At 37.1% G+C, this 144,179-nt stretch overlaps 3 protein-coding genes and 3 long non-coding RNA genes across 44 annotated transcripts; 5 read left to right on the top strand and 1 right to left on the bottom strand.

Moving 5' to 3' along the window:
- The first annotated feature begins 91,304 nt into the window (after window positions 1-91,304).
- On the top strand, window positions 91,305-104,744 carry LOC147491413 (stromal processing peptidase, chloroplastic-like). 19 transcript variants are annotated; one of them, XM_086565416.1, is made up of 11 exons: window positions 91,309-91,631; window positions 92,185-92,243; window positions 93,177-93,224; window positions 93,610-93,707; window positions 94,467-94,561; window positions 94,848-95,149; window positions 96,288-96,389; window positions 97,116-97,250; window positions 97,811-98,037; window positions 98,276-98,479; window positions 99,952-101,433. In XM_086565416.1, the coding sequence occupies exons 6-10, from the start codon at window positions 95,138-95,140 to the stop codon at window positions 98,463-98,465; spliced, it is 666 nt and encodes a 221-aa protein (XP_086421542.1). In that variant the 5' UTR covers window positions 91,309-91,631; window positions 92,185-92,243; window positions 93,177-93,224; window positions 93,610-93,707; window positions 94,467-94,561; window positions 94,848-95,137; the 3' UTR covers window positions 98,466-98,479; window positions 99,952-101,433. The 19 variants fall into 19 exon arrangements, 12 of the variants coding, with proteins under 12 accessions (XP_086421533.1, XP_086421534.1, XP_086421535.1 ...); XM_086565415.1 differs by lacking the exon at window positions 99,952-101,433 and adding an exon at window positions 98,603-98,689 and having other exon boundaries at window positions 94,467-94,655; XR_015198288.1 differs by lacking the exons at window positions 93,177-93,224; window positions 93,610-93,707; window positions 94,467-94,561; window positions 94,848-95,149; window positions 99,952-101,433 and adding exons at window positions 103,177-103,443; window positions 103,839-103,898; window positions 104,176-104,271; window positions 104,363-104,744 and having other exon boundaries at window positions 91,305-91,587; window positions 92,185-92,383.
- Window positions 104,745-105,911: 1,167 nt separating this feature from the next.
- On the bottom strand, window positions 105,912-107,425 carry LOC147491412 (uncharacterized). Its single transcript, XR_015198311.1, has 2 exons — window positions 107,356-107,425; window positions 105,912-107,289 (listed from the first exon to the last, which is right to left on the bottom strand). It is a non-coding gene; the product is annotated as an uncharacterized LOC147491412 (long non-coding RNA).
- LOC147491409 (stromal processing peptidase, chloroplastic-like) lies at window positions 107,299-137,032 on the top strand. Of its 11 annotated transcripts, XM_086565422.1 has the most exons (9): window positions 130,749-130,827; window positions 131,380-131,578; window positions 132,376-132,423; window positions 132,809-132,906; window positions 133,686-133,873; window positions 134,066-134,367; window positions 135,494-135,595; window positions 136,323-136,457; window positions 137,018-137,032. In XM_086565422.1, exons 2-5 carry the CDS (start codon window positions 131,393-131,395, stop codon window positions 133,717-133,719), a joined length of 366 nt encoding a protein of 121 aa, XP_086421548.1. In that variant the 5' UTR covers window positions 130,749-130,827; window positions 131,380-131,392; the 3' UTR covers window positions 133,720-133,873; window positions 134,066-134,367; window positions 135,494-135,595; window positions 136,323-136,457; window positions 137,018-137,032. The 11 variants fall into 11 exon arrangements, with proteins under 11 accessions (XP_086421546.1, XP_086421543.1, XP_086421545.1 ...); XM_086565424.1 differs by lacking the exons at window positions 130,749-130,827; window positions 137,018-137,032 and adding an exon at window positions 107,402-107,425 and having other exon boundaries at window positions 136,323-136,497; XM_086565423.1 differs by lacking the exon at window positions 137,018-137,032 and having other exon boundaries at window positions 130,505-130,783; window positions 136,323-136,497.
- LOC147491411 (uncharacterized) lies at window positions 110,507-113,145 on the top strand. Its single transcript, XR_015198298.1, has 3 exons — window positions 110,507-111,225; window positions 112,201-112,348; window positions 112,882-113,145. It is a non-coding gene; the product is annotated as an uncharacterized LOC147491411 (long non-coding RNA).
- Window positions 117,891-121,448, top strand: LOC147491410 (patatin-like protein 2). Its single transcript, XM_086565637.1, has 6 exons — window positions 117,891-118,096; window positions 118,260-118,444; window positions 119,103-119,292; window positions 119,499-119,660; window positions 120,272-120,574; window positions 121,053-121,448. Exons 1-6 carry the CDS (start codon window positions 117,971-117,973, stop codon window positions 121,275-121,277), a joined length of 1,191 nt encoding a protein of 396 aa, XP_086421763.1. The 5' UTR covers window positions 117,891-117,970; the 3' UTR covers window positions 121,278-121,448.
- A 21-nt stretch (window positions 137,033-137,053) lies between the features above and the next one.
- On the top strand, window positions 137,054-143,918 carry LOC147491408 (uncharacterized). 11 transcript variants are annotated; one of them, XR_015198305.1, is made up of 6 exons: window positions 137,054-137,244; window positions 137,483-137,686; window positions 140,689-141,084; window positions 142,362-142,628; window positions 143,024-143,083; window positions 143,548-143,918. It is a non-coding gene; the product is annotated as an uncharacterized LOC147491408 (long non-coding RNA). The 11 variants fall into 11 exon arrangements; XR_015198309.1 differs by lacking the exon at window positions 143,024-143,083 and adding an exon at window positions 143,361-143,456 and having other exon boundaries at window positions 143,548-143,693; XR_015198300.1 differs by having other exon boundaries at window positions 143,024-143,456; window positions 143,548-143,693.
- The last annotated feature ends 261 nt before the right edge of the window (window positions 143,919-144,179 follow it).

Genomic DNA, 144,179 nt, shown 5'->3' with positions numbered 1-144,179 from the left:
CTGATTAATTGGTCTACATATGCAAGTACAAAGGCTCCACAATTCCACCCATCATTTTGTTGAGCACAATCAACACGTTCGATTTTCCATTTGCGCTGCAAGAATGCACGCTCTATACAATTTTTGTCGTGCAATAGGAGTCCGTACGGGAGCAAAGCACAAAGCTTATTGATAGTCGGCGTAGGGTCAATTACACTGGATTCCAAGGAATCGTAGACATAACATGTCCATATTTTAAAGTTGAAGACAACAAGAATCCAGTGTTGGTTGTTTCCCACATCAAAGCCATCATCAATCCCTTGGATTTTGTCGCGTGCGAGATGTGACTGTTATCTTGAACCAAATCTTTTTAGGTCATGCTTAGGCCCCATGGTATTACTTAACTAGTTTTTGAAATCTTTTCTTCTGTTGTTAAACTCTAATCATTTAGGGTGCACTCCAGTGTCCCATATAACGCCTCAATCGAAACCTGGATTAATTGAGACATAAGTAAGTGGCACCACAGGAATTCTCTTAAACGGATTATTCGTTTACGGACATATTATATAGTGTTTGAACACAGCGATTTCGTGTCTTGAACAACTTATTTAGTGTCTTTCCCATGACCATGTAATAAGCGTAAATGAAAAAGTGTTTCAAGATACTATATAAGTGGTTCAATACACTACATAAGCTGTCCAAGACACCATGTCCGTTAACGGATAATTCGTTTAAGAGAAGGCCTAATGCACATGGAAATATGTTACAAATTACCACGATGAGCATGTCAGCGAGGATAGTGTATCTGCCATAAGGTGTCAATTGGAAATCTGGATCCGCAGTTTCATTATTCCACCTGTTCAATAGTTCCATGAGCACAGAAACAACCTGTGATAAAAAAGACCAAAAAAAAAATACAAAAAAAAAGTATCTGAGCGGGTTAACGGATTAGTACAGGAATTCTCTTAAACAGATTATTCGTTTACAGGAATTCTCTTGACGCAGCTTATTTAGTGTCTTGAACATTGTATTTAGTGTCTTGCCCACAACCATGTTAATAAGCATAAATAAAAATTATTCAAGACACTATATAATTTGTTCAAGACACTAAATAAGTTGTTCAAGATACCATGTCCGTTAACGGATTATCCGTTTAAGAGAAGGCCTGCAGATTAGTAAATTGTCTTAATGTGTTTTCAAACCTCATCATTCAGCCATTGTTTGCCACAAAGCAAGTAGAAGCTCCTTAGATTAATGTGTAAGCCTCGGCCATAGCATTTGACTTTTATATTGTGTGCAACAGCTTTCACGTTCAGCTGATCATGCTCCCACCAGTAATGTGTAGTGAGATAGGTGGAATTGGTCCATTTTGCAGGATCATAAGCAAGGGTTTCTAGATTCCATATTGTAGAGTTTCTCCTTATTACGGGATTACTTTGAAAAGTCTGGCGAATCTTGTCATTGCATTTTTTGGCCACTTCTTCTTCTCGTACACTAAATTTCTTCCACTGGGCCTCCTTCAATGCTTTCCTTTTGTCAACTAGTAGTCGGCTGTATTGAATGAGCATAGTACGTTCGACTATATTCTGATAAGTTTAGTTAAGTTAAGTGATAAGAGCCCAAAATTGTAGTTTTAACCCCTTTAACAATATCGTTTTTGACCAATTATGTGATTAATAAGTAAGAGTTAGTACTGTTATCGTGTTTTTATATATTTCAGGCATTGGAGTTGAATATGTACAGAAATGTGCCCCTTTTGTGAGATAAAGGAGCAAGGGTTGGTTGCTAAGAAGTTCTATAATAAAAGGCCAAGATTCAAGGAGAAAAAGCCTTTTTAAAGCCCAGTCAAAGCTGAAAAGTCAAAGTCAACGTGGGCAGAAATAGCACACAAAAGGAAGCTGAACTTCCGAATGCAGTATCTTTGGACTCAAACCTTACGACAAAACGACCGGCTCGGGAAAGAGCTTTCCAATGGTCCAAGCCTTGACCCAATCAGAGGAGTAGAAGTGGACGAAAAGGCTGTTGAAGTCAAATCCAGCTAAAAAACCCTCTGTGGACTGAAGTATTGAGGTTTTGGGCTCGATTTTCTAGCCCAAAACAGGCTCCTCAGCCCATGCACGATTTTGTGGATCTGGTCTCCTCCATTTAACAAAAAAAAAGACTTAGCTCTTATGGATAGTTAGATCTAGATCAAGGAGAGGAGTTTTGAACTTAGTTTTTTACTTAGCAATTTATTTTTCTAGTTAGTTGGAATTAGTGAATGATCCAAATACTTAGTTTTAATTCATTAAATTAGTTTATATAGATTAATCTAGTTAGTTGTCAATTCTATTAGTTGTTAGAACAAGTTTTGAATCTTAGAATAAAATACTTAGTTTATATTTCAATCTTCAATTTCGAATTCAATTTTGCATTAATAGATTTAGTTGTTTTAAATTGATAATTAGTATTCATAATTTTAGTTCTAGATTAGTTTGAATTTCAGTTGTAATCCATTTTGAATCTTAGACTATTGTTAAATTAGATCATGAAAGTTAATTAGTTATTCAATAATGACTTGTTTTGATTGTTTTTGTTTATAGTATGATGATTCAAGGCTAAAACCTCCATTAGAGGGGTTTGAAGAATCCTTGATGAAACTTGATTGTTGTTAGCGTAGAATTGGTCGTAATATTCTATTCCATTCTAGAAAGTAATTAGTTCACCATGAGAATGGGTTTGATTGCTTCACATGCTAGTTGTTAGTTGGTAGAGATTACCATGAACAATTAGGGATTAGAACCACCCAATTGTTATGCGAAAGCGTTTCAATTCGGATTACGACATTTCTTCATTAGTTTATTAAGTCGAATCAAGGTGGAATCAAATTCCCCTAATTCATTATCATATTGCCAATTTAGTATTTTCGTATTTTGAATTATCGCATCTTGATTAGTATAATTTCCAGCGTTACTCTCATCGACTTTAATAGAACTGATAATCTTAGTTAACGTGAATTCTAAAGAACTAGGAGTGGAACGAATTCTCTACTCCAACTATATTGAACGATAATGAGAGTAGAAAACTTTGATAATTAAGCTGAAATTAGTTCTAGTTTTTACTTACGTTTGAGTTTCATCGCTTATTCGTAGGTAAAACTATCTTTTTATCTATTATCATTAAGTTAAGTTAACTTAAGTTATTCAAGACACTAAATAAGTTGTCTAAGACACCATGTACGTTAACGGATAATCTATTTAAGAGAAGGCATGTAGGTAGTATACTAGCTAGCCCATGAACATGTACATTTAAGAGAAAGCCTGATGGTTTGAGGTAACATAAAATAGTGCACATACATTTTCAGTTACATTCAGAGCACCCATAGGATCTTCAATCTTCTCAGCTTCCTGACAAAATATGACCAGTGTCAATAAAATAGACTCAAAATAATATATACGCTTCTGACGAAACTATATGATATGTCCATCTAATAGCAAGCCAGCAGCAACACATGTACAAGAATCTATCAAGGCTGACCACGCGCCTTTCCAATACCGTCCCCGCTGTCATTGAAGTCCAGTTCTCGACCACTGGAACCCATAAGAACGTACTCTGCAGGCATAATTCCACACTCCAACAAATCCTTGGCAATTCTTCGTCGGATGTACAATTTGCGCTTGGGGTCAAAAACTGGTGGCATATTCCTCAGAAGACGGTCAACAAAGGCCAACACAAATTCCCCACAACTGTTGTCATCCATTTGTTTCGCGCAATCATCAAACACAAACTTCCACTTTGTAGACAATTTTGACTAATCGATTATGGCTCTGTCGAAAGCCAACACACCGTAAGGCAATATGGATAGTAGCTTCTCCAAAGTCAGTCTCGGGTCAAGCTCACCCTGCTCAGCACTATCAACAATATAATCAAAAATCTAAACAAACCAGTCTCTGAAGTTAAGTACAACAAGAATCCAGTGCATGTTCACGACGTTAACCGTCAACATCAACCTCTGGGTCTGGGCTATGTCCTTAACGAACGAAAGGAAAACCCTTGTCATGTTGCCCGCCATCAAGGAGCTTCCCAATAGAGTGTCTTCGACATTTTTTATTTTGTCCTCCAAATTGATTGCCTCATCTTTGAGTGTGACTGCCAAACGGTCGTGACAATTGTAGAAACAATGTTGTAGTAACGATAATTGATTAATGGAGGACCTCATAATTGGTGAGAGGAAGAACTACCAAATAATAAAGTTATGTACATTACCGAAAAGAATGACGCAGATACAATGTTGTACTTTGGTTCATGTCCACTCGGACCATCTTTGTCGGTGTACCAACGGGGCAACAATTCCATGTACATATCCACAGCCTTCAGACCAGCAGACAAAACAATTAAGCAAAAAATTTAGGGAAGATATTAGCAAATAACCAGGTGAAAGATCATTGAGAGAGACATATGAGATCATTGAGCCACCTATTGTTATACAAGGTGTATAAGGTACCAAGAATTATGTCATCTCGATTGTCGTACCGTCTAACAGTCTGTACATGGCTCGTTTCATCTTGATCATGCAGTCTCCAGTAATATGTCACCCTTTGAGTAGTTATAGTCAACTTCAAATAGTCATTGGGTAGTTTTTTCCTACTCGCAATCCCAGATTGTCTCTCTAGTAATCCTAAGCCTTGGTTGAAAACCATGAGAATCTTTTGTTGGCAAATACCGGTGACATCCTTTTCAAGTTGTGGTATGTTGGATTTGTCAAATGTTCCAGCTGACCTTCTCACCAAATCTTCCTGCCTTGTGGAAGCAGACATTGAGTTTCCTCCCACACCCTCATCGTCAGTCAAGTAACAATCTTCGTCTTCCCGTCCAATCACCGTCACCTGAATGACAATATGTTCAATCAAACAACTAAAAAGATAAACAAAGGAAAAATAGTAAAATAATTTTGAACAATTATATACATCCTCAAAGTGATACAGGCAGCCTAAATCCTCAGCATCATCTAGCACAACCGTAGAAGATTCAGCATCTAGCATAATATCCTTCCCATGAGTAGGCTAGAAAAAAAAAACAAAACAAAACAAAACAAAAAGCTTCACTTAAATTGGACCTTCAGATGCTAAAATTTCACAATTCAAATGCTAGAGACATTATATAAGTTCAAACTGGAGATTGACTATTGTAAACAAATTTCACCTTTGGAGAAATTTCTTTCAGAATCCCACTATTTGTATTCCCGGCATCATCATCCACATCAAAATGAATATCATTCTCTACTGTCTTCCTTACATCATCATCCATTGGCTTCCCTACATCCTCATTAACAAAATGCCAAACCACATCATCCTCAACCATCTCGTCTCATTCTCCACTCACCATCACCTTTGGAGAAATTTCTTTCAGAATCCCATTATTTGTATTCCCGGCATCATCTTCCACATCAAGCTGAACATCATCATCCATTGGCTTCCCTGCATCCTCGTTAACAGAATGCCGAACCACGTTATCCTCAACCATCTCATCTCATTCTCCACTCACCATCACCTGTATAACAATATGTTAAAAGTTCACAGTTCAAATGCTAGAGACATTAAAAAGGCCACAGAGAAGACATTCTATAAGTTTAAGTACCATGTTTGGAATGTTCAGAGCATCTTCACCAGTAATGTCCATGTCCTTAAAAGCTTCATTTTTTTCTGCTTCCCTCTGTCTGGAGTGGTTTTTTTTCAAGAAGTCATTGCGCATGTGACTGTTAGATATGCATTTAGTTAAGTGATCACCTACTCTTCTCTGCAGCTCGAGCTGACTCTGATTGATATGGCAGTCTAGGTATTCGGAATCGAATAACTGAGGCACCAAGTCGGGGTTCGGTTGGCTACCATTGACTATGTCATCGTTCACATAGTCATCAGCTGCGCTGCATAGAGATCTCGGCTTCAACCCAAAGGTGGTGTTAATTTCATACACAGTGTCCATAACATTTTTTCTAGCTTCCACTTCATTTTCTTCACGCGTCTGAAATTAAACAATTGAACAATGCGAGGGGTAGTTGTTACTTTAAGTGTCTGCGCATATCAATCAAACCAACTAAGCCCAAATATAAAAATATGGAAAACATACCAGTCCTTCCATGATCCCATCATCTAGAAGCGATAACAGATGTCTCTGGCCCCGATGAAGATCAGCACTTTTTTAGACTCAGTTTACATGGGACCACTTTCTCGTTCACATTACCAGTAGGGTTCTGAGCCGTTTGACAATCTTCAAAACTTACACGTCGCTTGGTCCCCTTGCTTAGGGGAGAACTCCTAACTTTTACTTCGGCTGACTTCTTTTTCAATGCGGCCACGACTTCTGCTAGTTCTACCTTCTTCTTCACAGGTGGCAGCCTTGTTACTGCTACTTGCTTCTTTTTCAAGGCGGCAACCACTTTGATTTCGGCTGGCTTGTTCTTCAAGGAGCCCTTGGCCTCCCCTTTTTCTGATGGTCTTAGCACCGCTCTAGCTCTCTTAGGAGGTGGCGGGCTTTCAAACTCATCCTCGGTTTCGGACTCATCATCACCTTTTTTTTCAATCAAAGTTGTTCTTTTCACAGAAGCCTCAACAATACTCTTGTTCAACATAAGTTGTTGGCTTTCATACAGAACATCTATGCTAAGGTTCTGCTCAGTTTCTTCCTTTTCTTCTTCCTGTACAAAATACATATGATCAAAATGCCTTAATCACATCAAATGAAAAAAAAAAATCAATGTGTAAAACTAAATACCAACACAGAAAACAACTAAAACCAACAAAGGTTAATCCAAGGCATCATGTAAGAGAGTCGCGACATGACAATTTACCTTGAACACAGCTTTAACAGCAGGAGGAGCTGCCACATCATCTGGTACATTTAGCACTTTCCTCACATACAATTTCTTCACTTTCACCAACTTTAACTCCCATGTAGTCCCACGTGTGCTTTTACCAGGGAATTTAGACCAGCCTAGAAACCATGGGAACTTGTCCTGATGTTCCCTTCACGTTCCCAGCCTAGGGAGGTGTAGATAAACCCAAAGGGTAAAAGCAAGAGCATAACCATACAAAGGACAGTTGAACAGTTCATTCGGGTTTTTTCGCAAGTGCGCTTTCATTCTCATGGCTACATCCTCAGCGCTTTCCTTGAAGCACTAGTATGCAACCCATCCCCAAGGGAACGATCAAACTTTTCCAAATTTGATGTGATATCACTATGTATAACACTCACTCCTTTGTGTCCCATCGGGAGAAGAAAAGCCCCAATGACATACAACATATTCATCTGAAACACATCCTGTAGTTTATTAGGATCTTTCTTAGCCTCCTTTCTCACTATCATCAGCTCATCTAATGAAACTGAACCTTTAAATGACTTCCTCTTCTTTTCCAAGCAGGGAAAAAACTTTTCCCGCCATTCAGTTGGTTCTAGCTCATTCATATCAAAATATTCCTCGTCCGAATGAGCTGTTGACAAGCCCGTAAGTAGCGTGAAATTCAACTTCTTAAATGTCAATATCTCATCCTTTAGCCTATATGTCATCTTACAAATCCTCCTTGACAAAACAGCAACAACCAGATTGTCTATGGTGACCATAGGCTCTTCTATGCCGAACAGAAAACCAAATGGTGATTTACTAAAATCATTAATCTCATCCTAACTAAAATCTGAAAACAGTTTCTTATGGAGTGTACCCAATGAACTGCGGGTCATTATCTTCACATTATTGACCTTCGGCTTGGCTTTTCTCCTTTTCTTCTCTCCCATCTGAAGCTTCTGGCCCCCCTGTGCCTTTGCAACTGTCGTGGTTGGTTTCAGCTTCTTCTCTGTACCCACCTTCTTCTTTGCGATCCCTTTCTTCATCCTAAATAACCAACAATAACATTTATAAGCATGATAACAAACAATACTGATCTTTGTTAGACACTATATAAGACTTATAAAACCTCATATTGCCTAAAGATGCATCCTTGTTGCATAAAGATTCATCCTTGTTGTTGTACACTTGTAATTACCTACTGAGTTGTTCTCAAGTATGTTTTGTTTTGTTGGTTGATGAAAGTAATGTTAATCTACAGGCTTAGGGTGTGCAGAAAATCACACTATATACTTATACCGTGTATCATATATTCAACGGACACACATTCCAATAGATTCTCCGCACAACGATGTGGGTTTATTTTGTTTTTGTCCAAGTATAAGTATCAACAGTTCAACACACTTTGCCAACCAAAACCAAAAAACATGCTTGCAACTGTGCAAGAACAGACTTTCGATCAAGAATTGAAAATGTTTACAAGTAGGGTTTCTGATCATATTCTTCTTTGTAATAACCTATTCAGGGTACCTTATACCAAAAGGATGAAAAGTGTTACCCCTCTTTAGGAACATTCACCACAGCCCTAACATCTTTCCAGATCCCAAGAAGTTTGATCCTTCAAGATTTGAGGTAAACGCAATTTATTCAGGCCAATTAAACAAGACGAACAGATGCGTCGAGCGTTGAGGTAGCGCCACAGCGGGCCGTAAATGCATCCTTGTTAGACACTATATAAGACTCAAGATACCCTAGCTAACAACTATATAAGACTATATAAGGCTCAAGACTCAAGATGCATCCTAAAGATAACAACTCAAGATAACAACTAAAGATGTATCCTAAAGATATCCTAGCTAACCAAATAATGTTATTTATAATGCGATAAAACAAGATTAGATACAAGAGATAACTAATTGTTCCAGCTCATCTTAAAGAACTTGTGAAGTTTCAATGTTGGTCTTTCATTCCAACATGAGTACATGACCTCAATTCCTCATGACCTCTACCGTGTATTGATAAGCACCCAAAACTGTAATATTAAACCCCGAGAGACATAGCATTTTGATCGATTATGTGTTTAATAATCATGTAATAATTATATTTTCGCATTTTTTGCGGGTTTCGCATTTAAAATGAATATAATGATAAAACATGCATGAAGTACGGGAATACTAGAATATTTGAAGTTTCCCACTCAACCCCAATTGAAGCCCAATGAGCGACTAGAGCCGAAGTTTCCAAAAGAACAGAACCAGTGCAGAACAGGTCCACATATAAAGAATCAGCAAACTTCCGAAGCTCAAATCGGATAAATCGGGGTGCCGACATTGGCTAGTGAACTGCCAGAGTGACCAAGGCGACAAACGCTACGCAAAGATAGAAAGTTGTAAAAATGCCAAATTCTGCGCCGCCACTGGACATACTAAGTGGACCCACTCTGCAGGCCCAAAAGGCATGATGAGTCAGCATAGGCAGGTGACAAGTAATGGTCACAAATTTGTGCCACCTTGCAATGAGAAAGACACGTACCAATTCAATATTTGAATTGAATTGGGCTAAAAGACGAAACTAAAACATATAAAGACAAAACCTTATAAAGCTAAAGGACAAAATTTAAAACAGGTAAAACAAAACTTTGATTCTCAAAGTTTTGAACGTTTCAATTAGCTAACATACAAACCTGATTAAATGTTTGGATTTCACGTGAAGGGTCTTCCGCCTATATATATGAGGGGGTAGCCTTCATTATTCTTTCTTCAGCATTTTATGCTCTAGCTTTCGCTTAGCAGTAGTTAGTTTTAATTCAGCACTTACATTCCGTCATTTACTTTCTAGCAGCTTAAATACTGTAAGTCATTTTACCCTTAATAACAGTCATTTCTTTTCTAGTGTAATTCTTGTCCTGCATTTATTTACTTAATGTATACAGCAAGTTTTATTATTCCTTCAATGACCATGAGCTAATCCCCCCCCCCAGGGGGAGGGTTATGCTGCTCGTGTGAGAATCCGGATTGACTCGTTAATATTCTAGAATCACTACTTAGGAATTAGGCATAGATTAGACATCCTGTCCCAAAATGACTGAGACTGTACAAATTTGGAGTGCTGATGCTCCAGAACAATCTCGGGCACGACTCAAAATGTCTCGCTAGCGACTCTATAGTGTCGATGACTCTCCAATATGTCCAGCTGATGTGGAATCGAGCCAGGAGCTGAAATGATATTCCAGAGATGAAATATTAGTTCAACTCCTTATGCTAGTATGATGCGGCTCAGAGATGTGGGCATGCGCTAGGGATCAATACTCAACGTCGTCTCGAATCTGAGGGCAATTAGAGATGTAGTGATGTGGTAATATAAACTGTTAAAAATGATTCTTGCATGAGTATGATTAACTGTCTCCCTGTTTCTCTATTTTTGTTTACCTACATATAATCGCAGTAGTAATTTACATTATTTGCATTACCGTTAATTAAAACCAACTAAAAAACCTAAAATCCTACTCACCAAAAGTTGTAATTCCAGTTGTGAACCTTTTCCGAGCCCTAAGGTTTGGACGATCCCTTACTCGACCTATCTTACCAAACCTATGTGAGTAAGGTAACTTGACTAAAACGTACGACTATACGGACGTTGGACTTTGGACTTTGGACTTAAGAAGATAAGTAACTGAAAACAATAAACGTTGTATAAAGAGCGTTTTATCAAATGGCGCCGCTGCACGCCGAAGGACTCTAGACTTAACGTAATAACTGGAATACATCAAACATAAACCCCCTCCCCTACCTCTTGATTTTTTAAATTTCCATTTCTTTTACGATACTAACGTGTTACGTAACTGTTTGCCTTAACTTTTTCTACTAACAAATATCTGTGAACCAAGTTTTGTTTATTTTTATTAGCACAGTTTAAGTATTCCGTAGGAACTTGAAGTACTGAACTGACAAAAGAGTCTCGGACGAGACTAAATTAGTAGCGCGAGAGACTAACCTAGAGTATCAACACTCCGGTTTTCAGGTACAAGCCATTTTCCTTTTCAGTACTCTTTTGGACTCTCTTGTCCAGTTTAGCAAGTAAGTTCACAAGCTCGGGAGTTAGTTCGATCGTGTACGAGGAATCGCGGGACACCAGGTTTCAAATCCTTAAACTCCTCAAACTTTGTCGAGGATATTATTTGGTTGTTACTATAACCTGTTTTACCTTGCATGTTTGTGTGTGGCATAAGAACTCTTTGCATATAAATGTGGTTCGTCATTACATATTCACGTTAACACGATCAATATGATTCGAATATATTTGAATGTATGTGTAGTTTCAAACCACCTGCTTAGAATATTTTTGTATGTGTATGTTACATCAATTCACGTACGCGGTATTCATCTATATGAGTTCATTCTCGACATTCCCCTAGCTCACATATAACTTACATATAGTTGCAATATAAGTAATATAGATTTGCATGTGTAGACTTTCTGCGTAAACTAGTATATGTTAGTTAGTTTCTATTTTGGCATCTATCATTTTAATTGCATATTTCGTAATCACGTCTCCATAATACATTAATTACGTAAACAAAATAAAATAAAATAAAATAAAATAAAAAATAAAAAATTCATAATAATTAAAAATTTCATCTAAATCATCTTAATAACACCCCGCATAATACACCATCATAAATCATCATCCTATTCCATCAGTGCCTTGGAAACTTGAAAAAAATTGAGGTTGCCTAATTAAGGAACGTGCTAGCACGAACAACCTCCCTCAATTCTCTCAGGTGACCTGGCTGCTGGAATATTCACACGTTATCCTAGCTTACCTACTCAAGTTAGCAACAGCTCAGGAAGACGTGCTTCACCTCCCTCTTTCCTTAATTCTAAAAGCTCCAGTCATAACTCATTCCTTATGAACCTTAAATTAAAATTTATATTTGTATGAGACTACGGTCTGGTAAACATAAGGAATTAGAACTTACATATCGGCGTCGGAAATGCAATAAACAACTGCTTATGCTATCTCCTAGACATAGTTCCTCCTCCGTAAACCAACCTCGTCAAACATCTCCATTGTCGTCATCTCCCGTAATTATGGCCCAGGAAAATCCCACAGTCGAGAACCCTTTCGGATTTCTATACTGCCTTACAAGAAGGACCTGCTTCTTGCATTAAACTCGATGCTATTGTAGGTGATTTTGAATTCCGCCAAATATTTTCGGTTTGTTACTGTTTACCATGGTCTAGACCATGAAAAACCGTCTACAATCACAACCGTCCGGATGCAACAAGTAGTCACCACTTTCCGCCATCCGATTTGTTACCAATGAATAAGTCTTGCTTAGGTTGTTTCCTTTCACCTTAGTCGATAAAGCTTCGGTTTGGCTCCACAGACGCGCGCCCGCAATCCATTGACACATGGGCCAAACTTCATAAGCATTCATGATAAAGTTCTATACTCGAAGAAAACTACATAAATGCTTCAAAAGATTCAATTATTTCGCCAGCACCCCCAAGAATCCTTTTCGGAAGCATGGAGCAGATTTCTCGATCGCTTCTCGAATGTCCCCATCATCAACTTCGACACCCATTGTATTAGTCCGTTCATTCTTTAATGGTCTCTCTGACCATCAAAAGGAAACCTTAGATATCATGAATGGCGGTTGTTTTATGGACAAGGGTGCTACTGAAGCATACACGTTTCTTGAGAAACAGGCTTCACGAAGCACCCATTGGGGAAACATTGATTCATCTTGATCTTCTAAAGACACTCCTACCAAAGTTACGTCTATGTTGAGGTCAAACCCGATCGAATTAAAACTCGATCGAGTCCCTAAACAAAAGGTCGATGCTCTTTCGGTACAAGTAAATGATCAAAACCCAAAGCGGTCATGGGCTTAACGCTTCCCCATGTCCTCTTTGCTTAAGTCCGAACGCGCCGATTCTTATTGTCCTTTGGTATACGAGTGCCCTCCCCAACTTTTCGAAGAAGCTTGTGCTTTCAACATCCCTAATGCACCTTGGCGACAACATCCGAATTTAGGTTGGGCACCCCGCAACAACAAAGCTCCTCCGGTGTCAACAACGCGTTCTGTCGACCACCCGTGAACTACAATTCCTATCGTCAAAGGAAATTCTCCGCCAATTCCAGCAAAGGGCAAAGTAATTTTCCCAACAATGCAAATATAGGGTACCAAAACAACCGCGAACCTTGTTCCCGCTTAATCAAGGAAATGGCTACCAAAATCAACCCTCAGTAAATAATAATCGTGAACTAGTTCTGCTTTGTTAAAATTTACAATCCACGGCCGATAAAACAAATTGAAACTTTTCCGACATACATGAATCAATGAGAATCAAATCCTAGCTTCTATCCAACGGTCTCTTCACGTTTGTTAGCTTTCGGGATAAAAGTCAAAAGGCGTGTTCCCTCGCCAAGCGGTTCAAACCCTAAGCCTACAAACACTGCCTTTGAACTCAACAATGCACTAGGATCTAGTAATCTAAGCCAGCATGAGGTAAATGCCATTACCACTCTTCGTTCTGGCCGAACCATCGACAATAAAATACATATGCCAGACAAGGAATCAACGAAAACCACAGCTGACGTCCTTCCAACTCCTACTTCGCAACCTATAACGGACGAAGTTGTACCTTCCAATTCTACACCCACGTCCCTAGGGAAAGACACCACTGATCCTTAAGCGCGATTCTGCCCAAAAGCTCCGTTCCCTGCCCGTTTGGTAAAGAACAAACGTGACGAACATTTCGATGAGATCCGTGAAACCTTCAAAAATTTGACCATAAACTTACCTTTCCTAGATACGCTTAAGCATTTACCCAAGCATGCCAAGTTTTTGAAGGACATGTGCACCACCAAACGACGTACGAATGTTCCTTAACAAGCATTCCTCACTGAGCAGTTTCCCTCGATTACCACTACCAATGGTGAGGTAAAGTACTGATCTAGGACCGATTAACCGTATGTACCATGCACGCGTTGGGCGACAGTATATACCGCTACCGCACTTTTAGACCTAGGAGCCAATGTTAACTTACTTCCCTACTACTTATTTAAGCAGTTAGGTCTTCATGAATTAAAACCTACCAATATGACTCTGCAACTTGCGGATCGCTCCATCAAGTACCCAAAGGGTATAGTAGAAAATGTCATAGTCAAGGTCCAAGATTTTTTCTACTCAGTTGATTTTGTCATTTTAGATACTAAAGTGGCTTGTGACTCCATTCCTATCATCTTGGGACATCCTTTTCTTGCAACTGCTAACGCTCTCATAAATTGTAGGGACGGTTCAATGACATTGTCTTTCGGGAACCTTTCTGTCGAACTCAACGTATTCAAATTAATGAAACAATTTCCCGATCCTATAATGGAGGGCGAGATTAGTTTGGTTGATAGACTGGAATATGATTATTTCACAAACTCTTTTCCCCCAGACGAGATACACCAATTTTTTTTTTTTTTGATAATCCTGAGTTTGACGATGACTCGTATATAAGGGATGTACACGCATTATTAGAGTCGGTACCACTATTTGATCCTACTACTGCGTTGCAAATTGATTCAGAAGAACCGGATTCGCTCTGTTCCATTGAAGAGATGATCCCTCATGAATCCTTGATCCCCAATCCTCCAACTCCGGATTTAAAACCTGTACCCTCTGATTTGAAGTACGTGCATCTCGATCTCGATGGTAGTCACCCTATAATAATTTCTGCTCACTTGACTACCAACGAAGAGGCACGTTTGATTCATGTCATTCGTGAACACCGCTCCGCTATCGGATAGTCCTTAGATGATATCAAGGGAATAGACCCTAGCATATGCACGCATCGCATACATCTCGATGACGGCACAAAGACATCACGAGAACCACAACACCGCCTTAATCCCGCCATGAAGCAAGTGGTGAGAGAGGAAGTTTTACGTTTACTTGATGCGGGTATCATATACCCTATTTCTGATAGTGATTGGGTTAGTCCTGTTCACGTTGTTCCCAAAAAGTCCGGCATTCAAGTTGTACAAAATAAAAATGGTGAGTGCATCTCCACTCGCATTCCATTAAAATGGAGAATTTGCATTGACTATCGCAAACTTAATGCAAGAACACGTAAAGATCACTTCCCTCTCCCATTCATTGACCAGATGCTAGAACGTTTAGCCGGTCACGCTTACAATTGTTTTCTTGATGGCTATTCCGGATACTTCCAAATTGTCATCGATCCTGCCGATCAAGAAAAGACAACTTTCACGTGTCCCTTTGGAACCTTTGCATACAGACGAATGCCTTTTGGTCTTTGTAATTCCCGAGGCACCTTCCAATATTTGCATGCTTCACATTTTCGATTGATATGGTGGAACATTATATGGAAGTCTTCATGGACGATTTTTCCATCTACGGAAATTCCTTTTGACGCCTATCCAACCTTTCTAAAAGTATTAAGCGTTGCAAAGAGAAAAATCTGGTACTCAATTGGGAGAAGTGTCATTTCATGGTTACCAAAGGACTTGTTCTAGGTCATATTGTTTTGAAAGGCGGGATAGAGGTTGATAAAGCTAAAATTGTTAAAATTTCTTCGCTACCTTTCCCGCGTGCGGTTAAGTGATATCCGTGCCTTTTAAGCCACGGCCGGGTTTTGAGGAGATTCATTCAGGATTTTTCTAAAGTTGCTTTCGACCTTTAACCAATCTCGCTTAAGGATCGCGATTATTCAACTTCAATTTCAATTGCAAACAAGCTTTTGATACTCTAAAACCGCTCGACTACCGCTCCTATCATTCAACCCCCTAATTGGTCTCAACAATTCGAACTAATGTGTGACGCTAGCGACTTTGCTATTGGCGTCGTACTACGCCAATGACGTGATGACAAACCCGTTGTCATTTACTACGCTAGTAAAACTCTTAATGACGCTCAACGTAATTACACAACAACTGAAAAAGAGTTCCTAGCTGTTGTCTATGCTTTGGATAAGTTTAAGCCCTTACCTAGTTGGAACATCCACCATCATTATATCTCACGACCATGCTGCATTTCGGTACTTACTCGCGAAAAAGGACGCAAAACAACGATTGTTCCGCTGGATCCTTCTCTTGCAAGAATTCACCCTGGAAATCAAGGACAAGAAAGAAACCGAAATTATCATGGCCGACCATTTATCAAGGCTGGTTGGTGACATTAATAGTGATTCTGAAGCCATCTGTGATTCCTTCCCAGACGAATATTTGTACTCTATTTTCTCATCTCCATGGTACGTGGATATCGTTAACTACCTAGTTACTAAGGAAGTTCCTTCCTCTTGGTCACGTCCTAATCATAAAAAGTTCTTATCCACTGTAAAATATTATTTTTGGGATGACCCCTACCTCTTTAAGTATTGTTTTCGACCAACTCATTCGTCGTTGCATTCCCGACTGGGAGCACACCGACGTATTATCCTTTTGCCATGAACAATCTTGCGGAGGTCATTTCAGTGGAAAGAAAACTGTGGCCAAGGTATTACAATGTGGTTTTTACTGGCCTACCCTTTTTCGCGATGCACACGAACATTGCATAGCTTGCATTCGTTGTCAGCACCTAGGTCGAATTACCAAATGAAATATGATGCCCCTAAATCCTATCTTGATTGTGGAAATTTTTGATGTTTGGGGCATTGATTTTATGGGACCTTTCTCTATTTCTCAAGGTTTTCTATACATTTTAGTCGTTGTAGACTATGTGTCCAAATGGATTAAGGCACTCGCATGTCGCTCAAATGACCATAAGACTGTAGTGAAATTTGTTAAAGAAAACATTTTCTCTCGTTTTGGTGTCCCCAAAGCTATCATCGATGATGGGGTACATTTTTTGTAATAAAAATTTTGGGTTTTAATGAAGAAATATGGAGTTACTCACAAAGTTGCTACTCCATATCACCCACAAACGAGTGGCCAAGTGGAAGTCTCCATGGAGAGATAAAGTCTATTGCGAGAAAAACTGTCAACCAATCACGAAAGGACTGGTCTCTCTGCTTATCGGATGCCTTGTAGGCATACCGAACAGCATTCAAGACACCTATAGGGATGTCTCCTTACCGCATTATTTTTGGAAAACCTTGTCATCTGCCAGTTAAACTTGAGCATCGTGCCATTTGGGCCATCAAAAGCCTCAATTACAATATCATCGAGGCAGGCGAGAAGCAAAAACTGCAATTAAATGAGCTTGAGGAGATTCGGAGTGATGCTTATGATCTCTCGAAATCCTACAAAGCTAACATGAAAAGAGTGCACGACAAGCACATTTTGCGTAAGGATTTTAAAATTGGCCAAAAAGTTTTACTATACAACTCCAGATTACACATTTTTCCTGGTAAATTGAAAACACGATGGTCTGGTCCTTTCATTGTGTCAGCTGTGAAACATTATAAGGCAATCTCTTTGCTTAATCCACAAGATAACAACGAATTTCAAGTCAATGGACAACGCCTAAAACATTACCACGAATAACGCTTACCAGATGTTGAACAGACTCTTCTTCAGGATCCGGTCTACACAGACTAGATGTTTCGTTTGGCGTACTCAATCTTGTTTCTATAGAGGGTACGCCATTTTGGTAGTCGGGCCATCTTCTATATTAAGATCTCCATAGTTCTTTGAAATGTGTGGTTGCAAGCGCCGGAACCTTAGTCCATAAAAACTCTATTTCAAAACTGAGTATAAATGTCTTCTGCAACACGAGCAAACGTGTTTTTCAATAAACGATGGGTACCTAAAATTTCACCTCCTTCCTTCTCTTCCCTTTTCTACTCTCTACCTCGCGAACTTCAGCTAATCATTTGGTGTAAGTCTCACTCATCACGAATAGAGAATGGTCGTAGTACTTTTGCTCGTAAACGACGTGCGCGAAGGATGGGCTGGTGTATGCATTGTCAAACACCCTTCTGTCTAGGCCCTGACTTCCTATCCGATACTAGCCAGTTTAAGGTATACTTTTGTCTGACACCAGCTGCGTAGAATAATCTTCATTGCCGCGCCGTTTCTCCCACAGGTTAGGATTCGTCTTGAGAATCTGACGTTAAAAGACCCGACTCGTCTTGAAGATCTGACGTTAAAAGACTCACCTTGTAGATATGTTTATATTGTTGCCTTTTCCCTTTGCATTAAGTTTTGCATATGAGATTCGTGTCCAACCTCAGATGTTGCATACTTGGAACACAAACGGGCATTGGTTTCCACCAGACCAACCCTAGAATTGGTTACTTTGAGTTCCCTTGGGGCGGTTTGAGGATAGCCGTATGTAATAAGGGCAATTTTATTAGACCGTAGCGCGCACGGTCCAGGATGGTATCGTCCTGCCCCTAACCACATAATACATATAGGTAAAGCCATAGTCTGGCTGGATTGGGTTCGCTCCAGAGCCGACATGACAGTTGTTTATGATTTAAGATGGTGACTCTTCTGGACATCCAGTGTTTTTCACGTATATCTCCCTTGTATATAAATAAAACCCTTGTTTATAAATAAAACACTCTCCTTCTTTTCAAAAACTCTTGTGACCTTCAAGAATGACTCATATAATTGGATAGCATTTTTCGTGTCGATCGTTTCGATATCTCATTCGTCCAATTCGGAGTCCGAACGAGTCGTGGGTAAGCATTTGAATTTTTTTAGGCTTAAATCAGGCTTTAGGCTTGATTTGGGCTTGGGAAAAAAATTTGGCCCAACCAAAATATCGAATTCTCGGTCCATTTGAACACAAAAAACCCGAAAACACGCGTCACCCTCTCATTCTTCTTCTTCCCAAAAAAACCGGATCTTGCCCCCTCTCGCTTTAGTCTCGCACGATACAAGCCCACACTATATCCAGGTCTCGCGCGCGACTCTTACAGCGCCGACCACAATTCCCTTCCGTCAGCAAGTCCCATTTCTTCCCCTCATCATTAATCCATATCCAGCCTCTCCCTAAGACCAGTAATGGCAGGTAACAGGCGTATTTGTGTGGAGAAAAATTTTAGAAATTTATTTGAAAACGGGATGTTTGCTCCATTCTTTGATAATGAAATTCACTCTAGAGGATAGGAGTACTTGTTATATGCTAATGGAGGGCTTTATTCCAAGGATTTGGTGATGAAATTCTACGATAATGGGAGCTTTAATGGCGACCATTTTTGGGTAAACGTCGAGGGTGTGCGCCACGAAGTCACACCTGTTTTGCTCTCCGGGATCACGGGCATTCCTCTGGTCGACCATGTCCTGACTCAGCAGCAATCCGTGTACCCATGGACTTACGACCTAATGCTCGACACGCTAATCGAGAGAGAGTACAACATAGACGGAAAATGTGCATATCAGCGTTTAGTGCGACGGAACCAGTTGGCTGTGACTCAATGGCTGGAACTGATTGTCATTGGCACCTCGAAGCCCTCAGACAACAACAAGACCTTCCTCCACCTTCTCTGGATCCTCCAGGAGCGAAAGGGTAACTTCTGCATTGTTACCTTTCTTTTTGATATTATTACACATGCCACTCTTAGATCAACCCCTCTTGCTGTTCTAGTAACACAAGTTATGATTACCTTGGGTTTTCTGTCCACCACCCCGCTACTCCCTATACCACAATATGAGAATATGCTTGTCTTTAAGAAATGCATACATGACCCTTGGGAACCCACAGCACCTAGGGCTGCCGAGCACGCTAGCGTAGGCTCCTCTCACACACCCTACTTTGATGAGACTGTCATGAGTAAGATCACCCACCCCATATAGGCCTTACGTGCTGTGAACAGTGGTCTGAGAGACATGTACACTCACCAGGTATCGATGAGACGTACCTTGGGCGAGTTAAGGACAGATATGACCACTCGCCACGAGTCGATGACAGACAACATGGGCGAATTCCAGCAGGAAATGAGAGCTTCCATGACTGCATTTCAAGACAATATGCTTACTCGCCAAAACCAATTCCAGCGAATGTTCATGGCGAGCCAGCATCAGTTTCAGGCTCAGGTGATGGATACTCTTGGTGATATCCAAGAGCAGTTAGCATCCACGGGAGCTCGTACTGCACGACGTCGCAGGACTCCTGGTTCTTCTCCTGCAGCCCCAAAGGATTCTGCTACATCCCCTGAGGATCATCAGTAGCTAGTTTATTTTTCCAGTCTTGTATAATATTTATGTCAGATATTTGATTTACGTCTTTGCATTTCCAGCTTAATAGTAGGTTATTTCCTAAAAAATTTTACCTGGATATATTAGTTATGTCTAATACTATATTATATAGGTAGGACCATATATAATAATATTAGTAATAATAATTTATATACATATATATAATTATATATACATATATATTTTAGATGTCACACTTAACAGCAAAATTTACTGTAATCTAACGTTTTATTAAATGGTCATGAAAACGCACAAAAAAAAACAAAAAAAACAAAAAAAAACAAAAAAAAACATAAACGGTCATGAAAAAGCACAAAAAACGGTCAGAAAATGGTCATGAAAACGTTTTCTTAAACGGTCAGAAAACGGCAAAGTTCTTTCTATAAATAAGTTCAACACTTCCTCCACATTCACTCATTTCATATTCTTCCCTCTACACTTTTTATTCTAAAAAATCGTTTTTAGTCTGCTCCAAATTTCAAGCTTCATGGATGCACTAGAAAAGTTTGAGCAGCGGCAAATTGAATATGCTAATCAAGTCTTCATGCTTGTTTGTTTCATTATAGTAATGTTGTTAATGTGGCATATAGTTCTATCTAATATTTAGGTTTGTATTTCAATTCCCGTATCATTATGTTGTGTTTCCATACCGTTGTACGTTCTTACATCTTATTGTGATAGTATATCTACATTTTCCTTGTCCTTATTCTTACGCTCTAGTGTAAAAAAAAAAAAAAAAGGGCACTCCTTGTCACATGCCCCATTCTTCTCATCCACACTACATCCACTTTTGCGCATATCTTAGAAGATACACGTGGTCTAACTACCCTGTGACACCTCGATCCGTATCTTTTACATTTTCGGATTGGTGCCTATTTATAACAAGGATAGACACCTCAAAAATCTAACTTCCCTTTTTCCAAAAGTATTTTTCTTCACCACTCCATCTCTAATGGCCCTCACTCGAAGTTTCGTGCCCGAGCAAAATTTTATGGAAAATTTCCAAAATGGTCTTTTTCATCCTTTTTTTGACACAGAAATATTACGTCAAGGATGGTACCCTCTTTTACATCATAAGCAGGCATTTTATTCCAGAGAATTGGTCTTGTTGTTCTATAAAATCGGTTATTTCCAAAACAGGCAATTCTTTGTCCGTGCAAACGGATGCGAGCGTGAATTGACTATGGAAATCATCTCTGAGGTACTTCAAATTCCTATTACAAACCAAGGAGTACACCTTCAGGATTCACCTTTCGACAATATCAAGCATCTGATGTTTGCAACTATCCTTCACGGCGAATACAACCGGAAAAACCGTATTGTTTATCAGCGATCTTTGCAAAAGAACCAATTATCTGTGATCCAATGGGTAGCTCATAATGTGCTCGCACGTCTAAGACTTCGAAATAACCAAACCCTCCTCCATCTACTCACGGGTCTTACAGTAAGCTGCAATGATTTTGCATTATTAAATTTCTCGGAACGATCGCGACGCGTGCGGAAAAAGGTAGCCCCTTTACCAACCATTGTGACACTTATCATGATACGTTGGGGTTTTTCTAGACTTCTCCTCATACACCTCTTCAAACAGCTAACATTCTTACCATTCACTCAGTATGTAGGAACGGATTCTGGAACCCCGACGTTGCAAAGAACCATGTCGGTCCAGAAACCGACGAAGATTGTTCTGCTGACAACATCTTCACTGAAAATGCATTATGCAACATATTTAATCCCATGGAAGGGCTTTGTTTAATGCAACAAGGACTGATGACATTATTAAAACGTCAGAACATTATCATCAACAGTCTTCTTGAATTTCAGGACCTGCGGACAATAAACGAAGAGGAACAAGCACAATTCTTGCACAGCCACAACCAGTTCTTGGCAAATCACACTCTCATAATAGAGAACCACGCCGAGATTTACCAGACAGAGAGCGAAATATTGCAACGGGCTGTTAGGTAACGGATTGACGACATAGAAAATTTTATAAATGGATCCCTCCCACAAAAGGATCCTCGCCCGTTACTTTGGGCCAATGAAACCATTTAAATTTAGCAATTTTATATTATTTGTCATTTACTTTTTAGTTTTAATGGTAATTTGTTTTACTTAATTATTCTCATCATATTCTAATATTTGTTTATCCTTGTCTAAACAGGTCATTTTTTTCAAATCTTCTACAATGGAAGCTCCAAAGATGATTCGAACAATCTTTCCATTCATTCTTTGAATTCTCCGGCATATGGACATCTTTTCAGAGACTACATCACTCAAGTTGGTTGGAACTCTCTTATTCTACACCCGAAGCAGACATACTCCCCAAGTTTGGCAACTTATTTTTATGATCACATGGAAGATCTACCAGCTGTCCAAGGTTTCCCTTTGAATGGTTTTACACTACGTATTGGTAACACCAGACACTCTTTTTACGAGCCAACTGTTGCTATGGCCCTAGATCTTCCTCCTCTTCAGCCAGACCTCCCAATTCAATACATGATAGAGAATGACTTTAATGACTATTCTAGGGAAGATTTTGCTGCCCGGTATGGCGATGGCATTGCCCACGTCAGAGAACGTGCCAAAGCTGGCCGATGGCTAGACTTCACTATTCCACTAGCCAGTATGACCATGAATGTTGGAACTACCATGTTATTTATTCTTCTGAACATCATGGGAGATTGGCATTTTTCCACTGCATCAAAGTCAGCGTGTAAGACATTCCATGCATTGGCCCAGCAACATACCGCCTTTGACATTACAGACCTAGTAATTGAGAATCTTAAGAAGGCTCGGTCTTTTCGGCAGCACTATATCACCCTGCCAATTACAGCATGCAGGATAGTGAGGACGTACTTCCCACAGTTTGCGGCCACCTTTCAGGACTGGGTAAAGGTCGACTCTATGTGTCCAACAAACAAGATAATTCATTCTTTGCGATTTAGGACATGGCGACGCCCTGCAAGGTATCTAAAAAAAGTTTGTTCTTTCCCTGATGATGATATAATGATAGCTCATCTAGACAATGTAAAAAAAGAGGAAGTGGAGTGAAGTCTGGAAAGCTATGATAGATTGGCGGGATGCAAGGGAATGGCATTTCTACTGGGACAAGGCAAGGATGGACTATCCCCCAGTTCAAGGATGGGGCAATGTGAGTTGATGCATGTACATATTTGTTTTACGCTTTGATGTGAAATAAATAAATAATCTAACAGTGTGCTACTCTAACAGTGTGCTTCTACTTTTATGATGTATAATATATAGTGTGTTATAATAAATTTCTGTGGAAGATGTCAGCTAGATTTTTGCTCAAAGCCTCTCAGGTATACTCTTTCTTCCTCTTAACACTTTGAGGACACAGTGTCCGACTGTTTGGGGGTGGTGAGAACCTTTTGCAAAAAAATAGGCATGCATAGTTGTATATAGTTTACTTAATATCTAAATAAACGTATTTACTGACAAATTCTCGTTTCCCTTCTATGATGAAAAATATTTAGAAATCTCACCCTAACATCAGAATTAGGACTTGTTCTTAGAAACTTAATTTAATACGTATGCAATAGTTTTTACATCTTTTTATGAGCATTCATGCACTGACTATCATTAAATGTACATGGCAGTAAGTTTCTGGGACCCACGGTTAGACAACTTAGTTTTCATATCCTATAAGAATCTAACCAAAAGCCTCAAAATGTGTGATATATGAGTAATGACACAGAGGAGTAGTTCTTCCGAATAGAGAAGTTCACACGTCTACTTACTTGATCACTACCCAAATCCTAAGCGAGAATTTAGGCCTTCTTTGGATAGATATAGCCAAAAATTCACACCTGTAAGAAAAAAAAAATTACCGCTAATCGTTCCACTGAACCTTTCATTAATCCTTTCTACTTCACCATAAAAATCATTACCCATCTATTAACCACAAATAAATAAGCCTACCTAGATGATGAGTATGAGAAATAGGATAAAGTGCAGAAAAATAAGAGAAAAACCTTGTCACAAATCAAAATCAGTTACCTGTTTCAGAAGAAAAGAAAAAGAAAAAAATAGAAATATGTTTCCAAAAATCAAAAGAAATATCAAGGTTAGAATTCCCCCCAAAAAATCAAATCAAAAGGGAATACAAAAGCTTGAAAAATCCAAGTATGGAAACCCATGTTAGAAGCAGGAAAGAAAATAACGATTCTCTAGTATAAATATCTCGAAGACCTTATTCTCTCATACTTATCATTTTTGAATTTTCCATTCTTTTTTTTTTTTTTCTACACTACCACCTAAGCCCCATAACACCTAATAAAGACCTCTAGCTCAATTAGGAATAGGATAGTGTGATAATAAGTAGTAGTTGTGACTTCTCGACCTCGGCTCCTCTGACTATCATTGAGTATGTGAGGAAACATGTGCCCACTGCACACTGGAGATAGCAAAGCTTGAGTGGAAAAATAAGAGAGAAATTGTGTTTCGACACATACCTGTGAGAACCTACTTAAGGACGCTATCCAAAGGATCCAGAAACGGCCCTACTCGTACATTTCAATATTAGATCACTGCATGCATGCTCATACGTAGATGTTTTGATTATTGTATGTATATTAACTTGAATTTTGAAAGAATAAAATCCTTGTTTTCCCTGCTAGTGAGATGTCTAGATACCTGAGATTTATTAAGGAAACAAGCCCTTGTTACTAAGTCGTTGTAGTATAAATGAAGTTTGTGAGTATCTTCTCTTGGAAAACTCTCACGAGGCTATAACTTCGGCCCACTAGGGAATTCCTAGTGGTTCAAGGCCTTGTTGCAGACGGTCAATACAAACCGACTCTCTAAAATGAGATTTAGCTTAGACAACACATTTTTTTACCACTTATCATTTTGATGTCTCTTCTTTGCTTGAAGACAAGCAAAATACTATTTGGGGGTGGTGTGATAAGCACCCAAAACTGTAATATTAAACCCCGAGAGACATAGCATTTTGATCGATTATGTGTTTAATAATCATGTAATAATTATATTTTCGCATTCTTTTGCAGGTTTCGCGTGATTTAAAATGAATATAATGATAAAACATGCATGAAGTACGGGAATACTATAATATTTGAAGTTTCCCACTCAACCCCAGTGAAGCCCAACAGAGCCTAACTAGAGCCAAAGTTTCCAAAAGAACAGAACCAGTGCAGAACGGGTCCATATATAAAGAAGCAACAAACTTCTGAAGCTCAAATCGGATAAATCGGGGTGCCGACGTTGGCTAGTGAACTGCCAGAGCGACCTGGGCGACAAACGCTACGCAAAGACAGAAAGTTGTAAAAACGCCAAATTCGGCGCCGCCACTGGACATACTAAGTGGACCCACTCTGCAGGCCCAGAAGGCATGATGAGTCAGCATAGGCAGGTGGCAAGTAATGGTCACAAATTTGTGCCACCTTGCAATGAGAAAGACACGTACCAAGTCAATGTTTGAATTGAATTGGGCTAAAAGACGAAACTAAAACATATAAAGACAAAACCTTATAAAGCTAAAGGACAAAATTTAAAACAGATAAAACAAAACTTTGATTCTCAAAGTTTTGAACGTTTCAATTAGCTAACATACAAACCTGATTAAATGTTTGGATTTCACGTGAAGGGTCTTCCGCCTATATATATGAGGGGGTAGCCTTCATTATTCTTCCTTTAGCATTTTATGCTCTAGTTTCCGCTTAGCAGTAGTTAGTTTTAATTCAGCACTTACATTCCGTTATTTACTTTCCAGCAGCTTAAATACTGTAAGTCATTTTACCCTTAATAACAGTCATTTCTTTTCTAGTGTATTAATTCCTGTTCTGCGTTTATTTACTTAATGTATACAACAAGTTTTATTATTCCTTTAATGACCATGAGCTAATCCCCCCCTCAGGGGGAGGGTTATGCTGCTCGTGTGAGAATCCAGATTGACTCGTTAATATTCTAGAATCACTACTTAGGAATTAGGCATAGATTAGACATCCGATCCCAAAATGACTGAGACTGTACAAATTTGGAGTGTTGATGCTCCATAACAGTCTCGGACGCGACCCAAAATGTCTCGCGTGCGCCTCTATGGTGTCAGACAGCTCTCCAATTTGTCCAGCTGATGTGGAATCGAGCCAGGAGCTAAAATGATATTCCAGAGATGAAATATTAGTTCAACTCCTTATGCTAGTGTGATGCGGCTCAGAGATGTGGGCATGCGCTAGGGATCAATACTCGACGTCGTCTCCGAACACGAGATGAATTAGAGATGTAGTGACATGGTAATATAAACTGTTAAAAATGATTCTTGCATGAGTATGATTAACTGTCTCCCTGTTTCTCTATTTTTGTTTACCTACATATAATCGTCGTAGTAATTTACATTATTTGCATTACCGTTAATTAAAACCAACTAAAAAACCTAAAATCCTACTCACCAAAAGTTGTAATTCCAGTTGTGAACCTTTTCCGAGCCCTAAGGTTTGGACGATCCCTTACTAGACCTATCCTACCAAACCCACATGAGTAAGGTAACTTGACTAAAACGTACGACTATACGGACGTTGGACTTTGGACTTTGGACTTGAGTCTTTGGACTTCGGACTTTGGACTGTGGACCTCGGACTTAAGAAGATAAGTAACTGAAAACAATAAACGTTGTATAAAGAGCGTTTTATCATGTATATACAAAGCTTTTAGTTAGAGGACCAAAATCAAGCCTGATTTGTTAAAGGACCAAAATGTATATGTAGATGACTAAAGATAACAACTCAAAACCACACAACACGAGTATGAGGATGAATGACTACAAATAAAAAATTATACCGAACAAGATGCACATTACCATAGTTTCAAAATACAAACTGTACCTTCAAATTACTTGTTCAAATTACTACGTCGAGCATCGAGGATAGAGGAGATGAACAGAGAATTAGGATTTTGTTGTTGGGTTTTTGGAGTTGGTTTTTGAAGCTATAAAATTTGAATCAATTTGAATGAGGATAGAAGAGAGAGGAGGAGAGGTAAGAGATTAGATTTAGACACAGATTTGACCTTCGGTCTTTACCCGGTCAACTTTGTAGTGATTTAACCAGTGTTTTAATGCACTTCTTCCCAAAAATATTGGCAAAAATATTTGGGCAAAAATTTCCCCCCAAAAAAAATATGATGACGTCAGGTTATGAAAGGTCAAATCCAAGGCCAACATTTATATCATGCATCATATGACCAAACCATATTTCATACCTAACTATTAGGGGTGTCTCTTTTTGTCGAATTTCCGATTTTGCTGAAACCCGACCCAAAATTGGTTTGCCTCTGGGTGCAGTTTACATGGTCCGATATCTGATTTTCCAATTTCCAAAAATTCTGAAAAAAAATTGGATTCGGATATAACTCTAAAAACCGATCCGATCCATATCTAATCCGAATTTCCATACAAAGGACAGCCGAATTTTCAAATTTGGAAATATATTTTGAATCCGAAAAAAAATTGGATCGTATTTGGCTAACATATTATGTTCCGAAAAAATTCGGAAAAAAGTTCCGAAGGAGGTTAATCCGATCCAAAGTCACCTTTACTAACTATATATACTAGTATACTACATTGTAGTAGGGGACTGAGTGGCCTTGTTAGCAATTCACCGAATTATTCGCGAATCGAATTTTTGAAGGGCAAAACGTATAATACTTCCGAATGTTTGAAACATTATAATTCGCAATTTTTTGCCTTGAAACGTATAATATGGGTTTCGGCGAATTTTTGCGGCTAAAAAATTCGGCTAACAAAAAAAAATGAAAATTCGGTTGCGCTTTTGTTATTTTTTATGTACTTTATGTCCTCACTCTTAATTTAAGTCCCCAACTCTTACATTTTTAGTGATAAATTAATCCAAAAGTTTTGTTTTTATACTTTTTGGGCAATATTATTTAAATTGTCATGTCATGTGTATTTTAAAATTTGAACGATAATTTCAATCCAAAAACAAATAAATAAAAGTACCGAAGGAGATTAATCCGATCTAATCCAATCCAAAGTCACCTCTACTAACTATATATACTAGTATACTACATTGTAGTGGGGGACTGAGCGCCTGAGCAGAGCCCCTGCACATGCCATGGTTGTTCACAATCAAACGTGGTCTGACAAATGCAACCAATGGTCTCCATGTAAATAGTGTATTTAATCACTTAAGTTACCCAACATAACAGAATCAATCGAAAAAAAAAAAATTAAGAAGCAGTCGAGTGAGTTTTTTAGAAGAGAAGAGGAGCGGTCAAGTGATTGAGAGAGAGAGAGAGAGAGAGAGGAGTTTTTTAGAAGAAATAATTTATATATTAGCAATTTTTTAAAACAATAATTTATATGAACAAATTTTGATAACCTAATTTATATAGACAAAGACGAAAATTAATTTGAGAAAATTAATAATACAATATGCACCATACACAGTCAAATAACCACTAAGATACATATTATCCTCAAATAACCAAGATACTTGTACTATATAGGCGTTAAAAATATACAATTCTGTCCAAATGGAAACATGTGCCCAAGGATCCGCATCTTTTTCTTCACCTATTCAAATTAATTTTCGTCATCTGTACCTTCAGTATCCTCATATGTACCTTCAACTTTTTCTTTTGAGGGTCCAACTTTGATAGGCTACACTTCAACACTCCATTTGTATGGAACTACACTTCAATCCTCACTATTAGAATCTTCATCATACGGAACTAGTCGCACCGAAGACCTCCTACATTTGTATTTTGCACGTCCAACTTTTGTACCCTGAAAATGGCACATTTCATACGTTAAAAGTTCACTACAGAGTCATACGATGATACTGAAATAATTCAAAACATAATGCATGCTATGACAGTAACAGGTTACTTCATGTTGTGTTGTCAACTTGATGATGTCTTCGGCCGGCTTCGGATCAACAGTGGGAAGCACTACTATAAAACCCCTTCCATCTTCCTCACCTTCATAGTCAACTTCTTCAGACATGGTGTTCAATTCAATAGCATCAAACTTTTATAATATTCAGTTTCTTCAGTAGCAATTACTTCATCTCCACTTTCTTCATAAGGACCAGTAGCGACACCACCGTCTTCATCATCCCTTGCTTCAGTACATGCCAACAAGAGTGAAATACTAACCCCACATCTTGGACTTTGTGGCACCAAATTTGTTTCCTAATAAACCAAGTGAAATAGTGAAATAGTGTACCTATTGAACTAATTATTTCAATTGTGAGGATGAAGGAAAAATCACTTATTTCCATATCTTCATTATCACGTGGAATATCTTTAAACCCTAGAGTTGTGCTCGGTACTTAGTCAGTATCCTCCTCCCAAATGCTAGGTACTTGCTCAGTATCCTCCTCCCCAATGTTAGGTACTTGCTCAGTATCCTCATCCCTAATATTCAACCTCCCACTCTTGTTTGTTGTGCTAGGTTCAACAATGACAACATTATCGCCAGAAAGCTCATCATCGTCCACAATCATCAATCTTCTGCTGCTCTTACCACTCATGTTTGTTGTGCTAGGTTTAACAACCGCAACATCATCGTCAGAAACCTCATCCACAACCATCAATCTTTTGGTCCTTTTAGCAGTCCTTTTTGTCGTGTTAGGTTCAACAACAGCAACTGATAAGATCCCAAAACTGTAGTTTTAACCCCTTAATATCATGACATTTAGACCAATTATGTGTATAATAAATATGAGTTAGTACTGTTTACGTGCGTTTATGTATTTCAGGCATTGGAGTCAAATATGTGAAGAAATATGTCACTTTTGTGAGATAAAGGAGCAAAGGTTGGTTACTAAAAAGTTCTATGATTAAAGGCCAAGATTCAAGGAGAAAAAGCCTTTTTAAAGCCCGGTCAAAGCTGAAAAGTCAAAGTCAACGCGGACAAAAAAGTCAACAGAAATTTTGAATGTCATATCTTTGGACTCAGACCTCGGAATTGGGCTTATTATATGTCAAAACGACCGGCTCGGAAAGTTCTTTCTAACAATTTAGGCCTTGACCAAATCGAAGAAACAAAAGTAGACGAAAAAGCTATTGCATTAATTTCCAGCAGAGAACCCTTTTTGGACTTATGTAATTGGGTTTTAGGCTTGATTTAAAGGCCCAAAATATGGCTCCGAAGCCCATGCACGAAAATGTAGACCTAGCCTCTCTTATATAAAGAGGACTAAAGCATAACTCTTCATATACTTAGACTTAGATAGATATAATTAATTAGAGATAGATAGTTAGGACTTAGATTTAGTTATTAGATTAAATTTAAGTTAAGTTACTGTTCTTCAGTATTCATTTGATTAATAAAAGAAAGTTTCTTTAGCACTCCACCTCTTATGAAATATTTGAATGTAATAGTAGAGAAGATGCTAAAGGCACCTTGTATCAAAGAGTTAAATGACTGTATGAATGCAGGTTGGGGTCGGCCTAACCCCTAAATGTTTCAAAAAATAAATAAAAGAAAGTTTGTTCTTCATTATGCTTCATTCTTATTTATATGTTCATAATAGTCTAATGACTTCTAGCTAAACCTCCATTAGAGGGGTTTGATGAAGACTTGATGTGTTAGTTATGATTATTGTTTTTAAGAGTTTCACTCTAGTAGGATAGTTGATTCGCCATGAGAATGGGTTGGACTTCCTCATATGCTAATTATTAGTTGGCAGAGATTGTCATGAGTAATTAGGGATCAAACACTTAATCTTAGTTGATTAGGATTGTAATAACCTACACTAGCATATTTGGGATACATCAAGTGGATTCAATTCCCCCTAATCCCTTCTCCATATTCACATTTCAATATTCTATTATCATAGTATAAGTTAATACATCTTATTTAAGTTAAATTGCCATATTAGTATAATTCAATTCATTACTCTCATTCGTTTTGTTAGTATCGATTAAACTAGCAGAAACTTACGTTTAAAGGACTAGGAGTGGAACGAATTCTCTACTCCATTTATTGCATGATTCACGAGAGTAGATAACTTTGATAGTTTAGAGTAAATTCGAATGTTTACTTCTGTTTAAGTTTAACTAGTTAAGTAGGAGTAAACAGAGTTTTTACAATTATCAAATGGCACCGTTACCATCTTAGTTCTATTTAAATTCATTTCCTTTAGTATTTTCGTCCCTACCAAAATCCCATTAAACCCACCCACCCTTATTTGGTTCTGAATGTGTTTGTTTGGTTCAGGAAAAAAATTCATAAATCTACACGGAGCTCACCCGCGCCCGTAGTAGGCTATCTCGGGAGCGCGCACGCCCTAAAAACACTGGACATTGGTGAAGGCAAGAGCACGCCCACGCCCTTCTACGCCTAGTTCCAAGCACACCCGCGCCCACGTCTGTAGGAACCGTTATGGTTTCGCCGAATGATTTACTACGAACCGCGAAACACCCACGCGCGGCGGAATAAGGGGTGTCACGGTTTGGTTAGAAATTTACCTGTAGATCAGCTGTGATAACTCTGAGAATCCAATAGCTATGAAATCAGCAACCACCTCTTGATCTTTTGTTATATTCCTTTCAATAGATTGGACGTTGTGTGGGCAATAATCTACCAACCCCCTTCTTTCTCACAAAGCTAGAACTGATTTTGGATCTATCTTTTCTTGCCTTTCTTTTCAATATAGATGGATAGTGAATTCGGCCAGGAGAGAAGGGTTTCTATTTATAGGCTACAACAGGGACAATGAGGAGAAATTAGGGTTGGGCCTCCTGACGGGCTTGGGCTTCCCATGTTTGCCAAGAACACACTGCCCAAGTCCGTCAACAAATGGCTTATTCCACTAAAGGTCATTGTTGCACTACTGCCCTAATCCCAAATAACGTGCCAGCGTTTATAGGCTCCATATTATATGCTCGTTGATCTCCCCGTGTTTAAGATATAAATGTCCGTTGATTAAGTCAAGTTACTGACAACTACATTAATCAACTTCTTATATCCTTGAGTAGTACCACTCAACCTCATTGTCATGTCGGATCAAATCCACCTGCAGGGTTTACATGACAATCCTTATGAGCTCCTCAAGGGGACATCATCAGCCCGACTTCTTGCGGGACACGGATTCCTTCTATAATCAACAGCACACCTTATATGCAATGTCATTACCCAATCCATCGAGTTTGTTGATTCACAAATGAATCTCACTCATTGATGATTTAAAGCAATGTACAATGCACGTAAGTGCCCGTTATTATATCCGGATTAAGAGGACAAGCATCCATAATAACAGAGGCGTTTGTTCTCTTATATAGTTAGTATAAAGAGAAACAACCTCACTTGGTCATGTTTAATACACACAAAGTGTACTAGTGTAATCCTATAGTCAAGATAGACTAATACCATATTATACTACAACCGTACCAATGGTTTGTCCAAATCCATCTAGGTTGTGAACGATTACTTATATTTTATAAGGTACTGATGATATGATCTGTGTGTCACCACACACCATATCATCTACAACATAAAGTATTAGACACATGCATATAACTAATAACATATATAATATGCATAATATTTGCCCATATGATTCTCATTCAAAATATAAAGAATTAGAGTTATTACAAAAGTAATGATTTTAGTATATAACCGTATCAATTTCATCATCCTACTATTGGTTCGAAGCAAATCAAATTGAGGGTGTTTCCTTTCACCTTAGCCGATAAGGCAGCATCTTGGTTAACTGCCCAAGTACCTAATTCTGTGAACTCATGAGCCAAACTTGTTCAATTATTCATGGAACAATTTTACCCACCGCTTAAGACAGGTGAAATGCTTCAAAAGATTTATTTTTTCTGCTAGAATCCTCATGAATCCTTTTCAGAAGCCTGGAATCGGTTCACTGATCTTCTCATTAAGTGTTCACATCATAACCTTGTGAAAGACACACTTGTTCGTGGCCTTTTTCAAAGGGCTTTTGCATCACCATAAAGAGGTTCTTGACATAATGACTGGGGGTAGTTTCCTTAGTAAAGGTGCCTCTAAGGCTTATAGGTTTTTGGAAGATCAATCTAAACGTCAAAATAACTGGGGAGTAATGACATCCCCCATTTCAGTTATTCTTCTTCCACAGTTAAGGCTGCTAGTATGTTTGAGGTTAAATATGATCTTGAGCTTAAAACTTTAATCGAATCTCTCACTATAAAGGTAGAAGCCATTTTTGTCCAACAACAACCTACTCCGATCATGAACGTCAACACTCTTCCATGTAATTTTTGTTACAGCCATGAGCATCCCGACTCCTATTTTCCTCTAGTCTATGAACAACCATCCGCTCAACCGGACAATGTTTGTTCTATTAATAGCGAACCTAACGCGCCTTGGAGACAACATCCCAACTTCGGTTGGAAAAATAATCATCACGTTACACCTCCAAGGTTTAATAATCAAAATGTTAGGCAAGCGCCAAATTACAATCAAGCTCCACCGAGACAAGGACAAGGACAAGGTAATTATAATAATTATAATGCTAATAAAGGTATCGTTCTGGTTACTAATAACTATCGCAACCCACCCGTTAATAATCAACGTGAGATAGTTCAATACACCACCGGTGCCCACTACACCTTCACAACCGGATCATCTCGACGCCTTCATACAGGTTAGCCAACAGCTTTTCCAATCTATGACTCAATCTAACCAACATGTTTTACAATCCATTAATTATTCCATCCAACAGTTAACCCAAGAGAAAGCCCCACCAAAAGGTGTGTTTCCAGGTCAAGCCGTACCTAATCCTAAAATGCCAAACACAACCTTTGAAGTAATCGAATCCTAGTAATGATAATATCATTGTAGGTGAGCTACATGCCATCACCACTCTCCGTTCTGACAGAGTGGTTGATAACGCCATAACAATGCCTATTGTTACCCCACCAGTGGTCCCTACACCTAATATTTTACTAGATACCAAAGTCGTAACTGATGATCCTACTTCTATAGAGGTACCAGTTAAACCTCAACCTAAGAGGAAAACGGCCAAGGTTAAAACTCCTATTGATCCATATGCTAAATATAGAGAGAACCCACCATTTCCCCAGAGACTAGCCATGTTACACAAGGATACTAACTTTGATGAGATTAGGGAAGTTTTTAAAAATCTAATGATTAACCTACCTTTTCTTGACACTATTAAAAAGTTATCACAACATGCTAAGTTTCTAAAAGAGTTGTGCACTACTAGGCGGAAGACCAATATACCAAAAGATGTCTTTTTAACTGAACAGTTCCCAACTCTATCTGAACTTAATGGAATCGTTAAGTACAAGGATCCTAGTCGTCCTACTGTACAATGCACCTTGAGGGATACCCATACGACGACTGCGCTATTAGACCTGGGGGCGAGTGTTAACTTACACTCTTATTATTCATATAAACAAATAGGTCTACAGGAGATGCAACCTACTAAAATGACGTTATAATTGGCTAATCGGTCTATTAAGTATCCTAAGGGTGTTATTGAAAATGTGCTGGTTAAGGTTCAAGATTTTTACTACCCAGGAGACTTCGTTATCCTAGACACAGAAGTCGCTAACTCTGTTCCTATCATTTTAGGGCATCCTTTCTTGGCAACTGCCAACGCGCTCATAAACTGCCGCGATGGTTCGATGTCCATGTCATTTGGTCATCTTTTAGTTGAGGTAAATGTTTTCAAGATGATGAAACAGTTACCCAATTCGTCTATAGATGGGGAAGTTAGCATGATCGAGAGCTTAGGTCAAGATTATTTCAATAATACGTTTCCGAAAAATCAGATGCTTCAGTTCCTTTCCTTCGGTAGCTCCAACTTCAACGATGACTCCTACTTAGAGGAAGTCAACGCCCTTTTTGAGTCTACCCCTATTTTAGATCCTTCTGATACTATACCTTCCGAGTTTGAGGATCTCTTACCTAAACAGCCTACACTACTCAAGACGAGGATCCTCCGGAATCCTTTTTGCCAATTCCTCCCACCCCTGTGCCCAAACTTCCTCCTGCTGAGTTGAAATATATCCAGCTTGATCCGGATGGTAGTCATCCGGTGATCATATCTTCTCAATTATCTGTTGATGAAGAGGCATGTTTGATTAGGGTGATTAGGGAACATCGTTCTACGATCGGTTGGTCCCTGGACAACATTAAAGGGATTGACCCTGGTGTATGCACGCATCGCATACATTTGGAGGATAATGCAAAAACTTCACGCGAACCTCAGTGTCGCTTGAACCCTGCCATGAAAGAGGTGGTCAGGGAGGAAGTCTTACGGTTACTCGATGCGGGGATCATATATCCCATTTCCGATAGTGAATGGGTAAGTCCTATTCATGTAGTCCCTAAGAAATTGGGGGTTAGCATTGTTCCTAATGCTACGGGTGAATATGTTTTCACGCGTGTTCCTATGAAATGGAGGATATGTATTGATTACAGATGCTTAAATGCCATAACATGAAAGGATCACTTTCATTTACCCTTTATAGATCAGATGCTCAAACGTCTAGCTGGTCATGCTTATTATTATTTTTTAGATGGCTATTATGGCTATTTTTATATCATTATTGATCCTGATGACCAAGACAAGACTATCTTCACATGTCCTTTTAGAACATATGTGTATAAACGGATGACTTTTTGTCTCTGTAATGCTCCTGTTACCTTCCATCGGTGTATGCTTCATATTTTTACTAACATGGTGGAGCGCTTTATGGAAGTTTTCATGGATGATTTTTCCATCTATGGAGACTCTTTTAGTGAATGCCTATCTAACCTTTCTCAAGTATTGACATGATGTGAGAAGAAAATTTTGGTTTTAAATTGGGAAAAGTGTCATTTTATGGTAAAGAAAGGGATAGTGTTAGGTCATATCGTATCTAGTGACGGCATAGAAGTAGATAAGGCTAAATTAGATAAAATAACATCTTTACCTATACCATGGACTGTCCGTGACATTATAGCTTTTTTAGTCCATGCAAGTTTCTATACGCATTTTATCAAGGATTTTTTGAAAATGGCTAGGCCTTTAACTAATCTGCATTTAAAGGATGCCATCTTTGATTTCAATTTTGACTGCAAGTAGGCTTTTGCAACTTTAAAAGCCGCTTTAACATCTACACCGATTATACAGCCTCCCGATTGGTCTAAACTTTTCGAGCTTATGTGCGATGCTAGCGATTATGCGGTTGGTGCTATGTTAGGAGAAAAACTAGATGATAGGTCAACTGTAATTTATTATGCTAGTAAAACTTTAAATGATGCTCAACGTAATTACACTACTACTGAAAAGGAATTTTTAGCTATGGTTTATGCTTTAGATAAATTACGCCCTTATTTGGTTGGTTCTAAGACCTTAGTCTACACCGACCATACAGCTCTTAGGTACCTTCTTGCCAAGAAGGATGCGAAACAGAGATTGATCTGATGGATTCTTCTCTTGCAAGAGTTTACCCTAGAAATTAAGGATAAACAAGGGGTAGAAAATATGGTTGCAAATCACTTATCTAGACTTACCAATGACAGTGATAGTGATTTAGAGTCCATACCTGACTCTTTTCCTGATGAGCATCTTTATGCTATTTTTTCTGCACCATGGTATGCCGACATTGTAAACTATTTAGCTTCGATATTATTCTTGATATTTGGTCAAGAAATGAAGGTAAGAAGTTTTTAGCCAGAGTTAAGCTATACTACTGGGATGAGCCCTACATTTTTAAGTATTGTGTAGATCAGATTATTCATCGTTGTATTCCCCAGTGGGAATATTAAGAGGTTTTATCCTTCTGCCATGACAAAGAGTGTGGTGGCCATTTTAGTGGTATGAAAACGGATGCTAAAGTTCTTCAATGTGGATTTTATTGGCCTACCTTTTTAAAGATGCCCAAGTTCATTGCAAGACATGTGTTCGTTGCCAATAACTTGGGTGTATTACTAAACGTAATATGATGCCTTTAAATCCTATTTTTATGGTAGAAATTTTTTATGTCTGGGGCATTGATTTCATGGGTCCTTTTCTTGTTTCCCACGGTTTTGTTTATATTCTTGTTGTCGTGGACTACATTTCCAAATGGATAGAGGCCATGGTTTGCCGTAGCAATGACCATAAGATAGTTGTGTATTTTGTTAAGGAATACATTTTCTGTCATTTTGGCATTCCTAAAGCCATCATCAGTGATGGGGGAACGCATTTTTGCAACAGAGTTGTTGCTTCTTTAGTTAAAAAGTACGGAGTTACCCATAAGGTAGAAACTCCTTATCATCTACAAACTAGTGGCCAGGTAGAAGTCTCTACTAGGGAAATAAAAAAAAATATTAGAAACAACAGTAAATCCTGATAGGAAAGATTGGTCTAAGCGACTTACTGATGCTTTATGGGCATATCGGACTGCTTTTAAAACTCATATAGGTATGTCTCCCTTTAGACTTATGTTTGGAAAACCTTGTCACTTGCCCGTTGAATTAGAGCACCATGCTATGTGGGCTATAAAAAGCCTTAACTTCAATTATGATGAGACAGGTGTCAGGCACAAATTGTAATTAAATGAGCTTGAAGAAATCCGTAGCGATTCTTATGATCGCGCAAAGGATTATAAAGCTAACATGAAACATGTTCATGATAAACAAATTTTGCATAAGGAGTTTGTGGTTGGTTAAAAGGTCTTGCTTTACAACTCCCATTTGCACATTTTTCTAGGAAAATTAAAAACCCGTTGGTCTGGTCCTTTTATGGTTACTGAAGTGACCCCTTATGGGACAATCACCTTGTTAAATCCCAAGGACAACAGTACCTTTCAAGTTAATGGCCAACGATTAAAATATTTTTACTAGTTAATGTCCCCTGATGTGGAAGATGTCCTTTTACAGGACCATGTCTATGAGGACTGACCTTTGTTGTTAGTGTATTTCACTTTATTTCTAGATATTTGTGAGTGCACCATTCAGGTAACCGGGCCTTCCCTTTGGAGTGTGTGGCTGTAAGTACCGGATCCTAAGTCCACATTTAATATAATTCACGTTTTCCACTCTTGCATATTTTCTCGAGTTTTTTAGTCATGTTTCTCTATGGTGTGAATTATGTCTTTATTGATTTATTGTTTTCCTTTATATTAATCCGTATTCATACAAAATAAGAAAATAAAGAAAACCATTAAAATATGTAATCTTGCAAGTCTCGGGAATCTAACTTTAAAATACTCACGTGTTTAAACAAATTTTCTAAACCCTGTTTTCAAAATTTGTTTGGGGGTGGGGTGTTGGTCTTTCCATTCTTATTCGCTCAACTTCCTATTCTTGTTGTTTAGTTTTAATTTTACGCGGCATAAGACGGAATGAGCATTTCGAAATTTGTTCTGGGCTTGGGCCCAACGGGTTAAACCCCTTCGCAGTCTTCATCTTCTCCACGCCTCCAAAAACCATTCGCAAAAAAAAAAAAAAAAACCCACCGCGACCCACTCCAATTTTTTTCAAAAAAGTTTCAATTATACCTCTTCCCCACCTAGCATTCACCCCAAATTCAAATTTCAAGCCCCAATGGCTTCTCAAAACCAAAAAATTCTTCTGGAACAAGCTTTCACTTCGGACCATTTTACACCCTTTTACAGTGATGAGATGATTAGTAGGAAGTGGCGGAACTTGTGGTATTCGGTGAATAATTTTTATCACACCGATTTGGTGTTGAATTTCTATAAGAAGAGAGAGATTGAAGGGAGGAAGATTTTTGTGAAGGTGAATGGTACGAGGAGAGAAGTGTGTACAACTATGTTGTCTAGGATTCTTGCCATTGTGGCAAGACACAACCTCATAATCACAATGCAGGAATCGCAGTGGGGTAGGATCGAGGCATTGATGAAAGAGATTGTATTGGAAGGACAGTACAATGCGAAATCATATTGTGTTCAACAGTCGTCTTTGAGAACCAACCAGCTGGCTATAACTCAGTAGCTTAGTAAGAACATCATTGGCACCTCGAAAGTCAATGACATCGGCTCGTCTTGTCTGCACATTCTTTGGGTCATTCAGGAGAAGAGGTATGAGTTTTGCATCCTCGACTTTTTTATTGCTGAGCTTAGAGGCGTTGGAATATATATTGCACCCTTCCCTGTTTTGATTACTAAGATCATGCTGCATTTTGGAGCTGTTCCGAAAACTCAACGGATTATATTGAAGTTACATGCAAATGCAAAGATCTATAAGGAATGTATTCAGAAAACATGGTGGTTGCCTGAGGATAGGGGTGTTGAGACTGAGTCGGATGATGATGATGAGGAAGACAAGGCATGTTTTGAGGCCGATGCCTTGGAAAAGGGTACTTTTGATATATAACGCATGGCATTGCTTCATCGTGGCTTGCGTTCTCTTAATACCATTTGTGAGGATTTGCAGACTAGGCAGGTTAACATCCATTAGAATTTTGAGGAGCTCGGTGCTAGTAACCGGGAGCTCCAGGCTAACATGGAGACCCTAGTCCAGCGTGAGGATGAGTGTTGGGGAAACATGAATGCATTTATGGACCAACAATGCCAATTCCAACTAGAAGTTCTACGACGCTTGCCACCTGATGGGGGTTCTTCTTCGGATACTTCTGTGAGGCATGAGCGTCGTCGACGCAGGACGGATGACTCTAGCCCATCATCGTCGCATGGCTAGTTTTTGTTTGTATTTTTTTTGTTGTGTTAAGATTTGTTTTCTTGTTTTTTGTAGATTTTGGTTCCGAATTGTTAGTTAAGTAGTTAATATTTGGATTTTGTAATTGTTATTTTATTTTAACCTAATTTGAAGTTATTTTGGTTCCGGCATATGCTATGTGTTGTATCGTGAATCCCACCCTTTCAACTTGTTTTGGGGTGGAATTATTTATTTAGAAATGCCTATAATCATATCCACATATTTTTTGTCGAATTATTATCGTCTGCTTGATAATGATTGAATTATGTGAGAATGTTGCTATTTTGGTGTCGCTAGAATTAGAAAGTGTTGTTTGGTGTAACTTCAAGGAGTCATAACTATATTATTGTTATTTTAATTCCAACCAAAAAACTATTGGTTTGGTTTTGGAGCATGCCTATTGTCTAGTTCTATTTTGGTTTTAGAAATATCTTTTTCCATCATGTTGCCTTAACTAGTTGGGAAGCTTGTGGAACTTAGAAACTAGTTCTCAATAAATCTTTGGTGCACTCTCAACTTCACATTACACCTCTCACTTTGCATCTCTCACTTTGCCTTTGAATTTTTCACTTCATAGCACTCATCATACTCGGAACGCGCACCCCCTCTGTTTTGCCTATACTCAGAGCGCACGTGCCCTAAAATCACTGGACATCGAGCAAGGCAAGAGCGCGCTCGCGCCCTTCCACAAGCAAAGTTAAGCGTGCCTGCGCCCTTCACCTCCGCAGCCACTTCCAGTTCTGATTTTTTTAGGTTCTTCCTAGGTTGTTTTCAGCAGTTCTAGAGTGTGTTGTGTGGTATGAAGTCTCCTCAGATCATACCGGAGATGTCATTCAAAGATTTGTTCGCAAGTGACACGTATGGATCTTGGTTCCGCAACGTGATTATACAGGCAGGATGGCAGCCTCTAATGGTAAGCCCTGATAAACTATATTCTCTTGCACTTGCAGCTTATTTTTATGAGCATTGTACATTCTTTGAAAGACCGGATGGAGAGCATGTGTTCTCCATCACCATTGAGGATGAGACAATGGATATAACCAAGTTCTTATTGGCATTTGCCCTTGGACTGTCCATGCCTACAGAAATTCAAGACCCATGGGGCTATTGGGTAGATAATATGTATGTCTACACCTATGAGTTTTTGCATGAAGCTTATGGGGCAGGAATTTTCCGTATAGAGGACCAAGGGCAATATAACGTAGCCCTTGGTAGCTTGTCCCTTAACATGGGCACGGTGATGTTTTTTATCATGCTAAACATATTAGGGGAATGGCGTTTTTCTTCTGTGAATGACACCACTTGCAACGTCTTCCTTGCTTTAGCCACAACACATATGTTCTATGACCTTCCCTGGACCTTAGTTTCTAGTTTAGCCCAAGCCCATAATATGAGGCATAAGTATCTTCTTATGTCTGTCTTAGTTTGTCGAATAATGCTATGTTTCTTTTCAGATTTTTGTGCCCATTTCACGGATTGGGTTGGGGTTGACACTGTGCGACCCACAAACTACATTATACGCTCATTCCGTGCAATGACTTGGCCAGGGTGGAGGCTACAACCTAATTGATTTGCCCCTTACACCCCATCCGACCAAGTAGCGCTTGACCGGTTAGTAATTGTAGATGATAAATGGCGTGAGGCCTGGCAAATTATCATTGCATGGCAGGATGCCAAGGAACCTCAATTCTTTATTGAGGAGGAGGACGACGAGTAAATGCGGGATATGAGGTAAGTTTTTATTTTTGTTAGTGTCTGCTTATGTCCCAAGCAATTTAATTCTTCTTAACCCCATAATGGGTGGAACTCATATAGAGTTGCGTCTGTTTTTATTTTTCTATATTAGTATGTTTTAAATTTGTTTTGCAGGTGTTCCTTAATTTTCACACGTTTCCATGGTATTTCCTACCCTTCTTATTTTAATACTTTGAGGACAAAACTTGTTCTTGTTTGGGGGTGGCATCGAAACACGCATAAATTAATGCACCTATTAGGATAATACATGTATAATATGCACTTGTTTTATAGTAAAAAAATTTTAAACAAAATATAAATATAAATAAAATGTTTATGTTATACACTTAGGAATATTGGTATTGTTTCTTTCTCTATGATGATAATAGTCTAGATATTTCACGTTAGCTCTTATATTATTAGAATAGTTTTTAGAAATTTAGGTTAATATGTAGATAATAATCATTGGATCTTTCTATAAATATATTTGCATGAGTATCTATGATTGTTTGGCAGTAAGTTTCTGAAATCTAGGCTAGAGTACTTATTCTACAAATCCAGTGAGAATATAGCCTAAAACCTTATATGAGTGAAATATTTGATAAATGACACAAGGGAGAAGTAAATTCCGAATAGAGAAATCACATGTCCACTTGCTTGATCACTATACCATATCCTAAGCGAGAATTTAGGCCCTCTTTGGATCGATATAGCCAAAAATTCAAATCTATATGAAATTATTTCCGCTAGTCGCCCCTCTGAGCCTTTCTTTAGCCTTCATAAACCGCAAATCCTTTACCCTTTTTCAAAACAAAATAAAAATAAAAATTAGCCTACCCATCTTTGAATGAGTCTGAGAATAGAGATGAAATGAAGAATAGAAAAGAGAAAAACCTTTGAAACCAAGAATTTGTTAGTTGCTTCAAATAAGAAAAGAAAGTTTCCATCCAAAGAAAAAAAAAAATAATAATAATAAAATAAAATAAAAAGTAAAACTCCAAAAAAAAGAATCAAAGGAGTCAAAAGCTAAAAGAAAAAGAAAAAAATGGCTAAGGATGGAAACAAAGTGTAGAAGCAAAGTAAGAATAAGGCTTTCTCTAGTTACATAATATGAAGACTCTATTATCTCAGACTGGTTCTTTTTTAATATCCATTTCCTTTATTCTTAAACCATCACCTAATCCCCTTAACACCTAATCCCCTTAACACCTAATAAAGACCTCTAGCTCAATTAGGAATAGGTTAGTGTGATAGTAAGTGGTAGATGTGTTTGATCGACTTCGGCTTCCTTGTGTGTCATTGAGATTGTAAGGTAAAGTGTGTCTACTGCGCACTAAAGTGAGCGAAACTTGAGTGGAAAAATCAGAGTGGTTTTAGTCTTGACATATATGTGAGGACCTACTTAAGGACGCTATTCCAAAATTTCATAAACGGACCTGTTATTGCATTTCATAGCATAGTTCATTGTATATATGTTTATTCATAAATATTTGATTATTATACACGTATTAGCTTAGATTTCGATTTGATTATTCTATATTCATTGCTAGTGAAATGTATAGATATCTGAGAATAAAGTAGGAAACAATAATTTTATTTCTTAGTCGTTGTAGTATAGATGAAGTTTGTGAGTACCTTCTCTGGAAAACTCTCACGATGCTATAACTCGTCCACTAGGGAATTCCTAGTGGTTTAAGGCCTTGTTGCATATGGTCAATGCAATCGCACTCGATGAAAAGAGATTAGTTAGAACTCCATTTTTTTGTCACTTATATTAATTTCTCATATTTGCTTGAGGATAAGCAAAATGTTGTTTGGGGGTGGTTTGATAAGAGCCCAAAACTGTAGTTTTAACCCCTTAATATCATGACATTTAGACAAATTATGTGTATAATAAATATGAGTTAGTATTGTTTACGTGCGTTTATGTATTTTAGGCCTTGGAGTCAAATATGTGAAGAAACATGTCACTTTTGCGAGATAAAAGAGCAAAGGTTGGTTGCTAAGAATTTCTATGATTAAAGGCCAAGATTCAAGGAGAAAAGGCCTTTTTAAAGCCCAGTCAAAACTGAAAGGGTTAGACTTACCCCCCCCCCCCCTTTAATAGTTGCAATTAGTGTTACCCCCCTCCCCCATTTTCAAAAATATTAGTGATACCCCCCCAATTGCAAGATCCAACTACGAGATGTTTTTTTTTTTTTCAGATGAAGAAATCTAACCGTTGGATCTTACAAATGGGGGGGTATCACTAATATTTTTGAAAATGGGGGGGTAACACTAATTGTCAACTAGTAATGGGGGGGTAAGTCTATGTAACCCAAACTGAAAAGTCAAAGTCAACGCGGGCAGAAATAGAGCGGAAAAGTCAATAGAACTTTCAGGCCGTATATTTGGACTCAAACCTCGTAATTAGGCCTATTATATGTCAAAACAACCATCTCGGAAAGAGCTTTTTAACGATCTAGGCCTTAACCCAATTGGAAGAGTAGAAGTGGACGAAAAGTCTATTGCAGTAAATTTTAACAAAAAAAACCCTTTTTGGACTTATGTAATTAGGTTTTGGGCTTGATTTAAAGGCCCAAAACATGGCTCCAAAGCCCATGCACGAAAATGTAAACCTAGCCTCTCTTATATAAAAATGACTAAGGCATAACTCTCCATATACTTAGACTTAGATAGATATAATTAATTAGAGATAGATAGTTAGGACTTATACTTAGTTATTATATTAAATTTAAGTTAAGTTATTGTTCTTCAGTATTCATTTGATTAATAAAATAAAGTTTGTTCTTCATTATGTTTCATTCTTATTTATATGTTCATGATAGTCTAATGACTTCTAGCTAAACCTCCATTAGAGGGGTTTAATGAAGTTTGATGAAGATTTGATGTGTTAGTTAGGATTATTGCTTTTAAGAGTTTCACTCTAGTATGATAGTTGATTCGCCATGAGAATGGGTTGGACTTCCTCACATGCTAATTATTAGTTGGCAGAGATTGCCATGAGTAATTAGGGATCAAACACTTAATCTTAGTTGATTAGGATTGCAATAACCTACACTAGCATATTAAGGATACATCAAGTGGATTCAAATCCCCCTAATCCTTTCTCCATATTCACATTTCAATATTCTATTATCATAGTATAAGTTAATACATCTTATTTAAGTTAAATTGTCATATTAGTATAATTCAATTCATTACTCTCATTCGTTTTGTTAGTATCGATTAAACTAGCGAAAACTTACATTTAAAGGACTAGGAGTGGAACGAATTCTCTACTCCATTTATTGCATGATTCACGAGAATGGATAACTTTGATAGTTTAGAGTAAATTTGAATGTTTACTTCTATTTAAGTTTACTTAGTTAAGTAGGAGTAAACAGAGTTTTTACAGTTATCAGCAACATTATCATCACAAACCCCATCATTATTCACAATCATCAATCTTTTGCTCCTCCTCAACGGAGTGCCAAGGCTGGCAATATTTGACTTTTTTATGGGCTTCTTACTAACTGATTTCTTACTAGTCTTTGTAACAGGGACAACATTTTCTGAGGCAGTTGCAAGACATGCATGCTTCTTCAAGGGCTGAACATTTTCCACCTGAGTTCTACCCTCGTCAGTCTCCTGATATCTAACAGATCTCATACTACGCCTTGTTACTTGGACAGCTTCATTAACAGTACTAGTTTGCCTCACAGGTGGTGTCTTCTTTTGGTGTGTTCTAATTCCCTCTAACACATTTTCCACCTCTTCTTCAAACTCACCATCATCACTCTCCTCCATCGCTTTCGCCTATCCCACTCGTCTGGTGGTTAGCTGCGTAAAAGGTCGTAACGCTTAAATTGAAAGTCATAATTATACAATAACAATGCAAAAACAATGTGTACAGTAACCACTTACAAAAGCTCGTGGGCGAATCATGACTGCATCAATCAGGTCGTACGCCCATGCTCAATCATTCAATTCCTCCTGTGAATGACAAATACAATTTTTAGAACTCTATATAAACTGTGAACAAATCTATATTAGCTTCTCGATCAAGACACTGTATAATATGTCCTTAATATATGTGACTAGATACCTTTAACAGCTTATATAGTATCTAGAAAGGCTTATTAACAGCTTAGATACTATCTTTATCATTTAACCTTATTAACTTCTTCAATTTACAAACTAACCTCGAGCGCATCCCTTACGACAGCCTTAGCTCTCACCATAGCTGGAAGTTCGACCACACGCTTAACTCTGCAATTTCTCTTCAACAACTTTCTCTCCCAGGTACATCCACGGGTGGTTTTGCCAGGAATCTTCACTCACCCAAGCATAAAAGGGAAAGTGTTAGGATCCAGTCGGCGAGGCCCCAAGGATGGAATATGGAGGCAAACCCACAGGCTGAAGATAACTACATAGCCATGAAGGCAAAAATGAAAAGTTTCATGTGGAGTACGCTTGAAGTGATGGCTAAGTTCAGTGTAGAGCGACTCTACCCCTTCCTTGATACCTTCAAAGACAAGGTATCCCCAAGGGAAACAATCAAAGGTTTGAAGATTGTCAACAAGGTCAATATGGATTACACTTAGACCCTTCATCCCCGTTGGAATCAAGAAGACTCCAAAGGCCTACAACCGGTTCAGTCGGTATAAATCTGGAAGTAAAGATGGGTTTCCTTCGGATCGGGTCTTCACCCTATCCCTGACTTTCAATATGTCATCCAGAAGAACCCCTGCTTTATGCGTCTTGTGCGTTTTTCCGCTTCTTTATCTAAAGGAAAATACTTCCTCCTTAAATGTGTGGGATTACCCTCCTTCATCTCGAATTAATAGTCAAGAGGTTCATTGGTGGCAAGTCTAGTGAATAAAGCGACATCAGACTTCTTGAAATTCAAATAACCATCTCTAACTTTGTACGTAAGCTTAGAAATCCGACAGTTCAAAATGGCAACAATCAAGTTTTTATGGGTGATCAATGAATAGGCCTTGTTATCTTCTGGATCTATTTGCTCTTGGGTGCGAAGTAGGAAACCAAACGGAGACATTCGAAAGTCCTCCAATTCTACTGCATCAAACTTTTCAAACAACATTTTATGAAGCCTACTAGGGTTGCAACGGGTTGTTATGTCAATCCTCATTCCACCTTGTACGCACAAAAATGTGTACCTAGGTCTATGCAATTGATTTTAAAGTCGCCACTAACTTTATTAAGGAAAAGTTGAGTAAAACCTATGTGAAGGACTAGCCCTCGAAACTAGATGACTATTGGGTTCGGGAGTCAAGGTACGATGTGGGAAGGTGTTAGCCACCCACACTCGCTTGGTAAAAACCAGTCTTACTTCTATTGAGGTGTAAAGTTTTGAGATAGGAAAACGAAGAAAGCTTGAAAATTAATCTACCAAGTTGGATGATCTTCACTAAATTATTTAAAAGCAAATGACTATATACTATAGTAAAACTAAAAAAACAAATAATCCTAATATGCAATACTAATTAAAATAAAAGAGAAAAGAAAGATGTCACCTTGTTTGGAATGTTGCCTCATACTTGATTGTAGATTGATTGATTGATTGATGATCTTGATTGATTGTTGATAAATGATGATGATAAACTTGATTTGGAATTGACAACTATGATTTTTGGATTGAAACAGGTGATTTGAGAGAAAAAAAACAACTTTTGGTGAAAAGAAGCTTCTACTCAAGATCGAAAGAGGGGAAAAAAGACTAAAAGGCGAAGAACACGAAGAACTTCATTAGAAAAACCTCAAAGTCGAAATTTTACCTTCAACTCCAGATTAAACTAAAGAAATTCTACTCTAGAATGATGAACTAGAAAAGAAAAAAAAAAAAAAAGAAGAACGCTCAAGAAAAGAAAACTACTAGGCTATTAGCTCTGAATAGCTAGGTCCAGATTATTAACTCCGAATTCCTAGCTCCAGATGTTTTTTGTAGGTGAATGAGACCCATATTTATAGCTTTTGGGCATGGATTCAAATATGGTAATGAGTTTGATCCAATGGCTGAGTATTGATGAAGAAAAAATTCAATGGCTTGATCCTTTTCTGGTTGCACCTCCTAAATCTGGCCCTTGATTCAAGAGGTGGGATAAGGGGTGTGATCTTGGCCCTTGATCTTTGGATCTTTTAGATGGATTAGGGCAAAACATCAAGCCCTACACGTCCTCAATGAGCCCATAATCTAGGGTTTCCAAACATGGCTCCAAAATGGCATATTCTCTAGAATATTCTTGATTTTAGGGATCAAATCAAATTAAACAAATAAGGAAGGTTCTCTAGATTTTTGGAGGCTTGAAAATGGGCTAGAAACCCTAATGAAAAGGTCCAACTCGAGCTGGATCCACAGCCCATGACCGTATGTCCAAATCCAACCAAAAAGCCCATTTTGACCATATTTTCAATGCTGCAAATTTCCTTTGATCGGGTCAAAATTAGGCAAGCTCTTCTTCACAAAAAATGTTAATTAATCCATTAGGAAGGTCCATGAACTCTTAAAAATACCCTTGGGTCGAAATCTTACTCCAAAAAATTGTTGCACTCAACAGTGCTCACAACGGGCTGAAACGGGATAGGGCAAGATTAGGGTTTTCGAAATCCAAAAGGAACCTAGGCAAGTTTGTACTCATTTTGAAGGATTTTTCAAGGGGAATTCAAATATGAAATAATATCATCCAAAGAAAGAGTGTAAAAAACGATATTTGGGCTCCAAAGGGTTATAGGGGTATTTTGGTCATTTTTAGCTCAAAACTCATAAAGCAACGAAACTTCAGCCATAGCTAGAACATGATGGGGAGAGCCTAAAGACGCTAAAATAAGATGAAAATAAATAAGATTGATGTAGAAATGAAGACTCTAGAAAGCAAATCACCTTATATGATCAAATTTAATTCAAGGCAAAATCATGAATGAATTATGCCTGGGGTACAAAAATGGGGTGTCTACACACCTTCTTCTCCAGAATCTTCCTCGTGTACAACTTTCTTTCTCATCCTATATACATAACAAAAGTAACATAAGGTGCAATTAAAGTGGCCACAATGTTTGTTTTAATTTTTATTTTCCCTGTTCCATTCTCATAATCACCAACAAAATCAAGAAAGGGCCAAATCAAACCGAAAAATGCCTAAACAGACATTATAACCTAACTACGTACTCAAAACAAGAAATCTCTAAGCACACAAATTATAACCTAACTACTCAAAACAGACAAACAAACAAACTAAAGTGACAATTATATATATTTCGAAATAGAGTAACAAACTAAACTAACCTTCGATTCGTGGAGCTCCAAGCTTCGCTAAACAGTATGTAAGAGAGTGAAGCGGGGGGGAGAGAATAAACCTTCGAAATGAAGAGAAAATTAGGTTATCAAAAACTGATATTTTCAGGAGTAGCTACTGAGATGCCATAAGTTCAGTTTTGGGTGTTGTGTAGACGAAACTTGAGATTTGGACGAATTTAATTCGGGAACTTAACCAATTTGTCATAAGTTGACCAAAGTTTTCCCCCCTTTCTAAAGTATTCCAGTACACCGTGTTGCAATGTCTGTTTAAAAAACTTTTGAATTTGAATTTCTATCAAAAACCTTTTCAATTACAACTTTTTAAAAAAAAAAATTGATCAAATAACTAAAAAAAGAATATGTAAATCCTATTTGAAAATATGCGTCCTTTCCATTCAAAAGTAAGCAAACACATGCATTACACAATGGCTTGATAGCCAGAAACTTTTTTCTCACACAATGGCACTACCTCCTGAAGAAGAAGACGCCAACCAGAGCCTCTACATCCCCCCTGAATTATGCCAAAAAATATTTGCACATGGTCCACTCCAATTGCTTCAGAAATCCAAATTTGTATCCAATGATTGGGAGTCACTCGATTATGAGAGTTCATTCATAACCAATTTTGTTCTGAAGAACAAAGCATTTTTGGGCTACGTGATTCAGACCAAACACTTTTCCGAACTCTATACTTCCTTCCTTTCAAACATTTCTCATATTCCACTAATTCCTACTCCAAATTTGGATTTCTGCCCAAACGGTGTTCGAATCATGGCATCTTCTAGTCAAGGTAATATTTGTCTGTATGAAGAGCATTTTAGAGACACCAAATTTTAGGTATGCAAACCCATAACTCATCAATTGCGTATGTTGCGTAGGCCTAAGATTAAATTATGGACAGAGTGTATGGGCATGTCGATGCATTCATTTGAACCTTTACAATTCACCATAGTCCGATTGTCTAAACCAAACCACCATATTGTAGTTCAAAGCCGAGACAATAAAAACAAGAGTGTCATTGTCCATTTCGTTGAAATTTTCAACTCCAACATTTTGAAGTGGAGAAGGTTGGAAAACTTATATTTGTCCTTCAACACTTAACACATTTAGATGCAGCCTGGAGTTTTGGCAAAGGGACATCTACATTGGTCTCTTTGGGATCGCTGGAATTTTGGCATTCCATATTGGTGCTGAAGAGTGGACAAAGGTGGCGCTTCCCCTCACGACCTCCACCCCAAACGGTTACAAGCTCTTTCAATTCCAGGGCACTATTGCTATCATGTACACCTTCTGGAATTGTCCAATTCATGCTAGACAAATTGAACTCCACATATTGCAAGACTACAACGCTAAGGTGTGGAGTCGACCACTGGAGTTTCTCTTGGATTACTTGTATCAGACATTTCCTTACCCATAATTTGTTAACCTTTTCTTCATCGATGTTGCGCTTTCCAAGTGCGACTCCTGGCTAGTGTGGTACCACTTACGTACTAATAAAGTTATGTCGGTCGAAAAAATCAAAAAATCAGGCAGCAGCACAATCCTACCCATAATGTCAGACTTCATTTCCGTATGGAGGAATTTTCAACTAACTAGGGATGGAAACTTGTTAGAAGTCTACAACCAGTACTACAAAATTACTATATATTTTATTTTTGTCCTAGTCTTTATCTAATTATGTATTTATATTGAACATTCCAGACTTATTGAATGTTCTTAGTCTTTATGTTATCAATCATGTCCACATATTAACCATTCCACACACTGTATAACTATTTTATATTCTATTGTCAGCGTAAGTATTTTATCAGGCCTTCTCTTAAATGGATTATCCGTTAACAGACATGGTGTCTTGGACAACTTATTTAGTGTCTTGAACAGCATATATAGTGTTTTGAATAACTTTTTCTATTACGCTTATTACATGGTCTTACGCAAGACATTATATAAGTTGTGCACAGGGCCGACTCTGAGATTGTGGGGGCCCAAGGCAAATTCTTAAAAAGGGGCCTAAGTAACCTATTGTTTATGCTACAAAAGTATTTTAAATGCCTAATAAGCATCCAAAATTAATTAGTGTAGTTGGTTGCTACTCTAATTTCTCTACAATTACCCCAGGTTCGACTCTCTTTGTGAACATTTTTGTATCCAGATCATTTGATAATAGTAGACAAACCCCGAACCCAAGCACTGAATGGGGGCCTTATTATTGGGCTTTGACTCGGGGGCCCTAGGCGGCCGCCTAGTTGGCCTTGCCCCAGAGCCGACCCTGGCTGTGCAAAACAATAAATAGCAGCGTCAAGACACTAGCCACGCTGCCCGCCCTATGGCCGGGCCTGTTAATTTTAGGCATGTTAATTTGACTTGTGAGGTTTATTATCGAATGAGATAAAGAGTAAGCATTTTCGTGTTAGACAACAATTCATTACACAATGCTAACATGTAGCTCTTGAACTTGAACATATATACTGACAACAATCATTCTCTGATAAATTATAAATACTAACTGATATGTACAATTCAATATATATCGCCACGTCTTCAAGTTACTACCTCCAAAGTTTAAACGATCCAACCATAAGCGAGCACAAATCCGATTCCCTCAATGAAGTCACAGTAAATACTATTTTCTATTTTACTCTACTAATAGAGAATGTTTATGTCCATCTAGCTCCAGGATTGAGAAGTCCTCGTACATGTATGATTCGTCCTCCACAAATCAATCATTCCCACCACTTAGTCAAGCTACTTTTTGCCTTATCAAATAAGATTTCAGTCATATCCCCTTCAAAATCATTACTTACAACAACCGTCAAGGACGCTCCTATCGTAAACTTTCATAATCGTCGTCAGAGAATGAAATTGTATTGTCCAAACCAAACTCTTATCCATGCTCACATCTTGAAAGTCACTGGTAATTAGATTGACATGCTTCCTGAGACACCTGAAATAAAAAAGAACATTTTTTGTTATTAGATTAATGCTCAAAACACTTAGGATCCTAAACTGAAACTGAGTGGGTAGCTTATGTTCAATGATAAAGTACTAACCTATTATTATTTTGTTGGGCTTAGTCTTATAGAATGATATGTTTCTCAAATTGGCACTGTCAAAATCATTGGTTAAGAGCTGACACTTGTTCTTAGGTAGGTTCTAATACTAAAATCAATATCCTCAAATAAGCTTTTCTTTTCGTCAAACAATACATACTAAACATTACCTTGAATTCGGCCAACTGGTACCTACTCAAGATTCTACAGGGCAGTTAAGGATCATATTGCCAATATAGAGCTACTGAAACAAACTATGACACAAACCACACACGCCATAAACATTTGGAAGTATTCATCATAATATCCTTTCTTTTCAAGTTAAATAAATGTAAGATATAGCGAGCTCCACCCCAGTAATACAACCCAAACAATGGCAAAAAAAGAATGACTCTGAATAACGGCTTTCCCTTGTAGCAAGGAGTGATGCTGGTATATATAGGCATGGCAGGTATGAGTGTATGACCCTCAAGACACAAACGTATAATACCAACACACTTTCTCTTCTCATTACAAAATGTGATTATGTGATTATGTGATTATGTGATCATGATTAATAACTAATCATGTAATCATACTACAAATGGGACTTTTTATTATATACAGAAGAAGTGCTTAATATAAGTTTCATGCAAAAATAGTTTTCTGTAGTTAAATTAACTTGAAGGATACTCTCAAACCTGCCTAACAGCATCTGGGTTCGTTTAACGACTAAAGCACTTCACATACTGCAGTGACCTCTCAAAAACTCTCTAGAGAGGAATCAAATTCAAGTTAAGCTTGCAAGGTTGTTCAAATACAAAGCTAAATATGAGAGAGAGCTTACTGAGAAACTTGATTCATGGGATCATCAGACATCTAGTGAAGTTGTTCGTATTTATGATCAAGGATAAAAACACTTCACAATTCATTAAGCATTTGACCTTGAGAAATTCTGAAAGAAATATCAAATTGGTAAAATAAAACTCAACCCAAATCAATTCAACAAACATTTAGAAACTATATATATAGTTTCTAAATGTCAACTAACATCAACGTTAGTGCAACTCAACTTCAAGGAACCTCTAAGACCTGCTTCGCTTGGTCTTAGTTCTTCAGGTGAAAGCCAGAAGCACCTATCCTCCATAGTCCCTAATAATTCCCCCAAAACCATCACTACTATGTATTATCAAGCCACCTGAATTTAGCTTTTATAGGCTTGATCCATTCTGATTATATGTATACAGTCCAAGCTTTGTTATGTAGCAAGCCTTTACTACTTACTCAATCTGGAACTTCTTTGACCTGCCATTGAAGGCACTCTTCCTTGGCCTCGATCAGCACATTAAACAGAGCAACAACTATCTAATTGAGAATAGAGACAAAGTGAATTCTACACGTCTCTGGCACTCAACTCACATCTTTATGAACTCCTATGGATTCCACAACATTCAGTGTTGTGAGAACGTTGCTTTAAAAGTTACCAATTCATTATCCAATCTTGGAATCTCTTTCCTCTCATCACCGTTTAACTGATCCAATACCAAGCCAATCTTAAAATACAAAGACATTCTTAATCAGTACCAAACACCAATATAATTTTCAAGGGGAAAAAAAACGCAAAGCAATTCAACATGATTGTTTATGCAAGATAGTATAATTACTAAGAAATTACACAGGAGATTAGATTTAAAACTCAATCATGAAATAATCTGAAGAGTTAAGATTTTACCTGATTCCCTAATGTTCATCTATAAAACTACGTTTTTTATTACAAAATACCAAAAGGAGCACTAAAAACAACTACATGAAAGGCCATTGACATATTATTTGCAATGCAAACAATGATGCAGATAAAATCTCAACCTAAAAAGCATTCTTGTACAACTTTAAGCATAAACAAATAATAATAATGGTGAAAAATGTAGAGTGCATTTTGAGCAAAAATTCACCTAGCCAAAGATAGTTGTTTAGACTGAAGAAACCATATAAATCTTTTTCTACGCATTCAAGTATTCAAGTATTCAACAACCTGTGTCAATCATAAGAAATACAGACCCAAAGAACATAGCACATCGAAGAGAGATCATACTATTTTGCAGAGACATAGAAACTAAAATAACAAATGAATAGATCGAGAAATCATACCCATTCCAATTCCAACATAAACATAAATATTTAAATGAAAATAAACTTAATAGTTCCAAAACAAACCAAACAATGGCTTCTAATATAAACAACCCTAACAGCTCCAAACCGTTTAAGCACAGCATCACCAAACTTATTATCATGAAGAAAACAATCGTGGCATCTTCTTAAAAGATGAAATTGTCAAGAGACGTTTATGTTGCTGAAAAGAGAGAGAGAATATAATTGTTGCTGAAAAGTCTCAATTTGAAGTTGTATTATTTGAAGTATTACACTTTTTTTTTTCTTTTTTATGAAGATTCAAACTTGAAGGCAATATATTTTCTTTAGAGTTTGAGAAAGGGTTTTAGATTTAGTTTTTTTTTTTTTTTTTTTTAGAGAGAGAGTGTGGTGTTTCACGGGGTTGGGACTTTATTTTGTATTTTTGGGTTTTTAATTACTGAATTACCCACTCGCTGGTCAAATTGGTGTGTATTTGGTTTTTTTAATTTCTAGACATGTGAAAATACCAAAACGGTTTTTTATAAATTACAAAATATACTAATAATAAGGTTAATTTAGTAATAAATAATTAATTATTTTAAAAGTAGGAACTTTTTTAAAAATATTGCTGATGTGGCTCCTTATGAGCATATTGGGAGAAACATATATTAATATAGGTAGGATATCTTCATCTGTATTACATATCTTCATGGTACGTGTTATATCTTCACAGTTTTTTTTTCGATAAGCGTGTCATATCTTCACGTTACGTGTCTAAAAATGGTTCTATTGTCAGACTCAGCCTTGATACGCTTTAATTTTCAATTTGACAGATGCCTTGAACGCTTATATAGTGCCTTGATCAAACAACTTTTTAATTTACACTTATTAGCTTGATTGTGGCCAGCTTATATATATATATGACACTACATAAGTTGTACGTGTAAGACACTTTATAACATGCCCGTAAACTGAAAGTCAGTTTAAGAGAAAGCCTGTTTTTTATCCCATATCTTCTGTTGCAGTATATTTGAAGCACACTTACACAATAGTGCAGTTAGAGAAAGGTGTCAACAAAATAGCCAAGTACATAGCGCAACATGCAAATCAACCTAGTACGTACATACATGGCGAAATACATATACATAAGCAAAATATCCATATACATCGTTTTTGCACCTACAACAGGAAAATCAACCTAACCATTAGAGCAATAAGAACAACAAGTAGGCCAATAATGACGAGAGCCATGTTCCTAAGTAAAACTGATTGGCTGTTGTGCTCGATTTGCATGCAAGTCTCCCCTGTAGTAGTGCTAACCATGGGTATGGGTTGTACGGTTGTCTCTTAGCTTCTAATGTCTGATTGAACTCATTGTAGTAATTGTTGATTCCTTTCTTTCTAAGCAGTAACTCTGCCTCTTCGATAGAATTACATCTAATGTAGTCTTGGCCAGCAAATTTGTGTACTTGTTCACGAAAATGGTTCACAGTCCCGTGTACTAAGGGATTTAGAAAGTAAACATAATTATGAGAATCCGGTTCGAAAAACATTAAAGGGAGAGAATTTCAGTTACCTAGTCCCTGCAGCTACCCCAGTGCCTGTATATACGTGGTTGCCACCCTCTAATGACCGCGTAGGAGAACTTTGCCATGAGATTTAGAGAAACGGAATGTAATGCTACTGAAAAAGTAGTGCAGAATGAAATTCGAGTATGAAGGATTTTATTTAGTTGGGTGACAGTGAAGCGTCATAGGACATTCACTCACTGCTCTAATAATAATTATTATTATTAAACAAAATAATAATGAAAAGTACAAAGATAAACATCTCGAACAACTAAGCACTCTCTCTCTCTATCTATCTATCTACATTTTTCACTATTTTCACTGTTTTTCTCAAGAACATCAATTGTGTCATATACATTCCATTATATGTATCATAATTTGTTTTCTGTATTTCTTGAACGGGGAAGTCAGTTATTAAGTTAAACTTTCAACAAAATGTGGACAGTCACTTAAAATATTATTTACAAAAAAATTTGGACTAAATTTATGACTACAAAATTGGTAATACATTTAGCAAAGTGGTAACAAATCAATAAAATTTAGCTTGCCATAAAAAACAAAATTTTTACTGAAATATCAGGAGATCTGGACACGTTGTTCTCCTAAATAGTCGTTGCCTTAATTAGTAGCAACCTCTTCTTCTCTTACTTCAGGACCAAAGTTTTGTTTTTACCGAATTCTTCTCACCCTCTCTCCCTACTGTATGGATCTACACCGAAAGTAAATGAGATATGAGGTTGTGAGGGGAAGGCAATGTTAGGTCTGAGGTTGGTTTTATATGGTCTGAGATTGGCTTAAAAACAACGGAGCCCTAATAACTATAGGATGTCCCATTTACACAAGGGAGGCCCATTCTCAATCCGAACTTATATTAGTTTAATAGCCCGACTCTTAAACGGACGTCCGTTTACGGACATGTTCTATAGTGTCTTTCTCAGCTTATATTATGTCGTGCTGAGCTTACATAGTGTCATATATAAGCATAATTAAAAAGTTAATAAGCGTAAATTAAAAAATGTTTTAAAGACACTATATAAGCTGTTATCGACATTATATAAGTTATTCAAGACACATGTCCGTAAACGGACTAGTCCATTTAAGAGCCGGGTTCGTTTAAAAGAGGGTTGGTACTGGTATATACCTGCAAAAGAAACAAATGAAAATTCGTTTGGGGTGTGTACAAACCATCCAACACATGGACCTCACGCTCTTCGGTTCGAATGTCATTCCCCCAATACGAGTACGTAACTGCAATCTTTCCTACAATCGAAATTTGGCTTCTGTTTGTTTGTTTCACCAGAATTGACATACTCTGATTCACTCCACGAGGGTGACAGTGACAATTGTTGTTGTTTTGGCAGTGATAGTGGCAGTGACGATGAGTTTATTCGAAAATTTTCACTCAATTCAGCTGAAGAAATCGAAGATTATCGGACCTCTTCTACATCAACTCATTAAAGTTTCATTAAAGGTATAAATTGATTGTTTGTTTTCCGTTTTCCCTTTTAAAATTGCTACGTAGTAATTTGTGGTTCCTGTTTCTTCTTTCTTCAATGGAACAATATCCTCGATATGTACTAATTTGCAAATTCAAAAATTAGAGTACAAAACAAAAAATAATAAACAGTGCTTTCAACATTAAATTGTTGTTTAAACATGAATGCTCTGATCAAAATTGGTGCTTTCAACAACACAAAACTAGGTTGTCATATGCACATAATTCAACAATGCTTACTAGTATGACATTAAATAGATAACCCACGACACTATACTAGCATTCTGATTATATAACGACAGTAATTACATTACAACATGCGGATTACCAAAACATTAAGCTTAAACTTCGCTTACGATGTCAATCATCTTTTTAAACTTCAAACTCGTCGTACAACTCCACTTCCACTGTTCCACAGGGGAGAACATAACATATGCACATCTCCTTTGGCTTCGCAAGATACCAAATGCCTTGCACACTTCCTAGTCTTGGTCTTTTCGAAAGTAAAAAAGTATCAAATTCAATCTCCTCGGCAATACTCATCTTTGAATCAGTCTCACAATATTTTCTTTTCATTGACTGTAAGAATTAACAATAAATTATAACAATCACAACCAAGTGCAAATTACAACAACACATAATATTGAACCTATACGATGCGACTCTGTAATGTCACAAGGGCATAGAAATTACCATCCTTCCAGCAGGGGGTGGTGGGAGATATGGTTGTGGTATACACTCTCGACGGGGTGCAGAGAATGAAAATTCTTCTGGACTATCGAAACCACCAAGAAAGTTAAATGCCGAAACAAAATCTGGAGAACGAAGAAACTCCATTGTCAATGCCATTCTGACATTTCGGGCCACACAAGATAACTCAAATCTAACAGAATCTGCTTCTGATCTAAAACGATCGACAGGACATTTACCCAATAAACACTCTATTAAAACTTGTAGGCACCGCAACTTCTCTAATGTCAGAGACTTGTGCTTACTTTCGATCTTACAAGACCAAACAACAAACTCAAAAGAAAGTACATTTAGTCTCCGAAGGTTCCTCTCTATACAAAAAATGTACCCATCAAAAACTTCCTCACAATCGCATATCATTTCCTACATATATTTTGCTATGAAATTCACGTCAAATCCCCAAGACCTCAACAAATCTATGTCCACAACCAGCTTGTAGAATTCTTTAGTAACCATCGCCTTCATATCTAGCTTGAAGTTGTACATCTTATTCACCGTCACAATGAAAAACTCCCACAAATGAGCCAAAGTATCTATATTTTGGCACTTTGGTGACTAAGGATGCCATTTCAAGAAATGCTTAAAACTATGATTATTCACATAAGCCACTAGCGCCACAGAACTCTTGCCTACTAGCCAGTATTCATCAAAAGTTTCACACTCTACATGCCATCTCCACCACTTGTTCGCCTTCTCCCTTTTATAAACATCCCTCACAGAACTCTTCCCTTCGCGAAAATCATCAAATTCTGCACACAAATCCGAGATAAATCAAATCGTTGGTACCGAATAAAAAGAAACAATCGATCGATCAGTACTACACTATACTTCCATTATTAGATACCACATAAGCCATACAATGAAACACTAAACAACTTTTTAATTTATAATTATTAACTTGTTTGTAGGCAGCTTGTATATGACACTCTATACGTTGTGCACAACATTATATAAACTGATAACGACACCATCAAATATTGTAAAAATCTATATACGTTGTGCACAACAATGGGGATGTTACCAGAACTGTGACAAGGATTGTGAAAACCTATATATGCTAACAAATCTTTTCTCTTTTTTTGCATACTACACCTCTGAGTACATCAGTAGGAGAGATCAGGTGATGTCTAATACCAAAGCTACGAGATTTATTAAGTGATATACGAAAACATGTACTGGTCTTCTCACACATCCATATCTAAAATATGATCGGGGGCCAAACATGATAATCAAAACCAAAAACATTATTTACTCAAACTTCATTATCAAATTAAAACTTAAAACTTGTTATCAACACCTTCAAATGATTGAAAATTACCAGGAACACAAAGAAATTATTTCTCCTTCAAATGATTCTCTTTACCCTACTCCAACAACATTTTTGTGGGAAAGAAACATAAGGCACTGTAAGGAATTGGCGGGGAAAAGATGGGGTAATTGTTCTGATTCTCCAAGAACAGATGTGTGGGAAAATAAATAGAGATAAGGGAGATAAATATAGAGACAATTTGGCGCGAACTATAGGAAAAAGAGAGAGAACTGAAATGAACTTTATTGGAATGCGTGGAAGAGGGAGATGAAAATGAAATCCTCTTTTCTAACCAAGTACAGAAGATGATGGCTAGAGAGAGAAGAAGATGAAGTCTTAATAAGAAAAGGTTCAACAGGTAATTACACCTGTTGGTAAAAAAGGTAAAACAGTATTATCAAGAGAAAGGCAAAAGGGCAGCACAGTAAATTTATATTTTTTGGTTGACATCAGCAAATGGGTATGATGTCCTATTGTGGAATAAATTAGTGGTCAACATTTTCAACTCCCAAAACTAGTATGTTCACTAATTTGACGTCCGATTATGGTATTTCCCAAAAGTTTTCGTCCCTGGACCAGGTGTTTATAAAGTAAAATGGAAACAGTAAGAATTTATAGTACTGCATGTCCCTCTTGTTTTGGTTTTGGCATGTCTGGGAAATTAGATAATGTCTTACCAGCTTCAAAAAGCAGCTTGCTAAGTAGGAACAAACCATAATCAGTTATTTCCTCTTTAGTCGGACTCTGGTTGTTGAACTTTGTCCGTATCTTGTGAGCCAGATTGTCACAAATATGCGTCAAAAATTCATTCCATAGTGTTGCAGGACTGGTTGGAGAACATTCCAAAAGGATTACACTAAACAATCTGCGCAGTTGGTAGCCGGTCTTCATCACTGACACCTCCTGTAGACATTCTCTCCACTCGTCATCGAATTCGAGAAGGCCGCATGCAACACATTCTGCTTTGAACGTGTCATGTTTAAAGACGTCAACCATACAAAGATCTTCAAATGATGTTGGTCCTCTCACAATAGTCAGAAGCAAGCGGAAGTAGAAGCGCTTGCCGGCATTTGGATTTGCAAAGTACATTCTCCCAATAGCATAACCGTGATCCCTAAGTTTCCAAAAAAAATTATCTCTTTTTCAGACATAATACTGTGGGAACTCCTGGTAAGTATATCTACGGGCACCCGGATCTTTGACATAACATTTGAAGAAAGCCGTTAGAGTTGATCTCTGATTTCTCGCTCTTGCGAGAACTGTAGCCCTTGACTCATTTGTGATGTGAACAACTCGATGCATCCCTTCTAAATGAACTGCCAGCCTTTCAACGTGTGGTAACTCTCTGTGTAGAGGGAACTCGAGAAGACGTCATGCAGCCTCAGGTGACCCGACATACCGTGCATTAATGTACTGTTTGATCTCGTCATCAGTACCAACAATAACCATTGTTGCCTTATCATGGCCTTTGTAAATGTATTTGTGAATGTATTTAACTGCACGAACGGATGCACAGACTTCAACATTTATATGGCAGTTGAACATCTCTGATAAGTGGGGGTTGGAGGGGATGACATCTTGGTTATCAACTTTGCAGTCCCGCGCCTCGTATTCATTCCCAATATTGCGTCGTCGGTAAACTGGATATCCAACTTGATCCATTGTAGTTTCATCTATAAAAGTGTATGCGTAATGTTTTGTACATCGACCATTCTCCATGCAGGAGGCCTTTGGGTTTTTAGGACCACATGGGTCGTGCACCATACACCTCTTCACTGTCTCGAAAAGAGTAGGTTCCGAGATAGGGTTTGGGAACTCTGCGGAAATAATCTTATCGACTTGATTGGCGTTACAGATCTTATCGGGTTGCTTGAGGAAGATGAGTGCGTGCATGTGTGGCAGTCCTCGTTTTTGGAACTCGATAGTGTAGATGGATGCAACTTGTTCACCAAACACACATTTTTTTTATCTCTTCCATTATTGCTTTCCTTTTCAATTTGAATACACGGGCAACCACCTCAGGTCTGCCAGACGCAGTTTGGTGGGGTTTGAGAGCTTTTATGATTTCTGGCCAGTTTAGGTTTGTTGTTGCTGTTAGGAATACATCAGGGTGTTTGTTGTATCGCATAATGGCCATTGAGTCTTGATAGATCTTGTACATATGTCTCGGGCTACCGGTGTGAGACGATGGGAGAATGTAACACTGGCCAACTTGATCAAGCGGCAGTCCGTCTACTGCAATGTCTATCAAACCGTTGTACACTTCTGCATGAATGTTGTCTTGATTCAGGCGAATATAGCACAAACGATTCTGCTCAGTTGCGACCCAAGCATCAACTATCCATTGTTGGTAGAGGGAGCCTCCCCTAAGTATGGAAGAGTATTCAGTTGGACGGTCAAATAAACGGTATGAATAATACTGTGCTTGCGTTAGTCGGGCATCACTTGGGCAATTGTTCTTTACATCTCACTGTCGCAAATTCGGTGCCCAACCAAGGTCTCCTCTAGGGAAAAGGAGTACACAATGAAAAGGTGTATAAGCAGGATGACATTCACTTATCCTCTCTAGTCCACCTTCTTTGTACTAAATAACGGTGCCTCGTAACATATCATACTTTGTCTCATCACCGCATAATACCACAGCGATTTCAGAAGTGGTTGGAAGATTATATCGACGGTGATCCATTCCTGGAGTGTATTATAAGAAGGCTGGTATATTGTTGTCCGCCGATGCACTTGAACTTAAGACCTCATTTGCATTTTTGAAAAACTTTGACCACGTGTTTGCCTGTACCAAAACACCTTAGACAATACTTAGCACCTCCCTGAGTAAATGCTTGTTGCGCTGTTGTCGATAATCCAAAGCCGCGCCTGCATCATAAATGTATAACTGGGTGTATTTTGGGTCGACATGTTCATTAGGTAAAAGTGATCCAATCTTATGGCACAGCTCTCCATGTATAGTGAACGACTTTGGTCCACGTCCTTTCAAGATTCGATCGTTTGCTTTAACGGTAAAGCTAGTGAATGCATTGCAAGCATTATATCCCCGAATGTTCTTCCGAAAATCCCGTGCAAGCCAATCGTTACCTTCGAAGAGTGATTCAAGCGATGGAGGCAGTGGATCAAGTGAGGGCAGTTTTATTTTTCCTTGGAGACAGCATGATCCGAATAAAGGTTTTTTTTTAGTTAAACTGGAGAGTTGCTCGGGGCTCCAATGTAAAGCGAAGCAAGACTGACATTGAACATCTAGTTCCCCAAGGTAATGACGCTCGACCGGGATAAAAGGTATTGTTTCGGTTGGATTTTCAAGTCCGTCAATGTCATAGTATTCTTCGTTGGAATAGTGGGATGGTTCTTCAGAAATTTCCTCATGGCTAATAGCTCCCTGAGCGGGAATATCCGGCTCAGTACTGCTTGGAGGCGTATTGTTTGTGGAGCTAATTTCAGTGGGGAAAAAACAATTAGTATTCAATTAGTTTTGTAATTTATAATTGTTTAGTACAGAAATATTTAAGTTTGGACATAGTACTTACATGTTGCTCCCCAAGGAAGAAGACCCAAGATGAAAACCGGGGCTGAAGTTACGTGTTGGTAAGTGGAAAGTGCTCATGCTGAGTTGCGCCAGAAGAACATCCAGCATGTTGCTCCCCAAGGAAGAAGACCCAAGATGAAAACCGGGGCTGAAGTTACGTGTTGGTAAGTGGAAAGTGCTCATGCTGAGTTGCGCCAGAAGAACATCCAGCATGTTGCTCCCCAAGGAAGATGACTGATAAGCACCCAAAACTGTAATATTAAACCCCGAGAGACATAGCATTTTGATCGATTATATGTTTAATAATCATGTAATAATTATATTTTCGTACTTTTGCAGGTTTCCGCAGTTAACATGAATATAATGATAAAACATGCATCGAAGTATGAGAATACTGGAATATTTGAAGTTTCCCACTCAACCTCAGTGAAGCCCAACAAAGTCTAACTAGAACCGAAGTTTCCAAAAGAACAAAACCAGTGCAGAACGGGTCCACATATAAAGAAGCAGCAAACTTCCGAAGCTCACATCTGATAAATCTAGATGCCGACGTTGGCTAGTGAACTGCCAGAGTGACAGGCGACCAACTCTACATAAAAGACGAGAAAGTTGTAAAATGTCAATATCGGTAGCGACCCTTTGGACACACTAAGTTGACCCACTCGGCGGGCCCAAAAGGCATTACGAGTCAGCATATGGCAGATGGCAAGAGATGGTTACAAATTTGTGCCACCTTGCAAGGTGAGAAGACACGTACCAATTCAAAGTTTAAATTGAATTGGGCTACAAGACAAAACCAAAAACAAAATTTGGTTTGATATAGAGAAAAAGACAAAAGCTAAACCAGGTAAAACCAAAACTTTGTATTTCAAAGTTTTGAGTCTCGCAATTCAACAAAAGGACAAAATCAAATTAAAAGCTTCACGAACCATTCAGCCTATATATATATAAGGGGCCTTTAGATATCCTTCAAACATTTTCATGCTTTAGCCTCCTTAAAAATCAATTAGTTTTTCATTTCAAAGACTTAAATTCTGTCCTTTTTATTTCAAAGAACTTAAAAATCGTAAGTCATTTTCTTCTTAATGAAAGTCATTTCTTTTCAAGTTTAATTTATATCCTACATTTATTTATTTAATGTATAAAACAAGTTTAATTATTCTTCCAATGACCATGAGCTAATCCCCCCCCCCCTCAGGGGGAGGGTTATGCTGCTTGTGTGAAAATCCGAATTGACTCTTTAATATTCTAGAATCACTAATTAGGAATTAGGTGTAGATTAGACATCCGGTCCCAAAATGATCGAGATCAGATAAATTTGGAGTGTTGATGCCCCGAATCGATCTCATGAGAGACCCAAAATGTCTCGCGCGCGACTATTTTGTGTCCAACAGCTCTCCAATTTGTCCAGCTGATGTAGAATCGAGCCAAGAGCTGAAATGATATTCCAGAGATGAAATATTAGTTCAACTTCTTATGCTAGCGCGAAGCGGCTCAGAGATGTGGGCATTTCATTAGGGATCAATACTCGACGTCGTCTCGGATTTGTCTATGAACTCGAGACAAATTAGAGCTGTAGTGATGTGGTAATATAAACTGTTAAAAAATGATTCTTGCATGAGCATGATTAACCCTCTCCCTGTTTCTCTATATTTGTTTATTTACATCGAAATCACCATTACTAATTAACATTATTTACATTTCCGTTAAATCAATTAAACCAACTAAAAAACCTAAAATCCTAGTCACCAAAAGTTGTAATTCCAGTTGTGAACCTTGCCGAGCCCTAAGATTTGGACGATCCCTTACTCGACATATCCTACCAAACCCACGTGAGTAAGGTAATTTGACTAAACAAACGACTATACGGACTTTGGTCTTTGGATTTTGGTCTTCGGACTTCGGACTGTGGAACTTCGGACTTAAGTAACTAAAACCAAATAAAATGTTAAATTCAGCGTTTTATCAAATGGCGCCGCTGCACGCCGAAGGACTCTAGACATTTAACGTAATAATTGGAATACATCAAACATAAAAACCCCCTCCCCTACCTCCTCATCTTTTTAATTTCCATTTCTTTTGTAATACTAACTTGCTACGTACCTTATTGCCCCAACTTTTTCTACTAACAGATATCTGTGAACCAAGTCTTATTTATTTTCATTAGCACAATCTAAGTATTCCGTAGGAACTTGAAACATTTAACTGACAAAAGAGTCTCGGACGAGACTATATTAGTAACGCGCGAGACTAACCTGGAGTATCAACACTCCGGTTTTCAGGTGCAGGCCACTTTCCCTTTCAGTACTTTTTTTGACTCTCTTAGCTTGTCCAGTTTATCCAGTAAGTTCACGAGCTCGGGAGTTAGTTCGATCGTGTACGAGGAATCGTGGGACGCCAGGTTTCAAATTCTTAAACTCTTCAAACTTTGTTGAGGATATTATTTGGTTGTTGCTATAACCTGTTTTACCTTGCATGTTTGTGTGTTGGCATGAGAACTCTTTGCATATAAATGTGGTTCGTCATTACATCTTCACGTTAACACGATTAATATGATTCGAATATATTTGGATGTATGTGTAGTTTCAAACCACCTGCTTAGAATATTTTTGTATGTGTATGTTACATCAATTCACGTACGCGGTATTCATTTGTATGAGTTCGTTCTCGACATTCCCCTAGCTCACATTTAAGTTGCACGTATCAATTGCTATAGATTATTGCATGCGTAGGACACATTTCTATTCACATAGATTTGCATATGTAGACTTCCTGTGTAAAACTAGCATGTGTTAATTGTATGTTTAGTTTCTATATTGACATCCATCGTTTTTAATTGCATGTTTCGTAATCACGTCTCCATAATACATTAATTACGTAAACTAAAAATTAAAAAAAATTAAAAATATATAAAAATATAAAAATATATAAAAATAAAAAAAATAAAAAAATCCTAATAATTAAAATTTCATCTTAATCATCTTAATAACACCTCGCATAATACACCATCATAAATCATCATCCTATTCCATCAGTGCCTAGGAAACTTGAAAAAAATTAAGGTTGCCTAATTAAGGAACATGCTAGCACGAACAACCTCCCTCAATTATATCAGGTGACCTGGTTGCTGGAATATTTACACATTGTCCTAGCTTACCTACTCAAGTTAGCAACAGCTCAGGAAGACGTGCTTCACCTCCCTCCTCCCTTAATTCTAAAACCTCCAGTCATAATTCGTTCCTTATGAAGCCTTGAATTAAAATTTGTATTTGTATGAGACTACGATCTGGTAAACATAAGGAATTAGAACTTACATATCGGCGTCAGAAATACAATAAACAACTGCTTATGCTATCTCCTAGACATAGTTCCTCCTCCGTAAACCAACCTCGTCAAACATCTCCGTTGCCATTATCTCCTTTAATTATGGCCGAGGAAAATCCCACAGTCAAGAAACCCCTTTCGGATTTCTATATTGTCTTACAGGAAGGACCTGCTTCCTGCATTAAACTCGATGCGATTGTAGGTGATTTTTGCATTCCGCCAAATATTTTCGGTTTGTTACCTGTTTACCATGGTTTAGACAATAAAAAACCGTACAATCATCTTCGTTGGATGCAACAAGTAGTCACCACTTTCCGCCATCCGACCGTTACCAACGAACAAGTCTTGCTTAGGTTGTTTCCCTTCACCTTAGCTGATAAAGCTTCAGTTTGGCTCGCCGGACAAGCGCCGCAATCCATTGGCACATGGGCCAAACTCATACAAGCGTTCATGATAAAATTCTATACTCAGAAGAAAACTACATAAATACTTCAGAAGATTCAATTCTTTCGCCAACATTCCCAGGAATCCTTTTCGGAAGCCTGGAGCAGATTTACTGATCTGCTTCTCGAATGTCCCCATCATCAACTCGACACATCTGTATTAGCTCATTCATTCTTTAATGGTCTCTCTGACCATCAAAAGGAAACATTAGATATCATGAACGGCGGTTGTTTCATGGACAAAGGCGCTACTAAAGCATACACTTTCCTTGGGAAACAGGCTTCACAAAGTACCCATTGGGGAAACACTGATTCTTCCAGATCTTCTAAACACTCCTACCAAGGTTACATCTATGTTCAAGGTCAAACCCGATCCGGAATTAAAAACCTTGACCAAGTCCCTAAACAAAAAGGTCGATGCTCTTTCGGTTCAAGTAAATGATCAAAAACCCAAACAGGTCATGGCTGCCAACACTTCCCCATGTCCTTTTTGCTTAAGTTCTGAGCATGCCGATTCTTATTGTCCTTTAGTATACGAGTGCCCTCCCCAATCTTCTGAAGAGGCTTGTACTTTTAACATCCCTAATGCACCTTGGCGACAACATCCGAATTTGGCTTGGGCACCCCCTGCCCAACAACAAGCTCTTCTGGGTGTTAACAACGCTTCTGCACGACCACCCGCAAACTACAATTCCTACCATCAAGGAAATCCTCCACAATTTCAGCAAGGGCAAAATAATTTTCCCAACAACGCAAATATAGGGTATCAAAACAACCGCAATCTTGTTCTTGCTAATCAAGGATATGGCTACCAAAATCAACCTATAAACAATAACCGTGAACTTGTTCCTACTGCTCCACTGGTACAATCCGCTGCCGATAAAACAGCTAAAACTTTTTTGACTTACATGAATCAATAGAATCAAATCTTAGCATCTATCCAACAGTCTCTTCAGCTGTTAGCACAAGATAAAAGTCAAAAGGGCGTGTTCCCTGGCTAAGCAGTTCCAAACCCTAAGCCTACAAACAATGCCTTTGAACTCAACAATGCACCAGGATCTAGTAATGCAAGCCAGGGTGAGGTAAATGCCATTACCACTCTTCGTTCTGGCCGAACCATCGACAATAACATCATTATGCGGGACGAAGAATCGGCCGGAAGCCACGGCTGACGTCCTTCCAACTCCTACCTCGCAACCTATAACGGACGAAGTTGTTCCTTCTAAATCTACACCCACGTCCCTAGGGAAAGACACCACTGATCCTTATGCGCGATTCCGCCCAAAAGCTCCGATCCCTGCCCATTTAGCAAAGAACAAACGTGACGAACATTTCGATGAGATCCGTGAAACCTTCAAAAATTTGACCATAAACTTACCTTTTCTAGATGCGCTTAAGCATTTGCCTAAGCATGCCAAGTTTTTGAAGGACATGTGCACCACCAAACGACGTACGAATGTTCCTCAACAAGTATTCCTCACTGAGTAGTTTCCCTCGATTACTACTACCAATGGTGTGGTTAAATACAAAGACCCAAGTTGACCAACTGTACCATGCACGTTGGGCGACAAGTATACCGCTACCGCACTTTTAGACCTAGGCGCAAGTGTTAACCTACTTCCCTACTACTTATTTAAGCAATTAGGTCTTCATGAATTAAAACCTACCAATATGACTCTACAACTCGCGGATCGCTCCATCAAGTACCCAAAGGGCATAGTAGAAAATGTCATAGTCAAGGTCCAAGATTTTTACTACCCCGTTGATTTTGTCATTCTAGATACCGAAGTGGCATGTGATTCCAATCCTATCATCTTGGGACGTCCATTTCTTGCAACTGCTAACGCTCTCATAAATTGTCGGGACGGTTCGATGACGTTGTCTTTCGAGAACCTTTCTGTCAAACTCAACGTGTTCAAATTAATGAAATAATTTCCCGATCCTATAATGGAGGGTGAGATTAGCTTGGTTGATAGTCTGGCACACGATTATTTCACAAACTCTTTTCCCAAAGATGAGGTACACCAATTTCTTTCTTTTGATAATCCTAAGTTTGACAATGACTCGTACATCAAGGATGTCCACGCATTATTAGAGTCGGTACCAGTATTTGATCCTACTACTGCGGTACTAACTGATCCAGAAGAACCGGACTCGATCTTTTCCATTGAAGAGACGATCGCTCACGAATCCTTAGTCCCCAATCCTCCAACTCCAGATTTAAAACCTCTACCCTCTGATTTGAAGTACGTGCATCTCGATCCCGATGGTAGTCACCCTATAATAATTTCTGTCACTTAACTAACAACGAAGAAGCACGTTTGATTCGTGTCATTTGTGAACACCGCTCCGCTATCAGGTGGTCCTTAGATGATATCAAGGGAATAGACCCTAGCATATGCACGCATTGTATACATCTCGATGACGGCTCAAAGACATCGTGAGAACCGCAACGTCGCCTTAACCCCGCCATGAAAGAGGTGGTGAGAGAGGAAGTTTTACATTTACTTGATGCGGGTATATATCATATGCCCTATCTCTGATAGTGATTGGGTTAGTCCTGTCCACATTGTTCCTAAAAAGTCCGGCATTCAAGTTGTACAGAATAAAAATGGTGAATGCATTTCCACTCACATTCCATTAAAATGGAGAATTTACATTGATTATCGCAAACTTAATGCCAGGACGCGTAAAGATCACTTCCCTTTCCCATTCATTGACCAGATGCTAGAACGTTTAGCCGGTCATGCTTACTACTGTTTCCTTGATGGCTATTCTGGCTACTTCCAAATTGTCATCGATCCCGCCGATCAAGAAAAAACAACTTTCATATGTCCTTTTGGAACCTTTGCATACAGACGAATGTCTTTTGGTCTTTGCAATGCCCCGGGCACCTTCCAACGCTGCATGCTCCATATTTTCAGTGATATGGTGGAACGTTATATGGAAGTCTTCATGGACGACTTTTCCATTTATGGAAATTCCTTTGACGAATGCCTATCCAACCTTTCTAAGGTGTTGACGCGTTGCGAAGAGAAAAATCTGGTACTTAATTAGGAGAAGTGTCATTTCATGGTTACCAAAGGACTTGTTCTAGGTCATATTGTTTCGAAAGTCGAGATAGAGGTTGATAAAGCTAAAATTGTTAAAATTGCTTCGCTACCTTTCCCACGTATAGTTCATGATATCCGTGCCTTTTTAGGCCATGCTGGGTTTTACAGGCGATTCATTCAGGATTTTTCTAAAGTTGCTCGACCCTTAACCAATCTCCTGCTTAAGGATGCGGTATTCGACTTCAATTACAATTGCAAACAAGCTTTTGAAACTCTAAAAACAACCCTGACTACTGCTCCAATCATTCAACCCCCTGATTGGTCTCAACCATTCAAACTGATGTGTGACGCTAGCGACTTTGCTATTGGTGTCATACTAGGCCAACAACATGATGACAAACCCATTGTCATTTACTACGCTAGTAAAACTCTTAATGACGCTCAACGCAATTACACAACAAGAAAGAGTTCCTAGCTGTTGTCTATGCTTTGGATAAGTTTAAGCCCTTACCTAGTTGGATCATCCACCATCGTGATATATTGACCATGCCGCGCCGGTACTTACTCACGAAAAAGGAAAAAAAAGCGATTGTTCCATTTGGATCCTTCTCTTACAAGAATTCACCCCGGAAATCAAAGACAAGAAAGGAACCGAAAATGTAAGTGGCCGACCATTTATCAAGGCTGGTTGGTGACATTGATAGTGATTCGAAGCCATCGTGATTCCTTCCAAGGCGAATATTTGTACTCTATTTTCTCATCTCCATGGTACGCAGATATCGTTAACTACCTAGTTACTGAGGAAGTTCCTTCCTCTTGGTCACGTCTCGATCGTAAAAAGTTCTTATCCACTGTAAAATATTATTTCTAGGATGACCCCTACTTTTTTAAGTATTGTTCCGACCAACTCATTCGTCACTGCATTCCCGACTGTGAGCACACTGAAGTATTATCCTTTTGCCATGAACAATCTTGCGAAGGTCATTTCAGTGGAAAGAAGACTGCGGCTAAAGGTGTTACAATGTGGTTTTTACTGGCCTACCCTTTTTCGCGATGCACACGAACATTGCATAGCATGCATTCGTTGTCAGCACTTAGGTCGAATTACAAAACGCAATATGATGCCCCTAAATCCTATCTTGATTGTAGAAATTTTTGATGTTTAGGGCATTGATTTTATGGGACCCTTCCCGATTTCTCAAAGTTTTCTCTATATTCTAGTCGCTGTGGATTATGTGTCCAAATGGATTGAGGCACTCGCATGTCGCTCAAATGACCATAAGACTGTCGTGAAACTTGTAAAAGAAAACATTTTCTCTCGTTTTGGTGTCCCCAAGGCTATCATCAGTGATGGGGGTACACATTTTTGTAATAAAATTTTTGGATTTTTAATGAAAAAATATAGAGTTACTCACAAAGTTGCTACTCCATATCACCCACAAATGAGTGGCCAAGTGGAAGTCTCCAACAGAGAGATAAAGTCCATTCTGGAGAAAACTGTCAATCAATCAAGAAAAGACTGGTGTCTTCCGCTTATTGGATGCCTTGTGGGGATACTGAACAACATTTAAGACACCTATAGGGATGTCTCCTTACCGCATTATTTTTGGAAAACCTTGTCATCTACCAGTTGAACTTGAGCATCGTGCCCTTTGGGCCATCAAAAGCCTCAATTACAATATCAACGAGGCAGGCGAGAAGCAGAAACTGCAATTAAATGAGCTTAAGGAGATTCGGAGTGATGCTTATGATCTCTTGAAATCCTACAAAGCTAATATGAAAAGAGTGCATGACAAGCACATTTTGTGTAAGGATTTTAAAATTGGCCAAAAGGTTTTACTGTACAACTCCATATTACACATTTTTCCTGGTAAATTAAAAACACGATGGTCTGGTCCTTTCATTGTGTCAATTGTGACACATTATGGGGCAATCTCTTTGCTTAATCCACAAGATAACATCGAATTTCAAGTCAATGGACAACGCCTAAAACATTACCACGAATTACGCTCCCCAGATGTTAAACAAACTCTTCTTCAAGATCCGGTCTACATAGACTAGATGTTTCGTTTGGTGTACTCAATCTTGTTTCTATAAAGGGTACGCCATTTTGGTAGCCGGGCCATCTTCTATTTTATGATCTCAAAAGTTCTTTGAAGTGTGTGGTTGCAAGCGCCGGAACCTTAGTCCACGAAAACTCTATTTCAGAACTGAGTATAAATGTCTTCTGCAACACGAGCAAACGTACCTATTGGTAAATGATGGGTACCTAAAATTTCACTTCCTTTCTTCCTTCTCTTCCCTTTTCTACTCTCTGTCTCGCGAACTTCAGCTAATCATTTGGTGTAAGTCTAACTCATCACGAATAGGGAATGGTCATAGTACTTTTGCTCGTAAACGACATGCACGAAAGATGGGATGGTGTATGCATTGTCAAACACCCTTCTGTCCAGGTCTTGACTTCCTATCCGATACTAACCAGTTTAAGGTATACTTTTGTCTGACACCAACTGCGCAGGATAATCTTCGTCGCCGCGCCGTTTCTCCCACGGGTTGGGAATCGTCTTGAGAATCTGACGTTAAAAGACTCACACACATCTTGAGAATCTGACATTAAAAGACTCGATTCGTCTTGAGGATCTGACGTTAAAAGACTCACCTTGTAGATATGTATATATTGTTGACAAATTCCCCGTACTTTAAGTTGTACACATAGAGATTCGTGTTCAACCTCGGATGTTACATACTTGGAACACAAATGGGCAATGGATTCCACCAGACCAACCCCTAGAATTGGTTACTTTGAGTTCCCTTTGGGGTGGTTTGAGGATAGTCGTATGTAATAAGGGCAATATTATTAGACCGTAGCGTGCACGGTCCAGGATGGTACTGTCCTGCCCCTAACCCCATAATACATAAAGGTAAAGCCACAGTCTGGCCGGATTGGGTTCACTCCAGAGCTAACATGACAGTTGCCTATGAATTTAGATGATGACTCTTCTGGACATCTAGTGTTTTTCACGTAATCTCCCTTGTATATAAATAAAACATTTGTTTATAAATAAAACACCCCTTTTTTCTTTTCAAAACTCTTGTGAACTTTAAGAATGACTCATATAATTGAATAGAATTTTTCATGCCAATCATTTCGATATCTCATTCATCCAATTCGGAGTCCAAACGAGTCGTGGGTGAGCGTTCAGATTTTTTTGGCTTAAATCGGGCTTTAGGCTTGATTTGGGCTTGGGAAAATTTTTTGGCCCAACCAAATCTCGAAATCTTGGACCCTTTAAACCCGACAAAACCGACCACACGCGTCACCATCACACACTTCGTCTTCCCAAATTTCTGGATCTTGTCCCCTCTCGATTAAGTCTCGCACGAGACAGGCCCACGTTATATCCAGGTCTCCGCGTGAGACTCCTACAACTCCGACCCCAATTCCCTTTCGTTAGCAAGTCCCATTTCTCCCCCTCATCATAAATCAATAGCCAGCCTCTCCCTAAGACCAATGATGGCCGAAAACAGGCGAATTTGTGTGGAGAAAAATTTTGGAAATTTGTTCGAAAATGGGATGTTTGCTCCATTCTTTGATAATGAAATTCACTCTAGAGGATGGGAGTACTTGTTATATGCTAATGGCGGGCTTTATTCCAAGGATTTGGTGATGAAATTCTACGACAATGGGAGCTTTAATGGCGACCATTTTGGAGTTACCGTCGAGGGGTATGCATGCGAAGTCACACCTGTTTTGATCTCCGGGATCACGGGCATTCCTCTGGTCGACCACGTACTGACTCAGCAGCAGTCAGTGTACCCACGGACTTACGACCTAATGCTCAACACGATAATCGAAGGAGAGTACAACATAGATGGGAAATGCACGTATCAGCGCTCGGTACAACGGAACCAGCTGGCAGTGACTCAATGGCTGGGACTGAACGTCATTGGCACCTCGAAGCCCTCGGACATCAACAAGACCTTCCTCCACCTTCTCTGGATCCTCCAGGAGCGAAAGGTAACTTCTGCATAGTTACCTTTCTTTTTGATATTATTACACATGCCACGCTTAGGTCAGCCCCTCTTGTCGTTCTTGTAACACAAGTTATGATTAATTTGGGTTTTCTGTCCGCCACCCCGCTACTCCCCATACCACAATATGAGAATATACTTGTCTTCAAGAAATGCATACTGACCCCTTGGGAACCCACAGCACCAATGTTTGCTGAATACGCTAACGTAGGCCCATCTCACCCACCCTATTTTGATGAGACTGCTATGAGTAAGATGAGTCACCCTATGGATGCCTTGCATGCTATGAACAGTGGCATGAGAGATATGTACACTCACCAGGTATCGATGAATTAACATACCTTGGGCGAGTTAAGGACGGATATGACCACTCGCCACGAGTTATTGACAGACAGCATGGGCAAATTCCAGCAGGAAATGCGAGCTTCCATGACTGCATTTCAGGACCATATGACTACTCGCCAGAACCAGTTCCAGCACATGCTCATGGCAAACCAGCATCAGTTTTAGGCTCAGGTGATGGATACTCTGGGTGATATCCAGGAGCAGTTAGCCTCCAGTTTATTTTTCCGGTCTTGTATAATATTTATGTCAGATATTTGATTTACGTACTTGCATTTCCAACTTAATAGTCTGTTATTTCCTAAAAATTTACGCCTTGATATTTTAGTCATCTACAATATTATATAGGTAGAACCATATATAATAATATTAGTAATAAAAAAATATATACATATATAAAAATATATACATATATTTTTAACGTCACAATTAACGGCAAAATTTTACCGTAAACCAATGTTTTGAAAAACGGTCAGAAAACGGTCATGAAATCGCATCCTAAAAATGGTCATGAAATCGCATCTAAAAACGGTATGAAAACGGTCAAAAAACGGCTCAATTTTCTTCTATAAATAAGTTCAACACATTCTTCACATTTCACTCCTTTCACTTTCTCCCCTCTCCACTTTTTATTATAAAAAACGTTTTTAGATCACTCCAAGTTTCAAGATTCATGGATGCATTAGAAAAGTTTGAGCAGCAGCAGATTGAATATGCTACTCAAGTCTTCATGCCCGGTTGTTTTATTATAGTAATGTTGTTAATGTGGCATATAGTTCTATCTAATATTTAGGTTTGTATTTTAGTTCATGTATCCTTATGATGTGTTTCCAATCCTCTGTACATTCTTACATCTTATTGTAATAATATATTTACATCTTTCTTTGCCTTCTACTTACGCTATTTCTTTTCCAAAAAATAAAAAATAATAAAAAATAATAATAAATTGGCACTCCTTGTAGTCACATGCCCCATTCTTCTCATCCACACTTTGCGCCATATTTTAGAAAATACACGTGGTCTAACTACTCTATGACACCTCGATCCGTATTTTCTACATCTTCGGATTGGTGCCTATTTATAACAATGATAGACACCCTAAATACCAACTTCCCCTTTTCCACTAAAAATTTTCTTTACCCCTCCATCTTTAATGGCCCTCACTCAAATTTTCGTGCCCGAGCAAAATTTTATGGAAAATTTCCAAAACAGTCTTTTTCATCTATTTTTTGACACAGAAATTTTACGTCGAGGATGGTACCCTCTTTTACATCATAAACAGGCATTTTTTTCCAGAGAATTGGTCATGTTGTTCTATAAACACGGTTATTTCCAAAATGGGCAATTCTTTGTCCGTGCAAACGGATGCGAGCGTGAATTGACTATGGAAATTATCTCCGAGGTACTTCAAATTTCCATTACAAACCAAGGGATACATCTTCATGATTCACCATTCGACAATATCAGACATCTGATGTTTGCAACTATTCTTCACGGTGAATACATCCTGAAAAACCGTGTTGTTTATCAGCGATCCTTGCAAAAGAACCAATTATCTGTGATCCAATGGCTGGCTCATAATATGCTCGACACGTCTAAGACTTCCGAAATAACAAAGCCCCTCCTCCATCTACTATGGGTCTTGCAGACTAACTACAATGATTTTTGCATTATTAAATTTATCTGGAACGCTATCGCACGTATCAGGAAAAAGGCAGCTCCTTTGCCAACCATTGTGACACTTATCATGATACATTGGGGTTTTTCTAATAGTTCTCCTAATACACCTCTCAGAACAACTAACATTCTTACCATTCACTTAGTTTGCAAGAATGGTTTCTGGAATCCCGACGTTGCAAAGAACCATGTCAATACAGAAATCGAAGAAGTTTGTTCCGCTGACAACATCTTCACTGAAAATGCATTAAGCAATGTATTTAATCCTATGGAAGGCCTTCATTTAATTCAACAAGGACTGATGACATTATACAAATGTCAAAACATTATCATCACCAGTCTTCTTGAATTTCACAACCTGCGAACAATACAGGAAGAGGAACAATCACAATTCTTGCACAGTCACAACCTGTTCTCGGCAAATCACACTCTCATAATGGAGAACCACGCCGAGATTTACCAGACACAGAGTGAAATTATGCAACGAGTTGTTGCCAGAATTGACCGCATCAAAGATCTTATAAATGGATTCCTTTCACAAAAGGATCCTCGCCGTTACTTGGGCCCATGACACAATTTAAATTTTGCAATTTTATGTTCTTTGTCATTTTCTTTTTAGTTTTTTTAAATATAGTGAAATTTCCCTATGGTAATTTGTTTTTTCTTAATTATTCTCATCATATTCTAATAATTGTTTATCTTTGTCTAACAGGTAGCATCTTTCTTCACACATCTTTTGCAATGGAGGCTCCAAAGATTATTCCAGAACAATCTTTCCATTCGTTGCTGAATTCTCCTGCTTATGGACATCTTTTCAGAGACTACATCACTCGAGTCGGTTGGAACTCTCTTATTCTACACTCGGAGCACACATACTCCCCAGGTTTGGCAACTTATTTTTACGATCATATGGAAGATCTACCTGCTGTACAGGGTTTCCCTTTGAACGAATTTACAATCTGTATTGGTAACACCCGACACTCTTTTTACGAGCCAACAGTTGTTATGGCTCTAGACCTTCCTCCTTTTCAGCCAGACATCCGCATCCAATACATGGTAGAAAACAACTTTAACGACTATTCTTGGGAAAAATTTGCCGCCCGTTATGGCGATGGCCTTGCCCAGGTCAGGGAACGTGTCGTAGCTGGCCGATGGCCAGACTTTACTATTCCACTTGCCAGTATGACCATGAATGTTGGAACTGCCATATTATTTATTCTTCTGAACATCATGGGGGATTGGCATTTTTCCACTGCATCAAAGTCAGCTTGTAAGATGTTCCATGCACTAGCCCAGCAACATACCGCCTTCGACATCACAAACCTAGTAATTGAGAACCTAAAGAAGGCTCGGTCTTTTCGGCAACATTATATCACCTTGTCAGTCACAGCATGCAGGATAGTGAGGATGTACTTCCCACAGTTTGCGGCCACCTTTCAGGACTGGGTAAAGGTCGACTCTATGTGTCCAACCAACAAGATCATTTGTTCCTGCGATTTTCGGACATGGCGGCACCGCAAAAAGTATCTAAAGAAAGTGTGTTCCTTCCCTAATGATGATAAAATGATAGCTCATCTCGACACTGCAAAGAAGAGGAAGTGGAGCGAAGTCTGGAAAGCTATGATAGATTGGCGTGATGCAAAGGAATGGCATTTCTACAGGGACGAGGCAAGGATGGACTATCCCCCAGTTCAAGCTTGGGGCAATGTGAGTTGATGCATGTACATATTTGTTTTATGTTTTGATGTGAGATAAATAAATAACCTAACAGTGTGTCAATCTAACAGTGTGCTTTCACTTTTATGATATATAATATATAGTGTGTTACAATAAATTTATGTGGAAGATGTCAGCTATATTTTTGCTCAAAGCCTCTCAGATATACTCTTTCTTCCTCTTAACACTTTGAGGACACAGTGTCCGACTGTTTGGGGGTGGTGAGAACCTTTTACAAAAATTAAGCATGCATAGGTGTATATAGTTTACATTATGTCTAAATAAACGTATTTAGTGACAAATTCTCGTTTCCTTTTCTGTGATGAAAAATATTTAGAAATCTCACCCTAGCATCAGAATTAGGACTTGTTCTTAGAAACTTAATTTACTACGTATGCAATAGTTTTTACATCTTTTCATGAGCATTCATGCACTGACTATCATTAAATGTACACAGCAGTAAGTTTCTGGGACCCACGGTTAGACAACTTAGTTTCCATATCCTGTAAGAATCTAACTAAAAAAGCCTCAAAATGTGTGATATGTGAGTAATGACACAAAGGAGTAGTATTTTCCGAATAGAGAAGTTCACATGTCTACTTACTTGATCACTACCCAAATCTTAGGCGAGAATTTAGGCTTTCTTTGGATCGATATAGCCAAAAATTCACACCTGTAAAAAAATTTACCGCTAGTAAGCCCTAATTTGAACCTTTCATTAACCCTTTCTATTTCACCAAAAATTCATTACCCATCTATTAACCACAAATAAATAAGCCTACCTAGATGATGAGTATGAGAAATAGGATGAAGTGCAGAAAAATGAAGAGAAAAACCTTGTCACAAATCAAATTCAGTTACCTGTTTCAAGAAAAAAAAAAAATATAAATATGTTTCCAAAAATCAAAAGAAATATCAAAGTTAGAATTCTCCCCAAAAATCAAATCAAAAGGGAATACAAAAGCTTGAAAAATCCAAGTATGGAAACCCATGTTAAAAGCAGGAAAGAAAATAAGGATTTCTCTCATACTTATCATTTTTTGAATTTTCTATTCCATTTTCTTCTACACTACCTCCTAAGCCCCATAACACCTAATAAAGACCTCTAGCTCAATTAGGAGTAGGATAGTGTGATAATAAGTAGTAGTTGTGACTTCTCGACCTCGACTCCTCTGATTGTCATTGAGTATGTGAAGAAACGTGTGCCCACTGCACACTGGAGATAGCAAACTTGAGTGGAAAAATAAAAGAGAAATTGTGTTTCAACACATACCTGTGAGAACCTACTTAAGGACGTTATCCGAAGGATCCAGAAACGGCCCTGCTCGTACATTTCATTATAAGATCACTACATGCATACTCATACGTAGATGTTTTGATTATTGTATATATATTAACTTGAATTTTGAAAGAATTAAATCCTTGTTTCCCCCGCTAGTGAGATGTCTAGATACCTGAGATTATTTAAGAAAACAGGCCTTTGTTACTAAGTCGTTGTAGTATAAACGAAGTTTGTGAGTATCTTCTCTAGAAAACTCTCACGAGGCTATAACTCGTCCACTAGGGAATTCCTAGTGGTTCAAGGCCTTGTTGCATACGGTCAATGCAACCACAATCTGCGAAATGAGATTTAGCTTAGGACAACACATTTTTGACCACTTATCATTTTAATGTCTCTTCTTTGCTTGAGGACAAGCAAAGTGTTGTTTGGGGGTGGTGTGATAAGCACCCAAAACTGTAATATTAAACCCCGAGAGACATAGCATTTTGATCGATTATGTGTTTAATAATCATGTAATAATTATATTTTCGTAGTTTTGCAGGTTTCCGTAGTTAACATGAATATAATGATAAAACATGCATCGAAGTATGGGAATACTGGAATATTTGAAGTTTCCCACTCAACCCCAATGAAGCCCAACAAAGCCTGACTAGAGCCGAAGTTTCCAAAAGAACAAAACCAGTGCAGAACGGGTCCACATATAAAGAAGAAGCAAACTTCTGAAGCTCACATCTGATAAATCTAGATGCCGACGTTGGCTAGTTAACTGCCAAAGCGACCAAGGCGACCAACTCTACGCAAAGACAGAAAGTTGTAAAATGTCAATATCAGCGCGTCCACTGGACACACTAAGTTGACCCACTCAGTGGGCCCAAAAGGCATGACGAGTCAGCATAGGCAGGTGGCAAGAGATGGTCACAAATTTGTGCCACCTTGCAAGGTGAGAAGACAAGTACCAATTCAAAGTTTAAATTGAATTGGGCTATAAGACAAAACCAAAAACAAAATTTGGTTTGATATGGAGAAAAAGACAAAAGCTAAACCAGGTAAAACCAAAACTTTGTATTTTAAAGTGTTTCGACCCCCACCTACGTGGCAAACGTCTATTAGTAGGGGTCTCTATTTTATTCATTTAATCAACAGGGCTAAAGCCCAATTTACAATACCATGGATCAATATACAGGCCTATTAACTCGTGTCTAAGGCTGAACCTTAGCCACATGGCTTGCCACTAATGTACATTGATTTATTTTAAGATTCATTTCTTATCAAAGAGATAATTATCAGTTGACAGTTATATTCTATCACAATTACTCAAGCAACAACATTACTTGAGCTACAAGGACTCTCTACTCTTCCTATATAAATACCACATTATTTTTCATAAGGAACTACGTGGAAACTTGATCCCTAGAGAATAGATCTTGGGTACGTAGGCAGCCATTATTTGGTTGGTTTCATCTCCCCAACATCAAATTCCTCTGTTTCTTAGTCGTTCTTTACCATTGCTCTCGTTGTGTTGAAGCGGTTTCTTTGCCGAAACATAATTGGGCCGTCGTGGGGAATTTAAATTCATTATCCGTGAAACAATCAAGATGGTAAGCACAAGAAGCGGACCAAATAGTCGACATATTCCTCCCCGCTAATAATACTCGCGAACCCGCGAAATTCAAATCGCCAATGCAAAAACCGTTGAACAATCAAGTTGATCCTAGTGGTAGGATCAATTCTCAACATCCGACTGTAGTAGCGCAACTGCCACCGCCTCCGCCATCGCAAAAGGTCGTACAACCGCCGGCACCAACCCTAACAGCCTTGCAACAAGAAAACCGACAAGTCAGTAATCCTCCATGCGGTCCGCCGTCTGTCCATGTCGATCCTTCAATTGACATGGATATGGACGTGGACATTACTCTCACGCCAACTAACGGAAAGGGTGATAGTAATGACCAATTCACCCCTAATACGGTTGGCGGGGAGTTACGACGAGTCAAAAATTTAAATAGGAACTTGAGAAGGAAGCTGGCAAAGAGTCCAAGGCCGGTGGACGATGCTGCAAATTCAACAACATCAAGGTGACCACGAAGGACGAGCCATTCCGGTGTATGGGACCGTCTTGAAGAACCACTTCATCGTCCCGAAGAGCGTGTTATTTCTCAAACACAATCAACCGATTACGCTCAAGAGTAATGACCCTATTACCCGTACTTATGGGGAGAATCGGATTGGCAAGGATAACTACTACCCTAGACATGTCCGATCTCAAAGGGAAGATTTACCTCTGAGAAGCAATTTTAGAGAAGACCGCCATCCGAGATATGTCCGACACGACTGGGAAGGCGGGCATCCCAGACAAGAGCAACAAAACATGGAGAAGTGGTATAATTATTCCGACCACCCGGCCAAGGATGACTACTGGCCTAGACAGGCTGGTTACAGGGATAGACAAAGACAATCACCGGTCGGAGTTGATCGTGCGTACCGCCAAAGATCTCTAACTCCAATAAGAGATAATGGAAGGTATCCTTCTCCACATGGGAATGACCGGGGGCATCCAGTTGTTCGAGTCAATACTTTAACTCTAACAGAACAACAGTTGAAAGAGTTGATTGCAAAAGAACTTAACGATAGAGAGTTAAGGGATGTAAGAATGAAAAACTTGACAGTCAATGATGGCGTACTTGATAAGTTTTCGCTCGACATTCAGGAAGCTTACCACTATCCCGACTTCAAACAACCCGATTTTGAACTTTATGATGAGTCGGAAGGAGATCCTGGCTTGCATGTTCTATCGTTCAAAAATAAGTTGGTGTTATGAGGTGGAGATGATCCGCTCATGTGTAAGCTTTTTCCATCAACTCTAAAGGGCAAAGCATTACGCTGGTTTAATGAGTTGCCTTCAAGATCAATTCACCAATACAATAAACTAGAAAATCAGTTTGTTAATCGTTTCTGCCACAATTGCAAGACGCCAAAGGATGTCGAATCACTTTTGAACATCAAGCAACAATGTGACGAAAAGTTACGTACTTTTGTCACAGCCCAAATTTCTAAACAATAACAAAGTGAATATTTGAAATATAAATATCTCAAACATCACTAGGTTCACTTGTTTAAAAACCCAGACTATGACGGAGGATACTACACATACAAACCCTAATAGCCATGTCATAAAAGAAACAACTTAAATTAAAATAATCCCAATAATTATCCACCATTGCTTTATTAAGATATCATCCGTCTAAATAAAACATCAAACAAACTCTCAATATAAAATTCCTCACTACCATGTTCTCATGCCATGAAAAAGGTAAACTACGTTATTACATTCTTCCAATAAAGAATCAGACCTAAAAGAAAACTAACGGATTGCTCCAGGCACGAATCCCAATCACACACCGCGGTTCCACTGCCTTCCACCTATGTTCCCAAGAACACACCCACGTTGCCAAAACAAAGCAAACATGGGTCAGCAAAATGGAATTTGTTGGTATGAGTAGACTAACTACATATAAACATTCAAATCTTTTCTTATCCAACTAACTCTTTAACTCTATCATAACCTAATCATTCTCAGCTGGGAAGAAAGGTAGTTCCGTCTTCTCAACCGGCATAGTTTCTTCCCAAGCAAAACTTCCATTATATTAACTCATTTTAATAACTCGTTTTAATATCAAAAAAAAACTTGAATTAATACTTACCAATATCCATTGCTGTATAAGGGTAGGATCGCGTCCCTGCACAAAATATTATTAAGTCCTACCCTCCTGCAAAAGAAAGTTAGAACTTGTATATAACATATGTAGATATCCTATATGTATTCAAAGGTAAAACCCAACCACCTTCGATAATCAAATCAATTTCTCTTATCAATTAATCAATTACTTTTCTTATACACCCACCCTTTAGTACCTACTCCACGATTTGCACTCCACACATTTGCCAAATCACACATTCTGTGTGCCTCTCTCCCACCGAATACCACAATATCATAGCCATCTCACGGGCTTTCATACACATATTTCCACGACCTCTTTGGGAACAAAACTTCAGTCATTCATGGCATATTCAATGAATACCTTAGGTCATTCCGCCACATTCAAGGAATACCTATCATATCACTAACGGGCCATTCATGGCACATTCAATGAATGCCCCGGGTCATTCTTGCCACATTCAAGGAATACCTAATCCTACATTCCAGACACTTAAGGAATCTGAATAACTAACCCATGGCCGAACACGTTAGTTTCTCTTTAGGGTAGTCCAAACAATCTGGTCATTCATGGCACATTCAATGAATACCCGGGTCATTCATGGCACATTCAATGAATACCCTTATATAACGCTAACGGACCATTTATGGCACATTCAATAAATGCCCACCTAACATATGACATCATCAGTCATAAAACTCAATTCCAAAACTTAAGGCGTGGAGAGTTCTAAAAGGGTGCGGTAAGTTTTGTTTACGTATTATTGAAATTTATTGTATATATTATTTCAGAGAACGAAGGAATATCTTGATTCAAGTATTTTTGGTTTACGCGTTATTAATTTCATTGATGTATAAGTGTCATAACGTTGTGTATCGTAAAAGACTGAAAAAATCACAAAGCAGTAAATACACGTATACAAGTATACTTAGAAAGGTCCTAGCCTAAGTCAAACATGCTAATAGTCCTAGACTTATCCTAATAGACCGAATCATAATTTTAGGAAAGAGTCAAATTTTCGGGTCAACTGGTCAAAGTCAACCCTGGTCAAAGTCAAAGTCAACTCTGGTCAACTGTCAAAGTCAACCATGGTCAAACTCTTCTAACCCCAAAAGCCCAAAGCCTAAAGCCCATAGTCTAAACTTAAGCCAAAAATAAAAATCCAAAAGTTAAAAGATATTAGCCCACCACGATTTTGGCCCAAGCCCAAAGTCGATTTTGTTACTGTTCATCTCCTTCCTCTCAAATTTCCACCAACTCCTCCACCACCGGCCATCGATGACTAAAACAAACCCAGCGGTTTTCATCCCCACAAAAACCCCTACACACCTATCCTAACAATTCATGATTTCATCATACTGCAAAAATCGCATCCCACGCCATTAACAACCTTTGGAGCTTCGACAGCTCCTCTTCAGCACCCAATCCACCACCAACACATCCACCTTAACCCAACAACAATCTCCCAATAAAAACCAAACAACAAAACATTCAAACAACACATTTAAAATCAGGACGGTTTGGGGTCTTGGTCGAACGCCATTAATGGCTGTTTCAAGGCTTCCCCTCACCCAATCAACCCAAACACCAATTCAATACACAACTCTTCACTACCATAACCAAACATCATCAATAAACATTCAATTTTAACAATTCAACATTACCACAAATCAAATAAAAACCATACTTCAAACACACAAAAAAAAGAACGATTTGGTGCTGATGGCGACGCCATTGACCACCGGTGTCCAGACTTTAACAGCTCAAAGCTAAAATTCATCCTAGTTTATCTACTGTATTGTTTCACAAAAGGTATCTAACAGAGTCGGCACCATTAACAGAGTCGGCACCCTTTAACAGAGTTTACAAGATAATCCAAAAAAAAGAAACCAGTATTACGATAGCAGAAAACAATTATTTAAAAAGTTCGTCTGACTACTCACCGTTTAAAAACCAAACAGCTTCCCGAAAGTGAAACCCGAAAGCCCGACGTCTACTGTCACGCGAAAAGATAATCTTCCTCGTTCAAAACTTTTCAGTAAAACTCTCCCTTTTTTTTTTATAAACCCTTGCTGTGTTTTTCCCCCAGAAACTCTCGTGAGAAAACTCTATTTTTTTTCTAGTTTTTAAAACCTCCCCGAAAACAAGGGTTTTAGACTTATCTACTTACTTACGGGCTTTTATCCAAAACTACTGGATATCCTATCTCTATTTTATTTATTTACATTATTATTATTATTATTAATAGTAATATTATTATAGGAAAAGCAATTAAAAGACGGGGTGTTATAATATACACACCTTAAAAGGATCTCGTCCCGAGATTCAAGGTAGAGTGTCAGAGAAAAGCTCAGGGTGCATCTGCCTTATCTTATCTTCAAGTTCCCAGGTCACGTCATTTTCCCTTTCACTCCACTGCACTTTTACCAAGTTTACAATCCTCCTCCTAAGGTGTTTTACATCCCTATCTATTATCGTGATAGGCCTCACTGTAAAAGTTACATCATCGTTCAACTCTAGCTCTGCTGGCTGAACAACCTCAGTAGGATCTTTCACACATTTCCGTAGCATAGACACGTGGAAGACATCATGAATCATCACTAAGTTAGGCAGCAAAGCAAGACGATACGCCAAACTACCAACGGAGGCTACTATCTCGTATGGTCCAATATATCGTGGACTCAACTTTCCTTTCATGCCAAACCTCATAACTCCTCTCATAGGGGAAACCTTCAAAAACACAAAATCGCCTACAGAAAACTCTACCCGTTTCCTCTTCAAATCTGCATAACTTTTCTGTCTACTCTGTGCTGTCTTAATCCTTTCTCTAATGACTTTAATATGTTCAGATGTCTCTCTCACTATCACAGCTATCAAAAAGCTAGAGCATGTCCTTTTTCAGCAATACGACTTTCAAAGACAATGCTATATGCACTAAGATAACTTTCCCATTCGGCTAATCTGCTTGATTCTTGTGCATTACAAAATACCTTGCGTAAGGGATACTCAGTATAAACTCTGACCAACCTCCCCTGGAAGTATGGTTTTAACCGACGAGTGGCATGAACCAATGCAAGTGCAATTTTTTCCATCTTTGAATAACGAGACTCAGCTCCGGTTAACGTCTTACTAATAAAAAAGACGGGTCTACCATCATCGACGAAAAGAACAGCACTAACAACTTGAGTTGTAGCTGCTAGGTATATGCCAATAGGTTGACCCATTGAAAGACTTGTCAATATAGGAGGACTGACCAAGTATTTCTTCAGTTGTTGCAATGCCATCTCACAATCAACGTTCCAAGTTGCCGCCCCCTTTAAAGTCTGGAAGAAGGGATGACAACGATCGAAATATTTAGAAATAAATCTATGAAGAGCGGCAAACCGACCAGTAAGTCGTTGAATTTCCTTCTTATTTTTTGGTGATGGTATATCAATAATGGCACGTATCTTATCAGGATTAGCCTCAATACCTCTACGAGTCATGAGGTATCCCAGAAATTTTCCCGAAGAAAGGCCAAAAGAACATTTGGCGGGATTAAGTCTCATGTGATACTTGTTAATCCTATCAAAAACAAGTTGAAGATCGGAAAGATGATCCCCAGTAAGCTTTGATTTAACGACTATATCATCAATATAAGCCTCCATTATTATTCCCAGCAGATCGGAAAAAATTGTATTGACAAGCTTTTGGTAGGTTGCACCGGCATTTTCGGACAAAAGGCATAGCGATTGTAGCAGAAAATGCCTTGGTCGGTAATGAAGGCGATGAACTCTTGGTCATCCACATTCAAAGAGATCTGGTAGTACCCTGAAGAAGCATCCATGAAAGATAGGCGTTGGAAGCCCGAAGTGGCATCCACCAGTTCGGAAATTCGTGGCAATGGATACGGATGAATCGGACAAGCTTCGTTAAGGTTTGTAAAGTCAATACAAATTCTGATTTGTCCGTTCTTTTTCGGCACTGCGACGACATTAGCAAGCCATTTTGGGTAAGTAACTCGTCGGATAAAGTTAACCGCAAGTAGCTTATCAATCTCCTCTTTAACTTTAAGCTTCCGATCAGGTGTCATTCTTCTTGGTTTTTGGCGAACTGGCCTGAAACTTGGATCAATGTCAAGTTTATGACAGGCAACAGAAGGGTCTATTCCAGGCATTTCCTCAATTTTCCAAGCGAAGATACGCTTATTTCGCTATAACAGGGAAACCAACTCTTTTGTTCTATTTCGAAAGTTCAAACCGAAATAAAAGTGGTTTCTTCTGGCTGAATCTCCTACTTGCACTTCCAAAAGTCGATCCACTATAGGCGCCCCCTTGCACATGAGCCTCAATATTATAGATGGAGGCGCGCTTGGTAAGCTCAGAACTTAGGCGGGGCACTTGCAAGGATCGTATTACCTCAAACTTCAGATTTTTTATAGTCATCCATTGCTTTGTCATGACAGGCATGGGCAGATACCTTGTCACTACGAACCTTGCAAATATGCCCAGAGAATGGGAAATTGACACACTGATGAAATGTGGAGACTACAGCCCCCATGGAATGTATCCAATCTCTGCCCAAAATTGCGTTATAGTGGGATCGACAGTCCATCAATAAGAAATCGAGCTCAACTTCTTTGTTTATTAATTTGATTGGTAAGGTAATTCTTCTAACCGCTGAAGATGTTGTCCCATCAAAACCGATGATAGGATTGTCTTCGGCGATGATCATACCCTCGCGAAGTTGCATCTGAGAATAACATCCACTGAAAATGACGCTGGAGGTGGCCCCTGTGTCGATCATTACCCGTTGAACACGAGAAGCACCTATAGACATAGAAATTATAACTGCATCATAGTGAGGGTGATATACACCAAGGAGATCATCATCAGTGAATCGGAGGGGCTCTTCTTTAGAAGTCTCGGTCTGGATTTCTTTGACAAAATCGACTTTGTTGATACGGTTAAATTCACCAACATAACTAACTTTCAAACGCTTTTGATTCTTACTCTGACTTTTGGAAAGAGACTCAACATGAGAATGGGAAACATTAATGACATGCTCATAAGTTGCAAAGAATCGACAATTTTTGTTAAGAGTTTTTAATAAGATATTCATTTAAAAGTCCTTTCTCCACTAATTTTGAATCCGACCGGAGAGAAGCGACAAAGTTCGTCTCATGGCCATAGTCATTATGGAATTTACACATGAAAGCTTTGTCCCCTTGTCGCTTTGGTATCTTCTCGAAAGTGGATAAAGGCGGGGAAAGAAGATTCCCACTTTTCAACTTCTCATATATAGCGAGTACTTGGCATTGGCGGGGTCGGTTTTAGCTCGGGTAGTTTTTCCATCACGATTGAAATTAACTTGCTTCTAATTGTCATTCTTTCCATCGTTATGTTGTTGATCCGATCCTTGCTTCGAACTTAAAATTCTTGCGGTCAAAAAATCTTTACTCGAATATCTTTGTCTCTTCTGCTTTTTGTCGATAGGTTCTTCTCGATACGGATGTGTTGTTTCAGCCCTAACATACGGATCGTCACCGAGTTTTAGGGACATCTTTAATTAGAGAGTGGTAAAGATCTCTTACAATGAAATTGAACCGTCTCTTTCATAATATAATGCTTCTTTAAAGGCGAAAAGAAGCATCCCATCGAAAACTTTCGGAACATCTGCGCTACCTTTGAACCTAGTAACAAAAGTCACGTAACTTTTCATCACGTTGTTGTTTGATGTTCAAAAGTGAGTCGACATCCTTTGGCGTCTTGCAATTGTGGCAGAAACGATTAACAAACTGATTTTCTAGTTCATTGGATTAGTGAATTGATCTTGAAGGCAACTCACTAAACCAGGGTAATGCATCTCCCTTTAGAGTTGATGGAAAGAGCTTACATATGAGTAGGTCATCTCCACCCAATAACACCAACTTATTTTTGAGCGATAGAACATGCAAGCCGGGATCTCCCGGGACTCATCATAAAGTTCAAAATTGGGTTGTTTGAAGTCGGGATGGTGGTAAGCTTCTTGAATGTCGTCGAAAACTTATCAAATCGCCATCATTGACCGCCAAGTTTTTCATCCTTACATCCCTTGACTCTCTATCGTTAAGTTCTTTTGCAATCAACTTTTTCAAATTTGTTGTTCGTTAGAGTTAAAGTATTGGCTCGAACATTGGGCGCCCCGGTCGTGCCCATGTAGAGAAGGATACCTTCCATTATCTCTTATTGGAGTTAGAGATCTTTGGCGGTACCCACGATCAACTCCGACCGGTGATTGTCTTAATCTATCCTGTAAACCGACCTGTCTGGGCGGTAGTCACCCTTGGCGGGTGGTCAAAATAATTATACCACTTCTCCATGTTTTGTTGCTCTTATGCGGGATGCCGCCTTCGATCGTGTCGGACATATCTCGGATGGCGGTCTTCCCGAAATTGCTTCTCGAGGTAAATCTTCCCTTTGAGATCGGACATGTCTAGGGTAGTAGTTATCCCCCGCCAATCCGATTCTCCCCATAAATGCACGGGTAATAGGGTCATTACTCTTAGAGTGTGCACTGGTTGATTGTGTTTGAGAAATAACACGTTCTTTGAGGGCGATGAAGTGGTTCTTCAAGGCGGTCCCATACACTGGAATGGCTGCGTCCGCCGTGGGTCGCCTTGATGTTGTTGAATTTGAAAGATCGTCCACCGGCCTTTGCCTCTTTGCCGACTTCCTTTTCAAGTTCCTATTTAAATTTTTGACTCATCGTAACTCCCGCTCAACCGTATTAGGGGTGAATTGGTTGTTACTATCACCCTTTCCGTTAGTTGGCGTGAGAGTAATGTCCACGTCCATATCCATGTCAACTGAAGGATCAACATGGATAGACGGCGGACCGCATGGAGGATTACTTACTTGTCGGTTTTCTTGTTGCAAAGGCTGTTAGGGTTGGTGCTTGCGCGATTATGCGACCTTTTCGCGATGGCGGAGGCGGTGGCGGTTCTTACTTCTGATCGGATGTTGAGAATTGATCCTACCACTAGGATCAACTTGATTGTTCAACGGTTCTTGCATTGGCGATTTGAATTTCGCGGGTTCGCGAGTATTATTAGCGGGGAGGAATATGTCGACTATTTGGTCCGCTTCTTGTGCTTACCATCTTGATTGTTTCACGTGATAATGAATTCTAAATTCCCTGAGGCGGGCCTAATTATGTTTGACGGCAAGAAACCGCTTCAACACAACGAGAGCAATGGTAAAGAACGACTAAGAAACAGAGGAATTTGATGTTGGGGAGATGAAATGAACCAAATAATGGGCTGCCCTCATGCACCCAAGATCTATTCTCTAGGGATCAAGTTTCCACGTAGTTCCTTATGAAAAATAATGTGGTATTTATATAGGTGGAGTAGAGAGTCCTTGTAGCTCAAGTAATCTTGTTGCTTGAGTAATTGTGATAGAATATAACTGTCGGTGATAATTATCTTTTGATAAGAAATGAATCCGGACATAAATCAATGTATATTAGTGGCAAGCCATGTGGCTAAGGTTTGACCTTAGACACATAAGTTAATGGGCTTGTACATTGATCCATGATATTGCGAATTGGGCTTTAGCCCTGTTGATTAAATGATTAAAATAGAGACCCCTACTAATGGACGTTTGCCACGTAGGTGGGGGTCGAAACACAAAGTTTTGAGTCTCGCAATTCAACAAAAGGACAAAATCAAATTAAAAGTTTCACGAGCCATTCAGCCTATATATATGAGGGCGGGGGGGGGGGGTCTTAGATATTCTCCTTCAGCATTTTCATGTTTTAGCCTCCGCTTAGCAGTCAATTAGTTTTTCATTTCAACACTTAAATTCTGTCCTTTTTATTTCAGCAGCTTAAATACTGTAAGTCATTTTCTTCTTAATGAAAGTCATTTCTTTTCAAGTTTAATTTATGTCCTGCATTTATTTATTTAATGTATACAACAAGTTTAATTATTCTTCCAATAACCATGAGCTAATCCCCCTCTCTCAGGGGGAGGGTTATATATGCTGCTCGTGTGAAAATCCGAATTGACTCTTTAATATTCTAGAATCACTACTTAGGAATTAAGTGTAGATTAAACATCCGGTCCCAAAATGACCGGAGGCGTACAAATTTGGAGTCTTTGATGCCCTAGAACGGTCTGAGAGAGACTCAAAATGTCTCGTAGCGACTCTTTTTGTGTCAATGACTCTCCAATTTGTCGGTGATGTAGAATCGAGCAAGAGCTGAAATGATATTCGAGAGATGAAATATTAGTTCAACTTCTTATGCTAGCGCATGAATCATTTCGAGAGATGTAGGCATTTAGCTAGGAATCAATATTTCGGCGTCGTCTCGGATTTGTCTATGAACTTCGAGGGCGAATTAAATTTTAATAGTGATGTGGTAATATAAACTGTTAAAAAATGATTCTTGCATGAGCATGATTAACCCTCTCCCTGTTTCTCTATATTTGTTTATTTACATCGAAATCACCGTTAGTAATTTACATTATTTATATTTCGGTTAAATTAATTAAACCAACTGAAAAACCTAAAATCCTACTCACCAAAAGTTGTAATTCCAGTTGTGAACCTTGCCGAGCCCTAAGGTTTGGACGATCCCTTACTCGACCTATCCTACCAAACTCACGTGAGTAAGGTAACTTGACTAAACGAACGACTATACGGACTTTGGACTTTGGACTTTGGATTTCGGACTGTGGACTTCGGACTTAAGTAACAAATAACCAATAACGTACAATTCAGCGTTTTTATCAATGACCCAAGATGAAAATCAGGGCTAAAATTACGTGTTTGTAGTGGAAAGTTCTCATGCTGAGTTGCGCCAGAAGAACATCCAGCAGCATATGACGCTCCAACAGGTTGTGAGTTGATGTACGGCTGGGGTGAAAGAGTATCAGCAATGACAATATTCTTTCCTTTATCTGCTCGTTGGGTGGTTGTAGCGAAACTCGTTGCATCGAATGAATATCTTCTTTGTTTTCCAACGTGAGTCGTGAGTTAGGGAAGGAGGATATCTGCGATCCCTTTGGGTGGCTGAAACTCGTATGACATGACAGATCTAAAAACTTATGTGGTGTGGGCAGGATAATAAGGGGCAACAAGAATAGTAGATCGTGTTTGGTTGGGCGTTTTTAACCGGGCTTGGGTTGGGCTGGGGCTATGTATTAGTAATTCAACAAATAAAAATGTTGACTGTTTAATTAGGACCGAGGTGCCCATCTCGCTGCATAGTCTAAGAGATTTCGTACATCACAGTAAATGCCCCCTTTCGGGTGGGCCCGGCAAATACAGGGTCGAATCACTACGCGCTTAATAGGCCCACGCCCCTAACAATCCATCAAATTTGATGCCCCACTAAGGTTACAAGCAGGCGCTACCCAGCTCGGCGAAACTTATTGTGACAAATTGACTTATTTAGTGTTAGAAACACATTCAAGCACCCGATGTGGGACTAAGGTTTCAACTTGCGATTGAAGATTAAAGATTGGTCTCTGCTTTGCTGCTCCTCGAGCATCTTCACCACAAAGGTTTTTCTTCGGCGTGACTATTTTATGTTTACATGATAATATGGGTGAGAGTAGTGCATTACAAATTAAAAAGACATGAGCTGCATGTTGAAATGAATTAATCATGAAATTTTATGCAACTTTATAGTTTGGAGACAATGTTTTGAATACCTTCCTTAGATCTTTATCAGCTATATTATCGTCTTTCTAATCATGTCTGTTTGAATTGTTAATGTAAATGGTTATTACGATATATTGAGGAAAAATATTCGGTTCAATATCTTATGTTCCTACTTCCTGTAAAAACAATACACTGCATCCTGGAGATCATCATCTTATCAACATTTTTTCCAACTTTTGTAGCCAGCTCAGATGTGAAATTCAATTTTTTTTGCAATATCGACAACCCAATTTTTCATTTCTTTTTGGAAATGGATACAAGTGCCAAATAAAGGTTGTTTGCTATGATGATTGCCATGAGCAGGACATCATCTTCACCCATATGATATGAGCATGTATCATTCACTATGTCATGAAGTTGCTTGAATGTGTCGAGGGACGAGGGAAAGTTCTTATACTTGGCATTGTCTAATTTTTATTTATCACTGTCGAGTACAGGTTTGAGGCTCATATGGAAGTTCATGTTGGATCAATTGATGATGAAGATGATGAGCAAGGTATTGCTCATATGATTGAACATGTGGCGTTTTTAGGAAGTAAGAAGCGTGAAAAGTTACTTGGAACTGGAGCAAGATCTAATGCTTACACAGATTTCCATCATACGGTGTTTCATATCCATTCACCTACTAGCTCAAAGGTTTTCTATGCTTTTCAGATCGGATTTATTTTCTATGAAACATTTGAAGGAACTGTACTAATTCTAGTTTGAGTTATTGGTAAAACAATGTTAACCTGGTATCAGGTGCTAGTAGCAGGTTTTGGATTGTGCCATGTGTCAGACTTAGTTGAATCACGTAATTAAAATCTTGAGACAGCCATGTTACTATTGTTTTGCCATCTTTCTAGTATTTAAGGCTATTTGGTAATTGTTTTCTCAAAATATGTCAATACTTTTCATATTTCTCTTTGAATAAGAAATATCATATCCTATAGTGAGTAGTCACATGCTAGGGTGTCAGAGACCTTGGTCCTATCATTCTGTGTATGAGATACCCTGATTAAAGTGTGTTGGTATCTAAGTTACATTGACACGGATAGGTGTGTCCGTCTCCGACATGGATACATGGCGAAATTTCAAAAATTGATGTATATCTCATACAATATGTGTCCGACACAGATCGTGGATACATATCTGACAATTTATTATTTTTGAAATATGGCGGTCCAAGTTACATAGGTTGGTATATGTCTAAAGGTGTTGGTGAGTGTGATAAGGTGTTTGACAAGGCTAAGAGTATGGTTGCCTTCTCTTATAGATAAAGACACTCAAGTATGTGTTGCCAAAGCTAAAGGATCTAGAAGTATTCTTGGCATATCACTACATATCTAATCTTTTTTTTGTTTTTAAAATTTTGAAAAGGTAGTAATACTTTCATTGATTTAAAATATATAATTATATTTTTGAATCAAATACAATGTTTGTTTGTCAGGATTCTGATGGGGATCTCCTTCCTTTCGTTCTGGATGCTTTGAATGAGGTACGTGTAAATATTGTAGCAATTCGCATAAGATGTTGTTTTCTGTTTAAAGTTTAATCACCTTGACATGGCCTTCTGAGGTTTTTGGTAATATTTAATCACCAAAAAGTACACATGATATAGGAATACAATAAATATATATCAACACAAATATCTCAACTTACTGACGTCCGTTTTAAAGATAATCCTACTGACAGTAAGTTGACGTTCGTGCTGTCATATAGTTCTTTAATGAAAAATTTATCAGTTGTACTTTTCAGTGATTACTTTTAATGAAAAATTTATTTCCTCTCCAAAATTTCCTAAAGATACTCCTATTTGTATAATAGTACAAGTTAAAATGGTAATTCTAATCAAGTATACTTGTATCTTTTTGTGAGTACAGATAGCATGTCACCCTAAATTTCTTGCTTCCTGGGTAGAAAAGGAGAGACGAGCAATCCTATCAGAACTACAGATGATGAGTATCGTGTTGATTGTCAGGTGAGTAGCATGATCTAAATGTAGACCCCTTTAAAATTTTGATCATAGTTATCAAGTCGTATATCTTCCTTTATTTTATTTTTAGTGTATCGAGTATTGAATCATATCGTGTATCGTATGGTGCACTTGAGATAAATTTGTATAGTTTTATATGTGTTTGTGCAATGTGTTTGTAAGTTTCATCGACAAAGATAACATATATAAGGTTTATCATGTACACAATTAATAATGTATGGTAAGAAATGTCATCATTTTCAATTACTAGACGCAAATTATTATTATACATAAAGGTCTAGGCTAGCTCTTAGTTGAGCAAGTAAAGATATCTTTGCGTTAGGTCGTTGGTTATCAATACTAAAACCTTAGATGCCTTTCCGCCGCTTAGAAAGGAAAATTAAAAACTAAATGACTCAAACTTGTTTATAAAAAAAATCATGATTTAATGTGATAAACTGTCTCGCTTGATATATCGCGTATCGTATCGTATCGTATTGTATGATACGCTACTTGTATCATGTGATTCTTATAATTTTTGGTATGGTAGTGTGATGCATATCACTTTGCTTTCGTTATGGTACATGTTGTATGATACGTATCGTGTATCGTACGATATTGACAACTGTGATTCTGATTGGGATGTGCATATAATTTGTGCTTTATTGGTCAAATTCTTATTTAGTTATTATAATGTTTCGTGCTTTATTGGTCAACTTCTTATGTAGTTACTATATTGTTTTCCTTTGGTTGATTTGTGTGCAGTTGTTACAGCATTTACATTCAGAAAACAATCTGAGTAGAAGATTCCCTATTGGATTAGAAGAACAAATTAAGAAGTGGGATGCAGATAAAATAAGGTGATTTCATGAGCGTTGGTATTTCCCAGCAAATGCTACCTTATACATAGTGGGGGATATTGACAACATTACCAAAACAGTTGATCGAATCGAAGTATGGATTACTTATGTTGAATTTACCCATTTTCTTTTGTTCAAGTAGTTTAAACTAGATATCTGCTTGTGAGAAAAGACATTGTGATTATGGTTATGTTTGTATGTTGCAGTGATCTTTATAGGATATTACTGAAAATTTCAGCAGCGATCATTATAGGATATCACTGAAAATCTAAGTTGTATCGTGCAGGCTGTGTTCGGACAAACAGGCATAGAAAGTGAGAAAGCCCCAGTACCCACTCCCAGTGCATTTGGTGCCATGGCTAACTTTCTTGTTCCAAAACTGCCATTGGGATTATCTGGAAATTTACCAAATGAAAAGTCATCTACTTCTATGGATCAACCTAAAATGATAAAAAAAGAGAGAGACATGCCGTCCGTCCTCCTGTTGAGCACAGATGGTCTCTCCCGGGATTTGGTGAGGCTTATAATCCCCCACAGATCTTCCAGCATGAGTTGCTTCAAAAAAATTCCATCAATATGTTCTGCAAGGTATGAAGAGAATCAATTTCTGTGTACTACTTTTTCTTTTTTGAGATGGCATCCTGCATGCAGCTACACACATCAGTTGGGGTACATGTTATAAGAAAAGTACAAGAATATATTGTACGAAACTTATTATTGTACGAAATTATAAGAAAAGTAATTCTTCATATTTATAATATAAGAATATATATAATATAAGAGAGAAAAAATATTTATCTTTTCGATGAAAATTTGTTCACAACATGGGAGAAACCTCTCTTTATATTTCGAATTGAAGAAGGGGTGCCATCATCTATAGTGAAGTGATATTCCGATTTCCACAATAGAATCATTTCTTTCAATGTCTCTCCAAATACTTTGAACCTATTTGATGTGTACGTGTTGCCAAACTATTCCATTGAAGGTTTATATGTCTAAGCTAATATGTTTGCGGTCTTGAAACCAAGGTATTACTATCAAAGATGCCTAATTTACTACATCAATATTTGAAATTAATTTAGGGAAAGTAATGGGTATGGTAGTGTTGGACGAGTTTACTGATTTCTGAAAATGATCCGGATGCCTCCTTGAGGCGTATGCCGAGGTGAGGCAGACTTAACGCTATGTTCAGCGCAGATAAGAAAATTGCGTAATAGTCCGAGTAGACAATGGATTTACATAATTTTCGACTGGTTATCAGTATTGAGTTTAGAGAATGAGAAACCTAACTTCAATGTTGTACTGATGTTATGAAAGAGAAATCACTGATTTTCTTTTCTTTGGTTTTATTAAATATGTTAGAAAACTGTAAATTTATCTAATACTGCTAGTAAGCTGTTTTTGTAATGAGTAGTTCCTTAATTATTCTGGAAAGGTTAATTATGTGCATTCTCTTGATACGAGAAGTTAGGACACAACTTAGCCTGGGCACAGGGTTCAAATTGTTAGTGGTGAATCACTTGACCTCCTTACACTTCATTGGCTTGATTGTTATTGTTTTATTCCTCAAATAAAAAAAATAAAAAAAAAAAAAAAAAAAAAAAAAATCCTTGATGAGTGTTGATAGCCTTGCGTGAATGTAAACTTATCACTTACCGGAACATGTGGAAGACTGGAAGTGATTTAGAATCTGTTATTTGCCTTATTTGTTGAGAATATTCTGCAGGTTCCCGTGAATAAGGTCCAAACATATGGAGACTTGCGCACTGTTCTGATGAAGAGAATATTCCTTTCAGCTTTGCATTTCCGGATTAACACAAGATATAAGGTGCATTCTTGTATCATACATGATTTTCTGTTTTTGTGCTTGGTTGTCCATTGATGTTATTGCTCCGTGCACAATGCAATCCGCAACAGTTTCGCAAGTCTTTGTTATTATTCAGACATCTCTAGTTACTTTCTTTTGATTGTTCAAAGTCTTCATCCTTAATTATTGGTTCCTGTCCAACATGAGTACTTATTTATACACGGTCCGTGCGGAGTGCAAACGCCACACACACACAAACTGGGTGCCGATGGGGATGCTATGGATGTAACTGTTGAGGGCTTATATCTGCTGAAAATGGATTTCTCATTAAAACGTTTTCTTAAGGAAATAAACAAGACGCTGTTTTGAGTTAACCCGGGCCACAGACTCTGTTCTTAAAGTATGATCGTCACTCTGATGTACATGGTCCTCATTTTTTGTTAATAGACTTGAATAGTGTTGCATCATCATTGGAACTTCAGAGTTTAATACATACAAGTGAAACGTAACAAAATTCATAACCGCATACTTTTCTTCTAGGGTTTGATTGCTATCCTAGTATCCTAAATGAAGGAGACTGAATATTTAGTGTTTTCTTAAGAAGTATTTTCTGGACACTTTCCTACTCAATGATAAAAGGGTTAGTTGGGAAGGTCTAAGAGGTGCTGTACTATTTGTGTTTAATTCGGTATAGGAAGAAACTGCAATATCTTATGTTTAACGTGTAGTGATTGATATCTCAAACAGAGCTCAAATCCACCTTTTACGGCTATTGAGTTGGATCATAGTGATTCTGGAAGAGAAGGGTGTACTGTTACTACTCTTACGGTAACTGCCGAACCTAAGAACTGGCGGAGTGCAATTAAAGCCGCTGTTCACGAGGTTTGCATTCTGTGCTTTCTATACCCGTTCTTATGATTTAGGTGGCTAGTTTGAGTGAGTGTTCTTCAAATATTGTATGTTGAAAACAATCCGCAGATAAATTATGATCGTTGGTACTTATCAGGAAGAAAAAAAGAAACCAAAAACAGAATATGGTTCTGGGTGACGTTCAATTTCGGTGACTCAGTTGCTTAGCTCTCATTGAAATGCTCAGATCAGAAGTAGTATCTGAAATTTATAACTGCGCAATGATGTTACTCTCAATTCATAGATTGATCGAAACCATTTTTCAAAGCTGTTAGTTATGTGAATTGGCAAAAGAAACTGTTTTTCTATTTATTTATAAGTAAGAGAACTCTTACAAAAAGTAAACGATATTATGCATCAAAATATCAAATTACATTAGAAATTCCTTGAATTATTTTCTTGACCGGATTTGGTCATACTTCTTAGCTGAAATTTATGGTAAAAGAATTTGTACGGCTTTTCTTGTAGATGTATCGTCTGTTCACTGCCTTAAGTCAACGAGTAAGGCATCATTCATTCTTGTATGTGTGTAGGTTCGGAGGCTTAAAGAGTTTGGAGTTACAAAAGGGGAATTGACTCGGTACATGGATGCACTATTAAAAGATAGTGAACATCTGGCAGCTATGATAGATAATGTCTCATCTGTGGATAATCTGGATTTTGTCATGGAGAACGATGCATTGGGTCACACTGTCATGGATCAAAGACAGGGACATGGATGTTTAGTTTCTGTTACTGAAACAGTTACACTTTTGAAGAGGTGCTTCCTTATAATGTTCAACGAGAAAATATTTATTATGTGTGTCATCCTGGCATATTCAAAGGGTTTGAACCTTGCTACAGTGAGATATAATTGCCAGATGATTGTTATCCACGTCTTCCTTCTTGCTAAACATAACTAATGGTCATATTCTGCATGTAACTTGGCATTTGAGATTTTCATGGTGAACAATAAACATATTCATCTCTCTAATACTGTAAAGTTTGATCTTCTGTAGGTCAATTCTGCTGGTGCAGAAGTGCTGGAATTTATCTCTGACTTTGGAAAACCTACTGCACCTCTTCCTGCAGCCATTGTTGCCTGTGTTCCCAAAAGAGTGCATATTGATGGAGTTGGTGAAACTGATTTTAAGATTTCACCTGATGAAATCACAGCTGCTATTGGAGCTGGTTTGGAGGAACCTATAGAACCTGAACCAGAGGTATGCTTCCTCATGAACATTACCGTTTTCTTTGTCGGGAAGCTATAGTACCATAGTTCTGGTCCTTGTTTCTTTGATTTTGTCTTTGTTGTTTTGTTATATTTTGTGGATTTTGATTTTTAGGCAGCATTGTTCTCTATTTTACTAAATAAAATAAATACAACCATAATCCATTCTTGGATCTTGAGTTATGTTTCTTTTTTACTTCTATTTGGTTTTGTGTCAATGCACGAGGAATCAGACCTTGTAAACACTTGACTTTTTCTTCATAAGCTCTTGTGGATCTAGTGAACTTAAAGTACTCAATTACATACTTCTATCAAAAGTGTTAAAACTCTGTCAATTGTTGAAAACTATGTATCACCAACGTCGATAAAACCCCCTTAAACCCAAACTTTTTTTTTTTCAATTCTATTGGTCTTTCTGGCCCTGACCTTGCCCAAGTCATTTCAAAAGACCCAAACATCTTATACTTCAGCTGAGAGAACAAAATTAAACCATCCATTGCTTTCCTGAAAGGTGTTGTTCATTCAGAAACCGATGTCAAAACTGTGATTAGACGCACAACAAAGATTCTTGATCAAGATCCACAAAAACGGCTTGTACCCAACATTGCGCTGCTGCGAACTCATGGCGTACCAGATTCAATTATTTCGAAGCTGTTATTGTTAAATGGTAGCTCATTGTTGAATAGTGATTTGTTTAATAGGAGTGTCGAGGAAACTAAGAAAAGGGAGTTCGACCCTTCAAAATTTGAATTTGTTATGGCAGTCCATGTATTGTCATCCTTTAGCAAATCATCCTGGGAAGCAAAGTGTGAGATTTATAAGAGGTGGGGTTGGTCTGAGAAGGAGGTAAGCACTGCATTCAGACTTCAGCCTATGTGCATGGAGATATCCGAGAAGAATATAATGAGCACCATGGAATTTCTTGTGAACAAGATGGGTTATGATCCGCTACTAATTTCTAAGACCCCTGTGGTTCTATTATACAGTTTGGAGAAGAGGACTATTCCGAGGTTATCAGTAATACGAGTTTTAAATTTTTAATCACAAATGGTATTGTTGTGGAAGATTTCAAATTGGCTACTTTGTTACGTATTTCTGAGAAGGATTTTTTGAGGAAGTATGTCACCAAATTTGAAGGTAAAATTCCCGAGCTTTTCAGTGTATACCAAGGGAAGACAAATGGTTTATGATTTTTTTGCAGCATCAGGTGATCTTAGTAAAATGTAACTTGAGAAATTGAAGGCGGATGTATAACCATGGAAGTCCAATCACAAAAAGGTATAGAGAAAGTTGGCTGTGGTGGAGTTCATGAGTCACCATGGTATTGACAGTTTTGCCTTTTGTGCTAGACCTAAATCTCAATCCATCTTATTCATAGAATTTCTTTTTTTTTTTCGATAATTTATAGAATTTCAAGCGGTATACAAATGAATCCTTCTAAATCTCAATCCATCTTATCCATAGGATTTCAAGCAACAATGAATCCTTGCTCGCGAAATGGTTCTTTCTGAATGCATTGCAAAGTTCGTCAACCTACAAACATTTCGCTCTTGTAAACCGATTCATACATTGGTATTGGTGACACTCAAAACTATGCAACGACTCAGAGTCAATTGGCAATGAGTGGAGCAGCCTCAAGAACATATACATTATGACGCAAGGCTTTAAATGTCCTATGGTTATCTTCTCACTAATAAAATAGAGAAGTGTGGGGCCCAAAAGACCCCATCCAATGGTAGGTAATCATTCTTACAAAAATATGACTTGGCAGATCCAAGTGTTTGGAGGGTTTGTGCAATTTTGTTGAGTGCAATCAATACCATGAGATCTATTCAAAAATCAGTCCAGCCAAAAATCAACAATTGCGGCTGGGCTTGTAAACTGTTGAGCTAGCCATAAACTGTTGGGCCTCAAAATTTGACATGGTATTGCACAATTGGCTGGACCAATTGATGTTATGGATCAATTGAGTTTATGGATAATGGGCAATTGGGCTGGCCTGGCGCGACGAGCTGTCGGGGTAGCACCGCAGGCGTGTCGAGGTCTCGCGAGCTGTAAGCACGGGCATACCCTAGTACTAAACATCTAAAGAGTGACTATGCCCGGATTGGTAAAAAAAAATCTCATCTAAATCTATTAATGCACAGTGGGCGAAAATGCTCATAAAGGATTTCAGGGCGCGCACATCATCACAATTTTTAAGTGGGTACACAAAGTTAATTAAAAGTCAGAACAATATTTTGATTATTTGTGAGTCTACTACAAATTTTATCAAATGTTGGATTTGCTTGAGATTTGTTACATGTTCTCGAGATACATATAATAAAAACAAAACAATTACACGCCCAATTTTTAAACCAATTCGCGATAACTATTAATTATTCAAACACAAAATTTGAATATTAAAAAAAAAAAAAAAAAAAAACCTTCGACTTCAACTAGGAATCCTAAAAACCCAAAAAATCTTGGACTATTATTAACCAAATAAATAAAAACACCCAAAAGCCAAAACCCACGAGTTCTCAACCTCAACAAAATGAAGAGGTCTCTCATTAACGAAGGAAAAGGAAGCAATTTTCATCAACGAAAAATATATTCACAATTCGCCAGTCCATTGATTCGTAAGGTTTTTTTTAGTAATCTATTTTTCACTATTCTTACAAGGAATATATTGAGATATATATTAAATTTTGAGTTATTCTTATTGTATTTTTTTGTTAGAGATTTCTTTTTGTAAGAATTGTTTTGGGTAATGGATGTGAATCATTTTCCATTGAAAAGGGAATTTTGTGTTGTTAAATGGGGAACATTGGAGTTCTTCTACGTTTATGCCACCGCAATATTAACTAGCAAAGTTTCCACTGTAATCCATTCTTCTCTTATTTCACATTAAATTTTCACGTTTAGTTTTAATTAATTGCCGTTTGAATTGTTTGTTGAAATGTCTTGCCTTAATTTTATTCATTTTTTTTAAAAATCTCAATCTGTGTCTTCTTTGTTTAGTGGCAGATTGAAGAGATTATCCATGTCAATGGGACAAGAAATTTGAACCACCCAATCGTGGTGTTCCTTTCCTTTCGAATTTAGACATTGATTTCTCAGAGTCAAGTGACAAAGAATCTATAGTGTTCTTAAAACCATATGAAAGAGTACCATTAGTTCATAAGCTGTACCATGCTAAAACTAATGAAGACTCGAAATGGGTCAAGAATGTGATGATTACATTAGCATGGTACAGTTATGAACTTCTTGGAATATGGCATCTTTTTTAGGTCACCCGCCTCAAATGTTGAAGCCCGAGATAGAGTGCTTGAAGCAGGGTGGAGATAGGTCTTATGTAGTTGATCGTGCCCCAAGTCATGGAAAACAAAGTGAGGACTTTGAACGGTCTTATTTCTTTCCGTGTTTAATAGCTCTCAATTGTGTCTATCGGTTTGTCTTACAATTTATTCAGTTATATGCAATATTAGTTTCTCAAGATACATAATTAGAATTTGTGCAGGACACATTTTTATGCGTTCGACATCTCAAACACTTTTGTACAACACTACCATTTGTATAAGACTGCACTTTTGGACAAGATGAGAGCATAATTCTGCAGTTGATTGGCTTGCACCTAATAACCTCATTAAGCAATGTAGACCTAGACCTTTCCCCTGAATAATCTTCAAGTCATTTTTTTGTTATTTGGAGAATGCGAGTTTAGCTTTATATCATAATGTACAAACATAAAACATAGTTTCAAAAGCTATGGTGGCGTTATCGAGATTTGGATAGTTAGATTTCAAGTAACATACTCCATTTGTAGGTATGAAGTAAACAATATTTAGTATTTTGACATTATGTTCTTTGAATATCATGCTATTATTATTTTTCCTTCAATATTCGTGAATTCTAACTATATGTATTATTCTCCTATTGTTGTGTTGTTTTACTCTTATGTGCTCAATTCCTTAGATGTTCATATGTTTCATAAGGACTGTATAATTCTTAGTATATTAGTAGAGTTATACGTTATATTACAGTACTGAAATTTATAAGTCTCAATTTTATTGATTAAGTTTTGTAACATGTCCTTCATCATATCCTCATTTGTACTACATTGTGATTACCGCTATGTCAAATGCACAGTGCGAGAGCCTTTCTTTTACTACGAATCTATGACCATGTTCGTTTAGCATCTAATCATAAGTTCAACAACTTGCAGGCCTTGAAGTCACATTCCATTAATGTTCGTGAGTTCATATTTGGGATCCAAACAATTGAGTTTGATTTTCTTTTGTATCACGAACATTGTAGTTTAGGAGACCAATTAAAATCAAGATGCTTTGGATTCTTTTTAGGGGTATCAAGACATGCTTGATCGAAGCATTTAAGAAGTCTTTGCTTGGAACTTCTTGGTGAACTAATATATAGAAGTTAACATTACTCATCCCTTATAGTTAGTAAACCAATTGGTCCATGGTCCTTAAGAATCACTAATGTTTTGGCGTTTATAGTCTATGTCTCTACGGGGTTGTTTTTTAATTAAACGAAGCAATATGTTTTCTTACTGATGGAAATATCTTTGGTTTAATCTAATAATGGTTTCATATATTTCCACTTTTCAAAACTTAAATGTTTCTCATATACTTTCTTTAGACATGAATGGTTGTATTATTTATTGGATTGAATGTTACTTTTTTGCAGGTTATTAGGCTTGACTGTGATAATAAAAGAGCGTTGCACCTGGGGAGGAGAACCAAGTACCAACTATATATGATCACACATATTAAATTCGACACACGTAGAACTTTTCAAGCAATTACCAATTCAAATTTTACGTACCGATGCCATTCTCCTTTTGCTCCATGGTTTATGGCCAAGTGACCATCGTGTGTTGCATTGATTTAGCTTTTCTCTACAAGTATTTCATTATGACTGCTAGATCACTATCTACTCAACTTATAAATCCCAGTAAGTATTTTTTTGGAAAATGTTTTGTTACATTACGAGTTTTTATTTGGCATTAAGACCACTTACAATAGACTTTTTAGATCTTTTTTGTGATAAAGAACTGGACAACTCTCGATAAGTGTTAATTCTTTGTACACTCGCAATGTCTGTTTTCTGATATCTAAATTTTATTTTAAAAACATGCTACCACTGTATCATGTAGAAAAATGTCCAACACCAGTAGAATGTTTTTATTAGGGCGAGTAGTTACTCGATGCAGGAATATTAAGTGGTTTTAGTGATGGCTAGATAAATGACGATTCTTTTCAAAAAAATAAGTGATTGAATGTTCAAAGTACTGCATGGCTTTCAGTTTATGTTGCAGCACCTTATGTTAGTATTTATGCTTTGGACAGGAGATACGTTGTAGCAGACTTATACCTGATGTATGTCTCCACAAGTTTGTACTAACATGGGTATGTTGGGTTTGTTGAATGTTTGATAAGTGTAAGTCTAACTGCAAGAGGAAGTGTCAGAGTAATTGGTTAGAATTATTTAAATAATAGTATGTTTGTTTTTTTTGCTGATAGTATGTTCGTTAAACACGAGTCTGTAAGGGTCTGTACAAGTTGGTATAACACCAACCCGTATTTGAACCATACATCCCGACTGTTTAGGATATAACACCAACCTATATAACATTTCTTTATTTCGGTCTGTTGGCATCGGCCCTTCTCCTGGCTATCTTTACAGAATATATCCATAGCATCAAGTACAGTGTGTGGGCCAACACTACCAATGGAAATAAGAAGTTGGATGCTAGATGCCAGGAGGCTCAGGAAAAGTCTGGTGATTGTCATGTGCTTCATATTCTAAGGACAACTTCCTACGTTCCATGTTCAACATTTTGGTTTAATTAGGTCTCTTCTCTAATTTTCAGGTAAACATCAGTGGGCAATTTGTGGGTCTCGCATTGATGGTGGGTCCAGTTGATTTTAACAAGACTGTAGAGTACTAGCAACAAGATATATAAGTGGAATGGATGCTTCTCTCAGTTCTCTATCAAGTGGCACATTGTAAAAGATGCACCCGGCCAACTAACAGTTTGTCGAAGCAAACGATAACAAGCCTGTGACAAACAGTCGGGATACCCAAGAGGTGGTTTGTGCTCTGACGGTTACTTTTATCAGATTCTGGAGGCTCTATCTCCTCTTACCAAATAAATCACATGATTATATTGTATAAATCTTAATGAAACGACTTATTTTATAAGGTACCCTATTTATAACACTAATGTTGCTGCACCCAAAAGTAGTGTTTTCTACATTAAATTGAATCTAGAAAAAATAATTTAACAAATGAACAAAACTAAAGAAAAAAATTGAGTGTTGTTATTTTCTCTGTAAGAACAGAGATTGAAATCTATTGAGTGAGTGGGATGGAATATGTCTAGATTGATGCCATTGACTTGGAGATTGGGTTTTGGCAGGAAATTAACCGTTTGGTTTGGGGATGAAGGACAAAGGGCTTCAGATAAACTGATAAACTATTCGAACATTTACCAGATCACATCCACTCAACATGTTTTTGGTTTTTTAAATGACTACTTACCCACTCACTCAACGTGTTACAAAATGAAAGACACATATAAAACTAAAAACACCACACTTTAAAATGGACCAGGCCAGTTTAGTAGTTGACTCTAAGAATTTTGTAAAGCTTAATCCAAAAACACAGGTAAAGCCCAAACATTTAAAACATAACAATGAAACCAAAAGGTAACAACCTTTACAAACCAAAGATTGCTAATGCTAGTATGCTACCAGTCACCGACGCTAAGAAGAATGCAGGAAGAGCTTTTAAACCAACCAGTTCCAATAGACAGCTTTAAATCCTTGGTGACCGACAGGTAAACACTGCTGCTGATGACTGTGTCAAAAGGGTTCCCAAAGGTAGTTTCAAATGGTGGAATTTCTGGCGAAATTTCCTGCAAGGACATTACCATTAACGATTTTTCATTATGGAACCAAAGATGGCATGTTAAAAAAGTAGTCCATTCTTCATTTTATTCCTCTCAATTGCAACAATGCTTTGTTACTAATTGTCTTATTGTTTGCTTTAGCAAACTAAAAATACCCCACAGCACCCGATTGATCCCAATACATAAAAGAAAATTACGCTACCAGTTAGACAATACGTTGCATTGTATATGCTTAAAATTTCCAAAGATAGATTCTTCTAGTCATGCACTCATGCATGACTGTGACTGAATAATCATAATCCTCAAACAAGCACAAATCCTACCAGAAAGATAAAGTGTGGGCAGTGGGCTAACTGCTAGAATGACGCCTCGTTTTCACAGCTCTAAGATGTAAAAGAGTGGATATACACTTGTCCATCAGTGAAGAATCTTCTCCAAGAAAACCAGGAAAAGGAATATAGTAGGTAATCTAAAGAAATATAAAACAGCAAATAGGAACAACCGAACAAGTAAAAACAAGTATAGCTTCTCGCCTCCTTGGCAATCAGAGTTTTACAAAATACTTCATCACGACCTTTGTTCATAACAAAAATGGTAGTTACAGAACATTCATCTTTCCCTGGTATCACAAACTCATCCAAGAAGACTTTATCAGTCACTCTTAACACTCTATGTATGCTGTGAGTTTTCTTAACAACACCATTTGAGACTAAAACTTTGATAGCTGAGGTCCTCGGAATAATCCTCTTCTCCAAACTTAAGTTCAGAAACTGTGGGTACTTGGAAATTCGTAACTTGTTCACAAAATACTCCATAGTGCTCATTATATTCTTCTCTGGTATCATCAGACAGCCAGGATGCTGTCTGAATGCCATGAGTATCTCCTTCTTTTATATATCTCACATTTTGCATTCCACGATGATTTGCTCAAGCATGACAGAACAGAAACCGCTCTAACAAATATACCATGTGAAGGATTCAACTTCATTTTCTTCGCTTCCTTGACAATCGCTCTGAGTCGTTTAGTCTTCAAAACTGTGGCAGTGCTTAATAGTAATAGGTTCACAATATTGGAATCGGGTACACCATGAGCTCGATGTTGGGTGCGTTTAATCACGGTTATGACATCAGTGTCTGTACGAATGATACCTTTAAGGAAAGCAATGGATGGTATGATTCTCTTCTCTAAACTTAGATGCAATATATTTGGGTTTTTTTTTGAAATGGCATTGGCAAGGTCAGGGCCAGAAAGAAAAAATGGAGTTTGGGTTTAAGGGTTTTGTCGCAGTGAGGGGTACTTTTGGATGATTTTGGAGATCATGTTGATGCAGAAACAGCTTTCTCATGAGACAAACCACATGAATTGACGAGGTGAATGAGTTGCCATGTGTGTGGGGTTTCAACAAAACACTTCTTAATTATGAATAATGAATTTCCATGGAATAACGAATTCTTTGTCAGAACTACTAGCTTCTTGCAGTGAAAATGGAACATAAAAATGGTGTTTCAAGAATTAAAAGATTCTGAGATGTTCTGGCGAGCTTTACAGACATTGCAACAGTCAACAGGAGAAGCTCACCAACCATGCTGAATTTGGTCACACTCCTACCCCTGGCTTGATGGCCCTTTTCTCATCTCAAGTTTGCCCAAAGTCTTCGCATTCCTTTCCTTCCCATATTCAAAAAGGCAGAATACGAAAGGGTTTAGAAATTCCATACTACAAAATGCCTCGATATTATCTTAGATATCTTCCATTCAAACTCCAAATTAGAGATACATCTCTTATTTGAGATTAATCTTCTTAGTGATCACTACTGCCGTAAATGGATCCTCTGTTCTAGTGGTTGAGGAATGCTCTTTCAATTCTCATGTTATTACATTTCCATCTTCATGATCCTCTGTTCTAGTGGTTGAGGAATGCTCTTTCAATTCTCATGTTATTACATTTCCACCTCATTAATTGCTCTCTGGAGTTTATTTGTATGGAATTTCGCTTTCCAACTACTTCATATGGTACTTGAGGTAAGATGATTCAATTAATAACTTCTGACTGTTATTAGTACTTTTATTTGATAACATCTTCTGTCCCTCACACATGCCATGAGTTACTTTTTAATTCCTTCTTGTTTATATCGTGTTTAAGATGTATATGGAAGACGCCATTAAATTATACCTGCATAAGACAATGCAAAAAAGTCACCATGAATATATACACATAATCTATTACATAATATATACACCATCTGGACTTTTTAAAATCCAGTGTCAACCTCCATATTTCCTTTGAGAAAGCCAAGCACACCTTAAATCATTCAAAGGTGCACAATTGGCAGCGTCTATCTAAACTGACGATTAAACTTTCTACTTGTTTTGAGTAATCATTCGAGGCTCTTATACACGTACACACTTTGGACGCATTTTGTTTATTTGACGAAATTAGCATATGCTGTTGTGTTGCTCCTTATAATGCCTATCATTGCTCTGCAGCATAGTGTTTGGCTGGATGATGCATTTGATAGAGCGAGACAACTATATTTATCATATTATCGGTCCATTCCTAAAAGCTTAGAACGATCAACTGTTCACAAGCTCATGGTAGCAATGTTGAATGGAGATGAGCGGTTTGTTGAGCCTACACCACAGTCATTAGAGAACTTATCGCTACAGACTGTGAAAAGTGCTGTCATGAATCAATTTTTCGGTGATAATATGGAGGTATCTCAGAAACATCTCAAAACTATATATTCCCCTTTGTTGCTTCTTTCATGTGAGTATTGTGGGAGATTTTACAGAGGATGAAATTGAATCTTGCATTCTGGATTATCTGGGGACAATTACCGCGAGGAGAAGTGCTGAGCAAGTGCATGGATTCGATCCAATCATGTTTCGACCTTCACCATCTGATCTTCAGTCTCAACAAGTAAGAAACCGGAGCTAGTATAATTAATATTTATTAGCATTAATTATATAAAAAAAAAATTATTAGCATCGTTGTCATATTCTGAATCTCTGAAGAAGCATGGTTGTCGTATGTTCAAGTAAAATTATATTAATGTTAATGAAGAATAAATTTTGGAAAAAAAGAGAGTATGGCCCTTGATTGATTTCAGCCTTCTCTCACGCATCTTTATATAGGAAAATAGTAAGGTTTACATGATAGAAACATAAAAATATTTGGGTCGTGGGGACCCTTTGGTGGGAAATGTCCCAACTGTCCTGTAGAACTCTAACAACTCATATGTTCAACGGTTCGAATTCCAAAGAACTACATGGTGTTATTGTGGTCTCGGGGTAATTTCTTTATTGTTATATCAGGATAACTTTTTTAATTGCCAGGTATTCTTGAAAGATACTGATGAGAGGGCATGTGCTTATATTGCTGAACCGGCACCAAACCGTTGTGGCTTTACAACTAACGGACTAGATCTTTTTGATTCTGTAAACAGTAGTTTGCGTGGAAATGGTAAGCTACTACTCACATCCAGGAGATACTGTTTTTTTCTTTTTCTTTTTTTGGATCGGTAGGAGACATTGGTTGTGGACGACCAACTGTCGTCTTCTAAGTATGTAAGATGAATCATTGAGTTCATTAGATGTTACTGATGGACTTTGTTGTTTTGCTTTGGGCTTTGAAGAAATCAAATTTGTTCCCAGCAAAGACAACTTCTATCATATTCTTAAAAGCTTAAAAACCCTTTGGTTGCTTTACAGATGAACCATTGAATTCCAGTGACTTGCTCAAGAATGATTTACAAATAAATCTTAGTGGTCATCCATTATTCTTCGGCATCACATTGGGGCTGTTGGCAGAGATCATAAATTCTCGGTAACCACTGCAGCTAAAAATGTTAAGTTTTTTTAGTGTCTATTAGTATGGCCATGGTAATAGACTTGTACACGAGTGTAAGTTCTAGAACATTTTCTCATTAGATTAAGCTATTTAAACCTTTTGGTGATTCTTTTACTTTATGTAGCTTACGTTTAGCTACTGAAAGTACTAATTATACCAACACTGCCTTGTAAGACTACAATGAGAGTATTTATTTAGTCCTGTGGAAGCCTATTGAAGTTAGAACATGTTCTTTACTGTTTCAATTGAGAGAAATATGCAGTGAACTTCCTTTAGTCTGTCATTTTATCAGCATCCAGTTAGGGTGACAGAGATGTTTTTACAAATTGCTTTTTAGAAATCTTCTCTGCTGTTTCATAATAAACAAATTGCAATTGAAAATGACAAAGTAGAATTAATTGGGTCCTTATCTTTTCACAACATTTGAATATGGTTGTATGAATTTTCTTTTTCTTTTTCTCTTTTTGTATTCTTTCCCCAATTCATTGGAACTGTATAAATGTGCAGGAACTGTAATTATTGTCAAAAACGTCTTTGGAACAAGTTACGCAAGCCCCTGTGGTTTATTATTACTGTTGATTATTTAAAATGCCTTGTTTGCTGCGCAGGCTGTTTACAACAGTTTGAGATTCTTTAGGATTAACGTATGATGTGTCCTTTGAATTGAGCCTGTTTGATAGGCTGAAGCTTGGGTGGTATGTGGTATCGGTAAACATCAACTCCTGCCAAGGTTTGCACTTATTGCAATTCATAACATTGTTATATTATACCCATTTCCATTTTTCTTTTTTCACTTCACTACTATTTCTAAGGCCTGGTCTTAATTTCAGGTCTACAAAGCTGTTGATGCGTGCAAGAACTTTCTTAGAGGTCTGCATAGCAACAAGATCGCCCAGAGGGAATTGGACAGGGTTAGTTTTTCTCCATCCACTCGGGAAGTCTTTTCTCCATCCCTTATGTGATACTAGTTTCAGTTCTGTAGGGGATGGTAGCTTCCAAATTAAGGACTGATCAAAATTTTCTTTTCTAATCGTTGAGCATTGTGTTTGAATCCGCTAGGTCTTTTGGTCCTTATATCAATAGAGATATACTCTCACATTGCTTCTCTTGCAAATGTTGCACTCTTCTGATGAGAATGAAGCTGAAACTCTTCTGATGAGACATGAAGCCACTTGAAACCAAGGAAGGTATAGGAGATATCCAATGCTCTTTATTGTGTTTATTTGGATTCATGTTTTGCACTGTTCTAAGGACAATCCATCGATTGAAAGATATAATCTACTTGATGAGGCTCAGATGCTGCTTACTTTATAGTTTATATTCTAGGCCTGAACCTATTCATCCACTCAATTATGTTTATTGTGGTAATGTTATATCTCTCACGATCTCAACTATCCCATCTGGTCATCTCTTTGGTAGGTTGGTCCTGTTCACGAGCGAATCCTAGCTCTACTTATTCTTGGTTGATCACCTATTGGGGCTATCTTCGATGCACTCCACTCCACCATCTCATCTCTGCTACCCAAGTCTGTGGACGTGTTTCTTGGTTGCTAAAACTTATCCTCCATTGTTGCTATCATCTTTACAAAACTTGCTTTCTCAACTTGGTTGGAGTTCATTAGTCGACCTCCACTTCAACCATCCATCCTTCGTGCTCCCCCCTTTGCCTTTGTTATTCCCACAAACTCTACTGACTAAACTAGCTGGCATCTGGTAGCTTAGTAGCATAGATTGTAAAATGAAGAAAGTATAAAATTTAGTTTGCCTGCCATACTTATTGTCACTGATCTGTTTGAAAACACGTTTGTGCACTTATACCAGGATATAGTGTTCATTAAAGAAATGCCTTTACTTTACGAAGTTGCTACAATCGAGGATGTATACCTTGCATATGAATTCTTGAAGGTAGATGAGGATTCTTTGTTTTCATGCATTGGAGTCGCTGGGTCTCAGGCAGGCGAAACCATTCCTGGTAAGATCTGTTTCCACTAACAGCTACAGAGTTGCATCTCTTTAGCTTAGCCATCATTGGATAAAACTTTGAGTTCTGAATTCAATATATGAATGTTGAACTGACTGAACTGAAAGTTCGAATGAATGTTTGGTGAACTGAGTGAAATTGTTCTGAAGTCTGAACTTAAAACCAGCCACTTCAAATTTTGGTAATCTTACAAATAAGTCACCCAAATTTGACTTAATTTCTCCCACTTATTTCAAGAGATGTTAAATTTTAGCAATTTGTGTTTTTTTGCTACTTAAGTGCTTACTACTTATAAGTTTTATAAGTTTCTGTAAGTCAAGTTTTCCCACTTACACTTTTGGGCTTTTGGCACTTCTAAGTAGCAAAATATACCAAAATAAAGGGTCTACTACTTATAGGTAGCTGAAAAACAAACACTCGAAAAAAAAAAGTGGTCCACCACTTACATTGAGAATAATAAGTAAGCACTTCTAAGTATCAAAAAACAAACACCCCCTTAATATCTTGAAAATTGTTATTGTTAACGAACAGGGCTAGTACATTGCACGATCCATTCATCTACCAAATTCAGGTAATCTATCACCAATTGCCATCATATATTCAGCTGATTGGGCTTGGTATTTGCTATTTGAAATTATCAAATACGAGCAAGGATTGTGGGTTTTAGTTTTATGTAGAGTAAAATTCGAGTGCACAGCGGTGAGCTGTTTCTCTCAGTTTACTAATCCTATATAAGCGATAAATAGACAAGGTCTTATACACATAGCATCCTGGACCTCTCTTAAGTTTGAAATACAGTTGCACTTATGGAAAATGATCTGGGTGACTTGATCTGCTTGAAATGTGAAACATTATTTGTTCGTTCTCTCTTTGTGGCAATTTTTTTCCCTCTTTTCCGCTAGTGTCAAATTTGATTGGGATTTTCCTGAACCCATTCTCATCTATGCATTTGTTTCTACTGTCCAGAATCCTTGGAAGAGTTAGAATCGGATAGTGTACATCCCGGAGTTCCCATTGGGCATGGTCTATCAACAATGACAAGGCCCACGACATGATCTCAGTTTTGTAACACTAACATGGCATTTGGAGGAAATCAGCCTTCCAACACGGAGAGGTAAGCTTCTCATAGTCTCATAGACATTTGTTAGTGCATAGAATGTTCATGTATGTATTTAGTAGCTCCCTGTAGGAATTTGTAAGTACATACATTTCTTTTTTTCCAGAATTTGTAGTAATTATTTTATATGGGTGTACTCAGAATATTGCAGAATTGTGTATGTGTACATAGAATCTGTCATGCCCTAGTGGAATAGGACTTGGGGGGTTAAGCACACTAAGGAGAAATGAATAAATGAGGGAGATAGAGTTGAAAGAAGAGGAAGAATGAGGATTCAGAGAGAAGGGAAAGTCAGACAAGACAATAATAGAGGAAATATATTTCAATTCCTAATCTCCGAAATACACTTTTGGTTTCAAATGTTTAGTAATTATTTTATATGGGTGTACTCAGAATATTGCAAAAATTTCGATTTCATTATAAGGTACTAATGGCCAGAATTGTGTATGTGTACATAGAATCCTGACATGCATACCAGTATATAAAACAAAGTGGGTGCTATATCTCCTGATAGCTGTTTCTAAGTGCAGGACTCGGCCTAGGAAAGTAGAGTGGAGGATTTGCTCTGAGATATCTGAGGAAGGCAAAAGCGGTCATAATCCTTGTTCGTGGTCAAAGCTTTATAATGTTTTTTTATATAATTCTTCATTCTATTTGTTATTTGATCGAATAAAGTCCGATGAAGGATGATGTGTTGGCTACCCATGTATGGCCCGCAGCTGTACCATAAATAAGCCCTTCACCGGTATATATTTCATTTAAATTAATAGAAAGAAATCAGTTCTCTAAACCAATATCATCAATTCAGCATTGTATCCGAACTTCGAAGCAAACTCATATGTAGGCCCGTACATATGGCACCGGCTACTTTGAAAACATTTAGATTTTTTTTAGAAAATTGGACTACTATTTTAGTCGCTAATTCGTTTTAATTTTATAACAAATTATTTTAAATCAAGTTTTAAAAATTTGTTTTTTCAATCGGGAGAGAGATTATGTTTTAATAGGAGAATGATTTCCAGATTTTCCCTTAATTTTCAATAGGAGAGGAATTCTGATTTTAATAGGAGAAAAATTTTCGTTTTAATTAGAAGTGTTATAATTTATTTTAATAGGAGAAGAATTTCCGTTTTTCAAATAGGAGAAAAATTTCTGTTTTAATAGGAGATAATGTGGAATTTTAATAGAGCTCGAAAAATACCCCTTGTGGGAGCTTTAATGTTATGATTAGAAAATAGACCGTGCATACGCACGAGCTCTTTTAAAAACTTGTTCAACAATTGTAACTAACTAACTAACTAACTAACTATATATAATTTGTAGGCCCATGCATATGGCATCGACTACTTTGAAAACATTTAGATTTTTTTTAGAAAATTGGACTACCGTTTTAGTCGCTAATTCGTTTTAATTTTATAACAAATTATTTTAAATCAAGTTTTAAAAATTTGTTTTTTCAATTGGGAGAGAGATTATGTTTTAATAGGAGAATGATTTCCAGATTTTTCCTTAATTTTCAATATGAGAAGAATTCTGATTTTAATAGGAGAAAAATTTCCGTTTTAATTAGAAGTGTTATAATTTATTTTAATAGGAGAAGAATTCCCGTTATAATAGGAGAAGAATTTCCGTTTTTCAAATAGGAGAGAAATTTCTGTTTTAATAGGAGATGATGTGGAATTTTAATAGAGCTCGAAAAACACCCCTTGTGGGAGCTTTAATGTTATGATTAGAAAATAGACCCGTACATACGCACGAGCTCTTTTAAAAACTTGCTCAACAATCGTAACTAACTAACTAACTAGCTAACTAACTAACTAACTATGTTATGAACCCTAAACCCTATATATATATATATATATATATATATATATATATATATATATATATATATATATATATATATATTCTAACAAATCATTATTCATGTTTTCGTCACTAACTCGTTTTAATTTCTCAACAAATTATTTTAATTAAGTTTTAAAAACTCATTTTTTAACCGGGGGATAGATACCGTTTTAATAAGAGAATGATTCATGTTTTAATAATAGAATGATTCATATTTTAATCTAGAATTTCTTTTTTCTAATATATGAAGAATTTTTGTTTTAATAGTAGAATGATTCTTGTTTTAATTAGAAGTGCGTAAAAAAATCAATAGGAAATGATTTCTCGTTTTAATAGGAGATGATGATGTGGAATTTTAATAGAGCTCAAAAAATACCTCATGTGGGAGCTTTAATATTAAGACTAGAAAGTAGACCCGTGCATACGCACCGACTCTTTTAAAAATTTGTTCAACAATCATAACTATACATATATAAATTTTACAACAAATTGGGATTCCTGTTTTTGTCGCTAACCCGTTTTAATTTCCTAATAAATTGGTTTAATTAAGTTTTAAAAACCCATTTTTTAAGTGGAGGAGGAATCACGTTTTAATTTAAAAGTGTGATTTTCATTTTTAATAAGAGAATGATTCTCGTTTTAATTAAAAGTGTTAGATTTTTCTTTTTCTATAAGGGAAAATTTTTCATTATAATAATAGGATAAAGATTCCCGTTTTAATTAGAAGTGCTAAAATTTCTCCTTTTAATATGAGAGGAATTCCCGTTTTAGTAGGAGTTGATGATGTGGAATTTTAAGAGAGTTAGAAAAATACACCTTGTGGGAGCTTTAATATTAAGACTAGCTTGTAGGCCCGTGCATACGCACCGGCTCTTTTGAAAACATTTAGATTTTTTTCTAACCCATTGACTACCGTTTTAGTCGATAACCCATTTTAATTTTTTAACAAATTGTTTTAAATGAAGTTTTTTAAATTAAGTTTTAAAAACCCGTTTTTTCAATTGGAAAAGAGATTTTGTTTTAATAAAAGAAGGATTTCTGCTTTAATTAAAAGTGTTAGAATTTGTTTTAATAAGATACGAATTCTCGTTATAAAAGAAAAGGAATTCCCATTTTTCAAATAGGAGAGAAATTCTCGTTTTAATAGGAGATGACGTAAAATTTTAATAGAGCTCGAAAAATACCCCTTGTGAGAGCTTTAATATTACAAAAAATTGGGCCTAACACCCAATTTTGGAGAAAATGAAGTCTAGAGGACACGGTTTTTGGTGAGTAACTCACAAGGACAAATTCTAACAATTAGTAACTCACAAACCCACGATTTCAAATTTTGTAACCTTCAAAGACAAAATAAGTTGGCCCGACCATTTTACTTTTTTTAAATGTCAGTTATACCCTTTCGTGAAAATAACCCTCAAGGACAAATGTTCCGGATTTAAAATAAATATTTTCCAATTTTACTCTTTCTGTCATTTTACTATGAACAATGAGTGTTCATACCTTCTGCTGGTGTATAAACAATGATTGTTCATATCCAAATAGGTGAATGTACCTTATACAATATATTGATGTATGAACATTAAATGTTCATACCAAAATGACTATATTCAATGTTCATACCCAATCAATGTTCATACCCAAAGACTATGAACATTAAATGTTCATACCCAAAGGACCAAGGATCATGAACATCGAATGTTCATACCCAAAGGATTATGAACATTGAATGTTCATACCCAATCAATGTTCATACCCAAAGACTATGAACATTGAATGTTCACTATAAACATCGAATGTTCATATCTAAAAGACTATGAACATTAAATGTTCATACCCAATCAATATTCATACCCAAGGACTGTAAACATTGAATATTCATACTCAAAGGACTATGAACATTGAATGTTCATACCCAATCAATATTCATATCCAAGGACTGTAAACATTGAATATTCATACCCAAAGGACTCTGAACATTGAATGTTCATACCCAATCAATGTTCATACTAAATACACCAGGTCGTTTCGTTTGGACCGGGCAGTTAATTATTTTGCGTCAGGGGTATACTTGACATTTCATCTACCCAATCTGTTTTTTATTTTGCGTCAGGGGTATACTTGAACTTTCATCTACCCAGTCCTTGAGAGTCACAAAAATAAAAAAGTGTTATTGAGAGTTACTTTTTCAGCATTTTTATCCTTGAGAGTCACTCCCTGTTAATATTAAGATATATATAGAAATAGATATAGATTTGATGCAAACAACTCTTATAATTAATAATTTATATGCACATAGCGGAAAATTTTGCGCTTGACAGCTGCCGAGGCTGCTTCGGCAGCAATATAAGTGCAAGACTCGTCTTGTGTCAAGCACTCGCCTACCAATCAATATGCAGCATTCCCCTCTTGGAACCAGAACCACAAGTCAGTTATAGAACTAGTAAGACATGAACTTGCAACCATGAACTGACAGGATTTAGGTACCAACAAATTGAGGAATGGTAAATTTGCATTTGCATCCTCCGATGACTTCGTTAATACCCTATAGTGGTCTGTATGGCCGCTGCAATAGCCACACCAGAATGGTCTAGGCGTCTACGAGCTGTTTTTTTTTGGTAACTACGAGCTGTTAATTGAGCTCAAGTAGTATGTGCGTGGATTGCTTGGCAGTTGTGCAACTCAAACAAGTTGCTTTACATTTTTGACAGAAGACATATACTAAAATACAGTAGGCTCTAACTGCTACCATTAAGAATTTTAGATAGAGAGAGAGAAGTTCCTAGTTCTACCTACTACTATTTTTCTTTTTTGTTTGTGTGATAGTAGGCGTGTGGAATGCTATTGTACACCTGTTTTTTGTTAGTTACCTGTGTAAATTATCCATGTCTTCGGCACGATGGCTTTTGATATCAGGCTCATGAAGTTTGTTTACGACTCCGAAAGAAAAGGCTTAAAATTTCTGAGCAAATGGGATTTGGATACACTTACAATAACTTTTAAGGTTGTCATGCTAAGTGTGCGTAAGCTCTATAAGCCAAGACAAGTTTCCTTGTCATTATCATTCTAGTCGTCTGGTAGGCGATTCGAAATTATGGCTGACAACGTATGAACTATGAAGTACGCTAAATTTTAAATTTGCTAATTAACAATTGATAAACCACACGAGCTAATGGACCTAGTCATTTGACTGGGTGAAAGGTCTAAGTATAAATCACAAAACCATTTTATTGCAGTGTATTTTGTTTTTTAAAATATCAACTTGGGAGTGCCGGAGTGCCAAACCTGTCCAAGATATGTGCTAGTTCAATAATGCCATACCTCCAGGGATTCCTCGAAACTACAAGTCATTGCCTACTCAACATAAGTAACTCGATCCTACTGAATTTCCAAGCTCGAACAGAAGTACTCATCAAGCCTACCCAAGTGATAAAGTCAACTGGGTCTGCTATTCCATGTGGGCCCTGTTTTCCTTTGGATATTCATATCATCATATGAACGCTCTAATTATATTAGTTATTTGTATTATCGAAAAAAAAATTATATTAGTCATTTCTTAACAATTTATCCAGTTTTCAGTTCACCGAGAGAGAAGGAAAAGTATGACATGAATATATATAAACATCTTTGCCATGCCACTAGGTATAATATATATATAGTTGCTCGTGCGCTATTGGTACAATTATTCTATAAATTGTAACACGAAAGTCTTACATTTTCTTGGTATAAACCATCAAACACTCTTAAACCCTCGAGAAAGAAAGAGAGAGAGCAATGGCTAGCATTGCCACCAGATCACCTAGTAAGGGGAAGATGATTACAGTGTTGAGCATAGATGGAGGTGGTGTTAAAGGTTTACTTCCAGCAATCATGCTTGCTTTTCTTGAAGCACAGTTGCAGGTGAGGCAAACATACGTAACACTTCTGTATATCTATATTTAACTCCAATAAAAACCAGATGCCTGATCTCTTGACCTCTGACTCCCATACCTGTGTGCATGTTAGTTTTATATATTTTTCAGACTGACTGAATTCTGATGAATAAGGTGTAATTGTGTTGTAGGAACTAGATGGAGAGGAAGTCAGACTTGCCGATTATTTTGATGCTGTGGCGGGCACTAGCACTGGCGGACTTATTGCCACCATGATTACTGCTCCTGATGACAATAACCGACCACTTTATGCAGCCAAAGACATCGTCGCCTTCTACCTTAAGCACTGTCCCGGCATATTTCCTCAAAAAAACAAGTGTGTAATCACCCAAACAAGAAAATAAAGTTAATAAAAAAAATCATTAGGTAGTGTTTATCTGTGCATACACATATCTCGCTCTAGCCACCAATTGTTCGGACCAGGTGGTCCTTAGGAAACAAACATCGTGATTCCTTTTGTTGAAAACTCCCGTATATATAGACACCCTTGACTGAAGAAGAATATACAAAAGAAGTTTTCGTCCCTGGACCAGGTGTTTATGAAGTAAAATGGAAACAGAAATAATTTATAGTACTGCATGTCCCTCTTTTTACAATTAGCCATTGTTCAAAATTATAAAGACGGATCATGTTAAAGGAGTCAGAGCTGAAGCTTCTTCATAATGGCCTAATAGGATCTTATGGTATAAACATAAAATTACATATGCAATCATGTTAGTACTCTTAGACAATTTAGAATAATAATATCTTCAGAAGAATATGATTAAGCATATTTAATTTTCTTACCATTGTATATATGAAATGATGGTTTCACACTTTCTTCTTTCACCATAAAAAAATAATATGAGATGATGGTAACATGTATATTATCAAGAACACATTTCTATTAGCTAACACTTGCAGTGCAAATACATTCCTACTAACCTGAATTTATGAATGTATGTGTAAGTTTAATAAGATTTTCTATTATTCAGTTGGGGCTTGCTAGGTATGGCTACAAATGTAATGGATGCAATGAATGGACCCAAGTACGATGGAAAATATCTACGATCACTACTGCAAGGTTTCCTTGGGAAGAAAAAACTACATCAGACCTTAACTCCAGTGGTTATACCCGCCTTCGACATCAAGCATCTTCAACCTGTTATCTTCTCAACCTATGAGGTAGAATGCAACTCCCATCCTTTAAACATTTTTTGAACAACTAGGCTATCAAACAATTAATTCAATAAATTCCTTTAGCATGAGAAATTGATTTGAAATACTACTAAGACTGCCTCTTTTCTGAGTTCTAAAGATGTGTGGTTCTTTCATCTATTCCTCACTCGTTAACATAATTATAGAAAAATAAATACAACTATTTGATGCAGGCGAAAAGAGATGGCTTGAAAGATCCTCTACTATCAGACATGTGTATCGGTACATCAGCAGCTCCCACATTTTTACCAGCTCATCATTTCGAAACATCAGACACCCAAGGAAATGTCAAGAGTTACAACCTCATTGATGGTGGAGTTGCTGCCAATAATCCCGTCAGTCTGCTCATTAATCTATAAATCTAGTTTGCAGGCAGGAAGATGTTGATCTATTACAAATATATGTAGGAGTAGGAACAATCCACGACACAATAGTAGGATCAATGCATATAGAGACACACACTGACACATATACAAGTCTAAGCATGCTGACTATCCATCTCCGTTATTCATATTTCCTAATCAATAAATACTACCATGAGTTAAATGGCAAAGAAAGTACTTACATTAGTTACATACGATTCCCTGCCAAATCACATAATCCAACGATCTTTACATGCACCGAGTGTTCTACCCCTTCGAGACCTGCAAAGCACTAATATCTCCATTGTTGATTTTTGACAGTTCAGTTTATACATTATTAAATACAAATGTGGTGTATTCAGGCCCCAAGTAAAGTTGAAGTTAAATTACATAATGCATGCATCTAATGGTTAGAGTTCAATTTTGATGACCACATAATCATAGTTAAATTACATAATCACAGTTCTGATAAAGTCAACACTGTCTTGCATATTAAGCTAATATGATTGAGGTGATGCTATACAAGTAGTTCAGTTTTCTTATGCTGAACATGATCAGAAATATCCTATTTGGCTTGTGTGCAGACATTAGTAGCAATGAGTATGATCACAAGAGAGATAATAATGCAAAAACAGAACTTTTTCGCAACCAAACCCATGAACTATGGGAGGTTTCTGGTAATATCATTAGGCACTGGATCTGCCAAAGAAGAATCAAAGTTTGATGCTTCTATGGCTGCCAAGTGGGGAACGTTTGCATGGCTGTACAATGGTGACAGCTCACCTCTGTTGGATGCTTTCACTCAAGCAAGTGCAGATATGGTTGACATTCATGCTAGCATTCTCTTCCAAGCACTCCTCAGTGAAAAGAATTATCTGCGTATTGAGGTACAGTGTCACCAACACAACTTTCTACCATCATTGATTAAAAAGGATTATTTGTTATAACAGCAGAACCCTTACAACACTGTTACGGACTACACTAATCTCGTTATCTAATACCTCATTTTGTTTTTGTATCATTTACACTTTCTAAACCATCATATGATACCAATTTATTCTAATGAAGTTACAGCTTACCTAGCAAAAAAAAAGTGTGAGTATCCACTCAAATAACAGGGAGTGGCGACTTGGAAAAAGGAAAACCATCAGGTTAAAAGTTTAATCACTTGTAGTGAACGATAATTATGTCTACAATACCTATTCAGTTATTTGACAACATGACCTGAGCCTCGATATCTCTATGGGACTTGGGACCCACATTCAGAACCGCTCGGAATGTAAAGCCTAAAGAATAAATAGTGAACCAAACTCCTAACTATACTACTTCTATCAACAAAGATTCTGACATTTATCTCATCTTTAGCTTGGCAATTTAGTTGGAATTGCTTCCTCGGTAGATATAAGCACTGAAGAGAACATGCAAGATCTGATCAAGATAGGTAAAGACCTTCTGACAAAGCCATTGTCTAGAGTTAACTTGGAAACAGGAACGTACGAAGAGGCGAAAGGAGAAGGCACAAATGCAGAAGCGTTGATTCGTTTTGCCAAGCTTCTCTCAGATGAACACAGGTTAAGACAATCCATATAAGTAAACCCCTCTTGAAGCCGTCCCATCAACTTTCAAAGACAAGTTATTTTGCAACTCCTAAAATGGTGTATTGGGGTGAGAAGTGTGATTTCACCCAAGTCTTGTAACTTTTAAGAAGTTCACCCATCTTCCACATCCGTTTGTATTGAATGGAAATTTGAAATTCTTCAATTTACATGCATGTACTTATCATCTACAAAATATCTTTTCACTCGCTTCCAGTTTAATCTAAACAAGAAGTTCCTATAGATTTGAGGACCTTGACATTCATAAACAATCATAACAATTATGATAGCAATTAAAACTGACTACACCTTTCGTTAGCAGGACTTTCTTATCTAATTTTAAGAGTATCCAAGTCACAAACAAATGTTTCTCCTTCACATTTAGAGCTAATAAATCAAAATTACATCAATTGGAAATTAAGCAAGAGCACAACACAAAAGAAGTAGCATCTCAAATGTTTTCAATTCCACATGACAAAAATCAAAAGAACAATATAACACAATGTCTCAAAATGAAACGAACTCGTCACATTGTATTGCAACTAAAGGCTCCATATTATTTCTCATAAATTTCTAAAAAAAAAAAACATTTCGAGCATAACTTAACAAAAATGCACCATCCAAAACAATGCTAATACTCAAAATAAACAAAAAAAAAAAAAAAGATCAATACAAATAAAAACCTGATACATTATCATCCCCCACATTACTCCATAACAACTTTAGCACCAATAGCTTTCATTTTTTCAATAATATGTTCCCCTTCTTCTTTCGACACTCCACCTTTAATCACAGCAGGTGCTTTCTCAACTAAATCTTTGGCTTCCTTTAATCCCAACGCAGTAAAACTTCTCACTTCTTTAATAATCTTAATCTTAGAAGCAGCCTCAAAAGACTCCAACTTCAATTCAAAAACAGTTTTTTCCACTTTCTTCTCTTGTTTCGCAACCGACCCAGCCCCTTTCGCCGACATTCCAACAACAGCACTTGGTTTCATCAATCCAACAATTGGGGCTCTTTCCGTTGCTAATTTATTCATTAAAATGGATGAAAATTCCGACATTTCGAGTAATGTGAGTGATGAAACTTCTTCAACTAATCGAAATACTCGATCAGTTGGTGGGCTTCGGTGTTCTGTTGGGTTGAAATTAGATGGGTCGTAATCTGCTGGTAATCTTCTTTGATCAATCATTTCTAGCTCTTCTTCTTTTGCTGGGAGACTGAAATTTCTTGACTTTTGGGGATTTGAGATGAGGGAAGTGAGAAAGTTTGGATTTTTAAAAATCCCATTTGAGAAACGAAACCCTAATTTTGAAATTGAGTTCATTTATTTTTCTGTTGTGAAATTTGGGGATTTTTTTTTTTTAGGGCATGATTTGAAATGTTTTTAGATGATGAACACAAAAAATAGCTGAATTTTAAGGTTTAGCAAAAGCCCACTGCCCACACATGGTTAAAATATCAGTAGGATATATTTCGACTGAATGGTGACATATATATGTATCAATACAGTGGGATTAAGGGAGGAGCCAGGGAAATGCTTTAAATTTAAAAATAAACAAACGCAAAAAAATAAAATCATTTTATAAATTTTAAATTAGTTTAATATTTTTTTTCTAGATATGATACTTGTTACAAAAAATTATTCAAATCCGAACACTTAATTGCTGGACCATTCATTTTCACGGATATTTAACTTGGAAGTAAATTGAACACTTAATTGCTTATCTGACAGCTCATTTTTATTTGAATCACTAAAACTAAATTTTATGACTAATTTCGTAGGTTGTTTTATCTTTTTGTAATTTCTTTTTGGGGTTGTTTTATCTTTCTTACTACTTTGCATGCGCACTTGCGTTCTTATCGAGTCTATGGAGTGTGTGATATTCAAGTGTGCTATGGCTATCTTTAAACCAATAAAAAAGGGTTTAATATGTGGCTAAACCAGAATATCTATTTTTTAACACTTTTTCATCATATGAAAGTGTTTAATATATCTTTTTTATTTTTACACCTGGATATTATCTATCTTTAAACCAATGGAAAAAGTATTTAATATCGGTTTAAAGTTTAAACATGCTATACGCATTAAAAGAAAATGAACATGCTTCTTGAATATCTATATATGTTCTATGAGTTGTGAGAAGATGGATGATCATGTTTATTTGGTTTTCATGCAGTTTTGGCAACCTGTGTAAGTGTGTGTGGTGTTGTATGTGCATCATATTTTTTGAATCCTTCTCCGTCTTTCATTCTATCGTACTATTCGGATTCTTCGTCTTTGTTTGAAGGCATAGTCTCATCATCTGTTGGTTTTAGCCAAATTTATGTAGTCCTCTAGCATCAATTGTTACAGGTCCCAACATTAGTTCTCGAAGCAATCTTTTCACTATAACATTCTTGTCACAAAAAACCCACCTAACCCGAACTTACTAATACAAGAATTTTGTTTAAGTTTTTTTTCTATTCAATTTTTTATCTTTTAAACTTCTTGCCCTTCTTTTATACTTATATATGGTCGAGTACTTAGAATCTTCATAATATATATCGTTATGCTCCATCCAATAAAATGCATTCACAAACATCACCACCAAGACAACCCTCTTAACCATCATCACAATTACCATCAATCAGCCGTCTAATTGAAAGTACTTTTAAATATTTAAGATTTGCTTAATTAATAGTTGCTCGAGATTCAACAGCTGATAATGCACTAATGACCTAGCAATGTCCTATAAACAAATAAAAACATAAATAAAATTAAGGAACCAATAAAAAGAAACAAGTTAATTCTTAATACTTTATCTTGATGTCTTTGTGTGAAAATAATGGATGAACACAAATAGAATTGAACCTAACAATCGTGTTGAAGACGGAGAACATATATTAATAACACTGTTTAAGTAACTTTTGAATAGTTTAAAGTGTTTATGGTTTTAATGTCTTTAAACTATCTCGAGTCTAAATTAAAAATGATAATGTTTAGAGGTAAGGGATGACTTACTAAGTTTGGAAGAAGAATGTGATGGTTTGTGGGGGAAAACAATCACTTTCTATATATATATATATATATATATATATATATATATATATATATATATATATATATATATCTGGCACATATGTCTACGCTTATGTAGTGGTCAGTTAGTTTGGGTTGGGCAGCACAAAAAAATACAATTTTCGGTTAGTGGCAAATTCACAAGGTTTAATTGTATTAAAAGATGATTGCAAAAATCGAAAAATCTTAGCCATTAAAAAAAATTCAAAGTCGACAACAATTTTTAACTAGGTTAGAGATTTCCAAATTAGATAATTTTTTGTAGATATGTTATCTATGGTTAGTAGATTATATCCACAAACTATTAGCACTTAACTCATCATGTAGGAGTATGTGATATAAACTATAGTATAAAAAGTATGGTAAACGGAACTTATTCGATTTTTATATTATTTATAATGTTAAATACCATTAAATCTATAAATTACACTAATAAATATAATTTAGGAATATATAAATGAACGTTTTAAGTTTTTATATACTTTATTTTGATATCTTTTATGCTAGGAATACGACAACATTCGGTTATAGTCTGGTTCGTTTGTTTAAAAAACAATTCAGTTCTGATTCTATATGGTATGGTTTTTTTAGTACCTTTTTTAAATGGTTCCGTAACCATGATTTTTTTTTTGTGCGGTTCCTGTGAAGGGATACCCATTGACACCATTAGTATTGTATTTAGGGCAGGGAATCGGGTCGGGTTTGACCCAAATCTGACCCGGTATTTTGGGTTCGGGTTGATTTTTATATCTGTTTACTTATCCGGGTCAAGTCGGTCGGGTTCGGATATATTTTTTGGGTTTTTTTTTTAAATTTTTAGTGTTATCCGATCGGGTTAGTCGGGTTCGGGTCGAGTTCGGATATAATCGGGTTTAGATTCAGGTTCAAATATTATGAAACTATTCGGATTCGGATATAGCAATATCCGACCTAATCCCTGACCTAATTGTATTAGGGGTGTGCACGGGTCGGTTCGAGTCGGATTTGACCGGACCACCGAACCAACATGCTCGGATTTACAGTGCAGCCAACCGAATCCGACCGAGAAATATTTGAAATTGATCTGAGATTTCAGTTCACATCGGTCCGTTTTTCATATCCATACAAATCTCCCAAACAAAATATCAAAACAATAAGAAATTAAAAAAAAAATGGTTTTTACTTCTCATTCTTCTTCTTATTTATTCTTAAATCGATTTGAAGTTTTGAACACTCAAAAATTAAAGTTCAGCTTAAAATCCAATACCCAAAATATATTTCTTCATAATTTAACCATTCATTTTTGTGAGTTGGTGAGTAAGAGCTTAGATGAGTATTAGAGAGAGAGAGAGAGAAATTAGAGATATGAGTAGTAATTGAATTTGTGCACTATGTGATACGATTGGGTAAAGGAGGACAGTCGTCCAATTCATCCATTGAAACGGAAGCATGGCAAGAACAAGACGAGGACAATGAAGATTGGCGTGAACTTGTAGATGGATGGCTTGTTGTAACCAATTGCATTGCCAATTGTCTGACTGGAGGTTCAACCTCTATAGGTGAAGAATTGAAGGGGGTTAATTAGAATGAGTGCTTACAGATATTGTAGGTGATTTGGTGGGCTGTGAAATTGGAAGACCAATGGAGCTAGTGATCCACCAGCCAACTCTCACTTTGAAAAAAAAGCTCTTAAACTTATCCATTCGTATAGGAGATCGACAAATTTATTAAAAGCAACTGAAGCCTGAAGGTTGGTGCTATTTATAGCTAGCTGTATAGCTGAATCTTTATATACATTTTAGATAAAAGAAACTGAAGGTTGGTGCTATTTATAGCTAGCCATATAGCCGAGTATTTATATACATCTTTATATAAAGGCATCTCTAATGGGGGGTGTAAATTGTTTAAAGTGTAAAATTTACACTCTAAATGTCAAAAACATGATAATTTATTGTCATGTAAAATATGTTAAACCTTATCAATCTAACATAATAGCTGAGACTGATCTCGTGGATTTGAGAGTTAAGTAGTAATCCGAATTGAAACTCTCAAAATTAATTTAATTATGGTTTAGATATAATATATTGCCTTGAGATATGGACTCTAAAATCTAATAAATTGTGGGTGTTTAAAGCAATCGGAGTTTAAATAGGAGACACATTCATAATTAATGACCCTATAATTGTGTTAAGTTCCAACTATTAAGGAAATAAAATCTATAATTTAAGACTTACGGGAGTCATTTCCTTTATATGATTGTAATTAAATAGATTTAGTTTATAGAATAATTAAGATCAACTATAACCATGAGACATAAATTATACAATTTTCCCTTAATAGTTTCCAAATTAGATTACCAAATTAAATATCTATATATACATCCAAATTGGATTTCAAACTAGACATCGTACTTCCAAATTAAAGCAAGCATACCAAATTGTTTTGTACACAATCATTCGTACATCAAATTAACATTTTTATGTATGTGTAAGTTAACATTTAAATTGAGATGCCAAATTAGATTACCAAATAAAACATTTTTATGTATGTGTAAGTCAACATTTAAATTGAGATGCCAAATTAGATTACCAAATTAACATTTAAATGTATGTGTAAGTTAACATTTTTATGTATGTAAGTTAACATTTTATGTGTAAGTTAACATTTAAATTGAGATGCCAAACTAGATTACCAAATTAACATTTAAATGTATGTGTAAGTTAACATTTTTATGTATGTGGAAGTTAACATTTACACATTTTTATGTATGTAAGTTAATATTTTATGTGTAAGTTAACATTTTATGTGTGTATGTGTAAATTAACATTTTATGTATGTGTAAGTTAACATTTAAATTGAGATGCCAAATTAGATTACCAAATTAAACATCTAGACAAAATCACGGGCAATTTCTAATATGATACATACTAATAAGTGATAAGTGATAGTGATACATATCCAGTCATATCTCTCCGCGTAAAGAAACCCATTGAGGCTTGAGACCACCTTGCTTATGTGTTGATTTCTTTTGGCATGGGCCCACATTAGCTTTATTGGAATGAAAAAAAAAAATTATAATAATAATAATAAAAACATGTGATTACCAAACTATCTTTTACATCGTCTTCTTCAAACTCATCACTTTGTTTTTTTCGAGACTCAAAAGTCAAAGTCCAATATAGAGAATACAGTTATACTTAAAATTTATCATTATAATCTTATTTGGAATTCCATTTGTTTTGGGTTTCTTTGTTTATTTGGGAGTCCAATATAGGGCATGAATTCATTTCATTTTCTTTGATAGATGGCTATTTAAGTGGGAATCCAAATAACACCATTGTTGTCTCTTCAATCTTCATCTTCTTTGTTTTTTCAAAACTGTTACTAGATTGGTTTAAAGTTTAAACACGCTACGCATTAAAAGAAAAGGGACATGCTTCCATCTTGAATAGCTATATATGTTCTATAAGTTGTGAGAAGAGGGATGATCATGTTTATTTGGTTTTCATGTAGTTTTGGCAACCTGTGTAAGTGTGTGTGGTGTTGCATGTACATCATATTTTTTGAATCCTTCTTCGTCTTTCATTCTATCGTACTATTCGGATTCTTCGTATTTGTTGGAAGGCATAGTCTCATCATCTGTTGGTTTTAGCCAAATTTATGTAGTCCTCTAGCATCAATTGTTATAGGTCCCAACATTAGTTTTTGAAGCAATCTTTTCACTATAACATTCTTGTCACAAAAAGCCCGCCTAACCCGAACCTTACTAATACAAGAATTTTGTTTAAGTTTTTTTTCTATTCAATTTTTTCTCTTTTAAACTTCTTGCCCTTCTTTTATACTTATATATGGTCGAGTACTTAGAATCTTCATAATATATATCGTTATGCTCCATCCAATAAAATGCATTCACAAACATCACCACCAAGACAACCCTCTTAACCATCATCACAATTACAATCAATCAGTCGTCTAATTGAAAGTACTTTTAAAGATTTAAGATTTGCTTCATTAATAGTTGCTCGAGATTCAACTGTTGATATTGCACTAATGACCTAACAATGTCCTATAAACAAATAAAAACATAAATAAAATTAAGGACCCAATACAAAAAAACAAGTTAATTTTTAATACTTTATCTTGATGTCTTTGTGTGAAAATAATGGATGAACACAAATAGTATTGAACCTAATAATCGTGTTGAAGACGGAGAACATATATTAATAACACTGGTTTACCTCAATGGATATCACAAGTAGTTTTTGAATAGTTTAAAGTGTTTATGGTTTTAATGTCTTTAAACTGTCTCGAGTCTAAATTAAAAATGATAATGTTTAGAGGTAAGGGATGACTTATTGAATTTGGAAGAAGAATGTGATGGTTTGTGGGGGAAAACAATCACTTTTTTTTATATATATATATATATATACTGGCTAACTGGCACATGTCTACGCCACGTGTGCGGTCAGTTAGTTTGGGCTGGGTAGCACAAAAATACAATCTTCGGTTAGTGGCAAATTCATAATTGTTTGTAAAATCGATGGTAGTGTGTTAAATCAAGGGAGAAGCGTCTGAATTTTACTGTACAAATGGATGATTTTCCCCTCCCTCACACATGTTATTACAAACCTTAGTTTTAACATAACCATAATAATCGAAACTGGATAGGAGTATAATCGGAAACATTTACTGTTCACCGAATCATTCTCTTTAAAATAGTTAGATGTGTGTGTGTATGCGACTCCATGTTTTACAAGTTGTTTTTATTTAATTATCTCATTTTTATTTAATAATAAACACGTATGCTTTATATACACAACAACTTAAGCAGGATGGGTTTAAAATATTACAAGACATCCGAAGTTATATATATTGTTTACGAAATTGAACTTTTGACCCATTTTTTTACCGGTTGGATTTGCAAATTTGATTTTTATAGACGGGAGAGAGTGCTTGAGAACAAAAACATATCTAACCATTTACAATAATTCATTTGATTATAAAAGCTATAAAAAATGTAATTTTATCTATCTAATAAAAAGGACAGTGTGCAGGTGCCGACTAGCAAAGTTGGTAAAACCTTTGGGTGATGATACCAGAGGTCTGGGGCTCGAACCCCGCCAGCATCAAAAAGTTACTGATCTAATTTAAAACAGGCTTACCAATAATAAAAAAAAAAAAGACAATGTGGGCCTCCCAAAAGCAATCCTAACCTTTGGATCTAATTTATGACATGACAGATCTAAAGACTTATGGGGTGCGAGTTGATGTACGGCTGGGGTGAAAGAGTGTCAGCAATGACAATATTATTTCCTTTATCTGCTTTCGTTCGGTGGTTGTAGCGAAACTCATTGCATCGAATGAATGTATTGTTGTTTCAAAGGGGTGGCTAAAACTCGTATGACATGACAAATCTAAAGACTTATGGGGTGTGGGCAGGATAATAGTGCCCTGAGCGGGAACATCCGACTCAGTATTGCTTGGAGGCGTATTGTTTGTGGAGCTAATTTCAGTGGGGAAAAAATAATTAGTATTCAATTAGTTTTGTAATTTATAATTGTTTAGTACGGAAATATTTAAGTTTGGACATAGTACTTACATGTTGCTCCCCAAGGAAGAGGACCCAAGATGAAAACCGGGGCTGAAGTTACGTGTTGGTAAGTGGAAAGTGCTAATGTTGAGTTGCGCTAGAAGAACATTCAGCATGTTGCTCCCCAAGGAAGATGCCCCAAGATGAAAATCGGGGCTGAAATTATGTGTTTGTAGTGGAAAGTTCTCATCCGAGTTTGAGGAAGAACATCCAAAGAAGACATATGACGCTCCAACGGGTTTGAGAAGTTGATGTAACGGTGGGGTGAAAAAAGTATAAAGCAATGACACTATTCTTTTTTTTTAAGGGTTGTTGGGTGGTTGAGCGAAACTTCGTTGCATGGAATGAAAAAGTTTCAGCAATGAGTTAGGGAAGGAGGATATCTTTGCGATCCCTTTGGGTGGTTGTTGTATGACATGACAGATCTAAAACTTATCGTTAAAGGGGCATCAAGAATAGATCGTGTTTGGTTGCGTTTTTAACCGGGCTTGGGTTGGGCTGGGGCTATGTATTAGTAATTCAACAAATAAAATGTTGACTGTTTAATTAGGACCGAGGTGCCCATCTCGCTGCATAGCCTAAGAGATTTCGTACATCACAGTAAATGCCCCTTTCGGGTGGGCCCGGCAAATACAGGGTCGAATCACTACGCGCTTAATAGGCCCACGCCCCTAACAATCCATCAAATTTGATGCCCCACTAAGGTTACAAGCAGGCGCTACCCAGCTCGGCGAAACTTATTGTGACAAATTGACTTATTTAGTGTTAGAAACACATTCAAGCACCCGATGTGGGACTAAGGTTTCAACTTGCGATTGAAATTAAAGATTGGTCTCTGCTTTGCTGCTCCTCGAGCATCTTCACCACAAAGGTTTTTCTTCGGCGTGACTATTTTATGTTGACATGATAATATGGGTGAGAGTAGTGCATTACAAATTAAAAAGACATGAGCTGCATGTTGAAATGAATTAATCATGAAATTTTATGCAACTTTATAGTTTGGAGACAATGTTTTGAATACCTTCCTTAGATCTTTATCAGCTATATTATCGTCTTTCTAATCATGTCTGTTTGAATTGTTAATGTAAATGGTTATTACGATATATTGAGGAAAAATATTCGGTTCAATATCTTATGTTCCTACTTCCTGTAAAAACAATACACTGCATCCTGGAGATCATCATCTTATCAACATTTTTTCCAACTTTTGTAGCCAGCTCAGATGTGAAATTCAATTTTTTGCAATATCGACAACCCAATTTTTTCATTTCTTTTTGGAAATGGATACAAGTGCCAAATAAAGGTTGTTTGCTATGATGATTGCCATGAGCAGGACATCATCTTCACCCATATGATATGAGCATGTATCATTCACTATGTCATGAAGTTGCTTGAATGTGTCGAGGGACGAGGGAAAGTTCTTATACTTGGCATTGTCTAATTTTTATTTATCACTGTCGAGTACAGGTTTGAGGCTCATATGGAAGTTCATGTTGGATCAATTGATGATGAAGATGATGAGCAAGGTATTGCTCATATGATTGAACATGTGGCGTTTTTAGGAAGTAAGAAGCGTGAAAAGTTACTTGGAACTGGAGCAAGATCTAATGCTTACACAGATTTCCATCATACTGTGTTTCATATCCATTCACCTACTAGCTCAAAGGTTTTCTATGCTTTTCAGATCGGATTTATTTTCTATGAAACATTTGAAGGAACTGTACTAATTCTAGTTTGAGTTATTGGTAAAACAATGTTAACCTGGTATCAGGTGCTAGTAGCAGGTTTTGGATTGTGCCATGTGTCAGACTTAGTTGAATCACATAATTAAAATCTTGAGACAGCCATGTTACTATTATTTTGCCATCTTTCTAGTATTTAAGGCTATTTGGTAATTGTTTTCTCAAAATATGTCAATACTTTTCATATTTCTCTTTGAATAAGAAATATCATATCCTATAGTGAGTAGTCACATGCTAGGGTGTCAGAGACCTTGGTCCTATCATTCTGTGTATGAGATACCCTGATTAAAGTGTGTTGGTATCTAAGTTACATTGACACGGATAGGTGTGTCCGTCTCCGACATGGATACATGGCGAAATTTCAAAAATTGATGTATATCTCATACAATATGTGTCCGACACAGACACGTGGATACATATCTGACACGTATTATTTTTGAAATATGGCGTGTCCAAGTTACATAGGTTGGTATATGTCTAAAGGTGTTGGTGAGTGTGATAAGGTGTTTGACAAGGCTAAGAGTATGGTTGCCTTCTCTTATAGATAAAGACACTCAAGTATGTGTTGCCAAAGCTAAAGGATCTAGAAGTATTCTTGGCATATCACTACATATCTAATCTTCTTTTTTTGTTTTTTAAAATTTTGAAAAGGTAGTAATACTTTCATTGATTTAAAATATATAATTATATTTTTGAATCAAATACAATGTTTGTTTGTCAGGATTCTGATGGGGATCTCCTTCCTTTCGTTCTGGATGCTTTGAATGAGGTACGTGTAAATATTGTAGCAATTCGCATAAGATGTTGTTTTCTGTTTAAAGTTTAATCACCTTGACATGGCCTTCTGAGGTTTTTGGTAATATTTAATCACCAAAAAGTACACATGATATAGGAATACAATAAATATATATCAACACAAATATCTCAACTTACTGACGTCCGTTTTAAAGATAATCCTACTGACAGTAAGTTGACGTTCGTGCTGTCATATAGTTCTTTAATGAAAAATTTATCAGTTGTACTTTTCAGTGATTACTTTTAATGAAAAATTTATTTCCTCTCCAAAATTTCCTAAAGATACTCCTATTTGTATAATAGTACAAGTTAAAATGGTAATTCTAATCAAGTATACTTGTATCTTTTTGTGAGTACAGATAGCATGTCACCCTAAATTTCTTGCTTCCTGGGTAGAAAAGGAGAGACGAGCAATCCTATCAGAACTACAGATGATGAGTATCGTGTTGATTGTCAGGTGAGTAGCATGATCTAAATGTAGACCCCTTTAAAATTTTGATCATAGTTATCAAGTCGTATATCTTCCTTTATTTTATTTTAGTGTGTATCAGTATTGAATCATATAGGTGTATCGTATGGTGCACTTGAGATAAATTTGTATAGTTTTATATGTGTTTGTGCAATGTGTTTGTAAGTTTCATCGACAAAGATACATATATAAGGTTTATCATGTACACAATTAATAATGTATGGTAAGAAATGTCATCATTTTCAATTACTAGACGCAAATTATTATTATACATAAAGGTCTAGGCTAGCTCTTAGTTGAGCAAGTAAAGATATCTTTGCGTTAGGTCGTTGGTTATCAATACTAAAACCTTAGATGCCTTTCCGCCGCTTAGAAAGGAAAATTAAAAACTAAATGACTCAAACTTGTTTATAAAAAAAATCATGATTTAATGTGATAAACTGTCTCGCTTGATATATCGCGTATCGTATCGTATCGTATCGTATCGTATGGTATCGTATTGTATGATACGCTACTTGTATCATGTGATTCTTATAATTTTTGGTATGGTAGTGTGATGCATATCACTTTGCTTTCGTTATGGTACATGTTGTATGATACGTATCGTGTATCGTACGATATTGACAACTGTGATTCTGATTGGGATGTGCATATAATTTGTGCTTTATTGGTCAAATTCTTATTTAGTTATTATAATGTTTCGTGCTTTATTGGTCAACTTCTTATGTAGTTACTATATTGTTTTCCTTTGGTTGATTTGTGTGCAGTTGTTACAGCATTTACATTCAGAAAACAATCTGAGTAGAAGATTCCCTATTGGATTAGAAGAACAAATTAAGAAGTGGGATGCAGATAAAATAAGGTGATTTCATGGCGTTGGTATTTCCCAGCAAATGCTACCTTATACATAGTGGGGGATATTGACAACATTACCAAAACAGTTGATCGAATCGAAGTATGGATTACTTATGTTGAATTTACCCATTTTCTTTTGTTCAAGTAGTTTAAACTAGATATCTGCTTGTGAGAAAAGACATTGTGATTATGGTTATGTTTGTATGTTGCAGTGATCTTTATAGGATATTACTGAAAATTTCAGCAGCGATCATTATAGGATATCACTGAAAATCTAAGTTGTATCATGCAGGCTGTGTTCGGACAAACAGGCATAGAAAGTGAGAAAGCCCCAGTACCCACTCCCAGTGCATTTGGTGCCATGGCTAACTTTCTTGTTCCAAAACTGCCATTGGGATTATCTGGAAATTTACCAAATGAAAAGTCATCTACTTCTATGGATCAACCTAAAATGATAAAAAAAGAGAGAGACATGCCGTCCGTCCTCCTGTTGAGCACAGATGGTCTCTCCCGGGATTTGGTGAGGCTTATAATCCCCCACAGATCTTCCAGCATGAGTTCCTTCAAAAAATTTCCATCAATATGTTCTGCAAGGTATGAAGAGAATCAATTTCTGTGTACTACTTTTTCTTTTTTGAGATGGCATCCTGCATGCAGCTACACACATCAGTTGGGGTACATGTTATAAGAAAAGTACAAGAATATATTGTACGAAACTTATTATTGTATGAAATTATAAGAAAAGTAATTCTTCATATTTATAATATAAGAATATATATAATATAAGAGAGAAAAAATATTTATCTTTTCGATGAAAATTTGTTCACAACATGGGAGAAACCTCTCTTTATATTTCGAATTGAAGAAGGGGTGCCATCATCTATAGTGAAGTGATATCCCGATTTCCACAATAGAATCATTTCTTTCAATGTCTCTCCAAATACTTTGAACCTATTTGATGTGTACGTGTTGCCAAACTATTCCATTGAAGGTTTATATGTCTAAGCTAATATGTTTGCGGTCTTGAAACCAAGGTATTACTATCAAAGATGCCTAATTTACTACATCAATATTTGAAATTAATTTAGGGAAAGTAATGGGTATGGTAGTGTTGGACGAGTTTACTGATTTCTGAAAATGATCCGGATGCCTCCTTGAGGCGTATGCCGAGGTGAGGCAGACTTAACGCTATGTTCAGCGCAGATAAGAAAATTGCGTAATAGTCCGAGTAGACAATGGATTTACATAATTTTCGACTGGTTATCAGTATTGAGTTTAGAGAATGAGAAACCTAACTTCAATGTTGTACTGATGTTATGAAAGAGAAATCACTGATTTTCTTTTCTTTGGTTTTATTAAATATGTTAGAAAACTGTAAATTTATCTAATACTGCTAGTAAGCTGTTTTTGTAATGAGTAGTTCCTTAATTATTCTGGAAAGGTTAATTATGTGCATTCTCTTGATACGAGAAGTTAGGACACAACTTAGCCTGGGCACAGGGTTCAAATTGTTAGTGGTGAATCACTTGACCTCCTTACACTTCATTGGCTTGATTGTTATTGTTTTATTCCTCAAATAAAAAAAAAAAAAAAAAAATCCTTCCTTGATGAGTGTTGATAGCCTTGCGTGAATGTAAACTTATCACTTACCGGAACATGTGGAAGACTGGAAGTGATTTAGAATCTGTTATTTGCCTTATTTGTTGAGAATATTCTGCAGGTTCCCGTGAATAAGGTCCAAACATATGGAGACTTGCGCACTGTTCTGATGAAGAGAATATTCCTTTCAGCTTTGCATTTCCGGATTAACACAAGATATAAGGTGCATTCTTGTATCATACATGATTTTTCTGTTTTTGTGCTTGGTTGTCCATTGATGTTATTGCTCCGTGCACAATGCAATCCGCAACAGTTTCGCAAGTCTTTGTTATTATTCAGACATCTCTAGTTACTTTCTTTTGATTGTTCAAAGTCTTCATCCTTAATTATTGGTTCCTGTCCAACATGAGTACTTATTTATACACGGTCCGTGCGGAGTGCAAACGCCACACACACACAAACTGGGTGCCGATGGGGATGCTATGGATGTAACTGTTGAGGGCTTATATCTGCTGAAAATGGATTTCTCATTAAAACGTTTTCTTAAGGAAATAAACAAGACGCTGTTTTGAGTTAACCCGGGCCACAGACTCTGTTCTTAAAGTATGATCGTCACTCTGATGTACATGGTCCTCATTTTTTGTTAATAGACTTGAATAGTGTTGCATCATCATTGGAACTTCAGAGTTTAATACATACAAGTGAAACGTAACAAAATTCATAACCGCATGCTTTTCTTCTAGGGTTTGATTGCTATCCTAGTATCCTAAATGAAGGAGACTGAATATTTAGTGTTTTCTTAAGAAGTATTTTCTGGACACTTTCCTACTCAATGATAAAAGGGTTAGTTGGGAAGGTCTAAGAGGTGCTGTACTATTTGTGTTTAATTCGGTATAGGAAGAAACTGCAATATCTTATGTTTAACGTGTATTGATTGATATCTCAAACAGAGCTCAAATCCACCTTTTACGGCTATTGAGTTGGATCATAGTGATTCTGGAAGAGAAGGGTGTACTGTTACTACTCTTACGGTAACTGCCGAACCTAAGAACTGGCGGAGTGCAATTAAAGCCGCTGTTCACGAGGTTTGCATTCTGTGCTTTCTATACCCGTTCTTATGATTTAGGTGGCTAGTTTGAGTGAGTGTTCTTCAATATTGTATGTTGAAAACAATCCGCAGATAAATTATGATCGTTGGTACTTATCAGGAAGAAAAAAAGAAACCAAAACAGAATATGGTTCTGGGTGACGCGTTCAATTTCGGTGACTCAGTTGCTTAGCTCTCATTGAAATGCTCAGATCAGAAGTAGTATCTGAAATTTATAACTCTTAATGATGTTACTCTCAATTCATAGATTGATCGAAACCATTTTTCAAAGCTGTTAGTTATGTGAATTGGCAAAAGAAACTGTTTTTCTATTTATTTATAAGTAAGAGAACTCTTACAAAAAGTAAACGATATTATGCATCAAAATATCAAATTACATTAGAAATTCCTTGAATTATTTTCTTGACCGGATTTGGTCATACTTCTTAGCTGAAATTTATGGTAAAAAGAATTTATGCGGCTTTTCTTGTAGATGTATCGTCTGTTCACTGCCTTAAGTCAACGAGTAAGGCATCATTCATTCTTGTATGTGTGTAGGTTCGGAGGCTTAAAAGAGTTTGGAGTTACAAAGGGGAATTATTTCGGTACATGGATGCACTATTAAAAGATAGTGAACATCTGGCAGCTATGATAGATAATGTCTCATCTGTGGATAATCTGGATTTTGTCATGGAGAACGATGCATTGGGTCACACTGTCATGGATCAAAGACAGGGACATGGATGTTTAGTTTCTGTTACTGAAACAGTTACACTTTTGAAGAGGTGCTTCCTTATAATGTTCAACGAGAAAATATTTATTATGTGTGTCATCCTGGCATATTCAAAGGGTTTGAACCTTGCTACAGTGAGATATAATTGCCAGATGATTGTTATCCACGTCTTCCTTCTTGCTAAACATAACTAATGGTCATATTCTGCATGTAACTTGGCATTTGAGATTTTCATGGTGAACAATAAACATATTCATCTCTCTAATACTGTAAAGTTTGATCTTCTGTAGGTCAATTCTGCTGGTGCAGAAGTGCTGGAATTTATCTCTGACTTTGGAAAACCTACTGCACCTCTTCCTGCAGCCATTGTTGCCTGTGTTCCCAAAAGAGTGCATATTGATGGAGTTGGTGAAACTGATTTTAAGATTTCACCTGATGAAATCACAGCTGCTATTGGAGCTGGTTTGGAGGAACCTATAGAACCTGAACCAGAGGTATGCTTCCTCATGAACATTACCGTTTTCTTTGTCGGGAAGCTATAGTACCATAGTTCTGGTCCTTGTTTCTTTGATTTTGTCTTTGTTGTTTTGTTATATTTTGTGGATTTTGATTTTTAGGCAGCATTGTTCTCTATTTTACTAAATAAAATAAATACAACCATAATCCATTCTTGGATCTTGAGTTATGTTTCTTTTTTACTTCTATTTGGTTTTGTGTCAATGCACGAGGAATCAGACCTTGTAAACACTTGACTTTTTCTTCATAAGCTCTTGTGGATCTAGTGAACTTAAAGTACTCAATTACATACTTCTATCAAAAGTGTTAAAACTCTGTCAATTGTTGAAAACTATGTATCACCAACGTCGATAAAACCCTTAAACCCAAACTCGTTTTTTTCAATTCTATTGGTCTTTCTGGCCCTGACCTTGCCCAAGTCATTTCAAAAGACCCAAACATCTTATACTTCAGCTGAGAGAACAAAATTAAACCATCCATTGCTTTCCTGAAAGGTGTTGTTCATTCAGAAACCGATGTCAAAACTGTGATTAGACGCACAACAAAGATTCTTGATCAAGATCCACAAAAACGGCTTGTACCCAAACATTGCTGCTCTTGAACTCATGGCGTACCAGATTCAATTATTTCGAAGCTGTTATTGTTAAATGGTAGCTCATTGTTGAATAGTGATTTGTTTAATAGGAGTGTCGAGGAAACTAAGAAAAGGGAGTTCGACCCTTCAAAATTTGAATTTGTTATGGCAGTCCATGTATTGTCATCCTTTAGCAAATCATCCTGGGAAGCAAAGTGTGAGATTTATAAGAGGTGGGGTTGGTCTGAGAAGGAGGTAAGCACTGCATTCAGACTTCAGCCTATGTGCATGGAGATATCCGAGAAGAATATAATGAGCACCATGGAATTTCTTGTGAACAAGATGGGTTATGATCCGCTACTAATTTCTAAGACCCCTGTGGTTCTATTATACAGTTTGGAGAAGAGGACTATTCCGAGGTTATCAGTAATACGAGTTTTAAATTTTTAATCACAAATGGTATTGTTGTGGAAGATTTCAAATTGGCTACTTTGTTACGTATTTCTGAGAAGGATTTTTTGAGGAAGTATGTCACCAAATTTGAAGGTAAAATTCCCGAGCTTTTCAGTGTATACCAAGGGAAGACAAATGGTTTATGATTTTTTTGCAGCATCAGGTGATCTTAGTAAAATGTAACTTGAGAAATTGAAGGCGGATGTATAACCATGGAAGTCCAATCACAAAAAGGTATAGAGAAAGTTGGCTGTGGTGGAGTTCATGAGTCACCATGGTATTGACAGTTTTGCCTTTTGTGCTAGACCTAAATCTCAATCCATCTTATTCATAGAATTTCTTTTTTTTTTTCGATAATTTATAGAATTTCAAGCGGTATACAAATGAATCCTTCTAAATCTCAATCCATCTTATCCATAGGATTTCAAGCAACAATGAATCCTTGCTCGCGAAATGGTTCTTTCTGAATGCATTGCAAAGTTCGTCAACCTACAAACATTTCGCTCTTGTAAACCGATTCATACATTGGTATTGGTGACACTCAAAACTATGCAACGACTCAGAGTCAATTGGCAATGAGTGGAGCAGCCTCAAGAACATATACATTATGACGCAAGGCTTTAAATGTCCTATGGTTATCTTCTCACTAACAAAATAGAGAAGTGTGGGGCCCAAAAGACCCCATCCAATGGTAGGTAATCATTCTTACAAAAATATGACTTGGCAGATCCAAGTGTTTGGAGGGTTTGTGCAATTTTGTTGAGTGCAATCAATACCATGAGATCTATTCAAAAATCAGTCAAAAATCAACAATTGCGGCTGGGCTTGTAGAACTGTTGAAAATTCAAAAGCCAAAAATTTGTTGGGCCTCAAAATTTGACATGGTATTGCACACAATTTGGACCAATTGATGTTATGGATCAATTGAGTTTATGGATAATGGGCAATTATTTGGCTGGCGACGAAATTTGTCGGGTAGCACCATGATGTCGAGGTCTCGCGGAATGTAAGCACGGCATACCCTAGTACTAAACATCTAAAGAGTGACTATGCCCGGATTGGTAAAAAAAAAATCTCATCTAAATCTATTAATGCACGATGGTGAAAATGCTCATAAAAGGATTTCGTGGCACATCATCACAATTTTTAAGTGGGTACACAAAGTTAATTAAAAGTCAGAACAATATTTTGATTATTTGTGAGTCTACTACAAATTTTATCAAATGTTGGATTTGCTTGAGATTTGTTACATGTTCTCGAGATACATATAATAAAAACAAAACAAATTACCTTGATTTTTAAACCAATTCGCGATAACTATTAATTATTCAAACACAAAATTTGAATATTAAAAAAAAAAAAAAAAAAAAAAAAACCTTCGACTTCAACTAGGAATCCTAAAAACCCAAAAAATCTTGGACTATTATTAACCAAATAAATAAAAACACCCAAAAGCCAAAACCCACGAGTTCTCAACCTCAACAAAATGAAGAGGTCTCTCATTAACGAAGGAAAAGGAAGCAATTTTCATCAACGAAAAATATATTCACAATTCGCCAGTCCATTGATTCGTAAGGTTTTTTTTAGTAATCTATTTTTCACTATTCTTACAAGGAATATATTGAGATATATATTAAATTTTGAGTTATTCTTATTGTATTTTTTTGTTAGAGATTTCTTTTTGTAAGAATTGTTTTGGGTAATGGATGTGAATCATTTTCCATTGAAAAGGGAATTTTGTGTTGTTAAATTGGGAACATTGGAGTTCTTCTACGTTTATGCCACCGCAATATTAACTAGCAAAGTTTCCACTGTAATCCATTCTTCTCTTATTTCACATTAAATTTTCACGTTTAGTTTTAATTAATTGCCGTTTGAATTGTTTGTTGAAATGTCTTGCCTTAATTTTATTCATTTTTTTAAAAAATCTCAATCTGTGTCTTCTTTGTTTAGTGGCAGATTGAAGAGATTATCCATGTCAATGGGACAAGAAATTTGAACCACCCACTGTGTGTTCCTTTCACTCGAATTTAGACATTGATTTCTCTGTAGTCAAGTGACAACAATCTATAGTGTTCTTAAAACCATATGAAGACTGTACCATTAGTTCATAACTGTACCATGCTAAAACTAATGAAGACTCTGAGTCGGTCAAGAATGTGATGATTACATTAGCATGGTACAGTTATGAACTTCTTGGAATTGCGGCATCTTTTTTTAGGTCACCCGCCTCAAATGTTGAAGCCTGAGATAGAGTGCTTGAGCAGGGTGGAGATAGGTCTTATGTAGTTGATCGTGCCCAAGTCATGGAAAACAGTGAGGACTTTGAACGGTCTTATTTCTTTCCAGGTTTAATAGCTCTCAATTGTGTCTATCAGTTTGTCTTACAATTTATTCAGTTATATGCAATATTAGTTTCTCAGTATACATAATTAGAATTTGTCTGTGACACATTTATGCGTTCGACATCTCAAACACTTTTGTACAACACTACCATTTGTATAAGACTACACTTTTGGACAAGATGAGAGCATAATTCTGCAGTTGATTGGCTTGCACGAATAACCTCATTAAGCAATGTAGACCTAGACCTTTCCCTGAATAATCTTCAAGTCATTTTTTTGTTATTTGGAGAATGCAGAGTTTAGCTTTATATCATAATGTACAAACATAAAACATAGTTTCAAAAGCTATGGTGGCGTTATCGAGATTTGGATAGTTAGATTTCAAGTAACATACTCCATTTGTAGGTATGAAGTAAACAATATTTAGTATTTTGACATTATGTTCTTTGAATATCATGCTATTATTATTTTTCCTTCAATATTCGTGAATTCTAACTATATGTATTATTCTCCTATTGTTGTGTTGTTTTACTCTTATGTGCTCAATTCCTTAGATGTTCATATGTTTCATAAGGACTGTATAATTCTTAGTATATTAGTAGAGTTATACGTTATATTACAGTACTGAAATTTATAAGTCTCAATTTTATTGATTAAGTTTTGTAACATGTCCTTCATCATATCCTCATTTGTACTACATTGTGATTACCGCTATGTCAAATGCACAGTGCGAGAGCCTTTCTTTTACTACGAATCTATGACCATGTTCGTTTAGCATCTAATCATAAGTTTAACAACTTGCAGGCCTTGAAGTCAATTCCACGTGTCTGTGAGTTCATATTTGGGATCCAAACAATTGAGTTTGATTTTCTTTTGTATGCGAACATTGTAGTTTCAGAGACCAATTAAAATCAAGATGCTGGATTCTTTTAAGGGGTATCAAGACATGCTTGATCGAAGCATTTAAGAAGTCTTTGCTTGGAACTTCTTGGTGAACTAATATATAGAAGTTAACATTACTCATCCCTTATAGTTAGTAAACCAATTCGTCCATGGTCCTTAAGAATCACTAATGTTTTTGACGTTTATAGTCTATGTCTCTACGGGGTTGTTTTTTAATTAAACGAAGCAATATGTTTTCTTACTGATGGAAATATCTTTGGTTTAATCTAATAATGGTTTCATATATTTCCACTTTTCAAAACTTAAATGTTTCTCATATACTTTCTTTAGACATGAATGGTTGTATTATTTATTGGATTGAATGTTACTTTTTTGCAGGTTATTAGGCTTGACTGTGATAATAAAAGAGCGTTGCACCTGGGGAGGAGAACCAAGTACCAACTATATATGATCACACATATTAAATTCGACACACGTAGAACTTTTCAAGCAATTACCAATTCAAATTTTACGTACCGATGCCATTCTCCTTTTGCTCCATGGTTTATGGCCAAGTGACCATCGTGTGTTGCATTGATTTAGCTTTTCTCTACAAGTATTTCATTATGACTGCTAGATCACTATCTACTCAACTTATAAATCCCAGTAAGTATTTTTTTGGAAAATGTTTTGTTACATTACGAGTTTTTATTTGGCATTAAGACCACTTACAATAGACTTTTCAGATCTTTTTTGTGATAGAGAACTGGACAACTCTCGATAAGTGTTAATTCTTTGTACACTCGCAATGTCTGTTTTCTGATATCTAAATTTTATTTTAAAAACATGCTACCACTGTATCATGTAGAAAAATGTCCAACACCAGTAGAATGTTTTTATTAGGGTGAGTAGTTACTCGATGCAGGAATATTAAGTGGTTTTAGTGATGGCTAGATAAATGACGATTCTTTTCAAAAAAATAAGTGATTGAATGTTCAAAGTACTGCATGGCTTTCAGTTTATGTTGCAGCACCTTATGTTAGTATTTATGCTTTGGACAGGAGATACGTTGTAGCAGACTTATACCTGATGTATGTCTCCACAAGTTTGTACTAACATGGGTATGTCGGGTTTGTTGAATGTTTGATAAGTGTAAGTCTAACTGCAAGAGGAAGTGTCAGAGTAATTGGTTAGAATTATTTATGTAATAGTATGTTTGTTTTTTTTGCTGATAGTATGTTCGTTAAACACGAGTCTGTAAGGGTCTGTACAAGTTGGTATAACACCAACCCGTATTTGAACCATACATCCCGACTGTTTAGGATATAACACCAACCTATATAACATTTCTTTATTTCGGTCTGTTGGCATCGGCCCTTCTCCTGGCTATCTTTACAGAATATATCCATAGCATCAAGTACAGTGTGTGGGCCAACACTACCAATGGAAATAAGAAGTTGGATGCTAGATGCCAGGAGGCTCAGGAAAAGTCTGGTGATTGTCATGTGCTTCATATTCTAAGGACAACTTCCTACGTTCCATGTTCAACATTTTGGTTTAATTAGGTCTCTTCTCTAATTTTCAGGTAAACATCAGTGGGCAATTTGTGGGTCTCGCTCATTGATGGTGGGTCCAGTTGATTTTAACAAGACTGTAGAGTACTAGCAGCAAGATATATAAGTGGAATGGATGCTTCTCTCAGTTCTCTATCAAGTGGCACATTGTAAAAGATGCACCGGCCAACTAACAGTTTGTCGGCTAAACGATAACAAGCCCTGTGACAAGCGATTCGGGATACCCAAGAGGTGGTTTGTGCTCGACGGTTACTTTTATCGATTCTGGAGGCTCTATCTCCTCTTACCAAATAAATCACATGATTATATTGTATAAATCTTAATGAAACGACTTATTTTATAAGGTACCCTATTTATAACACTAATGTTGCTGCACCCAAAAGTAGTGTTTTCTACATTAAATTGAATCTAGAAAAAATAATTTAACAAATGAACAAAACTAAAGAAAAAAATTGAGTGTTGTTATTTTCTCTGTAAGAACAGAGATTGAAATCTATTGAGTGAGTGGGATGGAATATGTCTAGATTGATGCCATTGACTTGGAGATTGCGTTTTGGCAGGAAATTAACCGTTTGGTTTGGGGATGAAGGACAAAGGGCTTCAGATAAACTGATAAACTATTCGAACATTTACCAGATCACAT

This window comes from Coptis chinensis, chromosome 6, assembly GCF_015680905.1.
Source record: "Coptis chinensis isolate HL-2020 chromosome 6, ASM1568090v1, whole genome shotgun sequence".
NCBI classification, from domain to species: Eukaryota; Viridiplantae; Streptophyta; class Magnoliopsida; order Ranunculales; family Ranunculaceae; genus Coptis; species Coptis chinensis.
This window is presented reverse-complemented; position numbering and strand designations above follow the sequence as displayed.

What these genes read in the sequence shown, in the direction of transcription:
- LOC147491413 (XM_086565407.1), top strand. Translation starts at nt 92,198, where the DNA reads ATGGAAGTTCATGTTGGATCAATTGATGATGAAGATGATGAGCAAGGT. An exon ending in TTAAAGCCGCTGTTCACGAG is followed by an intron (nt 97,251 to 97,810) that starts GTTTGCATTCTG and finishes GTATGTGTGTAG; the next exon opens with GTTCGGAGGCTTAAAGAGTT. An exon ending in ACAGTTACACTTTTGAAGAG is followed by an intron (nt 98,038 to 98,275) that starts GTGCTTCCTTAT and finishes GATCTTCTGTAG; the next exon opens with GTCAATTCTGCTGGTGCAGA.
- LOC147491409 (XM_086565418.1), top strand. Translation starts at nt 107,321, where the DNA reads ATGCTCTTTCAATTCTCATGTTATTACATTTCCACCTCATTAATTGCT. An exon ending in TACTTCATATGGTACTTGAG is followed by an intron (nt 107,426 to 107,890) that starts GTAAGATGATTC and finishes ATTGCTCTGCAG; the next exon opens with CATAGTGTTTGGCTGGATGA. An exon ending in TTTTCGGTGATAATATGGAG is followed by an intron (nt 108,119 to 108,195) that starts GTATCTCAGAAA and finishes GAGATTTTACAG; the next exon opens with AGGATGAAATTGAATCTTGC.
- LOC147491410 (XM_086565637.1), top strand. Translation starts at nt 117,971, where the DNA reads ATGGCTAGCATTGCCACCAGATCACCTAGTAAGGGGAAGATGATTACA. An exon ending in GAGTTGCTGCCAATAATCCC is followed by an intron (nt 119,661 to 120,271) that starts GTCAGTCTGCTC and finishes GCTTGTGTGCAG; the next exon opens with ACATTAGTAGCAATGAGTAT. An exon ending in AGAATTATCTGCGTATTGAG is followed by an intron (nt 120,575 to 121,052) that starts GTACAGTGTCAC and finishes TCTCATCTTTAG; the next exon opens with CTTGGCAATTTAGTTGGAAT.